Raw genomic sequence first — 111,284 nt, 5'->3', positions numbered from 1 at the left:
AATTGCCTTTTGTTGATAGTTGATCGTAAAATCCTAGGAAAGGGTCCGTCACTCCAGTATTTTCATGGTCAGTTTTAACAGTGATTGTTGTAGCTGTTATTTATTTAGCCAATTGAGTCTAGACCAGGGGTGGGCAAACTTTTTGGCTCGGGGCGCATTGACTTTTAAAATTTGACAGACAGGCTGGGTCAGCACAAGATTTTTGGGAATCGCCCCCTTCCCCCCATCTCCTCCTTCCCCTCCCCTTGGAGGCCCCTGAGTCAGGAGTTGCTACCGCCGGCGCGGCTCCGTGCGGCCAGTCCTGCGTTGCCTCGGGAAGGGAAAGGCAAAAAGGAAGAGCCGCGGCGGTGCTTTGCAACGGCAGCAGTGGCACCGGAGGCTCAGGCTCAGCGGCTCCTGGTTTTGCCTTTTCCTTCCCAAGGCAACGCGGGACTGGAGCGCGCGGAGCTGCGCCGGCGGTAGCAACTCCTGACAGCCCCAGCCGGACACCTGAGCGGAGCCCGGGCGGAACTGCCTGTTGCTGCTGCCGGAGCACTGCCGGGTCGCCTCCTCCAAGCAGCCCGCCCGCCCGCCAGGCTTCCCCTCCTCGCCGCGCGGCTCGGGGCCAGGCGCGAGCACCCACAAGTTAAAAGGAAGCCGAAAGTTGCTGGGAAGTTGCTCGTGTTTCTGGGGCTTCAGGCTTAAACTTTGCACAGGCAAAGTTTGCAGGCGGGAGCGGGAAGGGTTCCGCCCGGTGGGTGGGCGGGCTGCTTGGAGGAGGTGACCCGGCGGTGCCCGGGTTTCCCCTCCGCCCGCGCGGCTCGGGGCCAGGCGCGAGCGCCCGCGAGGAAAAAGGAAGCCGCAAGTTGCTGGGAAGTTGCTCGGGTGCTGGGAGCAGGCTTTTAAAGTGCCGCCGAGCAGGACCGCCGAGCCGGGAAACGGGCACCAAGGCAGGGCAAGGCTCCACCAGCAGCGGCCTAGCTTTAGGTGGCTCAAGCAGCCCGCTCCAAGCAGCCCGCCCGCCTGCTGGGCGGAACCCTTCCGCTCCTCGGCTGGAAGACGCTCCCGCCTGCAAACTTTGCCTTTGCAAAGTTTAAGCCTGGAAGCCCCGGAAAAAAAGGGGATCAGCAGGGACTCACCTTCGGAGAGGTCGCACTCGAAGGTGATTTCAAACTCCCAGCCGAGGCCTTTGCAAAGTTCTTCTTTTCTTTCCTACCCGAGAGCGCTCCGCACTGTTTTGCAGCTTTGGGGGCCACGCGCGCGCAGGGCAATACGCCACGCACAGCTATTTTTTTTCAGGGGCGGGCCAGATTGGACAGACCAACGGGCCGGATGTGGCCCGCGGGCCGTAGTTTGCCCACCCCTGGTCTAGACAGTCACGTATCAGAAATAGTATAGGTTCGCCTGCTTGAGCAGGGTGCTGGACTGGAAGGCCTCCAAGGTTCCTTCCAGCTCATTCATTCATTCTATTCAATATTGAATTTTAGACCTCTTTTTCACTGTGCTCCTTGATCTTCATTACTAAAGTTTATAGATCATTTGCATTTTGAAGAGTGTCTTCAGCACAGTGCTGATTACTGATGCTTCTTCCAGTTTTGAAATCACACCCATCACCTTCCAATCCAGCCTCCTTCAAAAATATATATTCGGTGTATAGGTTGAATAAATAGGGAAAGGATAAAAGACTATTTTATTCCTTTGCTGACCTGAGACTAGTTTGCCTTGCTATGTTCCATGTAATGGCTAATGCAGAGAATGATGGCGTGTTTTGGAATTCCCAGTTTGACATACGATCAACAGAATAGAAAATACTTACGTCATTAATGAATGCAAATGCACGCTTATGTTTCATCCTTTTTATCTTTCTGAACAAGTGGCCTGCACTTATACCAGGGTTCCCGTCTCTTGGGGGCCATTGAGTATATTTGACATTTTGAAAGCAGACCACGGTCTTCAAAGAAAATAGTACTGAAAATGTTACCTAGCCTAGTAATGTAATTTCTGCAAAATGCAGGTAGTCATTGATTTACGATAGTTCATTTAGTGACCGTTCAAAGTTACAACAGCACTGAAAAAAGTGACTTATGACCATTGTCCACATGTTGCAGCATCCCCATGAACCCATGATCAAAATTCAAATGCTTGGCAAGTGGCTCATATTTATGATGGTTGCAGTGTCCCGGGGTCATGGGATTACCTTTTGCAACCTGACCCGCAAAATCAATGGGGAATCCAGGTTCACTTAACAACTGTGTTACTAACCCAACAAATGCAATGATTCACTTAACAATTATGGCAAGAGAAGTTGTAAAATGGGGGAAACTCACTTAACAAATGTTTCACTTAGCAACATAAACTTTGGGCTCAATTGTGGTTGTAAGTTGAGGACATCTGCCATGAGGGATAGAGTTAATTACAAGATATCAATTTATCTGGAGGCAAATTAGTAAAGTTGTCCCCTGCCATCCTTGTTAAAACTTAGGGTTTTGTCCCCAAAGCAATTAACCCAAACTGCACGGTAACACAAGGCTGCGCCGCCCACATGGCCTGTGGGAATACAAGGCTCGCATCGCTTGCATTGCTAACAACACGAGGTAGTGAGGGGAGGGAGGAAAGGGCGGAGCAGGGGAATTTGCCCCACGTGCCTGGCCTGGCTATCGGGCTGCTTCTTTCCGCTTCTGCTTTTGGCTGCACGCAAGGAAAGCAGTAAAAGTCTTTCTTTCTCTCCCCCAAACTCCACCAGAAATGAGTCTTGGGACCCTGCGAGGCATCCTGCTCCAAGAGGCTGCACCGGCAAAACAAGTCTTACAAAGATTAATTTCTGGCAGAGTTTGGGGGAGAGAAAGAAAGACTTCTGCTGCTTCTGCTGCTTTCCTTGCATGAAGCCAAAAGTCTCTCTCTCTCTCCCTCCCCTGAGAACGGAGCTGGAGGCAGTATCCTGCGATCCCAAATAAAGAATGATCGATCAGTAGGAAAATGGAGTGGGGAATTTTCCTGCAGACTTTTTGGGATTTTCCCAGGGTCTCTGGTCTGCGGGATTTAAAGTTGAGGTTGGTGGTCCCTGAGGTCCAAAAGGTTGGCGACCCCTGTGCTAAGCCACATTTACAAATAAAGCATTGAATTTCAGCCAGCCTTCATTTTTATTTTCCAAGAATACTGATGCAGCCCATGTAGAGCATTATATCCGAGGGTAATAAGACAAAGGCTGCAGAGTTTTTTTCATTAAAAGAATAAATTGTCATTATTAGGGAAATAATTCTCAACCAAGAAGCGGCGCTCTTCCTTTGAAATGCATTGGTCTCAATCCTGACTGTTAACAAACGGCTTTCTTCCAGGTTTCAGCCTTCCTACTGAAGTTCTTGGCTTGAAATATACATTCTTGCATTTGAGCAACGAATGTGGGAATATACATATTTAAAGAATACATAAGGTCACCAATCTCAATGACTTTGGGCAATTAACAATAAAGAAAATATAAAATAGAGTATGGATGGGCCTTGATTTATAACAGTTAATTTAGTGACCATTCAAAGGCACAACAGCCTTGAAAAAAGTGACTTATGACCATTATTCGTACATATTGCAGCATCACCATGTCACTTGATCAAAATTTCAACGCATAGCAACAGTGGTACATGGTTGCATTGTCCTGGGGTCATTCGATCCCCTTTTGCAACCTGACAAGCAAAGTCATTGGGGAAGCCAGATTCATTTAATAACCATGTTATGAAGTTAAGAACTGCAGTGATTCACTTAACCACTGTGGCAAGAAAGGTCATAAAATGGGGCAGCATTCACTTACCAAATGTCTCGCTTAGTAATAAAGATGTTGGGGTCAATTGTAAGTTGAGGACTACCCGTACAAACTACACAACATAATTGAAGCTCCAAACGTTTTTCTATTATGAGATACCCAGACAACATTTTCTCATGAAGAAATGTACATTCTGGGATCAGCTACTATGCTGGCCCCAATGTCTAAGGAAAAGGCCTGATCCTTCAGTGTCCTATGGAAAGCTTGTAGGGTTGGGTGGGGTCATCTGAATATAGGGAAGGTAGTTTCAAAGAGCATGCACTGTACTAAAGAAAGCATAACCTCCTGGGTCCAACAAGATGGCATTCCAGGAACCTGGGAGCACGGTCGCTCTGCCAGATATGGTGGGATGAATGGAAACCATTGGAAACAAGTGGCTTCAACCCTGAATTATACTGAGCTTTATTAATGCACCTTGAATTGCACCTTGAATGTAACACTGCTTCTAAATTGTCTTCATGCGGAATAATACATTACAATAGTCCAAAAAGGTGAATGGTTAGGAGAAAAGCCTCCCAATCCAAAAATGGGCATAATTCATATACAAAATGGATTTGTTCAAAGGTTTTTCTGGCCATGGCTGCTACTGACTTCTCAAACAGGAACCCTGAGTCCAAAAGAACACACACACACCCCAACTTGTTCATTTTGTATGGGGCATTGCTACCCTATTTAGAGTCACTTCAGATCTGGGAGATCGTAGCCTTAGAATGTCTCAAAAGGAAAATAAGCAACTGCATATGTCACAACAAACTTTTCCCTCTCTACCTTTTTAGATGGGTCACGTGTGGACCTGGCTGGAATCCAAAGAAGAATACTTCACGGAGTCCGAGAAGAGCAGCTGCTGCAAATCCTTCTGTAGTTCTCCAGACTCTAGCTTAGACCTTGATCTAAAGGAACTGAGCAGCTGGAAGGAAACGGAAGATGATGCTCAGGAGAAGTTAGAAGAGAGTAGCAGCCAGGAAACAAGGAACCAGTTGGAAGCCGGTGACTCCACAGTGTGGGAATATGCTAATGAAGGAGAGCAAGATGAGAGTGGGAAATGCAAAGAGGATGCCCTCTTGAGGTTTCTGTCTGAGGTATAGCAGCTAGTAGGGAGGACTTCAAGTGGTGGGATATGATATTAGTTTTCTCTGGGGTCTGAGATTAAAGTTCTCAGTAAAATGGGTAGTCTGCCTACAGAAGCAAATTTCAATAAGGATAGAAAGTCAGGAACTAAGTGATAAACATGAGCAAAGGTTAATGTTTTTTACTATTTCAAAAATAAGGCCGAGTAATGGTGGCCTTAACTGCTTACAGGAGGCCTAATTCTGATGCTGTTGCCACCTTATATTCTTTTTCTCTATCAGGTTAGCAAAGTAACTTCCAATGGATCCCCAAGATACTTTTAACTGTCCCAAAATAAAATGGCTGAAATCTCTGAGATTTCTTTCCAGTCTTATGCAATCTGCTAATGACAATTAGCCTTTATTGGCACCTGGACACTAAATAATTTTCAGGAGACCTGAAAAGACTGCTTAAACTCTGAGAACATATGTTATTCTATTTTAGCCATCCTTGGCTTAATGCCCTTTGGGCAAGACTGGCCACAACTCTTAGGGCCTAGCCAACAGATTCCTGCTGTACAAATCCTGGAGGATTGGAGGTGAAAAACTGCCAAGCTAGGGATGTGGTTTCAGTGTCGCTGCAAAGCATGCTCATTAAGAAGAAAGAACATAATATCTGAAAGAAAAATAGCCTCAGGTGTGCTTTTCTGAGAGTGGTTTTAATTACAAGCCTCAGCTGCTAACTTCTTACCTTTTGTTCTAGGTAACATATTTAATGGAGCCAGTTCGTGTTAGCAACCCTTACTTGGCACAGGGTTCTGAGGTTTTCTCTGGTGCTGGGGAGCAGAACGGAAGGCTTGCCTTGGCTCACAAAGGTGCCACAAAAGGATCACTTGTAGCCAAAGAGGAAGAATCAGGGCAGGAAAGTCACTCAGAAATTTTTAAAAAGCAAGCTAAGGAGAGAAAGGGAAATTGGGCACTGCAGGTCTTGGAAGGGTTGCCGGCCATGAACCTGGAAGTGGAGGCCATGGAAGGACTTCCTGATTTATGTGAGGAGCCCGGATGCTCTAAGTTTCAGGATAACCAGTTTGATGAGGATTCAGGAAAGAAAGTCACGCACGACATGGACGTAGATGAGGCCTCAACTTTAGAGCTTATGAAGCAAACTCCTTGTGAATGGAAAATACGGAAGAAAGAGATGCGACCAACTAGAATGGTAAGCTATGGCTTGCTCAGAACACTGTTTTATAAGTAGATTACTTGGGTTGGATGATCAATGGAGAATCTTATCTTTTGCTTTTGTGGACTGCTAAATATCCAGCTCCAAAGCTGTCAATCAAAAGGCATTGCTTGGCTGCTCCATCTTGCCCTCCTTAAGCATGTTTTGCGGAGGGTGAAAAAGCTTCTGAATCCCTTGTAAGTAAGTTCCACGTTGTGGTGGCCCAAGTGGTCTGTCAGTGAAAATAGACTCCAGAGCTCCGTTTTTAGCTGGGAAGGCCTCCTGCAACCCTCTGCCAACAAAAATGGAGCCCGGGTGGGCTGCACACAGTCCTCCCAAGCTTCATTTTTGCTTGCAGAGGCACCGCAGGTTGATCCTTTGCTGTTTCCAGGGCAGCTGTGTGTGCCAGATCTAAGCACCCTGCGGACCAGATACGGCACGCAGGCCTTGAGTTTGACACCCCTGATTTAACATAATATAGGAGAATTATATTTTTTTTAAAAAAATCTTAACATAAAAAGCTCTAAAATGCAGGATAGTAATACCCATAATACATAAATGAATACAAATATCCTAAATATAAGGGACTCCAAAATCATAGATTTGGTACCTTCCAAAGGACCTCCTAAATATAACTTAGATTGGTCAAGCCATTTGGTTAAATGAGAGAGAGAGGGAAGGAGGGCGGGAGAGGGGGGGGCAGGAGAGAATGAATCCTTGGGAAACTTACAGCCAACTATGAGAGGCTGAGCTACTGTCATCCTATGCTTGCATCTGAATATGTCTCTATAAGTAGGAAATGAATGAATGAATGAATGAATTCTTTATTGGCCTAGTGTGTCTTGGTGCATATGCTCTCAGTGTACATAAAAAGAACAGATACATTGTCAAGAATCATAAGGTACAACACTTAATATAGTCATCGGGTACAAATAAGCAATCAAATCATACTAGGAAACAGTCAATATAAATTGTAAGGATACAAGCAACAAAGTTACAGTCATACAGTCACAAGTGGGAGGGGATGGATAAGTGATGAGAAAAGTAATAGTAATGCAGACTTTGTAAATAGTTGAACAGTGTTGAGGGAATTGTTTGTTTAGCAGAGTGATGGTGTTCAGGAAAAACCTGTTCGGGGAAAAACTGAAACATTACAATATGGTGCCCTGAACTCCTCAAATTGTCTTATAAGGCCGAACAAGGCTCATTCAACTCCATAAACTAAACTGAACCCGGAGTGGATGAAATAGAGGAATAATCCTTTTTTTTTCAAGCGTGCCTGCAATTGTATAGTCTTTACCCTTTCAAATAGCTTCCCTACAAAGCATATATTAGCTAAGAAATGGTAGTTCTTAAGATCTAAGGAATTCATAAAGTTTTTAATTTTTTTGAGGGGTGAGGTATTTGGTACTACTTCTCCCACAGAAGTGCATTTTCCATACTGGAACTTCATAGCTAAATTTCATGGGGTTTAGGATTCCTACTGTTATTTTGCCAAGAGGTTAATTCCTGCTATGTGATCATCAGGAGGTGGCCGTGGAAAACACTGAAGATCAAACTGAGGATTGGAAAGACAGTGATTTCCATTTGAGTTATAGCAATGACGACTCCAGTCCTTATGGAACACCCCTCATAAGCTCTCCTTCCACAAGTACAGCCTCCCTGCCTTTGTAAGTAATGATAAGTAATGGACTTGGAATGGATTTTTTTCCCTACTTTAAATGGCACAACGTTATACATATCTATTTAGAAAGATGTCCACTGAATTCAATAGGAAAATCCTCTTAGATAAGTAGATATTGCAGCCTAAAACTCTTGGGGGAGTTGGGCCATTTTATAAATGTTCTGACCAATAAAGGAGGGAGAAAAGAGTATCAAAACCTGAAGTAAAGAGTGCTATTAGAAAACGACTGTTTTTCTGGAGACTGTATAAGTGGCTTCCAACAGGGTACAGTATATGCAACTGTAGAAATAGCTTTGAATCAAAACAATTATGTGGGTTGGTTGAGTTGTACAACTCTTTTCAGTAAAGGAATAAACTATTATTAGGTTTGGTAGTTGATTTAACACGTATCAGATGAATTTTTAAAAAGTGCTGTTTGTTTATAATATTTCTATGCCACCTAACTCACGGATACATTTATTTATTAAATAAATTCATATAACTACCCAAATGTGAGTCTGGCAGCTAGGCAGGTAAATAACACATTAAATAATAGGAAAAAATCATATTAGCAAAGGATAAAACAGTCCACTCTGGCCAAATAAAATAATTGGCAAAGACTGACAATGACCATCTAGCCTTCCATCTCCCAAGCCCTGGAGCACATCCAGGTCTTCGATGTTTCATCAAAGGCCAGAAGGTAGGTTCCAATCTTATTTTGGGGGGGGTGGGGGCAGGGCAGGGGGTTATGGTGTTCCAGAGGGTAGGAACTACAACAGAAAAAGCATACTTCTGAGGTTCTTAAGATTGCATTTTTAACTGAAGGATTTGTCATCTGTTTTTCCTGGCCTCTTCAGTTTCCCATTCACAAATGCAAATGAATCTTTTTTTTCTTTTCTATCCAGGATGCACTTGAATCAAGATGACCCACTTCAACAGCATTTGCTCTTCAAGAAAACTCTATTATCTATCTGGAAGATGGTGGCTGGTCATAGGTAAACTACTGACCACTGAGGAGAAGATGACTAAAAAAATCAGCTAGAGTAGAGGTCAACAAGAAAGTATGTGTCATGCCCATAACTGGTGTGACCAGTTAGCTATTGAATAGTTTCTAAGTTTTTGCTTATTAGGTATAAGGCCCTATACAAGGTACCTGGTGAACCGTCTTCACCGTGCAGAGCTGATAACTTTTACTGTGAGAGGAAGTTCTACTGCATGCTCTAAGATTGGGTGAATCTTTTGAGATTGAGAGAATCTGTCTCCCTTGAACTCTAAGAGATCCAAACTTACAACTTTTAAGTGTTCGCTGAGCTCTTTTTTTTTTCATTTAGAGTTTTAGACTGTCTATGAATGTTTCAAGAACTGCTTTGAGGAGAATCTGCTTTTGTTTTGTGTGTTTTATATTCCATAAGCTACTTCCAGATGCTTTTGTATACGAACATCAACATTCAAAATATTACTTTAGTATTGTAATGATTTTGGGCTGATTGGAGGAGTTGACTTTCATCCTTCTGCCTTTTCACTATTAATCTGAACAGCACTATTAATCCGAAAGGAAAGGATGGGCTTTGTTTGCTAGCTCACTTTTTGGTCTTTCTCCCTAGATACAGCGGTCCCTTCCTGAAGCCAGTTTCAGAGAAACAGGCCCCTGGTTACAAAGATGTGGTCAAAAGGTCAGTGAGAGAAAAGGGAGTGCTAGTGAGAGATGTGTTTTTCAGTTGCTTTTCCTCCTCTGTCCCTGTCCGCTGCTTATGAGAAATTGGCAATTGGAAAATAGTTTTCTATCTGCAATATATTTTGTAGTCCTGATTTCTGTTTTGTCATGGCAAGGAATTGTTCTTCCTGTACTGCTTATGAGATGAGTGTTGAGAAATTCTGGAAGTTTGCCCCCCACCCCCACCCAATCCATTCCCTTTCCAAGTAATCCCCAATACAGTTTAAATTTAATCCACTTTTCCCCTGCTTTGGCCTCATCTGTAACTCCCAAATGCATTTTAGCATGGGAAATCACAGGGAGAACCTTCAGCCAATCATTGCTCAGTCTGAGTAAGCCAGTAGGTGAGTTCGGAAACCAATCAATGCCAACCACTGAGTTTTCTCCCCTACCCCTAATCCTTCTAGCCATGAAATGCTTTGAACTCCTCCTGTACTATTTAGGGAAACCTATGAAGTGTGTAATCCCACTAAATTCTCCTAGTGTTTTCTCCTGAACTATGCAACGGAAGTGGGAGCATGGCAAGTAGCCTGTCAAATGTAAAAGAAAAATGCCTGCAACATAGGGTTATTATCTCAATGAGACAAATGTTTTAGCTATAGCAGAAATGCAACAGGGAAAGAAATGCAACAGTAGGAGAAGAAAAATGGAATTATTGGGACGCAGGAGCACTTTACTACTAATTTGTAGTAATGTCATGTGATAAGTAAGGAGCCATCACCCTGGTTTGTATCACGTCCTTTTTACTTTCTTCTATCAGCTCTTTGAAAGGTAGGTTATGAATTTGATACTGCAAAGCTGGAGAGCTTTTTCTGGCTTGAAATGGCTTTCTGCAGTTAATCATTGACTGGTACTAATGTTATATCTCTTCCCCCTCTATGTACATACACATGTTGATAAATAGAAAGGGAAGGAACAGTGATTTTTTTAAATCCAGGAAATAGTGGAACATGGCTAAATCTATCTCCCTGAGAACAGAAGGTATGATTCAAAGTTCTGGAGATGGGAAGGAGAAAGTCACTTCAAAGAAAAGCAAAATACAGTGACAGGCCAAAGTCCAGTATAAGATGCCATCCATCTAGGTTTGTTAGGTTCTCAGAAAAAAAACAGTGGAACTTCTTCCCTTGAAAAAAATGGATATTTCAATCAGGAGAACTACACTGCTCAAGAAAATAAAGGGAACACAAAAATAAGACATCCTAGATCTGAATGAATGAAATATTCTTATTAAATACTTTGGTCATATCCTAGTTGAATGTGCTGACAATAAAATCACAGAAAAATTATCAATGGAAATCAAATTTAGCAACTCATGGAGGTCTGGATTTGGAGTTACACTCAAAATTAAAGTGGAAAAAAACACTACAGGCTGATCCAATTTTGATGTAATGTCCATAAAACAAGTCAAAATGAGGCTCAATAGTGTGTGTGGCCTCCACGTGCCTGTATGACCTCCCTACAACGCCTGGGCATGCTCCTGATGAGGTGATGGATGGTCTCCCGAGGGATCTCCTCCCACACCTGGAGTAAAGCATCTCCCAACTCCTAGACAGTCTGTGGTGCAATGTGGCGTTGGTGGATGGAGTGAGACATGATGTCCCAGATGTGCTCAATTGGATTCAGGTCTGGGGAACGGGCAGGCCAGTCCATAGCATCAATGCCTTCATCTTGCAGGAACTGCTGACGCACTCCAGCCACATGAGGTCTAGCATTGTCGTGCATTAGGAGGAACCCAGGGCCAACCACACCAGCATATGGTCTCACAAGGGGTCTGAGGATCTCATCTCGGTACCTAATAGCAGTCAGGCTACCTCTGGCGAGCACATGGAGAGCTGTGCGGCCCCCTAAAGAAATGCCACCCCACACCATTACTGACCCACTGCCAAACCGGTCATGCTGGAGGATGTTGCAGGCAGCAGAACATTCTCCACGGCATCTCCAGACCCTGTCACGTCTGTCACATGTGCTCAGTGTGAACCTGCTTTCATCTGTGAAGAGCACAGGGCACCAGTAGCGAATTTGCCAATCTTGGTGTTCTCTGGCAAATGCCAAACGTCCTGCACAGTGTTGGGCTGTAAGCACAACCCCCACCTGTGGACGTCAGGCCCTCATACCGCCCTCATGGAGTCTGTTTCTGACCGTTTGAGCAACCACATGCACATTTGTGGCCCGCTGGAGGTCATTTTGCAGGGCTCTGGCAGTGCTCCTCCTGTCCCTCGCACAAAGGCGGAGGTAGCGGTCCTGATGCTGGGTTGTTGCCCTCCTACGGCCTCCTCCACGTCTCCTGATGTACTGGCTTGTCTCCTGGTAGCGCCTCCATGCTCTGGACACTACGCTGACAGACACAGCAAACCTTCTTGCCACAGCTCGCACTGATGTGCCATCCTGGATGAGCTGCACTACCTGAGCCACTTGTGTGGGTTGTAGACTCCGTCTCATGCTACCACTAGAGTGAAAGCACCGCCAGCATTCAAAAGTGACCAAACCATCAGCCAGAAAGCATAGGAACTGAGAAGTGGTCTGTGGTCACCACCTGCAGAACCACTCCTTTATTGGGGATGTCTTGCTAACTGCCTATGCTTTCCACCTGTTGTCTATTCCATTTGCACAACAGCATGTGAAATTGTCTATCAGTGTTGCTACCTAAGTGGACAGTTTGATTTCACAGAAGTGTGATTGACTTGGAGTTACATTGTGTTGTTTAAGTGTTCCCTTTATTTTTTTGAGCAGTGTATTTGGGTCACAAACTTACGGTTCTCCCAGCTTCCATTCATGCACACGTGTTACTCAACTCAATACTGTAAGAGACTTCATAGCATATTGTTTCCTGAATTGCCCCTATTTGCAAGTACCTTGTTAGACATTAGATTTTCTTCTTACTGTCCCATCTCTCTTTTGCTTATATACCTCCACACACATTCCTCTCTCAAAATGACACTGCATGAAGCTGATGAAAGGAATGTAAGCCACAAAAACTTATGCTATATTTATTAGTCTTAAAATATTTATTATTTTTTCTTGTCAAGCTTTCAATTTCTTTGGCTTAGTATTTCCTTTTCTATACTTTGTTCAATATTGCTTACCCACAAAGTGTAATAGATGTAGCCTTGAAAGTTCTATAATACTTATTTTTGCTTCAGTATAATTATTTTCTCTGAGATACAGCATAATCATAAACTGATCCTATGCTACCTGATAGTGCATACGATAAATATCAGTATTAAATAACAATGTTAAGGGAATGCATTTAGAATTGCTATTACTTTATCAAAGGTTGAGTACTATTGAAAACCTAGTTTTCTGTTCTAAGTTTAAATATCTTGTAACACAAACGACAGCTTTGCATCTAATTGCTTTTATTAGTCCAATTTTAACTTGATTTCTCACTAGTTCTGGTGTATTGATAATGGAAAAGAATCTGAGAAGCATCCTTTTTATTTTGCAAACTCTGTAAATTATTACACAAAGCTTGAACTCTGTGCTTTTTTTTTGCCTTTCTTAAGACCAATGGATCTTTCCTCCATAAAGAGAAGCCTGTCCAAAGGCCAGATTCAGCACATGGTCCAGTTCCAACGTGATCTCATGCTGATGTTTCAGAATGCCATCATGTACAATAACTCCAGCCACCACATCCATCGCATTGCTGTGGAGATGCAGCAGGAAGTGCTGGAGCAACTCCAGATGTTGGGTGAGGCACTCCTGTGCTCAGACGAAATGCGAGGATTTGTGAGAAGGTAAGAAGTTCATCTCTGAACTGGAGAAATCACATTCCTTATTCCTCTACTAGGTTCTCATGCCTGGAAAGCAAAAGATGGTGCTATGTCAATCATCCGCCCCACAAGCAATAGTATCCCTGCTTACATCTCCCAAATATACAGATAGTTCTTTACTGATACCCATTTGTTTAGTGACCGTTTTGAAGGTACAATGGCACTGAAAAAAGTGATCTATGACTGCTTTCACAATTACAACTGTTGCAGCATTCCCGTGGTCAGGTGATCAAAATTCAGACACTTGGCAACTGTCATGTGTTTATGACGGTTCCATTGTCTTGTATTCATGTGATCTCTTTTGCGTCCTTCTGACAAGTAAAGTCAATGGGGAAGCCAGATTTACTTAACAATGGCGGAAACATTGAAAATTTTACTTTTTTCTCTGTTCTGCAGGTGCTGAAGAATTGAAAAGGGCAGTTGCATGTTCAGAAGTTAACAGTTCAACCCTGTTTCCTGAAGTCTTGTTTTAAGGAAAAAGTTTGTTTGTTTACTAATTTAGCATCACATGACACCTCACTTTCTTTTCTTAAGATTCTTCATGATAGAATGTGTGTCATATTTTGTTCATTGGAAGACTTGTTTAATATTTGGAAATTCATTGGTTTCTTAGACAATAATAAAAATACTATATTGTGTTTCTTTTACTGTTCGCTTTTAAATCATTATCTCTTGGCTCAGAATTCTTAAGTAAAATTTGGGAAATAAAAAATGAAGACAAGCAGTAGGCCATAGCCTAAATGAAACTTTGCTGTTGGAACATATCAAACTTTTTGAGAGTCTGTACTCGGAAGGAGCTACAAAAACATATTCCTATTCATTTATTAAATTTATCTGTCAGCTATTCACTCTGCAAAGTGACTCTGCACCTTATGACAATTATGTAACATTTATTTTTCCAAAACATATTTTAAAAGCATATTTTCAAGATGAATATTTTTATTGAATTGAAACTCTTTCAATTTAATGAAAATCTGCAGTATGAGTGATTTAGGAATGAGTTAGGAAGATTTGAAAAGTGTGAAACTATCCCTATCATACAAGGGGTTTGTGAACAGTTGGATTCTTCTCTGTGACATCCATGGTTATATGAATTAAGGAAAAGAACCCATGTTTCTGCAAACCTTTCTCAGAAAAAAAGTAAAGAAAGCTTTTCAAAAAAATGGGGAAAGGTGGATTATTCAAGTTTCCATTTTTTTCTCCTGCCATGAGCTCAGGAGTGGTGTTTCCAGATAAGATGTTTAATGTAATTGTTTGCTTTACATTGAATATGATGAAAGCTCCAGAGAATGTTGCCTTCCATTTACCAAGCTTTCTGCTTATTTTCACTGCACTTTCTAAGCTATTAAGGTGGCAAAGAACACCCAGTAGGCTTATGAGAGACTGTATGTCATGTCAGTTGTGAAGCACATGAACTTCATGAGCTCCATCCCGCTCTGGGTTCCCCAGGCCCACTGGCAGGACCAGGTCTTCAATGCTTTCCAGAAGAGAATCAGAGTGGGGGCCAGTCTAATCTCTGGTTATGTCTTTCCATTTTGTGCACAAAAAATTCTCACTGCAGGCAACATAGTAACAAAATTCCATTTGCCCCTCCCCTTCTCCAGTAGTCTAAAAGGAAAACCTCTGGTTTTATGTTCATTTTAAGAACCTTCTGTATTAAAATATAAACCTGACGCAAATATTTCTTTGCTGAGAGCAAGACCAGTACTGTGCTTCCAAATCTGATAGGTCCAGAAATGCAATTTCTGGAATGCAATTTCGGGAGCGTGAAGAGTTAAAGCCGTGGTGTGCAAACTTGGCAACTTTAAGATGCGTGGACTTCAATTCCTAGAATTCCCCAGCCAGCATTTGCAAGTTAAAAAGCCACAGGTCTTGCAGTGCCAAGTTTTGCAAAACCACTGGGGTAGATGGTGGACTGTAGAACACTGCTGTATGGGCGTGCGACAATCGCATCTGTTTTGATTGCGAAAACGTGACTCCTTTAAGTTTAACCCCCCGGTCGCGGTACCTATCCGAGGAAATAAAGCAATCTCCACCCCCACCCACAGTACAAAAAGAGCCTCACGTGAACCGGGAAAGCAACCTCTGACTCGATTGGCTCCTCGGTAGATGCGTCCCGGGCAGCGATTGGTTCCGGCGTATCCCGTTCTTTGATTGGCTGAGCGGATTTGGCCGCGAGGTTTGAAAAGAGGTCGCAAAAGAAAATCTAAGTGGCTTACCGAGCGGGCGGCCGCCGAGTGGGACACAGCAGGAAGGTGGAAGTAGTAGGTGAGACTCTCATTTGAACTACCTCTCCTCGCTTTATACTGGAGGTTGAGTCCCAGGGTTGGGTGTTCCGAGCGCCCGACTTACGAGGGACCACGCGGCCTCTTGATTTCAGTAACGGCCTCCAGGTGAGCTTCGCAGATTTTATTAAGCGCCTTCGGAATTAAAGGAGTGAGCGCGGCTGGCTAAATATTCCTACACCGATATAGACGCCTTAATAATAATAGTAATAATAATGATGATGATGATGATAAAAGGTTTCTCTTTCACATACTGCAGGCTAGGTAGTAAAATCCATAGGTTTGAGGCTACCTCTGATACTAGAGGGGCCTAGTCCTGGATGAAAATCTGTTGGTCTAGGAAAAAAATTGTGTGTGCACGTGTTTGGGATGTGCTTGTGTGCTCTAAATCATCTATATGCTGCAGTGAGGGAAAGAGGCAGCTGCTAATAGAGGTCAAACCCCCCCCCCCCCCCAATGTGAAGCTCTCTTGTGAGGCCTGCCTGGACCTGCTGCTGGTTGGTATGCAGAGCAGCCATTTTCTCCCAGTAGTTCTCTCCAAGCTGTATTTAGAAATAGTCAAGAGCCTGAAGATAAATGGGGAGGCCTGCAGGAGTGGCTATGCTTCCTTTTGCTGCTCTTGCAGGAAAAGCACTTGGCTGTCATGGCCCAGGGATTTGCCTCCCCGGTTGGACTGTTTTCTGATGAAGAAGCTACTGTCTCTCCTGTCCTGGAATCTACCGTGGCAGAATGTGGACTGCGGCGAGCTCTTTTGCCAGATTTCTCTGCCATCTCTGCATATCAAGAGCAGGTAACATTAAGGAGGACAGGAGATATGAAGAGGAGGTTAGGGGCTGGGCTGAGGGTCTCATCTCTACCAAAAGCTGGAACAACTTAATTTTTATTGTTAGTCCCCTGTGATATCAGGGCAAGAATTCCAAATTCAGCTCTGCTGGACTTCTGTAAGATTATCAGGGATTTAATATTGCTATAATAGATTCATAGACTTCCAATGCTATCTGTGTGCTTTCACAAAGCTTCAGGTGGTGGACCTGAATGGCATTGAGCCATTACTAAATCAGCCCAAGCTTTCCCATGTGGGAAGACCTTTTGTTTCTAGAATTTCTGATAATGTGAAAATAAAGGGGCCTAAGAGCCTAGCATCTTTTGTGCAATATGATTTTCAGTTCACTTTTTTGATAGTCTCTAATATTCCTATTAGACATGGTTTAAAGAATTAGTACTGGATCAATATGTGATGTTTGGTTTTGCCCATTTAACACCCAATGCTCGTTATTTCTTTGAACTAGCAACTTACTTTAGCTTTCTTCAGAGACTCAGCTCATACATGTAACATGGGAAGAAGAAATAAGGAAGTACCGTGTTTCTCATATAATAAGGCTGGGTCTTATTTTATTTTGAGCCCCGAAAAAATGGCTAGGCCATCTTTTCGGGGGTGACTTAATTCCCCTTGCATCTTCGGACGGGCGGTGACGGCTTGGATGTTGACCTCGGCGTTGGTGGGGCACTTCGTATCGGGGTCAACGCAGGCAGCACCATATCCGGGTGTGCAACAAAAGTACTTCCTAACGGCAAGCTCCCCACCATTCCCCCATTTCGCATGTTTTAATATAGGCCTTAATTTGGGGAGGGGCTTAATTTCATTTCATGCCTATAAAACATGCTGGGACTTCCTATTGGGGGAGGCCCTATTGTTGGAGAAACAGGGTACACCCTCCCCTTTCATCTGTCTTCTCACCAAACGTGATCTAAATAGAACTGATAATGTAACATGTTCCACACTATACAAACTGAGGGGTTTTTCCTTCAGCTTAGATTCAAAGTGGAAGAGAAGGCAATGGGGGTGGGTGGGATGTTTCTTATTCTAGAGCAGGGGTGTCAAACTCAATTTCATTGAGGGCCACATCAGGATTGGGTTTGACTTTGGAGGGCGGGGTGGGCAGGGCGTGGCCATGGTGGGCTTGACACAGGACCGCACCTCCACAGACATGGTTTTATAAACTTATAAAAATAGAGAGGTGTATATATCTCTGATTTTGTTTTTTCAATAATTATTTGATCTACTTGATCACCTTATGAGAGAGACCAGATCAAGAAACTGACTCCATAGGAAGACTAGAGCTATAAATTGTTGACATAGGCTATAGTAGCAGAATCCGGCAAGCCTGATAGGAAAAATATTTTATTTATCCTCCCTTTTATAACCTCCTGAGTCAAGGACGGACTTCTGGAGCACTCTGGTGGCCCCGTTTTGGGCCTGGAAGGCCTCTTGGAGGACTATGGAGACCAAAAACGGTGGGGGGGGGGCACCCTGCCTGTGCCCCATTCTTGCTAGCAGAGGCATCATGGACCAGTCCTTTGCTGTTTCCAGGGTGGGCCCATGGACCAGATCTAAGCACCCCGCAGGCCAGATTTGGCTTGCAGGCCTTGAGTTTGACACCCCTGTTTTAGAACCATACTCTATAAAGTAACCAGGGCAATGATGAGCATTATATTGCATTTGATTTACATGTATTTAAAATGAAACATGGTAAATATGGTTACATCCTCATGTAATTTTTGTAACAACTTGTGTCTTCAGTTATGTTAAGCATCAGTTTGGGAGCAAGTCTTGCAGTAAATTTGTGGCTATGCCCAAGGCTTTTTCAAACCCTGAGCAGCTGAATTTCTTTTGCAATGCATCCCTATTTTAAATCTAACAAACTTAATGCTCCCTAACTACTTCTTGCTTCTGAATTATTTCCTGTTAGTGCTGTGCAGCCTCTCCATGTTTATCGTGTTACAGTTTACAATACAGGACTATAGTGTCCTTGGGTTACTAGGGAGGGGAGGAAGGGCTAGAGTTGTTAGCTTCTATTTTTAATATGGTAGAATGTTAGTATGTGAATCAGATTGATACTAGTTCTGTTTTGCAAGACTGGTAAGGGAATAACAACATGTAAATTCTATAGACTGTTCCCAGTGGCAATGGAAAGGTGAAAGTGTATGCAAGAGTGCGGCCGCTGAAGCCCACAGAAATCGAGAAGCAGGAGGATCAGGTGAGTACCTGAAACAGTAGGAGAACTTTGATAGGCCAGTTTCTTTGCTTGGGTGTTGGGGGTCACTTGAAATTGGTTTGCAGAGTTTTATATGCAAAAGAGCATGGGGGTGGCAGAATGCAGGTAGTCCTCAACTTACAACTTAGTTCAAATAACAGCACTCAAAAAGTGACTAATAACAGTTTTTCCATGGTCACGTGATAAAAACTCAGATACTGGGCATATTTATGATGGTTGCAGTGTCCTGGAGTCATGTGATCATTTTCTGCAACCTTCTCACAAGAAGTCAATGGGGAAACCAGATTCATGTAACCATGTTATTAACTTAACAACTGCAGTGATTCATTTAACAATTGGCAAGAAAGGCAGTAAAATGGGGCAACATTCATTTAACAAATATCTCACTGGTAGCAACAAAGTTTGGGCTTAATTGTGGTCATAAGTCGAAGACTACCTGTATTGTATATAATATTCAAATAATATAATATTCACCTGTATTGTATATGATTCAAAAGAGAGAAATTTGTAATCTTTGGTAAAGTCTACATTCTTTACATACCAGGGATAGTTGCTAATATTTTCATTTTACCAAACGACAATACTTTCGACCTTCTGCTCCTGAATGCTTGCTTAGTCATGGGTGGAGATGAGATGGAAATTCTCAGATAAAGGAGAGAGGCATATTTCAAAAAATGGAAAAGCAATACACAATCTTTTGGTATCGACTCAATTTGGCCACTGCTATAATGAAGTCTCAAAGGCTGGATAGATAGATTTTAGTCTATTATTATTGTGCTATTAGACACTCAAGATACTTTGGTAGATTGGGTGGATATAAATATTTAAAATTAAGAATGCCTGTTGAAAAGTGGTTTGCTGCTGCGGCAGTTGATTTTAGATACTGAATGCTAACTATACTTCTTAGGGCTGTGTCTGCATAGAAAATGCCAATGCACTTCTTCTCAAAGCACCCAAAGATTCCTTTACAATGAGAAGCACTGAGCGAGGAATTGGCCAGGCAGTGCACAAATTCACCTTCACCCAGGTATGTTTTTGCATTTAATGTGGTGGTGCTCCTCTGATCTCTACTGAAACCAGTAGAGATAGTGGTGTTTCAAACACTTTTGGCAGGACTCCTGCAAGGAGATTAGAGAACTTGTGGAGAAGCGGGGATTAATTCCTGATAATTTGATGTAGTTAAGCATACATCTAGAGTAACCATACTCTGTATGATGACATTAACCCTTAGTATTTGATGTGCAGATCTTTGGACCAGAGGTAGGCCAGAAAGCATTCTTTGATGCAACAATGAAGGAAGTGGTAAAGGATGTCCTCAGTGGGAAGAACTGGCTTGTTTATACCTATGGAGTCACTAATTCAGGGAAGACTTATACAATCCAAGGTGAGCAGCGCTTGGGGTATAATGTTCCAAATAACCTCTGCTTAATAGGGGTCCCTTGTCTTGACTGTTTGCTTCTTTGTCCTTGGCTTGCAGGAGATGGTACTGACAGAGGGATCCTGCCCCGTTCCCTAGCCGTCATATTCAACAGTATTGGGACACAGTTGTACCAAGCCACAGACCTGAAACCTTTCCTATCTAACATAGTAAATTGGCTGGACAGCAAACAGAGTCATCAAGAGGAAACCAAGAAGCAGACTCTGATCTCCGGTGGAGTAAAGGAGGTAAGTGCCTCAAAACCCTTAAGGGCAAGGAAGAGGATGAGCTGTTCAAAATCCCTGCTGTAATTCTTCCTTTTGGATTGGCAGGAGCAACTCTTTACTTCTTTGCACAAAAGCCAGAGAACAGCATCTCAATCGCAAGCACCCACAAGTGGCAGTATTGACAGTGGCATTGGTGGACTCTCCTCTGTTTGCCAGTCAACAAACTGGAGCCAGCTCGAAGGTATGCATTGTCCTGAACCTTGGTTTTGGGGCAGTTTTATTTTCCGTAGAATTGAAAAGCTAAGCACCATAGCACCTCAAAACTATGAATTATAAAGCCTCCAGCAGTAAGAAATGTCGTAAAAAGCCATTCAGAAACAATGGAATACAAGAGAAGCATATGACTCATAAGAATATCCATAATCCTATTGTCAAACAGCCATAACCAAAGGTGGGGGAGGTCAGAATATGTTTCAATTACATTTCACAGAAAAGGACTGGGTGTATGGTTTTTCTGAAGTGCAACTTATAAACTGCCCCTTCAAATATCTTCTGGTTTAGCAATGACTGGACAAGGAATTGCTAAATTTGTTGCTGTGTAGGCTTTATAAAGTAGAAGGGTATAATGTATATTGAAGCTAAAACTTGCACGTGGCACTCAGAAATATATGAGAAATTTAGTCTGAAAAGAAAATATTGCTTCTGCTTTAACACTAAGGAAACAATGTATGGAAGCTGGGGTTATTAGGAACAATAACTATGTGCTTGGTTTTTATTTTCAGAAAGTCTGTTAATTGGGTCAACTATGAATTGTTACAATAACTGATGACCTTTTTGTTTTGTTTTCGCTTTCACTGATAGAGACAGAACCTCACAAGACAGACCGAGATTGTGTTTCATTTGTGACTCAAGAGGATATGCAATTTTCTATCTGGGTTTCCTTCTTTGAGATTTACAATGAGCTGATTTATGATTTGCTGGAGACCCCTGTATCTGACCCAAACCACAAGAGGCCCACACTGCGGCTCTGTGAGGATCATACTGGAAATACATATGTTAAAGGTATAGCCCAGCCTTCTCACCCACAATATAAATTGGCAGAATAATTAATCCAGCTGATCAGTCATCTAATATTTTGAGTGGCTTGAAGCAGTGATAGCAGACACAGTCCCTTTTACTGAGGTGTGATGTTTTCCCTGGTGATTCCTAGATAAATGCTGAGTCCAGTTCCTGCTATTTCGGTTCCCTGACTCATCTTTGTTTTTGTAGATCTGAACTGGGTCAATGTGCAAAATGCTGAAGAGGCCTGGAAACTTCTGAAAGTAGGCCGGAGAAATCAAAGTTTTGCCAGCACACACATGAATGAGAATTCTAGCCGCAGGTCTGTCATATTCCTCATGTTGATGACAGGGAGTGTTGGGATTCTGAATGATTAGTAAAGTGTGTCTCTGTACAAAAAAATTAATTTGCCCAGGATTGGGAAATATGAGAATAAATAAGCTTAATAAATTGAACCGGTTTATTTTCTAAAAACAGCTTTTCTCTTGCTCTCTGTAGTCACAGCATCTTCTCCATCCGAATTCTACACATTCAGGGAAGCAGCAGTAAAATGGTCCCAAAGATCAGCGAGTAAGCGGAAACGGAAGGCCTGAAGGGAATGCGAAAGACAGCTTTGTTTTGGCCATATGCACAGGGAAGCCAAGCCGCCTTGAGTAGTTTGACATGGGTTTGTCAGAATGACAACTTTGGGTTGGTGTAAAATATTCACTCTTACGTCTAACCTGACATGGAAAAGACTTTCCCCCCTGTGCCTGTACGGAACAAGGCAACCTAAATCCTAAAGTAGCAGAATTAAAGAGCAAAACTATGACTGGACCTTGTCATGGATTCTCATACTGATTGTCAGAATTTCTCACCTCAAGTTAGAACCCGGGGGGGAGGAGAGACGAAATTCCACCGAAAGAGGGGAGTGGTGGAGATGGGGAGGGGACCAGGCCTTGCATCAAACACTCTTCTTTCTCTTCACCAGGCTGTCACTGTGTGACCTCGCTGGCTCAGAACGCTGCAAAGAACAGAGAACCGGGGACCGTATGAAAGAAGCCAATAACATCAATACCTCCTTGCACACCCTCGGGCGATGTCTCACAATCTTGCGCCACAATCAGACCAAGTAAGTTAAAAGAATTTCTACTTCTAGTGTTCGCTGTCTGTCTGTAGCTTTGTCTGGCCCTTGTGGTTGAAGATACTGATGAAATAGGTTAAGATGAGGACAATGATGTGTGTGTGTGGGGGGGTAGGCATCACATTTTGTATTAGCATTTCCAGAGCACAAATCCTCTTCTCTCATTTCTTTAAGTAGGTCAAAGCAGAATGTGGTGCCCTTCCGGGATAGCAAACTAACCCGTGTATTCCAAGGCTTTTTCACGGGACGTGGGCAATCCTGTATGATTGTCAATATCAACCCATGTGCTTCATCATATGATGAGACCCTCCATGTGGCTAAGTTCTCTGCCATTGCCAGCCAGGTAAGAAAAGAAATATTGGAGTTAATTTTGGTAGTTATTGAGTTCTTTACTGGATAGAAAACAGATAGGTTAGAATGGGATAGTTCACTGCAGTATTATTGGTATTAAGGTTGACTGTGGCTACCTAGCCAATAACTAGGATGTCCTTCCTCCTATGCTGTCAACACAAAAGTTACGGAGCAAGATATATTTTTTTCCTGCAGTTATCTCCCTGGACTAGGACAAATTTAGATGTTGCTTGCTGTGGACCCTGCTTGCTCTGAGTCCCACTGGTTTCACCCATCACTCACGACAAGAACTTTGTCAAGCAAACAAATTACGTTTGAGCAATTTATGCTGAATTTTGGGAGGCCAGTAATAAATTCTTAACTACACCCTTATCAGTTGCAAAGGTACCTTCATTCTTTGCTTTCCAATCAGGAAACAGTGGCAACAAAAGTCTTCAATGTTGACTGGCTGAAAGTCCTACCTATATGCTTTCCCTCATGCCATTAACCCCCTAGTGTTCTATTAAACTGTGGACGTGATAGCGACAGGCCTAAATTGCCCGCTCCAGGGAGCACCAAAAGACATTCTACTACCTATACTACCACTTCTATAACTCAGTTCTGAGACCTGTAATTGCTGGACTTTTGTAAGGTTGCTACTTGGTTCTAGTCCATTTCCTGTGGTTTTGGGTAGCTTGTGATCTGGTGCTTCCTCTGAATGTACGATTTTCCCCTTTATTTATTTTTTACTGAGATAGGGTATCTGAAGAAATGAGGCTGCTAATTGTGTGTGAGAGACTATATAAAAGAGCGAACAGTTACTTATTTATAATTGGTTTTTCCAGTGGTTCTCTGGGCATTCCTACTGTCAAGCTTCTCTTGTATTATTATTGTTGCATGTAAGATTGGAGATCTAGGCTGCTTCAGTGCTCTCAAAAGACTGAGGGAACAGGAAGGAGCTGTCTTTCACATGCATGTTATGGTGGCAGCTCCCAACAAAAATCTGCTTTAGAAGATTTTCAGTGTGGGGGGGCTCACAATCTATGTGCATATAGAAGATAATCACCCAAAGAGCCACAGTTTCAAGTAACCTATTCTTTATGCAGATGCTTTAAGGCAGTGTTCCATATGGTGTGTTTTTCCCCCCCATAAGTTGCTTCCTCCTGAGGGTAAACATCAGGGCCACTTTGTCCTGGAAACCTTTTTCAAAAACATAATACCTTCTGCTCAGCGTAGCCCTGGCATAAGATGGAAGGAAATGAGTGCCATTGTTTGTTTGTTTTAAACTGTGTTAATAGGGTAACTTGGTCTCTTACAGCTTATCCAGGTTCCTACAAAGGTGGGGCTTTTGTCTATCCATTCACTCATCAAGGAACACAGCTTTCAAACTAGTAAGGCCTCTTTGTCCGTTTTGGATGAAGAAGCAGAATCTGATGAAGACAGCGAAGATGAAACGGATGTGACTGCATACGATAAGGAGGTAAGAGGTTGGTCCTTCCTTATTTGCTGAATGGAGAAGTTTTCAGAGCTGCTCAACTGGATATCTCGGGGGCTTTAAGATCCTTCAACTTTTGAGCATCTGATTTAATCATTGATCACTACTTTTAAATCGGGTGGTTGGGTGTGTGATGCCTTCTGATGTTGACTGCCCCATTGAACCTAAATCACCATGTTCTTTGTATTTTCCCCATCCCAAAATCCAGGATCTTGTGCATATAGTTGAAGCTGTGCAAGAGCTTCTGCTGAAGGAACGTCAGGAGAAGCTTCAGCTGGAGGTGCGTCTCCGTGATGAAATATGCAATGAGATGATGGCACACTTACAACAGAGAGAGCAATGGAGCAGGTACTGTTGCTGTGGGAGCCACCTGTACTTTCTAGGAAACCCCTGGGATTGATCTTTGGCTTTCTATCCACCCATTTTACAGTGTCCTCTTCCTTTTTCCTTCCATGTCTACTGTAGTGACCATATGGATTCTCAAAAGGATATGTTAGAGGAGCTTTATGAAGACAAACTGAATAATCTGAAGGTGTCACTGACAGACTACTATCTGGAGGAAATTGAGGTAGGAAAAAAAGGTAGACGATGTACTGGGGTTTTCTGGAGACAGGGACTCTATCATCTGCCACAAACAAAGAGGTGGCAGTTTAGAGAAGCAATGTCCTTTAAACTTCAGCATTTTTGTAATGTGGTGTGGAGAGACCTACCAAGATGCCTTCTAGATGCCCTCTAGTAATTGATGCATGCCTCTCTCCATTCCAGTCTGATTCCAAAGCTTCTTGTAGGCATTAAAATTGTCTACATTTTGGTGGGTTTGTGCCACAGGAAGCTTCTTAGAAAAAGGCTCTGCTGCAATTCTTAACTGCTTAGCTGACTCCAGATGAAACTTGGATGTCAAGGTTGGCCCAATCTCTTCTCCAAAACTGACGTTCTTTTAAGAGTTGGCAGCTATTTGGTTGTTTCCTGCTGGGTTAGGTTAGGAACCTGCTGGTAAGGCTTCCTTGAGCTGCTTGACAATTTGGCGGTCTTACAATCCCAGTCAATAAATAAAATGCTGGCTATTGCTAACAACAAAGAAAGCAGATACATGATTCTATAATGGAAATTCTTTGCTAGTGGAAGGTTTTTATATGTGTGATAATTTGCTTTAGACTTGGAGACCAATCAGCTGGCATCTGGGAGGGCTCAACTGGGAAATCGGTCTCAGTTAAATACAAGAGAGCAAGGTCTAATCACCTCATGCCTTTGAGTTTTATCTAGTCTATCCCAGCAAAAGCTACCAGAATAGGGAGATGCCCGCAGAATGCACATGGTACAGCTAACCTTTTTGAAGTCTACAACTGTGGGCCTGGTTGTTCGTGCCTAATACTTAAGAGTGACACATTTTTATAGGAACCTTGGGGGGATCCCTCCTTAGTTCCACAGCTTCTTTCCCTCCATTTACTAGTTCAAGCATCTTTTTTTTTCCCTTCAGGATCGGGACGACAAGATAAAAGAGCTGGAAGTTGCCTTGCAGGAGGCGAAACAAGAAAATTCCAAAGCAGACAAGAGACAAGATATGGAAGAACCTTTTCGTAGATCCAGACGAATCACATCTAAGCAGCAAGAATTGCAGGAGGTGAAAGATACACTAGAGAAGTGCCAGGCAGAGCTGAGTGCATCTACCAAAGGTGAGGCCCTCTTCTTATAATCTCGCATGGAGATCAGACCGTATATCTGGAGAAAGGTAGACTGCCTTATTTATTGGAGTGTTGTGAAAGTTGATGTACATCTGCCCAATGTTAAACTTTATCCCCTGTCCTGTGTTACTTAGTCCTCTTAACTGTGCTCTATGGCACTGGTGGCTTTCCCTTGAGTAACAAGCTGATCCCCGCATAGGTATACGATGGCTTTAAAAGCAGAAATAATGATTTTCATCATCACTTTAATCTCCTCCTTACATCTAATTTCAGTGAGTCTGCTCTATTTTGTGGGAAAGAAGCAAGAGAGATTTGGTATTTCTCAGGAAACATCTCTATCTTTTAGGGCTTGGGCCTGATTTGGAAGCCACCATGTACCTTAGCAATTCATTTGCTAGGCTTAATGTCTTCTGGCGCTTGGCCCTGTTTTCCTACAGAACTGCTTAAGTATCGAAAAATGCTGGAGCCTCCACCTTCGGCAAGGCCCATTGCTGCTGATTTAGACCGGAAACTAGAAGAAGGTCAAAAGGTAACTTTAACAGAGGGAGCAAGAGCTCGCTAAAGAAAATTAGATTTTCTTTTCTTTTGGATGTTGCTGGTCGAGGCAGTCCTTGAGTTACAACAGCACACGAGAGAGGGATTGCTGTCATTAAGTGACGCAGTAATAAAATGAAATGTCATGTGATATTAAGTGGGTAGAGGCAGGAGTCCTGGGCAAGGAATGGGAAGGAGTGTGTGGATGTGATTGGGAGGGCATTGTGGGAAGGCCAGTCAAGGCAGGCCCTGCAGGCAGGCATGGGTTCTCTGGGATCGCGTTCTCCGTAGTGGAACTCCCAGGGAGGAGAAAAAGCAGTGGGAGCAATTTACAAGAGCAACTTGTGACCTTCCCTTCTGGCTTCCCCATTGACTTTGTTTGTGGGAAGCCACAGGGAAGGTTGCAAATGACAATCACATGACTGTAGCTCACCGTGACACTGAAATTACAAAATGGATGCCTGAGTGGCTGTAAAGAGGTTGTGATGGCATCCATAATTTTGTGGACCAATTGCTCAGCACTACTGTAACTTTAAACAATCGCTGAATGAATGGTCCTAGCTCAAGGACTACCTGTATTCTTTCTAGCTCCTCTTCTCCACTGGTGAGCAGCTTGCCTTTTATAATCAAAAGCTTTCTTCTCCTCTTTCTCTACTTGATTATGTGACTCTTTGCTCTCTCAGAATATAAGGATGCTACGTTCAGAGCTGCTGAATCTTGGAGAGTTGTTCCAGTCAGCCGAGAGAGCATGTTGTCACAGCACGAGTGCTGGGAGACTCCGCGAAGCCCTCAATAAGTGTGACAATATCCTGATCAAACAGGTATGGAAAGGCCTGCTGAATGTAGCTACTTTGTAAGGCTCTTTTTTTCTATTACCCTTTTGAATATCTGTTCCTATAGGCTACTTTTATCCTTTGCTGAAAACCTTGTATTCTAAACAAATTGCAAAATTAATCCCTCAGCATAAAGAAAATGTAAAACAGTGAAGCAGAGGCAGTAGCCCAATAAATTATATTTTCGTTTAATTTGGGGCGGGAGGTGGGGGGGTTGTACCAAGTACAGTACTAAAAAATGAAAAGCTTGAGAAGACTGGACTGCCGCAAGCCCTTATTTATTTCGTACTCAGTGCGTTTTGTCATGAAAATGTCCTAGTACTCAGCCTTTGTTTAGTACTTGACATACTGCTATAAGAAGAGGGGGAATGGACAGGAAGTCAGCCATGCTGGGAAGGTTGCTGCCAAAGGTAAAGGGACAGACAGAAAATTCTTCCCGGCCAAAACAAACACTTACGTGGCAAGTCATATGGTTTGTTTGGGTCCTTTTTAGTACCTGTCGCATCTCCCAGAAACAATGAACATTGGGTTCCAACAGACATGATATTCTTCCGATTAAAATCGGAATTCCAATTTTTTTGGGAATCGCCCCCCCTTTCCCCCCTTCTTCTTCTCCTTCCCCTCCCCTCGGAGGCCCCGAGTCAGGAGTTGCTACCGCTGGCGCGGCTCTGCGTGGCTCCAGTCCCGCGTTGCCTCAGGAAGGGAAAGGCAAAAAGGAAGAGCCGCGGCAGCGCTTTGCAACGGCAGCAGCGGCTCCTGGTTTTGCCTTTCCCTTCCCGAGGCAACGCGGGACTGGAGCCGCGCCGGCGGTAGCAACTCCTGACAGCCCCAGCCGGATAGCTGAGCAGAGCCTGGGCGGTGCGAGCGGAGCCCGCTGAGCGGCAGGAAAAGGGAGCTGGGCAGTGATTTCTTGGCGCGCGGTGGGGGGGTCTCTTTTGGCCGGCCTCGATTTTTTTTCCAGAGGGGAATATCATGCCTGTTCCAAGGTATTGTAACAGTTTGCATTCCAAACCCAATCAACAGATCTTATGTAGACGAGGCTGTTGTTCATGCAGTTTGAGCAGGTTTCTGGCTGATCAAAATGGTGTTAGTTAGCCTGGAAGAGGCACAAATTAGTGTGTCCTTTCAGTTCATAGAGCTAGGAGGCAGCTCTCAGATTGGCAGGACCTCTGGTCTGGATAAATCACCACCATCATCATCTTTTGGCTGGATGTTCTTTCTAGGACCAGACCTTGGCTGAACTTCAGAATAACATGATACTGGTGAAGCTGGATATGCGGAAAAAAGCTGCCTGTATTGCAGACCAATATCAGACTATACAGAAGCTCCAGGCGGCAGCAAACACAGCGGCCGTGTCATCGCCATCAGCTTCCATGAAAAAGCGCTTCTGTGCAAATAATGAGAACTTGCAGCCCAAGAGTCAACCTCCCATCAAGAAGCCATTCTTACACAACTTCTTCCCTTGCCCAATGGCTCAGCCTGCAGTGACGGAGAGCCCTTATACGCGCATCTTGCGTGCCCGAGGAACTCCAGGAACAGTTAAACCGTTGCCCTTTGGCAAAAAATACTGAATGCTTTGAACCCAGGCCTTGTCAGGCAGAGCAGCCAATTAGTGCCTTTACCATCAGTGAGTTGGCTCCAGGTACAGAAAGGCTGTAGAACAGTTTAAAAGGATTGGGATTAAATGGCTTAAACAGGTCGGCCTCAAGTACCTTTGGATCCAATTAATGTACATAAGTTATTCTATATTTAGTGAGATAAGGCCTGAGGGTTTTTCTTTTGTGAACACCTTTGGCTTCCCAAAGTTGATTACTATGCATGTCTTTTCTTTCAGGCCAGCTGCTATTCCAGTGGTTATGTAACCTACATTTATATCTATTTTATTTTTATTAAAAAAAATGTTACACAGCATGCAGAACCACATATATTTTTATGTTAAACATATAATAAATGCATTGTTTTCAGTTCTGAAATGTTATAGAGTTGTGTAGACTGGATTCCATCCAATTGCGGCATTTAAAAATATTGGCCAGCCAAGAGTTCCTTCCAGAGCAGGGGTCGCCAACCTTTTGGACCTCAGGGACCACCAAACTCATAATTTTAAATCCCAGGGACCACTAACTGGTTCTGTGGGCATGGCCTAATTTGCGGGTGTGACTTGGTGGTCATGTGACTGGCTGGGCATGGCTTGTATGTAAATATTATAAATATTTATATAAATACTGAATTTTTTATAAAAAAAAGAGCAACTTTTACCCAAAAGCAGGCAGGCAGATTGAGTTGCTCACAGAATCACAGATTCATTCAGAGTTCTATCTATTTGCCATCAGCTCACTCAGTCTGTCACATAAAATTTGCTTGCTGTGAGTCTGCATTGAATAATAGAACCTTCAGTCCTAAGGGAGGTTCGGCTGTGCTTAAAAGCAGAGCCGAAGATCTAAAGACTAGCTAGAAAGCAAGAAATGCAACCATTTCCTGCTTTCTAGCTAATCTAAATCTCCCGGCACAGCAGAACAGCTGATGGTCGGAAAGAAAAAAAATATACCAATTTAGCAGGCAAGTTTGCCGGGTAAGGAGTGGGCGGGGAAGGTTCCCGCAGGCCATGTGGGCGGCGCAGCCTTGTGTTTCTGAGCAGCCTGGATTAATTGCTTTGGGGAGGGGGGTGCTCCGGGGTGACATTTCTCTGCATCTCAAGGCCCACCAGTGGCCCACTGGTTGGCGACCGCTGTTCTAGAGTAATATTTTCTGGGGGTGGGTGGGGAATCCAAAATATACTTACAATTTATACCTTCTCTTCATCTAAGGCATTCAAGGTGGTTAATGAGGCCATCCCCAGCTAAAACCCCAATTCAGATCTGATCAGAGGAACCACTTTTCTTTCAACTATTGAAAGGAAAACACTTTTGCTTCTTTTGTAAAAACTGGAGTGAGTGAGTCAAGCCTCAGCTTATCTCCCAAAGATTTATCTCAAAGATTTGTCTCCCTTAACTTGGGAGTAACCCAAGAGCCCTTTTCCCATGTACTTGACAAAAGGCCCTCGGAAAGTGAGGGCATTTTTAGGAAACCCTCTTCTGGGAGGACGATCTGGCTGTGACATGTCACCCCCATTGATTGCCAGGGTTGATTCGGCTGATCTGGCTGGCTAGGCGGGTGTCCCCTTCCTCACAGCTCCCTGTGCATCCCTCCCAAAGCTGTGCACTCGGTGGAAGAGGACGACCATCCCAGATAGTGTATTAATCTTCGGTCAAAGGTAAAACCTCTTCTATCAACATTGTCAGTATTAGGAAGTATTTTATGCTTCTATAGATTTATAGCAGACAGCTTTTATCCAGTTTTGGTAAAGGTTTCAGGCTTTAACAGCTAGCGTGACAATGTATTACAACTCACAAATTATGCCCACCATAAGTGCAAGTTATTCCATCCTGGGAAGTTTCTCAGGGGACTGTCCTAATGTCAGGTTTCCAAGTGATGAATTTCGGGCTTGACACCTACATTTGAAAGATCTTTTTCTTGTGGTAGCCATTGTCCTGCACCTATCAATGGGCTTCAGCTTTTACTAAAGCTATTTAGTTTGCTGAAAGTTCAGTAAACAAAATAACCATTTTTTAAAAGAATAAGATATATTTGGATGTTACTGCTGCCCAAATTTTCTAAAATTAGTGGGGGGGTGGGGGAGTGTCAAACTCAGCTTATCCAATAGGTATTTGACAAAAAAAATATCATAAAATGGTTATATGATCCTGGGACACAAGCGGACATAAGTGTGAACCAGTTGCTAAGTGCTTGAAATGCTATCACATGACCGGTCACAGGTGGTGCAGCAGGCATAATTCGGAGGAAGGATTGTAGCTTTTTCAGTTTGTTGTAACTTTGAACGGTCATTAAGCAGCAGGCTGTAAGGACAACCTGTAAAGGACATTTTTCAACTTGATCCTTCCTCATTAAATACTATGTAAATTGGAGCCATTGTTTTTAAAGTATACAATTGGAGGTTTCAGCCTTAAGGCCATGGATCTGTTTTTTAAAACACTTGGGCCTCTAATCAAGAGGCAAAGCTCTACCAATAGATGATTGGCAGGGTTCACGTGAATATTTTTCCCCATAGTCTCGTGGAACCCCATGAAGAGGTTTCTACAGAACAACAGCCCCTGACCTCTTGGGTACCAGGGACTGGTTCCATGGAGAAAGTTTTTTCCATGGACCAGAGAGGATGTGGTTTCGCATCCTACCTGCATCTTGTAGATGGAGCTTTGCTTGTTTGCACAGCCTGGTGCCAATCAAGGTTGGGAATCCCTGCTGTAGAACAGTCTGAAAATTCTACTAATGTATCTGCATAAGATAAAATATAATATCACACCCCTAACGTCACTCTTAATGTCACCTCTATATGTCCAACTATAGAGACATAGCTGACTAGATGCAAAGGACTATGTATATTCTTTTCTGCATTCCTGAGCAAGTAAACCATAACGTAATCAGAAGTTCATATAAACTTGCATCTCATTCAAAAGCAGAAAACAAACTGCCCTCCATTCTACTTTTTTTTTCCACTTCAACCAGCTGTCTTTCCACATGACAAAACTCTTGTTAAAGAGCATTATACAGCTCGGTTATTTCAAGAAACAGATCGTTGAGACCATTAACTGCATAAATGTGCTGTTTTTCAGAAAAATCCTGGGGCATGAAATTGGATTGGCTCCAACATTCAGTGCCTAAGTCATCACTACTGTATACTCAATATAAAGTACATGCAAAATTTTGAGTTAATGTAGCTGGGAGGCATATTCCTTGGCAAGGGCAGATATGGGGTATTTTTGTGTCTTAGAAAACCTGAGTAACTGGCATTTGTTATGATATACACTAACTTTGATAAATACCTCATTTTAATAGCAAAAGATTATAGTATTTAGATTTTGATAACCATGTGAGGCATTAGTTCATGGAATAATTTGCAGCAATCCAAGACTAAAGAGGGATACTTCTAGAACCACCACCAGCACAAACAATTCTGTTTATTTTGCAAGAACCTCCTTGTGCACAAATTTATTGATTCTAATCTGGAAAAAATAGATCTGCTATTCAAAGGGTGGTAGTCTTGCTTCAGTTTCCACTACTATAACAAGGCACCAAATGCAATGACTACCATACAGTGCAACAGTGGATTGGATTATTTTACAATTATAGAAGTATGGGATAGCTAGATTACTTCTACTTTATAAGAATTATTTTATCATTAGATGGTCCAAGCAATTGGCTGAACTGACTATACATCTTATCTGCTATAAATTTGGAAAGACTGTTTCCCACGCTGAGTATTCTTGAGGAGGAGGAGGAGGAGGAAGATTAAAGTTCTAAATATGAATACTGAAGTCTCAACATCTCTGAAACATGTCAGAAGCCATAAATCTGATTTTTTGAAAATATACTGATAAAATATACTGATAAAAACAGTAATGGTAAACATGATTCTTAATCACACAAATTTTTTTGTTATAATTCTTGAATTCTAACAGTCTTGACATTTAAAGACTGATCACAATCATTCAGCTATAATAACATAGTCATTGTTGAAACTGAGAATTTACAAGCTGCTAAACAAACAGGTTTGCTTTCAAGAAATTTCCTCTGGTTCTTGATCTACAAAAGTTTGATTAAAATAGCCTTTACAATTTCTAGAGCCTATGTGAGAAAGCAGCAACACTGCACCTGCTGGCATAAAATATACTCATCACTTTGTTGCCAGTTTCAACCTGGCATTGGATGAGATGTGACCTATTCGCTTTTCCATCCACGTTCTCTGCCTTGTTGCTATCTTTTAAGATAAGCGTTTATTAGTCACATAATTTAAAAAAACAAAAAAACAAAAGCCAGGTGCTCACAGACACTCTTTTTCAATTTCAAATAAATGTGATACGGTTTCAAAAATGATGCAAATTGGATAAAACGGATAACTTGCATCTTACTACAACATCCTCAGAAAGGAATGTGAAAGGGACAGAAAGCAACCTCACAGCCGGTGTAAAGAGAGCTTCTCTCTCTCACAGAGGTGCCAGGCTTGTGAGAAGACTGAGATGTACAGTGAATTCAGCTCACTGCGCTGTCTGAGCTATTACCATTTCATGGTTACAATACAACAGGCGGTCATCCTCAGCAACGTGATGTCAGCCATCCAAACTGAATACACAAGCCTTCCTGGAATGGCAGTATTCAAGAGAAGGACCCAGTTTACAACAGGATCATCCTCTCAACTGAGCCAGCACAGAAAGGTAGTTCAGTTCAAGGTGTAATATTAGACAAATTCAGTGGGGAGACTCGGCGGGTTGGAGTGTTGTTGGTAGAGAGTGAAGAAGGAAGTAGGAAAGGTGTGGCTGCTGTCTCCGTAGTTGATGTCTCCCCTTGATTTCGTAACTGTAAGATTTGTCGCAAAAGAGCCTTCCCTTCTTCTCTTGTCTAGAAAGAAAAGCCAGATGCATGAGGAAAGGAAAGAAAAGGGGAGGATGCTGATAGAAAACAGGTTATATGGATGTTCCTGAGCACAGGCACATCACGCTAAATTACAACTAAATCATATATTTAAAAAGTAATGTACACACACACAATAGGTGGAAAAGAGGATATACAGTAATGGTAAATCTCTTGTGCATTTGCAATATCACTCTCCCTAGTCCATTAAGCAGCTGAATGGCAGCTTAGCAGAGGTGAATTCTGCAACCTACTCAGACAGCTACAAAACTGCCTTTTATATTGATCATATGTGATGGAGGAGGCAGCTAAATGAATATTTCTTGTAATGGCCTACATGCTTTCTGGGATCTGTCAGTATTAATTTAAAGAACTTTCTCTGATAAGAAAAGTAGTAAGCTCAGTGTTATATTTGCCACAGCCAAAAGTTGTTTGCAAATTGTAAATACATGAATGTCTGAATAAACTAAAGAATTATCTGGAGGAACTACTTCAGACCGTGTAGAATACTTCTTTTTCAAGATCTCATTGGCTGCAGTTTTGTTATCTACCTGTTAGGTTGGAATGGAATTCCTACAAATAATAAGGGTCATCTCTACTAAATATTTATTCATTTCTTAAATTTATTTGCCACCCATCTCACAAGGCATTATTTTTTTACCATCCTAAGTTAAAACAGCAGCCCTTGCCAGATTACTTTCAGATGTGAATTATACCAAGCCTGGAGGACCCAGCTTCTGGCCTAGCCACAAATGAAAGGGGAGAAGGGACTCACGCATTAATGTTGTATACATACATATGGGGACAGATATGAAAGCCCCGGTGACAAACTGTCCACTTAAACTGGAGCTGTTACTCACATCGTTGAAGGCGCAGCATTTCTGAGCACAGACTGAGGCTTCATCCCAGAGCTTACACTTGAAGTAATACTGAGCCAAGTAGCGGAAGGCGGTGCTTACTTCCAAGTTCTCCCCTATTTCCTGGGATACAATACAGGTAGTTGTTGGGTTACATCCATTCGTTCACAGACATGATATTCTTCCGATTAAAATCGTAATTCCGATTTTTTTGGGAATCGCCGCGAGCGGAGCCCGGGCGGGCGGGCAGTGCGTGCGGAGGCCGCTGAGCGGCAGGAAAAGGGAGCTGGGCAGCAATTTCTTGGCGCGCGGTGGGGGGTCTCTTTTGGCCGGCCCCGATTTTTTTTTCAGAGGGGAATATCATGCCTGGTTCAGCAGCCATTCAAAGCCACAACTAAATGTTTCAGTTACAGTTGAAAAAAAAAAAAGACTTATCACGAGTCTTCAAAAGTTTTGGCCATTTCAGCACCCTCATGATTTATGTGATCAAAATCTGGGCCACCTGCATTTACAGCCATCCCCATTCCCACCTGTGACACCTTCCACACACCCATGGCACTCCCCTCCCTGCTCCCTAGCACCTGCCTGCAATACTGCCCAGCTTGCTTGCCTGGGACTCCCACCTCTTCCCACCTGACAACCTGCACAATCCTGGGGTTATGATAGCGACTGAGACTGGGACTGCTGCTTGCAAAGTGATGCAGTCATGTGACATAACAGTTTACGACAGAAAATCCAGTCTCAATTCCACCATAAGCCAAAGATTACCTGTAAGGACTTTGTGGATTTTTCTATATTTCCCTCTCGTGCTCTCCCAAACTTATTTAGAACTGACTTACCCCGCAAGAATAGATATCTTGGATGTATTTGATATAGCACTGGGCAGCTTGTTCCGATTCATTCAACTGCTCATGAAGCCTAAGAAAGGACACAAATGGTAAGAGGATGCTCTTGGCTGATGATAAAGATCAGGTGAGCAGGAGGTACCTAGTCAACATTATACTTTTCAGGACAAAGCTGTAAGATCCGATTCACCCTGCAAGGGGCTTTTAGGCAGAAGCCTAAAACGTTAATCACACATGAACTGCATTTCTAGGGAAAAATACCCATGTTACAATGAAGTAACACTTACATCTTCTGCCCACATGCCTTTACAAGCCCCACCTTCCCTTTCCTTTTAAAACAGAAATATTCCATATTTAAATTATTCCTGCCTTTATAGAGGAAGTTTAAAGCAAGAGAAGCGCCATACTCATGACTCACTTTGCTAGCTTCACCAGTGCCATTTTTTCCACATCCCCTACAGCATATGCTCTCCAGTAACACTGCCAAAGATAAAAGCAAAGATGAAGTAAAGGATAATAAGCTATTAAACTTGTATGCAACCCAACTCTCCACATCTTTGGGCTCCAGACTCAGGTGGCGAAAGGTACACTCACCCTGCCCCCCATGAGTAAGCTAGTTAAAACGTATCAGAGATGCCACATAGAATTATTTTATAATTAAATCCACTTCCTTTTGTTTGTGGCTCATGAATTGATTGCTGCACAGTTAAAAAATACTTTTGAGTTATTAGTCAGGAATTGGTGTGAAAGATTATGGGATTTTGCATTTACTGGGACATTAGTATCATCAATCAGACTAACAAACAGGGTTAATAAAAATGATTTTTTCATAATTACTATGCTTGTTATATTTGCCAACAAGTCCTTATTCTATATGGGCAAAAATATCCTAAACATCAGCACAAATTGAGCAATGCTACTATAATAGAAAGTCTTTTTGATACTACAAATACTAATTATGTTTTGGATTTTCACTGATTCTGTTGCAATTTATATTTATATTAAGTTATTCTGACTGAATTTTGTAACTTTATTATCAGGACTTGGGAATGAAAATTGCTTTATAACACTGAGTGATATTCTTTTTCTTCATCCCGGAATAGAATTAGGATATGAAGTAATAAGAAAGGACTGGTCCCTATTGAGCATGTGGAAGTGTGAAAATGAATGCACATCATAATCGAATTTTTCATTCCATTCTAAGAAGGACTTGATGCTTTTTGTCCCTTTCTTATCAGATAGCCTAGCCATATGACTTACATCTCACAAACCAAAAGGATGATGCACAGACTAGGGCAACATAATACATGCAATAATTCCCCTATCTGGTTCCCCGTGAAACCACAAATCCCCCCTTTTGTAAATGTGTTCTTTCTAGTACCTTTTTGGCTTCTACTAGCTGATTTAATTTTTCATAACATTCTCCAAGAGCAACAAGCATACGGGAATCATTGGGTCTGCGAAAAACACAAGATACCTAGCTGACAAAAAGACTAAAATCATTCAAAATTATCTATATCTTGCTGAGCAGTTGGTTTCACTACAAAGTTAAAAAATTAAAGACCTCTCAGATTTTGGTAATGGGATTTTTCAAATTCGGCTACTGGAAAAACTTACTAATATCAATTAATTTCATGGCTTTATTTATTACACTGGGAAAAAAAAACACCCCAACCCTGAAGATTAGCACCAAATAAGCACAGGACTTACTTTTTCCACAATAATTCATGAAATTTTTCTCTTTGTAATTCTTTGCAATTTATAATCCTTTGCCTTTCATAAAGCTTAGTAGGCACTAAAAACCAAAGTTGTATCAATTGCAGGGCATTATTCTTTAAAAATAGATACTTCCAAATAAAGAATTTAATTTTAATAATTTAACTTCCAAGGAAATACCAAGGAAAGTTGATTTTAAAAAATGTGGCAATAGGGATAACCACGATCACAGTTTTACCTGAGTTGATGGGCTCGTCGGTAATAATAAAGGCAGTAAAATGGCATCTTGAGAATCTCATATGTTTGCCCCAGTCCATACCATGCTCTGTAGTCTCTTTTATTCACCTCAATGGCATGTCTAAGAGAGGAGGGAATTTGGGGAGCAGGGGGGGAGGGGAATTAATATCGGTAAAATCATCATATACATATCTTTATTTATTCTGGAAGGAAAATAATTTTTGTGAGGGGAGGGAAAACAAGTGTTTTATTTATGAGAAGAAAATGTTCTTTTTAGAGGTAAGTGAGGTGTGATGGAGTGGCAAGCATTCTCTGCAGTAGCCTCCACATCATGGAACCCTCTCCTGCCAAAGGGACATGCAGCTGCTATCCTCCTTCGTTTACTTGTGAGAGAAAAAAATCCTATTTCCTGTCATTTTTCCCCCCTACGCAGCACGGGGGAACCATAATGATATCTTAGGCTTAAAGACATGTTAATATATTGCTTCTACTGGTAGTAAAATAATAATAATAATAATTCTATAAAAGAGTTGTACTGGTGCAGTGGTCAGAATGCAGTATTGCAGGCTACTTCCCAGTTCGGCAATTTGATTCTCACTGGCTCAAGGTTGACTCAACCTTCCATCCTTTTGAGGTTTGTAAAATGAAGACCCATATTGTTGGGGTCAACATGCTGACCCTTAACATTATATATGCACTGTGAAGCGGTATGTAAGTCTAAGTACTATTGCTATAAATCTTTTCCCATTTGATGCCCAGAGCATTTCGTTTGGGACAGGGTGTGTTTTTTTTGTAAAAAGTAACATCCAGTTAAAGCATTTCCAACTCGAGGCAGTAGAACTAACTCTTACACACATACCTATATGCTTGAATAGCTGCTGATGTATTTTTCATCTCCATGTATTCATGCCCCATCAGGGTCCATGCTCCAAGATACCGAGGATTCAGCTTCAGTGCTCGCTGGAAATAGAGGGCTGCTTTCTCATGCTGGGAACGCAAACTGTAATAGTTTCCTAAATTTAAAAAAAAAAATGAGGAAAAAGAAGATAATAATAGCTTCAGAGGCATTGTTTAAGAGAAAAAAAAATTCTTCAAAAAAAGAAAATGCAAAGCTTCTCACCAATTACACAGCAAGTTTCTACACGATACTTGTCAATCTCGCATAGGTTATGAGCCAAATAGCTCAATTCAGGCTTCATACCCTAGCAAGGGGAGGGGAAAGGAGGGGGGAGGGGAATAAAAATTTATTCTGCTGCAAAAAGAAATTAGGAAAAACAGTAGTTCACATCTCACAATCAGTCACTTGATTAACTACCTAGTTAACCTTAACAATTTGACTGCCACACTACAAGTGTAGAAATAAATCCATCAGTGATTTCTAATATTATATTACTGGTTTCTTTTTTCCAGATAACTAAGCAAACAAAGGTATAAAATCAAGCATATTACACCACAAGCCTATTTGATTATTTAGCAATACTGTAACCTAATTACGTAACGATCTAATTTTCAGTAAAGTCACAGCAGATGGCAGCATTAGGTAACACTGGCTGATTTTGGAAAGAGGTAAGCAAGATCAGACATTGTTAGTACTTGGAGGAGACGGAAAGGCAAACAAACATCCCAAAACAACCCAGGTTGCCAAGAAAACCTATATGGATGTATTCAGGTAAACATCAGCTTGATTTGAAAGGATCTTGATTTTCAGCAAAACTGGTGAGATGTTTTAGGGATTTAGAATGTTTGAAAACTATTTGTAGTAAAGTTATGTATAACAGTCTGCGTAGGTCTTCCCTTTCCTGTTTTTTTTTCCTTTTCTCCAGCACTTTGATGCATGAGCTGCATCTTTCCCTATCAAAATATTAAGTGTGTTAAGAAGAGATGCTGTGCTGGTGTGTGTGGAACAGGGAATAAGGACAGCATTGCACAGGAGAGTTACAAAACAGGTCCAATGAACAGAAGACATCTAAGCCAAAGCTGGCTGCTGACTATGTGGAAATTGGATTTAAATGCAGAGGGTGACTGAAAGCATTGTAAGAGGCGGAAGCTGCTTCATACAATGTTGACAATGTGAACACACTGTACGGCTGTGAATAATACAATGTTAATTGGGTGTATTTTGTTAAAATATGGCTGAGAAAAAAAGATACTTACTCTGACATAAAGCAAGTTGGAGAAGGTATCCATATTTTCTATTCTGAAAGGGTCTTGTTTTCTTAATTCATTAAAAATGGATAACGCTTTGTCAATATCTGAAGAAAAAGTAACATGACATGGTCATAAAATGATTTAGATGAGGAAATAGAAGTAGCACAAATTTGCAGACAACACCATGCTGGCAAGAACACCAACACCCCAGAAGATTGGCCCAAGATCCAGATGGATCTCGGCACACCCGAACACTGGGCCCTATCTAACAAAATGAAAATCAATGGTAAGGCTTTATACACTTAGGCAAGAAAAACCAAATGCATGTGTTTCTCAGTAGCAGCAACTGCGAGGGGGATCTAGAAGTCTTAATAGACAATCACTTAAATATGAACTAACAGCGTGCTGCAGCCTCCAAAAAACCCAATGCAATCCTAAAATGCATTAACAGAAAGATAAGAATCAGATCACAAGAAGTGTTAGTACTGCTTTACAATGCTTTGGTAACACCACACTTAGAATACTGCCTCCAGTTTTGATTGCCACAATATTAAAAAAAGATGTTGAGACTCTGGAAAGAGTTCAGAGAAGAGCAACAAAGATGACTAAGGGGCTGGAGGCTAAAATATAAGAATGGTTGCAGGAATTCAGTATGTGTAGTCCAGTGAAAAGAAGGACTAGGGGTGACATGATAAGAGAGTTCCAATATTTGAGGGGCAGCCACAAAGAAGAGGGAGTCAAGCTATTTTTCCAAAGTACCAGAAGGCAGGACAAAAAACAATGGATGGAAACTAATCAAGGTGAGAACCAAGCTAGAACGGAGAAATTTCCTGACAGTGAGAACAATTAACTAGTGGAATGGCTTGTCTTCAGAAATTGTGAGTATTCGATCACTGGAGGTTTTTAAGAAGCGATTGGATAGCCATTTGTCCAGAATGGTATAGGGCCTCCTGCTGGAGCAGGGGATTGACTAGAAGACCTCCAAAGTCCCTTCCAATGGTTATTCTGATCAGCGCATAATGGAACTAAAAAGGAGACCCTCCCACACCAAGCTTAAAAAGATTCACTGACCTCGAATGTTATGATAGGCCACTGCAATCTGGGAGATTATGTAGGTGCTCTTGGAAAACCCAACATCTATGAGACTCTGGTATTTCTGCAAGGCCTCCTCTATCAGTTGCAGTTCTGTGTATATGTGTGCCAGGAAGAACTCCTTCATCCAGGTATCTGGCAAGGACAGGAACTTCAGCTGGCAGCAAGCACCAAATAGAAGAGGGACACACTTAGAGAAGGAGTCTATTGTATTCTCCCTGAATTGTAGGAATCTCTATGCCTGCTCATTTGAATAGATCTTCAGAAAGGATTACAGTAAAAACTTCCAAGGCTATTTATTTATTTAATGAAGATGTTAGCTAGATTTATTTTTTTCTTCATCAGAAAAACACCATGAACAATATAAAATCTAGATTGGTCAATGCTTAATGATCAAGCAATGGGAGAAAACAAGGATTGGCATGAAGCTATCCCACAATTTACCGTCTCTTTGTCTGTGATCAAGTTACAAAGCTCAAGCCAGGCTCCCCAATGCAATGGCAGGATATGGGTTGCTTCAACAAACACATCAATAGCCTCTTTCACTAGATCCAGTTTTCGCAATACAACTCCATACCTAATGGCACACAAAGGCAAAGACTGTAAGAGCAAAACCCCGTAATCACGTTGCCCCAATTTATGATGCTATACAATGAATAGCAGACAAGTAAATGGAAAAATAGCCTTGCTATTTTCACAATTTCTGCTTCACATATGAATGCAAATGCTTCTGTATGGCTTACATTACTAGTTATCTCATACAAACTTACAGATAAAGTCCAAATCCATCCAATTCTCGGGCTTTATGCTTCTTGCTAAGTTCAACTCTTAATTCTCTCAGAACTTCATTCTTCACCTGTCCCTTCTCTAAGGGACCTGTAGAGAAAGAAAACTGCCTTTTACAATAATTGTCATCTTTTCTGCACTATCATATAATCATATATTGCATGCTAACAATGGATGTGTAATTTACAACTTCACATCCTTCCAGTTGGTAGCTAGATCAGAAGTGTTTTATATTTTAGATGATAAAATAATCTTTCTCAGGCTTTCAAAATCTCTTACACATCAATCGAGGATAAAACACACATACTGTATTTGCACCGTTGCATTTAGATCTATCTGGTCTGGAATTTATTAAGATAACTCTGAGCTACATTGTTTTCAGTGTTATATTGGGTTAGGCTGTTGTGTTTTCCATAATAGTATCATACTGAAATTTGATTTTTCTGCCTAGCTATGCTAAAAATTGCACCCTTCTTCTCAAGAACAATATGCCTAAGAAACTGCACATCAACAATCAAACTAAGTCAAGTGAAAGATTTACCTTGGGTTCCTTACCTAGACTATCCACTGTCTCATCATCTTTCTTTTTCTCACCAGACTGAAAACAAATAACAATTAATTTAAGATTAAGCAAGTGTATATTGTACTATATTCTCATATTTATCACATTGGTTGGCCATTAGATAGAGAAAGGAAGTCGTTTTAGCTCACCAGGTATCTGGAGTACATATACAAAAAATAGGCTTTTGGGCTCTTGCAGTTTCTTAGAAAGTAGGCCGCTCTGTCGTATTCTTTTAGATCAAAGTAAGATTTGGCAAGAGTGTAAGCATCCAAATCACAAGCATCTTCCTGTGGGGAAAAAAAAGAAAGAAAGAAAGCAACGTTAAACCACTCCATAACAAATGATACATTGCTGGCATGGAAAGCTTGTGGGAAAGAACATATTTTTCTTGAACAACAGGCTTTCAATTCTCTAATTTCCTTAAAAGTGGGAAAACCTATTCCCTTCTAACAGTGTTGAATTATAACTCACAGCAATTCCAGTCTACACAGCCTGGACATACTGAGGCTTGCTAGGAGTTGTAGTTCAGTAACATTTTGAAGGCCACCTGTTCCCAATTCCTATTATAAACAGCAACATTAAATTGTGAATTTTCAAACTGTGTTGGCTACAACAAAGTAAGATTTGTGCTTTTCTGTGAATGATTATTATAGATTTAATAATAAATGACCCCTGATGGCGCAGTGGTTAGAATGCAGTATTGCAGACTAACTCTTAGCCAGAAGTTTGATCTTGACCGGCTCAAGATTGACCTTCCTTTCATCCTGAGGACCCAGATTGTTGGGGCAATATGTTGACTCTGTAAAACTGTTTAGAGAGTGCTATGGAGCAGTATATACGTTTAAATACTCTTAAATAATGTGCGAAACCTAGCATATCAGGCCTACAATTCAAAACAATTCTAGAATAGCTGGAGTATGAGAGAAAAATGAAACATTCAGTGGAATATGAGGACATCTTAAACTTCGCCCTCTGGCTTTTTCAGAAAAAGAATTATATCTTCTTTTGAGAAGATTTAATGAGGATTTACCACTCTCAATACAATCCAAAATCCATTCCACCAGACTGTAGAGAGGAAGGCTAAGATCTTACATCATTAAACTCCTGAGTAGTTTTGTTTTCACAATTCATCAGGTTTCTTTTTCGTATCTTTTTAAAAATTGTAATCCTAATGCCAAGAATGATATTTTTAAACTGATCAATAAGTAGTACTGGGAGCCTTTCAGGCTAAAGATTGTCAAACAATCTAATCTAAAACAATCTAATACAGAGATATTCAGTACAATCATAAATAAAAATTGTTCAATAAATCTTATTCTCAAGTAAATTTGGGGCTGCTGCCTTAGCAACTAACTTGCATATATCACCAACTATTAATATACAATATCCCTGGACATTTTTAGTTTAGTATTACATAGACAATACAATTATCCTTACCTCTGTAAGTTCGGGAACAGGCGGTAGTTCATTCAAGGGTAGAGGGTCCAAGGCAAAGGCCAGTTCTGAGGCCCTGCAACAATAACACTGTGTTAGAGCAAATGCTGCTTATAAACTGCCTGGTTAATCATTTATTTATTTATTAGATTTGCATTGCTGCCTATTTGCCATGGTGACTCAAGGTGGCTTATAATGTATAAAACCACTATTTAAAACAATAAAACTCATAAAATCAAATTTAGTAAAATCACCCCCCCACCTCCCATGACAGCAAATTACACAAGCCATTTAATGGGCTCCATCCCACTCTGAGTTCCCCAGGCCCACTGGCAGAACCAGGTCTTCCAACACCTTCCGGAAGAGAATCAGAATGGGGGCCATTCTAATCTCTGGGGGAATGATGTTCCAGAGGGAGGGAGCCACCATGGAGAAGGCCTTTCTTCTGGGTCCCACCAGGTATATCTCCCTCAAGGATGGGACCCACAACATTCCCTGCCTCCCTGTTCTGATGGGTTGGGTAGATGTGACCTGCAAGAGATGGTCCCTCAGACAGCCTGGTCCCAAGCCATGAAGGGCTTTAACAGTGACAACCAGCACCTTGAATTGCACCTGGAAGCAAATTGGCAGTCAATGCAGCTCCCGCAGGAGAGGTGATACATGTGCACACCGGAGTCTGCCCAAAACCGTATCATAATCATAACACGTTGTCTAAGTTTACACAATACCATTTACTCAGTTCTGGCTAGGCATATTCTGTGAAACAGTCTTTGGTTTGCAACTCACAGTTTACATCTTAGCATGTTTTCCAAAGTCAATCAATTATAGATCATTCAATCAATCCCAATTAAAGAAACCACGTCTCATCATGTATGAACCCAGCAGTCATGGACTCACTCATCCTAAGATTCCCTATGCTGTATAACTTCACACTAGGGGAAGCCATCCCAGCTGCAGCTGCTACCTTAAAGTTGCACATCTAGGCCTTTTGCTAAAATGCTGTGATCAGCAGGACCCAGATTGTTGGGGGGCAATTAGGCAGACTCTGTAAACCGCTTAGAGAGGGCTGTAAAGCACTGTGAAGCGGTATATCAGTCTAAGCGCTATTGCTTTAGTTATAAACTAATAGAATTTGTTTCCTGAAAGAACTCCAATCGGGCCGTCCCGTTATTTCTGAGACGTAACCAACTGCCCGCGTTGATTTGGATCGCCTAAGTGTCATAAAGTTGTTTGCAACCGCACAGACCGACGTTCTCCAAGCAAGCGCCCGCAAGAGATAAAAAGCGCTCCAAGCGTCCTCGCCTCTCTTCTCGCCCACTCAAACCCTCCCGCCTCGCCGCCACCATCATCACCTCGGAAGAGCAGCCTATAAAAAGGGGTCCTTCCCCCTCGGCGTCCCCATACCATTTCCCGCTATGCTGAAGGCCGCGTTCCCGGCTCCGTTCCGCCACATCCAGCAGCTGCTTCTTGATCTGCCGCAAGTCGGAGAAATCCGCACAAGCGAAGTCGGCCCCTGCCGCCGCCGGCGTCCCCGAAACCGACGCTCCAGCCGCCATCTTCCCAGCGTCCCCAGCTCGGGCCCGCAACTCAGGTCCTCGGAGCGCGCGCGCCACGCCGAACTCGGGAGGCTATTGGAGGGTTCATTTCCCCTCCTTCTTGCGCTCGGTGACGAATGGCGATGGAGGATACCGAAATTCGCAGCATTCATTGGCTGAGAGATGACAGGGGCGAGGAAGGGAGGTGGCTAACAAGGGACGAAGACCCGCTCTCGCCTTCCGCCTTTTTCACGTGTGAAGGGCTGCGAGAACTGGCACCCTTTCTGGGTTGTGGTTGTTGGTTGTTGTTGGGTTTTTTTTTCCGGGGGGGAATGCGCGCATGTGCTTCCTGTAAACCAGGGCTATTCTGGGAGTTGAAGTCCATAAGTCTTAAAGTTGCCAAGTTTGGAGACTTGCTGTAAACGCTAGTCGGATACCAGGGTTATTGGTTGGTTTTTTTCCGCGTCTGGTTGAAAGGTGCGTGGCGACGTTACTGCTGTATCTGTAAAGTCATCATTCCCATCTTTCTGAGCCCCAGTAAGCCCCCGTCACTCCACTTCCGTAGTCACAGAAAATTCTTATGCATAAGTAACTAAAAATGTAAAATAGAATCCAAAATGTCGAAGGACTAGATCAAGACATGGGAGAATTAAAAGGAAAGATATCCTTGAGTTGACTTAATTTAATCTTATGCCATCTTAATTCAATTTAACCACTTTCCACTGATTTATTTACCATTTCATCTCTTCCCAGAGCCAGGCTTTTGATCTCTGCCTAAATTATATTTTCCAAGCATTCAATTAAATAATTGAATTGATAAATTGAATAAATACAGCTAATATTATGTCTTCCAATAATTTCAGACGTTCTCCCTTTCCACAGACTCTTACAATTCAGCAGCAACTTATGGATGATCTCTCTACTTGCCATAGATAGACACCTCCTTTCTGCCTGGCCATTAGACACTGGAGGAGAATCTTTTTGTACCATTATCTACCTCCTCATTTAATGCCAGCCCCAACTTCCTGCTCATATTTATGTTTGCCACTGCTGGGATGCCTCTGCTTCATTGCCATTAGTCTCAGTTTTCTTTTTCTTTTCAATGAGTGCGGTTAATGTAATTTTTATTGGTGGTATTGTCTACATTTCATTTACCACTGGTTTGTTTATCATCCCATCCTTTCCCAGGGTTGAGCTTTTGGTCTCTGCCTGAACCCAGTGGGAATTCCTTTTCCAAGCACACATTTCTCTCTCAAAGTGTATTGAGAGGAAAGAGGGGCAGGGTAACAAGAATGCCAGCAACTGAACTAATTGCCAGTATCAACATACCTCAGGGCAAGACCTTCCTCCTTTTCTTTTTTTACTGCTTTTCTATGAACTATCAAACTTGTGGACATTAGGAGCTTGGCGAAGGCCATCTCCTGAACTGATACCAATCTGAGAATTGAGCCATGTCCATTGGTACTTGCGATTCTGTGTACTTAATGATATGATCTGCAACCTATAAAAACATAACTAGAGGTTCCCCCGCCGCTGCCCCTGTCTCTTGCAACCTCAGAGTAATCCTACATCAAATACCTGGAGATAAAGCAGCAAACATTTCTGATTTTCAGCATCATGAGGTTGCTTTTTTTGGATGTAAAACAAAGAGGCAAAATAAATATATTAGGTCTTATGACTCTTAGGACAATTGTTTTGCTCCCTTTATCTCTCCCACTCACGAGCAAAAAAAAAAGAGTCCCCAAATTTCTGGCCTACCCAATTCAGTAGGTTTCTGGATTTGTTCAAAGTCCAGGCAGCATCTTGTAAAGTCCTAAATGGTTTGGTTCCCCTGGGCTTACAAACTTGTTTTCACATACTATATAATCCAGGAGTCTTCAAACTTGACAGCTTTAAGACTTGTGGACTTCAACTCCCAGAATTCCTCCTCCAGTCGTATTAGCTCAGAAATTCTGGGAGTTGAAGTCCACAAGTCTTAAACTTGCCAAGTTTGAAGACCCTTGCTATAATCTGTTTTCTATGCAGTCCCCAAAGCGGGACACTTAAGTGTTCACAGTTCACAAAAAGGTAAAGGAATGGGGGCCTCAGAGGAAGATTTATTCAAGGATGGCACTTACATTGTGAAACAGCTTTTCCCTGAGATACGTTTGTCCATCATCCTATTGGCATGATGATCAAGACTTGTTCCACAAATGAAGGCAAATATACGTGTCCCACGATAATGTTGCAGGATCCAATCTGGGTTGGTCACCAGGACCAACAGTTTTGTCTTCTGGGCTTTTGGACACATACTGAAGCCCATCTTCAGAAAACTTCTCTCGAGCAGAGTGTGCACACAAAACTGCTTGTCCTCATGACCAACCCAGATTGGATCCTGCATCAAGACTTGTTCTCCATTATCCCAGAGTGCAAGGCATGAATAATTATCCCACACAATAGCAATAGCACTTGGACTTATATACTGCTTTACAGTGCTTTACAGCTCTCTTCAAGTGGCAGAGTCAGCATAATGTCCCCAACAATCTGGGTCCTCATTTTACCCACCTTGGAAGGATGGAAGGCTGAGTCAACCTGGAGCCTGGTGAGTTTCCAACTGCCAAATTGCAGTCTTCAGTCAGCAGAACAATAGAAATGTTAATTCTGAATATTAGGAAAATGGAAATGATTGCTTAAGGAATTTACGTATTCTCCTTTGCTTGTTCAAGCAGAGACTGGACAAATGCCTTGGTTGAATTTTTGTAAATGGCTTTTCCAAAGCTGGCTTCTGACTGAAACATGAAGAAATCCTGAAGAAAGATTATCTATTTTTCACAGTTATGTATTTTGATACTTATTTTTTAATTCAATTAGAAAACTTCTATAGCAGGAAGTAGTTTGTTTAGTACGTTTATCCCTACAATATTGTGTTATTTTCTCAAAGACAGCAAGTACCAACTGTAGAAAGAGATCTTGGCTGATGTCAGCCCATCAGAGATGATATTAGATTCCTCTTCTCAGGAATACACACATTGCACACAGTTAATACTTCAGTTTCCAATTCCCACTCTCCTTGCTATATTCATCTGCAGGGGAAATAAAACAGAAGACTTTTCTGTTGCTTAGTCTCTTCCTGTCTATTACAAAGTAACGTCAGTAGTCATATTTGTACAGGATTTATTTTTCCTTCAAGAACTTCAAGTGATACATCGTTATACATAATTTTGTAGTTAAATAGAAGATCTTAAGCAAATGAATACAATGAAAAGATTACATATATATTCGTTTGATATCTGTGGAGGAAAGCTAGGACACAAATGGAACAAATACTTCATGGATTATCCCATTTTAATTTCATAACACCCTTGTGTGGGGTAGCTTTGGTTAAGATTTCCCAGAATTATCCATCCAAACCTATTTTTCTAATAATTATTATCATCTCTATATTTGAAAAAAAACTTATTTTTTGAGAATCAGAATGCCTATATGTTAATACACACAGAGAGAGAGAGAGAGAGAGAGCATGGCCCATGTTCCAGGTTCATCAAGATGAGTGTGAAAATATATATATTCATTTGTGTCAGCGAGCCTCTATAAGGGTACAAAGGATGTCTGACAGTGCCCTCCCCTGTACTCAATTTTAAGTTTGCAATATGCAATATGCAAGTTTCCCTAGTTCTGTTGGATGCTTTATCCTTTGAGAATACAGAAGTATATTCATATGAAGGCCTGTTTCAGTTTCGTGTCCCTCTTCAGGTTTTCTAACTCCTGGTGCATCTTGTGTTTCCCAAAGTCAGTCTGCTGGTTTTATCAATCACTTCTGATTGTCCAATTCGACAGCTGTTAGGAAGTTTCAGCGTTTCTGTTTGGCACCTGGCATGCCCACAGAAGCAGAATAGGTAAGTGATTTAACTGAGGAACAGAAGGCTAGTTCTAAATGCCAAAGATCTCCCTCTTAGCAAATCCCTTTGGATGGAGCTGAGTGCTCACATTATTTTTGGTTCCAGTTAGCGAGCAGAAGATGGCGCTTTGGGCTTTTCCTTGAAAGCCGGAGAGAGGAAAAAAAGGGTGAAAGGGTATTTGATCACTAAGAGTTCAGTAATCCAATTTCTCCAGACTGGCTTCATAATGAGAGCTCGTAATTCATTCTGTCACTCCAGTATGTAATAAATGCATCTTTTAAGTGACACCCAGGGCTGGCTTTTAAAGCAAGAGGCTAATTAAATACGCTGCACATGAAGCTGATAGCATCGGAAAGAGCTGCAGATTAACTTAGCTGACATTAAGTGAGGAGACATTGGAAGAGCAGAAGTTAGTTCATCACATCACTGCACCACAGCCCAATTTTAGACTAATAATCTCTACTTTCCCCTGGAACAATCTACTAGCAAGAGAATGACTGAGAATCAATAAAAAGGATGAAGGCTAATGTGCCCATTACATGAATAAATTGCTAAGATGCAACAATTACTGGGTTGTAGAGGTTTATTTGTAAGGTTAGAGACCTCAAGCCCACAGTTTATAGTAAAAGTGATTCAGCCAGAATAATTTTCGATCCTGGCAAAGAGCATTTTGCAGAAGTAGACCGCCCTATGTACTAAATAAATTTGAAACACCGAAAGGAGTGGAAAGGCCCTTTTCGAGTTTGTAATGAATATATATATCTGTGTTTTGCAGTGCATCTTGATGGGTTTCCATTATACATCTCTCATGTTTCCAAATTCCTCTTCATCTAAGTATGACTAGATTATATTTAATTTTAGATTATTACTTTGCTTGATTCATCAGCATGATTCCAGTACTGGCTTTCATAGCATGTTGGAATTTCTGCAAGCAGTTCTCTCCCCTCTCCATTAATGTGGTTTCCCAGTAAGCAAAGCCGAGAGATTGTGAGGAAAGCATCAGGGGTGGGATTCAAATGTTTTAACAACCGGTTCTGTGGGCGTGGATTAGGTGGTGGGCGTGGCTTGGTGGACATGTGACTGGGTAGACATGGCTTGGTGGTCATGTTATTGGCTGGGTGTGGTCAACTCAATATCACTCACATTGAGGCACGCATCTCCTCGCCTGGCCTCTCATGACTGTCGGGATGCTGCAACAGTCGTAAGTGTGAAAAATGGTCATAAGTCACTTTTTTTCAATGCCATTGTAACTTTGAATGGTCACTCCACACCAGCAAAGGAGGGGAAAAAAACTCCAGGGAAGTTCCTGAGACAGGAAGTCTAGTCCTGCCAAGAATGTAATAAGGTTAACGGAGAGGCAGTTTCTGTAAGCAACACCAGAATGTTTCCTTCCTGCCTTCCTTACAGGATTAGGCCAATAATTTCTTCTAGCAACCGGTTCTCCGAACTGCTTAGAATGTTAACAGCCGGTTCTAGCGAATAGGTGCGAACTGGTAGAATCCCACCCCTGGAAAGAATGTCAATTACATGGTGCCAGGTAGCCTTTTGGAAGGCTTTGCAAGTCTGTTTTGTTTCCTTGATGGGCGGGGACATGATTATATTTCCTTTTAAGTCTTTTTATTCTTTGGCTTCTTCCTTAATTCTCTTGCTGTATAGTTTATTTTACTTGGTATCTGTGTCTTGGCACCTTGCCTTTATTCTTTTCTGTTCTCTTGCCACTGTCTGTGTATTTAAACAGCATCTGAAAAATTAAGTTTTAACCAAGAACCTTGTCCAAGCTCTGTCAGCCATCTTTTACTTTCTTTTCTTAGAGGTTTTGTTGATTTTTAAATGAAAACTAACAGACAGGTTTGTTATTTTTATTTAAGACAGTCTTCAGCTCCTAGTGCAGAGGTGGTATTCAGCAGGTTCTGATCAGTTCTGGAGAACTGGTAGCGGAAATTTTGAGTAGTTCTGAGAGTCAGCAAAAACCACCTCTGACTGGAGATTTTACAGTATCCTTCCCCTGCCACGCCCATGAAGCCACGCCCACAGAACCGGTAGTAAAAAAAATTGAATCCCACCACTGTCCTAGTGATTGTGAAAGTGGGATGTTGCAAGACATTCTCCCACTGTTGTGAATGAATCCAGATCTATTGTTAGGATCTAAGTAATTTCAAGGTAGAATGTGCATTAGATCCCTAACGATACACTGCAATTAGCAAATGAACTAATAAAACTCCCAAATAGTCAAAACTCTTGCAAAGAGTAGAGCTTATACTTCCAGTAGCATGTTAAATTTACAATATGATATGGGAGAATTAACTCTGAAACAAATTTGCAAGTTTGAAATGTCATTCCTGCCATGCTCAGCAATGAGTGCCATACAGGTGCACAATCTCATCTTTTCCCAACACGGGAAGACAAAGACAAGCACAAGCATGTGTAGCATGACGTTGGCGGCACAGTTGATACAGTTAATTACCTTTATTGTCAAGAGTACAACATGTGTACAATGAGATTGGCTGAGCCTCCCTTCGTGCACCCCACCCAACACAACTCACAGTGAGGATAGAAGTCCCTAACCCAGATCTAGGTGACTTTGTTGCACAACGTGCTGGCCCCACAAGTCTGTCATACTATGTTGACATGAAGTTATTTTCCGTTCAGAAGTCTGACAGCCCATGGATACAGGTGTACTTTCAGTCTCACATGAGCCCTTATGTTATCATACATTAACGCAACTAAAGCTAGCACATTTGATCAGGAAAATATTGAATGACCACAGTCTACAATGTCCCATCAGTGATAGTAAGAGTGCAATCCCAGGTTACAGGCAGACTAGACTGTGCACTGTTTTTATGAAATGTTCAGCAAAGAGAGAAAGCTACTATGGGCTATACTCTTAACTTTTCATAAGTAAAAACCTCTAGCCTCCTTATAGGGAAGTGTGAACGATCAAACATTATAGTTTTTGGTTCCGAAATGAAGTTTTATAGCCAAACCAAAAAAAAGAAAAAAGAACAGGACAGGGAAGATAAGTAGATTAGATTTTGCTCCCCAAACCTTATTTCTCACATTCCCACTTAGAATTGGCATGACATGTATCTAATCATTTCCGAAAGTTAAAATTACTTTCTCTGTTCACATGTAAAGGCACACCAGATTTGGCCCCAGCAACAAATGTACTAAGACAAGAAAAGTGGGAAAAAGAAAAAAAAGATTAAAAAGGCAGAACATTTATTTATTTATTTTATTTTATTTATTTATTTGATTTGCCAATTGTTTACAAGATAATAAGTATAAGTGTATACATAGTTATGAATACATGAAATGGGTACATATAAGAAAAATAAAAGAATAAGAGAAACAATAGGACAGGGACGGTAGGCACGTTGGTGCGCTTATGCACGCCCCTACAGACCTCTTAGGAAAGGGGTGAGGTCAATAGTAGACAGTCTAAGGTTAAAGTTTTTGGGGTTTGGGGAAGAAACTACAGAGTCGGGTAGAGTATTCCAGACATTGACCACTCTATTGCTGAAGTCGTATTTCCTGCAATCAAGTTTGGTGTGGTTTACTTTGAGTTTGTATCTATTGTGTGCTCTTGTGTTGTTATGGTTGAAGCTGAAGTATTCACTGACAGGTAGGACATTGCAATGTATGATTTTATATACCATGCTTAAGTCAGACCGAAGACGGCGTAATTCAAGGTTTTCTAGTTCTAGAATTACTAACTTTAACATTACTAACTTTAAATCTGTTATAATATAATAAGAATTGTTAAGAGGTACATGTATTCAGAATTGTATTTTTTTAAGAAGGTTTATAACACAGTTGTGAAGTTTGGACTGCTGTTTACTTTCCCTATTATAAAACAAGATATATTTTTATGAGATGCAGTGTGGTGGACACAGGTGTAAAATGTAAAACAGGAATATTCTTTAGTACTGCTAAAGAATAGGATATATAGTAGTTATCTTAAAAGAGCCCCAGAACTAATTGTAAATAATACACGTCATCAAACTCCAAACATTCCCCATGGGCAAATTCAATTTAATTAGCACAGAGTAATAATGCAGAGTAATATTTTAGTCCTGGCCATGGAGCAGATAATTAACCCTCCACCCAACCTAATCGTCTTTACGAAAGACATCTCAGGTGCCAAGATAAGGAGACGGGTAAAAAGTGACCTCACGCTGCTTTGCAGAGAAGCAGGCGTGACTGTGCTTTCCGCTATCTTGCATTGAGCCATGCTTGTATATTTTGTTTTCATTTCATCTCCTTTCACATAATGTGCTTAGTGAAGCAAGATGGAAATTTTTCTTTCTAAATAGATGTAAATATATTATACTTCTCCTTACAGAAATTTGAAGTTGCTAACAAAATGTCCATCAGCATGAAAGCAAAGGTGAAAATGAGGTTTTGTTTTAGGTTTCAAACCTAACACTTCTATTGTTTACAATAACTGTTATATAAGCCACTGAGAAATATGTTGCTTTTCTGAAGAAAAGTCGTATTTAATCAATTGACTATGTGTTGGAGCAACTGTGATTCATTTTATTTGTTATTGTACTCTTATTTTAATGTATCTTCTGTATTTTTATTTATTTTTCTCTCTTTCTGATGCACACAAAAATACATACAATACAATGTATTAGAAATTATCTACATGTTGTGCCATCAACTACACTTCATTAATTAAAAAGCTAACTTGTATACATGATCAAATATGCATATTTCAATTTCCAATATATATATATTCCTTGATGTAAACTGAATTTATTCTCTGAAAAAGTTTACATTTGGATTAACTAATCTTAATACATATGCAAACACCTTCTTTTCGTTGTACAAATTTCATGTAACTTTATATCATTTAGGAAATCATTAAAATCTGATTGTTCTCCCAGGCTTTGAGAACAAGGTGATTATATTTTGTCATGGTGGATATTTTATTCCTCCAGTCGGTTGTGTTCTTTATTTGTTTTTGTTTTTTAATTGGAAGCTACCCAAAGTTGTCTAAGAGTTGGACAGCCTCAAAATCTGTCAAATAAATAAGTAAAAGGATAGCCTGTAATGGGTTTCCAGATTATAGTGAGCAGTTTTGTTTAAATTTCTGATTTAAATTTGGATTTCTGATCTGACCTTCGGTACAAGTTGACAAAAGATTAGAGAAGAATGTGTTGGTTCATATGGCCATCTGTCTTTTGCTATAGAAGACATTGTTCCACATCAATGCTGACTGCCAGACCAGTTGTCTTTTACTGGTAGTCAGCAATGGTGGTATTCCTTTTAGAATACAAAATGTCTTAAGTTAGCCCTAATGTTATTATATAATATCCCAAAACAAGGTATCAGTTATTTTAATATTATTTTAAATAATGATATCTTGTTTACTGGCAGAAATGAACAATTTTTGATATGAGTTGTGCAAACACATCAAAGGGACACTTTGCAATTATTTTTTAGTATAAGTAAAGGACCCTTTCTTGGGTCCTTTACTCATACTAAAGCAGTCATATCTTTTTGGAAGTCTTGGGACAGTGATTTCAGAGGTGGTCCTAAAGATGTCTATAAATGCACAGGCAATGCCTCCGACAGTGAAATGCCTGTAATAGCATATTTTAATTTTATTTTTTTATTTATTTGATTTGCCAATTGTTTACAAGATAATAAGTATAAGTGTATACATAGTTGTGAATACATGAAATGGGTACATATAAGAAAAATAAAAGAATAAGAGAAACAATAGGACAGGGACGGTAGGCACGTTGGTGCGCTTATGCACGCCCCTACAGACCTCTTAGGAAAGGGGTGAGGTCAATAGTAGACAGTCTAAGGTTAAAGTTTTTGGGGTTTGAGGAAGAAACTACAGAGTCGGGTAGAGTATTCCAGACAAATAAGCAGCCTTGAAGTAGCCATGTTGAACCTTCCAAAGGACTTGGCTGCTTTAAGAGTTTGAGGCAGGATGCCTTGTTTTTTAAAGCACCCTTTTCCTCTGCTTTCTCCAACCCTAATTTTTGGTTCTTCTGTGCTCTACTCAAGTGTGTAGTGCAAAACATACTACTGCATTATTTTAAGAAATAATGACATGCCCAAAGCTAGACTATGACACTGTGTCCTAAATCCATCCTTCCAACTTGATTATAAGTGCATTAGAGTTTTAGTACTCTGTTACAAGATCATTGTCTTCATTTGCAAAAGGATGCAAATAGTTTTTTTAAACATCCATTCTGTGTTCATTATTATTTGTGTCTAAAGAAAGTAGAAAAGGCAAGAGGAGAAAACCTTTGCTGTTTCCGTGAAAACATTTTCCTTTCCTTTAGCCAGTTGTTCTTGAAGGAGGGAAATTTATCAAAGCCTGAAAAATGGCCTATTTAGTGTGATGAAAAATATAGGTACTTATCCACTTAAAAGCAAATAGGAATGAGTATCTTGAACTAAAGGTTATTTTTTAAAAAATATTGTTTAATGATTACACCACCCATCTCCTCCTGGCTTAGGTGGACAGGACTTTTCTAAAACCTACATCAAACTGCATCACATCTCACAATTCTATAAAACTTTGACAGGCATTTTTTTTTTTAGAAATTATTGAACATGAACTGTTAGATCTCTTAAAAGCTCCGACACTGATATTCAAGCAGTTCAAGGCTGGAGGAGACCAGGATAGCCCCTGTACAGTGAATAAGTCTTCTTTACACTCCCAGCTAGAGAAACTGTTGCCTCCCAGTCAGTTTCCTGGTATTCTTCTCCTCTACCATTGGAAGTTTGCCCAGTGCAAGCAATTATTTTATTTTGGCAACAACTTAACACTGTCAAATCTAATTCTTTTTTTATGCATATTTGAATTTCAGTTTGTTTATTAATATCTTAAATTGCATTTTAGTTTATTTATTAGAGTTGGTTTTAAATTTTAATTATGGCTGTTTTTGAAACATTTGATATTACTACTACTTAAAACTACTTGAAACCTATCTGATAGTTTAAAAAAAAAGGGCTGGGTTGGAGAAACACCTGCTCTGTGAGTTACCCACTCTTCCATTATAGTTTATATACCACATGCCAACAGCCATTCTGGCTGAGAGTTCTGGGATTTGTTGTCCATCTGGAAAGCAATTAGGATAAAGTCAACTATGTCATTTGTTGGGGGAATTCCTTGGGCTTCCTCTTGCTGGATTTAGTGAATCCTATGTTGATGCTTCTGCTCTTATTAAAATACAGAATACCATTACTGTATTACAGTGACAATTTCAAGATAACAGCCATGTGGATTGACGGCAGCCATGCCATGGTATTCTATGCATCTGATGAAGTAAGCTGCTGCTCACAAAAGCTCATGCTTTTAATAAAACGTGCTACTCACAAAAGTTGCTATCTGGTTCCTTCTATTTATTATGCCATTAATAGGAAAAGAATGCAAGTGACACTGAGTATTTAGAGTATTTTAAACTCTCAGATTTTTTGAATAGTTTTGAATAGTTGTTATTTGGTTTTTCTCTAAAGGGTTCACTCCCAGTTACCGTATACAAACAAACATTCAGCCCATGCTCATAGCAATTTATCCTATCCTATGTTTCAGCTCAAGTGGAGGGATATGGAGGATTTCTTTGCAATGAACCACATAGCAGGAATAAATGTGGGTGCCAATTTATATTTCCACAAACAACCAAAACCCCAAAAAGCAGCAATTTATTGTGGAAGGAGGTTCATTTGTGGCTGGCACCACAATTAAACAGTCCCTGTTTTTAAAATATGCTGATTACTGTGACATACATACATAAATGATTTTGTTCCTAAAGTCTGTAAGAAATTGTATCATTGCCTCATGAACAGATTAGCTGCCTTGATTCTTGGGGGAAACAGAAAAGTGGAACAGATGAATAATAACACAAACTTGCTGGCTAAGTAAAATTGTACTTATTTAGCTTTTAATAAATTACTCATTAAAAGAATCCCTGAAAAGATACATAAAGATAGTTGATGCTGTATTCCTGGACTAAAAGTGTGACTCATTGGGATTAAATTCATATTTGAGAAAGAAGGTATAATCATCTATTCATTAGGCAAGGCACTAAATCAAAACATGGATTTGAATGAACTCAAACTCAAGGGGACCAGTCTTGTCATAGGTTCTTCAGTTTCTATGAGGGAAGTGGAGCTCCTCAGGGAAAGTTAAAGCCACAGAAACTAGAAGTCCTGCATGGGCAACCTATTGCCAAAGGGGACAATTAGGTATCACTGTTCAGGTTCTTACTGTCTTCCACACCTTCCTGCTGCTTCTGTTTCTCATTTTTGCATTGCAAAATGGAACGGACCATATCATTGGCAGTTGCCAGAATGGCGTCTTGTGTGATTGAAGAATGTGCAGCAGGGCATATGCACTGGAACACACAGACCTTGGTGACGGTGATGATTAGCTCTCAATCTGAAACATCTACTATCTAGAGAGCCTGTTAACATGAGTAATAGAGCACAGAGTTTGACTTTCCAATTATTTGATGCACTGCTATCTAGCCAGCAGCCCTTAGGGGACAATCAATGATAGAATACACTTAAGGGAAAGCAAGGAGCAACACTGATTGAAAACAGACCTTCCCTCATTACAGAAATGGCCAGAGCAGACCTTTCATTGCAAGAGTTGTATTCTTGTCATCTGCTGGTGAAGGTGCAAGGCTGTTAGTCCTGGACTCAATTCTTCTTCTAAGCCAACCCTGTAACTTATGCAGCAGAAGCCGTATCTCATGGCTCTTTCAAAAAGAGGTTACTACTTCTGTAACTGTTCCTGAACTTGGTCTCCATGTTTTATGCTGTGACGTCTCTGTCAGGCCCTAGAGAGGGAAGCTAATTTGTATAATTAACTAGGAAAACAAAACAAACGAGAAGGAAATGAAACTATTATCATTTGTAGTAATGATAGCATGGAAATCAGTAGATGTACATAAAATAAGAATAGATTACACCATCTTAGCATTGTCAAATATAAGTTTATTTATTTATTTGTCAAAAGCTTACAATACAACAGAAACAAGAATAAACATAAATTTAAATACAAGAAATAGGGACTAAGGAGGACTTCCGGTTTGGGCTTCTTTGGCGACAGACCAAAATCGCAATTGTCCGTGGTTTTGATCTGTGCTCGCCGCTGGAGTGCCCCAAGCCGCCCAGATTCGGGGCTGAAGCCACCCCGTAGAGGTGGGGAAGAAAGGGGAGCCATCAGCAGGGTTGAAGAGAGCTGCATCTCTCCTCCTTGGCTGGCCATTACTCCCTTTCCCAAAGGCGGTTGCAGCGGTGGTCAGAAATGGCCACCTCAAAGAAGAACCCAACCGGACAAGATTGTGCAGGAGGAAATTTAAAGGAGAAAGTTTGACTGACCGGGTTGAATGGAGAACATCTATTTAAGGTACCTGGAACCTGAATTTTAAAGACTAATACTATTCCTAAAAAAGATTTTAAGCTGTGAAAGAGAAAGGGAAAGGAAACGGAATTGGTTTTTTTCCTCTAACACTGACAGTTTTAACTGACTTGGAACATTAAGAAGAAGAGATTCGAATAAGAAATTGATACTAATCCACTTTGACATTAATAGGCTATTCTAGCTGAAAATAAAGTGTCAAAGGAATAAAGATTCTTGGATAATTTAAAAACTTTCTTTAAAAAAAAGAAAGAAAGCAGCGGAGGGAAAAAGGAAACAAGAGGGTGAAATCTGGAAAATGGAGGAGACCACCTGGAACTTTAAAAAAAATTGATAGTGGAATTTTAACAACACTTGCAAAAGATACATTGTAGCTGAAACTTTGTTACAAGAGAACAAAGCCCCTGGAAAGAGAAAGTGAGAAAAGAAGCAAGAAACAGTTTTGGATTATTGGATGATTCCTGGAACTTTGGATGGAGGATCCTAATGAAACAAAATAAAATCAATTGGGGGTTGTTTAAAAAAATTTAAAATGGCATCACTCCTTGAAGAGTTCAAAATGAGACTTAAAGAACAAAAAGAAGAAGCAGAAGATGGAAGAGGATCTTTTGGCTTTGTATTTTAATTTTTAGAAATGGAGATCTTGAACTATGAAAAACAAGAAACGCTGGCAGAACAAGAAGGGTGGGACAACGAATAAGCCATCTTTAATGACCAAGCAATTTTAAGCAGGGTAAAAAAGGAAAGGGGGAAAGGGAGTTTAAAACTTAAGCACTGAAGCAACAACCAAAAAAAGAGTAATTTGAAAAGTAATCATAGTATCAGGAAGAAGCAGAAGGGAGGATCACAGAAGGGAGAATCAGATAGAAAAGGGAATAAAAAGGGGAGGAAGAAGAAGAGAGGGAAGAGGGGAAACGAAAAGAAGCTACAAAAACAGAAACAAGATACAGAGGTACAGGAAAAACGTACAAAAATTAAAAATTAAAAAAATTTGGTTATTTATTGAAAGACAGTAATAAGTAAAATATGAAATATAGATGATTAAAGTGAAAGACAACTGATATTACTAGGTAATGTTTGTTAAAAGAAATAGAAATGTAAAAGATTGTTATTAATGGCAGAGCTGTACTTGAATAGAATAATTATTCCATTTACTATTGTTATACATATATACACAGATATATATACATATATACTTTTTTCTTTTAAGAATTTAGTGTGTATTTTAAGGGAATGTACCAAGCAGAATTCAATTGAAAATAGGTATGTGTTATAAAATAGAGGTTAGAAAATGAATGTTATAATTATAAAGATGTAACTTAAATGTTTAAAAAAGATTTGAAAAAAGATACAAAGGTGTTACACTCCAGTCTAGTAATTACAGGGGAAAATTTGTTTTATGAGAAAAGATAATATGAAATTGTAAACAGGACAGACGAAAGTATAAAAACATTGATTAGAAAGATTTTAAAAATTAGAAAAAGATATGTAATTGAATTAAGAAAGGAATGAGATAATTTAAAATAAGGCTATAGGAAGTAAAGAAAGGGAAAAGCTATTGAAAAAATTGTGAAAATAGTTATAAGCTATGGATTAGAATGTATAAAATAAATATGTATTGAGTTTATGTCTGTATGGAGAAGTGATAACCTGGGGCCACACTGTTCTCAAAAAAAGATATTTTATTTGTATTTGTATTTTTTGTGAAAACTTAAATAAAACTTTTATTAAGAAATAGGGACTAATAATTGGGGACAATAGGACAGGGATAGTAGGCAAGATTGCATGCTTATGCAAGCTCCTCACAGACCTCTTAGGAATGGGGTGAGGCCAATAGAGGTTAGTTTGAGGATAAAGGGATTTGAGCAGGTGACAACAGAATCAGGTAGTGAGTTCTAGACGTTGACCACTCTGTTGCTGAAATCGTACTTCCTGCAATCGAGTTTGGAGTGGTTTACATTTAGTTTATATCAGTTGTGTGCCCTTGTGCTGTTGTGGTCCATAAATTTGGGGTCCATAAATGGACATTGTGGCACCTCTTAATCATCTTCCAAACATGCTTTTTCAAGAAGCAACTGGACTTCCTTGTTTTTCCTTGAAGACATTTTGCTTCTCATCCAAGAAGTTTCTTCAGCTCTTCAACTCTGCGAACATTTTCAAAGAAAAACAAGAAAGTTCAGCTGCCTCTTAAAAAGCCCCTTTGGAACAACCATGACTTGGATGACTAAGAATTTCCATAGTTATCTTGATCAACTCCTTTTCCCTTTTTCCTGCTAATATGATAAAATATGTCAAACAACTTTCCTTCATGTTGGGAAACCGCCAAACTAAATATATCTGAAATAACCAAGTCAGAATTGACAACTGGAATGATATGTCCCTGTTGAAGCCCATATATTAGCAGAGCCCTTGGGGCTAAATGCAATATAGTGAAATGTATGTTAGTATGTCTTAGGTAACTATCTTCCTGAGCTGGAGCTCAAAAATATTATCAGTTATCCCTGAATAAAGATTGCACATCTTGTATAGATAATATAAGATTGCACATCTTGTGATTCTTACAGTGCTTTGGAGGTAACTCCCCACTTTCTTCAAAATGCTTTTTTTATATTTGTTAACATGAAGAAAGGGGAAACATGGCAATGTATTTAATTAATTTGTAATTAAATCTCACTCTTATTAAATTAATGTCCTGGCCCAATCATTTTTATAGTGTGTTCTTGAACAAGCTACTCCAAAGCTAAACATGGCCCTTCATTCACTACACCCCATCTCCTATTGCAAGGGTCCCCAAACCCTGGTCCATGGCCTATTAGGAACCAGGCTGCACAGCTGGAGGTGAGCAGCATGCAAGCAAGTGAAACTGACACCATCCCCTCCTCTCGTCCATGGAAAAAATTGTCTTCCATGAAACTGGTCCCTGGTGCCAAAACGGTTTGGGACCACTGCCATGTTGCATGCCCCAACTTAAAAAAAAAATTAAGCCAGCCTTAAGGCATTAATTTGTAGCTAATAGCCATCTTAAGGATGGTTTTTTTTTTCAGGCAATCAGGAAAAAGAAAAGAAGTGGAAGGGAAAATGGAATACATGCTAAATTTCAGTTTGAGAAGCAGACAACACAGACTCATCCCCAACAGCCTGTGCCTGTCTTCAACAGTGAAAGGACCCTAGGCAGAAAATATCCAGCAGCCAAGAAGGCTCCACACCCATTTGCACTACTCAGGTGACCCTGAGGACACAGATAAACCTCCCAATGGCCTCAACGACCCTCTAAAAGGATCCAAATGACCAGCTGTCTGCAAGGAGTATAAATCCTTCCATTCTCCACTATCCAGTCAGAGCTGAAGAAGCTTCTTGGATGAGAAGCGAAACGTCTTCAAAGAAAAAACCAGAAAGTCCAGTTGCCTCCTGAAAAAGCACTTTTGGAGTACATGCTGGTGTTTTTCTCTGCCCCCTGAACTCCCAAAGTTAACAGAGGAAGTCTGAAGGGCCCTTCAATCCAACGGCAAACATGCATATCTGAGGCATATATGACTGCACAATGGTCAATCTTTAAATTCTGCAGAAAATCTTGGTGAACAGATGTTTGTTGTTGGTAAGCAGCAGGTATGTCAAGATCAGCATTGGATTCAGCTTGATTGGTCAACAGGCAAATTCCGTATAAATTTGGGGGGTTGATTCATTAAGACTATTAGGATCTATGCAGATATGGGCATCTCTGCATCTGTTCTGAGACGCTGCCTGAGCGTGCTGCCCTAACTGGCAAATGTGGCACTCATTACAGGGAATGTGTGTTCTCAATTTTGCTGTCATGTTTCAGCAGGGGAGGACCTGACTTCAGGACTCTGTGTGGCTTCTGAGGCTGGGTTGTCTGTCTCACCTTTCATATCCCATTTGGGGCATCTCCTAAATCTGTAACAGGGAGAAAAGTATCAAATAACCTGACAATCAGAGCAACTCGGCAGTGGAACCAATTTCACAGATGGATTGAATTCCCCTTACTGGATGCATTCAAGCAGGCTAAACAAGCATCTGTCTGGAATGCTTTAACCTGGATTCCAGCACAGAGCAGGGAATTGGACTTTGTGAATAGCCTCTTCCAGCTCTTATGACTGTCATGTGAAATGAAGAAACATAGGAAGATACCACAGTGCAAATAGCTCTGGACCGCATTGTGCAGTGCAGAATAAGCACTAATATACCTCCTTCCTCAGATTAAACAATGGAGTTTGCTATTCCCATTTTCACCTCGTTCAAAGCCTAAAGAGAAGATGGTGTCAAAAAACTTAGAAAAAGAGGATGGGTTTGGCTATGGAGAGAACTCAGGACACAAAGAGCTAATAGAGAGAATTAACTGATATATTGTATTAATTAACTTGTATTTATTATTTGATTAACTAACTAAACATCCTTACACTCTCAAACCCACCTCTGATCATACCTGATACACAACAGATCAGTTGGCCTCAGCATCCAGGTAACAGGTGGCCTATTTTACCCATTTGAAGCTGTCCTTAGGGAGTAGCAGAATAACAAGGAGAATGCTGCTTTTGTAGCGTTGCAGCCAATGACAAACTTATTTCACTCATGGATCGGGAGGAAATGGAGTTATAGGGCCAAAGAGGGAAATTCATTGTGTCATATTGAATGCAAGTGAAGACAGGACTAATGCTTTATGTGTGATTTAATTGTGGATGTCCGTGAAATATAATGTTAAAATTAATAACTAGTTCCCAGTACTGTATCTTATTTGCCCAAGACATTAGAAGAAACAATTAGTAGACAAAATGGGCTTAAAATGTATATGACATTGCATCTGAAATCCGGCATAAATTATATACTGTAATCAGAATGCTCTGCCTCTCAAGACATAATTCTGCTAGCTAATAAAAATATTAGTTTTACATAACTGAATTCATCAGAGTGTGCTTAAAATGAGACTGGATTTCATATCCCCTGGTTCTATGGGTAATCATTTGTTTGCCTAGCACTTATTTGTTTTCGTAACAGACTTGATAACAGGAAAGTAAAACACATCCAACAAAAAAGTAACAGCAAATGAAGAAATCAGGGTCCTGAATATCTCTTCTAGAAATATTTATTTATATCCTGACTTTTGCTCTTAGGGGTGAAGGCTATGAAGGCTTGTATTTGATACTGATATGATTCCGACTATTTCACATCTGCAAGGTTGTTATATAGTATGTCTGCTATACATCCTACATACCTCTGTGAAAAAGAATATTAGGTACATCAAAACTGATATGACCCAGCCCTGCACAAATCAAATAAACTCTGGGCATCCACCATCCCAGTGAAGTTCTCAGCACACTTCTAGAGGCACATCATTGAAAGATAGTTTGTGTTGATAGAAAATCTCCTTTTTGTAGTGCACCTATTAAGAGTGCACCAATGCTCTTTAAGGCTGCAGCTTGGAATCTATAGCTTCCTCTATTCAGTACTTTGCATAATATTTGTGGCTAGTTCCATTCACAATGCAAAGGCTATGAATGAGATGTTACATGACATGAGCATAAGTTTGATGACAGGCCCTGTTTATTTATTGGGATTTCTGAGCTGCTCCTGCTAAACAGCATGCAGTTATCAGAATCTTTAAAACAGTAGGTGTGTCAACCATAGAGCCTCAGAAACAGTACCATTGCCATTTACTGGGACCAGACTAAATCTGGATCTCCTCCTCCAAATATTTTCTCAAATAGCTAGAGGATTTTTATAGTCTTGTGAGACCATAACAAGGAAGGATGGTAGATGTAAGAGCAAGCTGATCTCATTGACAAGGCTCAATTGTAAGCTTTTTGTCGATGAAATTCCCTGATGAGTGCTGTCACTTCAGAAAAGGTGGTCATGAAACCCCAGGCTGGACTTTCAAGGGAGGAGCCAGCACGTTCAATCAGGGCTATCAAACTCACAGCCCATGGGCCAGATGCATCACCTATGCCCAGCCATTCCTATGCCCAGTTTAGCGAAGGAGGGAAAGTTGTGATACATCATGAGACAACGCTGTGATGACATGAGTTTGACACCCCTGCCTTAAATCATAAGATTACTGGCAATCAGGGCAACTCCTAAAAAAGAGATGTTATATGGGCAAGTTGTACCAGTTTAACGTCTGAGTAATCTTCAATCACAGTCTCATGTAGCAGGCAACAGGTCAGCTGTGAGGTGATAAGATGCACAGCTTATCACATCCAGGAAAGGAAACAATTACCATACCAGATGTAATTTTGCACATTTTTCTTGGCTATAGCCTTCGCCTGCCATTCAAGTAGAAGCTATGAGTTCAGGGGGACACTGAAAGTCAGTATTTTTTTTAAAAAATGTTATCCATAATTACAGCTTCTAATAGATGCCTTTTTTCATACAAACAGGAGGTTCTATATCAAATGAGAGTCAAATTACATGTAGAACTAAATGCATCTTTGTGGTCATAATGTGCAAAAATGCAAAATGCGTCAGCTATGGGCTGATTAATGGAATTGGAGTGGGCATGGCAATGGAGACTAATTCCATATTAGTCTTTTCTTCCTGGGCTGTGGTCCAGAAGGTTTTAGAAAAAGAGCTGGTGCTTACTGTGAATTCTTCCCCTTAGTCTTCAAAACAACTACTAATTTCAAAGAGAGATTTTGTTCAGGAGTCCACCAAGGGAAGAGGAGATTCAGTTCCTCCACACACCTCTGTTTTATTCCCATGAAATGAGCAATGCTCCTCCACCCCAACTGCTACCATTTGCCTTTATAAATCAACACTCAGCTTAAATGTATCTTATTTAACCCGAGCGTAGTTTTACCTGGATGCCACATCACCAAGGAGCTTTTGATTACCTGGCAAAGGTACATCATTCTGGGCAACCTGAGGGTTGCTGTATTGTATAAGTGCCATTGAGCAACAACGAAAGGAATGAGCAGAAAAGTAAACAGATGCAATAACAATGAAGACTGTAAACATTGGCACAAAATATGCCTCTCCTTTCTCAGTTTCTGCTTGAATTATTTTGAACGCTGTTGCATTTTCAGTGCAACGACAGAAAAAGGGCTGCTATGATTCTGTAGCCTGTGCTGCTTTTATGTACGGCAAGCTGAAATTCAGTTCTTGGGTCTCTTTGCTATTTTATCAGTAGAAAGTTTGATTATTTACATATAATAGTCCTTCCTTGTAATAGTGGCAACTGGTTTCTGGCCTCCACTTTAATTTAGTGCACAAATTGTATGTATGTATGTATGTATGTATGTATGTATGTATGTACGTACGTACGTACATACGTATGTATGTATGTATGTATGTATGTATGTTTATATGGTCACCCATTCCTCTAATGACTCTTTTAAAGCTGTGGTGGCACAGTGGTTAAAATGCAGTATTACAGGCTAACTCTGCCCACTTCCAGGAGTTCGATCCTGACTGACTCAAGGTTGAGTCAGCCTTCCATCATTCTGGGGTCAGTAAAAAGAAGACCTAGATTGTTGGGGGCAATAGGCTGACTCTGTAAACCACTTAGAAAGGACTGTAGAGCACTGTGAAGTGGTATGTAAGGGCTATTGCTATTGTTATTACCCCCTTCACAAGTTCTCTGTCTCATCAGAAATTGCCAATGGAAACCAGGCATAATTTGGACATACATCCAGGGTGACTGAGAGCAGCCAAACAACCAGCTCAGGCCTTCCAAGTTAATTTGACTTCAAAACTTGCAACTACCATGTGCAAAATCATTCAGGTAAGGGAGCTTTAAGCATACTTAATAGGTGATAAGATAGAAATTAATAGAATTTACTACTGAGTAAATGGAATAGTTGGGTATAGTACAGTATAGTATAGTATTTAAGGCATTAGGCTAGAAACTGGGAGGGTGAGTTCTAGTTGTGTCTTAGGCACAAAGCCAGTTGGAAAATCTTGGTTAAGTCATTCCCTATCAGCCCTTGGAAGGAGGCAAGGGCAAGTCACTTCCAAAATCTTGCCAAGAAAACTGCAGGGAGTCCAGGGAGTGATTTGAAGGCACACACACACATCCCCCCCAAAAAAGGAGGGGGAGCAAGGATGGTAATCTAACATTCAGATTTACTTAATGTAGAATACTATAATTGAAATTGTAAGTAGCATTCCTTAAAAAAAGAGAGAGAAGGTGATAAGGGAGCTACTCCTAAATCCCCCCATTGAAGGAAAATCTGCCTGCTCTAGAGTAAACCAGAATGGTTCTGCATCTTGTCAGTTGTTTGGCCACAGTCTCCATTTTGTGCACGCTTCAAAGATACTAGCTCTCTTGGCAGAGCTTTATTTATGTTTCCAAAATAGGATAAGAGCTTGGGAATGAATAGATTTCTTTGTTAACAGTCTACAAGAACCCAAAAAATCACAGTAGAATCTGTAAAGCAATAACAATAGCTCTTAATAAAATAATAAGGCATGGGAATGCTGACAATAAATCAATGGAACCAAGGTAAAACAATAATTGTTTTATAATAGGGACTACAAGGTCATAAAAAGGGAGAGTTTTTTATACACAATAATATAGGATTTTGCAACATTTAAAGATATTATATTTTTCTTCTTGGACAGTTAAGTACTGTAGTGAAAATTGAATGTGAGTAGCCCTTGACTAAATAGTTATAAAATCAGCATAAACATCCTTATAAAAAGCACTATTTATTGATAGATCATGTTGATGCACTTGGCAAACCCTAACTTGTCATTTGCCTATTGTGAATTTTGCTGGAGCCAATATAATGTAGTAGCTGACGCAACCAATCTTCTAAAGATTTGCAGATTGCAGGTCCTTCATAGAAGACTAGGCTTTTGTCATGAATTAGAACTAGTGGTATATAAAGCTAGAATTATATACCTTTCTCTATGAATTGTTTTTTTTTTTAAAGGTACTACTTCTAGAGGTCTTAACCCAGAGAAACACCAGAGGGACAGCGAAGCTATCAAAGAACTGTAATTGATCTCAGGGATATTTGGGAATTGCTGATGATGAAATTTTTAACAAATCTCAGTTTATCCCCAATAAGTGTAAGTTCGCAAATATAAGCCACATTGCCAGGCAGTCAGTAACGTGAGAAGGTTAAATGAAAGGAGAAAGCTCAAATTCTTCTCTAGCCTGATTCAGCCAATATTTATTTAATTATTTGTTTGTTTGGTTGTCAAATTTAGATACCGCCATCTCATTCACTACTGCCCAGGGAAGCAGAGAAACAAATCAAGAATGAGAATATTTTTAATATATAGACTTCTGGGGCACTTGATATAGAAGTAAATGCTAGATGCCTCAATGCAGCCAAATCTAACTTTTTCAAAAGATAATTAGGCTTTACCACCAGGATATTTCAAATGTTTCTAAAAAGTAGTGACACAACTGTTCATATTTACATTTGTGTTGTAAGCAACGAGGCGGTTCTGCATTGAAAGGATTAGCCAGTTACATCACTGTTGCCTGGGAGGCAGCTGGTTGGGAGCTCCTTTCAAGGCCCACCAAAGTATTCTCTCTCTCTCTCTCTATCTATCTATCTATCTATCTATCTATCTATCTATCTATCTATCTATCTATCTATCATCTATCATCTATCATCTCTCTCTCTCTCTCTCTCTCTCTCTATCTATCTATCTATCATCTCTCTCTCTATCTATCTCTCTCTCTATCTATCTATCTATCTATCTATCTATCTATCATCTCTCTCTCTCTCTCTCTCTCTCTCTCTATCTATCTATCATCTATCATCTCTCTCTCTCTCTCTCTCTTCTATCTATCTATCTATCTATCTATCTATCTCTCTCTCTCTCTCTCTCTCTCTCTATCTATCTATCTATCTATCTATCTATCTATCATCTATCATCTATCTATCTATCATCTCTCTCTCTCTCTCTCTCTCTCTCTCTCTCTCTCTCTCTCTCTCTCTCTCTTCTTCTATCATCTATCTATCTATCTATCTATCTATCTATCTATCTATCTATCTATCTATCTATCTATCTACTTGCAAATGCATGCTTTCAAACTGATAGATCAGCAGAAGCTGGAGTGAATGATGGGAACTCACCCCATCACGCAGCAGTACTCGGGTCTCGAACATGGTTGATTGTCAACCCAGCATCTTAACCACAGGAGCTAACACACACGCAACTTTTAAAAAAACTAGTGGTAAAATGTGATTTTGAAAAAGAGCTTTAAAATAGGAGTAAGAACTCACCTCACAAAGCCTTTAAAGGTTTTTCTTTAGAGTTTATGATAATCCTAAACAAGGCAAGGAAGGGGAGTATTTAAATAAACCTAATAAAGTCTCAGTAAGGTTCATGATATAATTTTCAAAAAATTATTGAAAACCACATTTCAAATAGAATGGGATGGGATGGGATAATAGGAAGTGTGCAAATGGTACCCTAGCATATATTATGTCTGCCCCCAATTCTGCTGTGACCATACTATAAAACTTTCTCAGAAAACTGAATCATGATAATTCTAATAATGAATCAAAATGGTTTTGAGCTAAACTAATCAGTCATAGTGTAATTTCTATTTTTATGGACCACATTGACTCAAAGAAAAGATAAGATGATATGATGTACATTCCCTTCACAAAGCAATAAATCAGCCAATAATTTATATGCTGTCAGTACATTTGCTACAAATGCAAAACTTATTTCCTGGATATTGCTATGTAAGATGTTCTATTAGGCAATTTGAAGAAAATTAAGTTGTATCACAGGCTGCAACATCATCTTATACTTTTACAGCAATCAGCAGCTACCGGTATAGTCTTTTTAAGAGTCGGAGGACTCTGTCATGTGCTCTAAAAGGAAAGGGAACTTTTATGGCTAGAAAATCTACTAGCGTTAAATTAAAAACAAGTCGCCTTCTGATTAATTCTTGCCTTGGTCGAAAATGTCAAATGTATTCCCCACCCATTCCCAGCTAATAAAATAAATTTCAGCCACTGAGTATATCTTCTGACCATGTTTATTCAGAAGCTTTCTATACTCTGAGTTCATTACCCGAAGGCAGAAATAAACCCTATTTGCTATATCCCCACTTGCCTCTAACCAGACTGCAAATAAGTTCTGGCGTTTTTTTCCTGCGATGTCTGCAGGATACTTGCCTTCCTCTTGTTCCCACATCAAGACTGAGACGGGCTTAAATCATCCTTTGCTGATCCCCTGCAACCTGCCACCCCGTGAATGATGCTGTGGGGAGCTTTACCACAGGCCGCTGACTGCAGACTCATTTGCCTCCTTCAGGAAGGGAAGTGAACCTTCAGCCACCACGCCGTGGGAAGAAGGGGGCTGTTTGGGTCCAGAAGGTCTGCTTTTCCTCCCTTTAGTGAGGACAGGACGACTTCTTGTTGCCAGTGCCCTGATCACTCTCTCTAGTATTAGGATTGGAGATCTGGCAGCAGAGGTGCCAAAGAAACCCTCCTTTGCTTTATTGTTGACTCAAAAGAGATTTAGGGAGGGTGGGGCATAAATCCTGATAGGCAGGAGAGTGACTACAGGGGATAATACTTTGGGGCCAGATGTGGTATTCAACAGGTTCTGACCAGTTCTGGAGAACCGGTAGCGGAAATTTTGAGTAGTTTGGAGAACCAGCAAATACCACCTCTGACTGTCCCTGTCCCCATCTATTCTCTGCCTCTCGAGTCTCAGCTGATCGACTGCTTGTCCTGCACAGGAGAATGGAGCTGGAAAGCAGGTTATTGGAGTGGGGAGGGAATGAGATTTTGCAGTTACCTTCCCCCCAGGAGTGGGGTAGGAATGGAGATTTTACAGTATCCTTCCCCTGCCACGCCTACCAAGCCATGCCGCCACATGCCCACCAAACCACGCCCACAGAACCGGTAGTAAAATTTGTTGAATCCCATCACTGCTTGGGGCACCTTTGGACAATGTTGAAACAGGGGCGAAAACTCTAACTTGACAAACCAAGGACATCAAGCTTGTCTCCCTCATGGGCTGAGGATAAAATGGTGATGATATTCCCAGGAGCTTAGCATGTTTTGATGCCATGGTGAGATCCAAACAGGGAAAGGCCCTTGGTATGCAAGCCAAAGGTTAAAGCAGCCTCTGACATGCATCCAACCTCCCTCTCCCTCTCTGCCTTTCCCTTCCCTTCTAAAGGAAACGGGAGAATCCTAGGTATCCATCCCCAACCTCCCAAGAGGTACATTTGCAAAGAGATGGCTCTGTAGTTCTCGTAATCTCTGATGAATAGTATTTTTTTACGCAGAGAGAATTCAACTTCAAATGACAGGGAGTTAGGTAATATATAGCGCTTAAAGAAGAAGAAAGAAAGAGAGACAGAAACACAGGTATTCCTCGACTTACGGCCACAATTGAGCCCAAAGTTTCTGTTGTTAAGTGAGACATTTGTTAAGAGAGATTTGCCCCGTTTTACGACCTTTCTTGTCCCAGTTGTTAAGTAAAATGACTGCAGTTGTTCAATTAGTGACATGGTTGTTAAGTGAACCCCGCTTCCTCATTGACTTTGCTTGTTGGAAGGTTGCAAAAGGGGAATCACATGATCTTGAGACACAGCAATGGTCATAAGTGTGAACCAGTTGCCCAGCATCTGAAGTTTGATCCCGTGACCGTGGGGATGTTCCAACAGTCGTTAAGTGTGAAAAAAGGTCATAAGTCACATTTTTCAGTGCCCTCGTCACTTTGAACGGTCACTCAATGAACTGTTGTAAGTCGAGGACTACCTGTATTTCTTTTTTTTTTTCCTCCTGGTCTTGTATGTGGACACTTCTGCACGGGTAACCTCTGCTTTAAGGAGGTTGGCAAAATTTCAAACAGCTCTGTATATGGTACCCATTTTCTGTTTATATGACAGAAAATGCCATAACGGCTTAGGTAGATCTCCAGGTATATAATGCCAATGAAAAATAGCAACCTGGCTATTTCGGAAATGTTATATACAGATGATGCATCATCAGGGTTGCCATCTGGCCATTTTTCCGGCCAAATTCGAGAAATCTGGCTGTATTTCTATCTGCTTGGCCGTGAAAAAAATGATGTCTCCGGCCAAATTTATTTGGCCGGAAATTTGGCCGTACGAAAGTTGCTTGGCCGTGAAATCGGCCAGATGGCAACCCAGCCGCTCTCCTTCCCTCGCGCATGCGCGTCACCATGAGCAAAAGGAGGACAAGTGCGTCCTCTCAGTTCTCCAACACGCCCGCTTCCTCTCAACTCCCGTCACACACCCCTTCGGGACCTTGGCGCCCGGCCACGCCCCCTTCCCGCCTGTGACCCGAGCAGGGGCGGCTCCTCCTCCATCAACACCACACCCATTCCTATTACGGCTCGTTCCAACGCCACGCCCCTCGGCTGCCCCACCCATCCCGAGCTCTCCTTCCCTCGCGCATGCGCGTCACCATGAGCAAAAAATAATTTGGCCGAATTTGGCCGTATTTTGACTTGAGTTTGGCCGCAGAGCCAAACTGCGATCTGGCAACCCTGTGCATCATCTCTGTAGCAGAGAATTAACCCAGCAAGAGAAAAACAAACATTTGCTCTCATTACTCTGAAATGATTACAGATTATAAGTGTGCTGAGCAGCTGTTCTTTACTCACTAGGAGGAATATCCATATATTCTTCAGGTCCTTAAAGGACTCCGTCTAGTCTAGTGCAGGGCTCTCCAACCTTGGCAACTTTAAGCTTGGCGGACTTCAACGCCCAGAATTCCCCAGCCAGCTTTGCGGACTTCAACTCCCAGAATTCTGGGAATTGAAGCCCGCCAGGCTTAAAGTTGCCAAGGTTGGAGACTCCTGGTCTACTGGGCTTGCCTTAGGAAGTAGTGGATCCCAGGACACGGCAACCATCATAAATACACGTCAGTTGCCAAGCATCCAAATTTTGATCACGTTGACCACAGGGATCCTGCAGCGGTCGTGGATGTGAAAAACAATCATAAGTCACCTTTTTTTCGGTGCCATTGTAACTTCAAATGGTCACTAATCAAACTGTTGGAAGTTGAAGATTTTCTGTATTACACAACTTTCTTTACTTCTTTGGGACTCCTGGGGCCTCGGAGTCTTTCTCTTCACTTCCCGTAGCTTAGTCTTAAGACTTCCAGGCAGCTGCTAGTTGGAGAACAGACCGTGGTTATTTCACCGTGCAAAATATTTTGCAGTACCACTCACATTTCTGGGCTGAAAGTCCAAGCATAGTCATGTATTAATATGTATCTACAGCCATCACTGCACTTAAGTGAAGTGAAGGGAATAGATAATCATTTTTAGATAGAATAATTCAGAATTAGATTCCCCTTTGCATTTAGATAAAATCCCAAGAGCGCTGGATGTGCTGTTAGCTTTCATTAAAATCACTGTAAGAATGGCTTTATTTTCAACTCTGCTTTTAGCATTTTAGAAGATAAAGGATAGAAAGGCATCATGGTAGTTCAAACTGCAAAAAAATTTTTAAGGAACATAAAGTACTTTGTCTAATGACTGTAAGTAAAATTAATTAAGTAAAAACATTTTGCCTTGTTCCTCATCTTAAAAGTGAATTAAAAATATAAAACGCTAGCACCTGTTTTTGAGCTTACATTCAGAAAGGAACAAGAAAAGAGAATGGGGAAGAGGAGGGGAAGGGAAGGCCCCCCAGCACAAGGCTGGTAAGTTTTTGCTGACCAAACGATTGGTAAAATACCTATTATTAGGCAGATTGTATTCAGGTTTGCCTTTTTCCCCCCTGCCTCTTTCTTTTCTTTCTTTCCTTGAGTTGTTTTTCTTTTTCTTTTCTGTGCCTGGCACCAAGGTTATTTTAGGGCAGGGGCTGGCAACCTTAAACACTCAAAGAGCCACAAAGGTCCTAACTGGAAGTCCCACCATTCAAATCTGGAGCCAATCAGAAGTTTGGTTCTCCTACCATAGAGTCTCCTCCTAGCGCGGCTTCCTTTTTCCTCTACCTGTCCTAACCAAAAGCCCTATCAATTCTGGAGTTGACCAATGGTGGGATTCAAATTTTTTTACTACTGGTTCTGTGAGCGTGGCTTAGTTTGGTGGGTGTGGCTTGGTGGGCATGGCAGGGGAAGGATACTGTAAAATCTCCATTCCCACCCCATTCCTGGGGGAATGTTACTGCAAAGTCCCCATTCCCTCCCTCCCCACTAACCTGCTTTCCAGCTCCATTCTCCTGTGCAGGACAACAAAAGGGAGGCAGAGAATAGATGGGGGTGAGGGTAGTCAGAGGTGGTATTTGCCAGTTCTCCAAACTACCAAAATTTCCACTACCGGTTCTCCAGAACTGGTCCGAACCTGCTGAATACAACCTCTGGAGCTGACCAGCGACAGGGATGAACAGGGATGACAGGGCAGCAGAGGGATGAAAGAGCCACATGCAGCTCCAGAGCCACAGGTTGCTGACCCTTGCTTTAGGGAGTATTTTCACTCCTCCCCCAACCTCAGAAACTTGTTTGCACCAGCCCACAAATGTCCTCATTTGTCTAGCTGTCCTACCAGCCCTCAATCCCTCTGAGCCTATCAGCAATTCTTCCAACTGACTAACAGACATGTGAAAAAGTTTGTCTCCAATATGCCCCCTTCCCTTCCTTGTAGTTGCTCCATTGTACCAGTTTTCAAAGCAAGGGGAACAACTGAAGCTAATTACTCAGTTTGAACAACATGGTCAAATGATGACAAAGCACTGTGATTTCAACAGGAAGGGAGCAGAACCAAGGAGTTCTTTATTATCCTGTGCCAAGCACAGTTTTGATAAGTTGATAAATCAAGGTTATGTTCACTAAAGAAAGGCTGGGTATACCTGATGAGTCCAAAAACAAGGACTAAACTGGTCACATGATGCCTCCTAGTAGTCAGTAGCAAATGAAGAGTGAGTAGGGCAGAGGTGGTATTCAGCAGGTTCTGATCAGTTCTGGAGAGGAAATTTTGAGTAGTTTGGAGAACCGGTAGTAACCTTCCCCCAGGAGTGGGGTGAGAATGGAGATTTTGCAGTATCCTTCCCCTGCCACGCCCATCAAGCCACGCCCATAGAACTGGTAGTAAACATTTTTGAATCCCACCACTGGAGTAGGATTTTCCCCCACTTGCACTTAGCCATTGAACAAACATGTCCTGCCAACATCATTTTTCTGCTGTGTTTTCATGATATGCCTTCACCTCAGGCCTAGCTTATGTCTGAGAGAGGTACATGAGCATGAGTCCCAAATTATATTGCTATCAAATAGCATTTTTCTATGTATTGTCTATGGAGATTCTCAGTCATCCAGGTCATGGTTCTCCCAAAGGTGTTTTTTCAAGAGGCAACTGGACTTTTTGGTTTTTCTTTGAAGACCTTTTGCTTCTCATCCAAGAATCTTCATCGGCTCTTTCCCATGTATTCCAAAAGAGTCTGTGGGCATCTTTATTGTCTAAAATCCCTTAGGTTGTCGGTGATTATTTTGGAAGTAAGTCAGATGACTGGCAACAGAGGCAGGATAGGACAGGCAGTGGCAGCCTCCAAGTTTCTGATCATCTAGTTTTCTGACTACTCAGGTTGCTCTCTTGATTGGAGAGCACTTCAGCTCAGCAGCAGGGAAAGGCCCTGGAGAGGTATGACTTGTTATCTATGCATAACAAGTCAGCAACATTCTTAGATAGTTGCTAAGACTTCAGAGTCCCAATAACACCAGCCAACACATTCCATCACATTGAAGAGGAACAGCAAGAGCATACATGTTCATCGCATTCCACAAAGACTTGAGGTGCTAAGAGGATCTGATATGGAACTCACTCGCAATGTGGCATATTTCCCGTCCCCCAAAATTAGCTCTATTATCGCCTTCTCATCTCTTTCAAACTAAAGCATGATGAATAGAAAGACAACTTTAAAACTAAATATACATCATCCTGGGCAAGAATAGGGGGTGTTCTTGGACTGGAGGACATATTTAGCATTTTGAGTTGCATGTGGTTCTTTCACAAAACAACTGTAACAACTAGGTGGCCAGTTTGCAAAATGGTTATTGCAATGTGGACACCCAGTCACTTCAACCATTTATCAATAGACAAACTAAAAAAAATGCCGCCCCTGCTATTCCATTTATCCCTCCCTGGTCCTTCTTAACCCTTACAATTGGCCAGTGAGCATATATGCAAAAAAAAAAAAAAAAAGGACTGAGTTGCATCCAACTACTATTTTTAACCTTTGAAGCATTCTTGTAAATAAAAAGCAATGCTAGAGAAAGATGTAATGCATATCCATTTCATATTTTAAAATAATTAATATTTTTAATTAAACCAGGTTAGAAAATCAAAGAGATTGCTCAATGCTAAGAATGCTGCAATGCCTACCCTTGGCCCAGGCAATAAGAACTCAGGTATTGGAGAGAAATAAATTATACAATGGGAACCTGTAACAAAATCCTCCAATTGATTTCCCTTATCCAGAGTTCTAGCGATATGAGTATAGTAATATAAAATTAAAGTAGAGGTAAGGTTTCCCCTGTCCAGTCATGTCTGACTCTAGGGGGCGGTGCTCATTAGCCAAGGGAGTCAGCGTTGGCCGAAAACATTTCCATGGACATGTGGCCAGTATGACTATATGCTGAAGGGCATGGAATGCTATTAATTTCCAGTGAAGTGGTACCCATTTATCTACTTCCATTTATCTGCTTTTGAACTGCTGGTTGGCAGGAGCTGGGGCAGGAATCTCCATGCCAATCTTCTGGTTGACAAGTCCAGCATCTTAACTGCTAGGCCGTTTCTTAAGGAGCTGCGGTAGTGCAGTGGTTAGAGTGCAGTACTGCAGGCTACTTCTGCTGACTGCCAGCTGCCTGCAATTTGGCAGTTCATATCTCACCAAGTTCAAGGTTGACTCAGCCTTCCATCATTCTGAGGTTGGTAAAATGAGGACCCAGATTGTTTGGTGGCAATAGGCTAATTCTGTAAACTGCTTCAAGAGGGCTGTAAAGCATTGTGAAGTGATATATAAGTCTAAGTGCAATTGCTATTGCTATTAATATAGAAATGCAGATGACTTTATGCAAACAAAATGAAAAGGGTTTGTTTGTTTGTTTCTGGCTTTTTCCAGGAAGAAGCAGGTACCACCCATCACACTTCCACCCCACTTTTCAAAAACCAGAACTTTTTTCTGTATTTTCCAAAGAAGATATATGTAAAGTTGGTTTCCTGTCTTTATCCAATCTAATAAAAAATAATGACTCAAAAGTTGTATATAGATATTTAATAAATATAAATAATTCATTCTCAGAGCCATAAGAGATAATGACTAGCAAACAAAAGGACTTGTCTAGCAAACCTCCAAGGAGTCCTAGCTTCAAATGAGCAGCAGGTATATTAAGCTGAAATGAATCAACTTTGTTGAGTCAGCTCGTAAGTATAGCAGTCAGTTCTAGAAACACATTGCAACCAATTTAAACATAAGATGATCCTAGCAACATTCAATTAAGTTGGAATACATCAGCTAGCAATGCCAATTTAGAGAGTGTAGCATTGATTTGGATGAGTTAACTGTATCAGAAAAATATTCTCAGTCTCACTATCAGCACATACCGTATACATAAAAGATTTTAAAATAGCAGGCTGAATTTCTCTGCTTCCCTGTGCTTCATACTTGGGGTAAGTTGATTGGTTTAATGAGATGTATACCACAGCAATATGATAGATTATTTTTCTTAATCTTTATTACAGTATAGTAGTAACTATCTGTAGGAATGTACTGTACAATTTTCTAAAATCAAAGGATGTCGAAGTTAAAATGCCTTTTTCTACTTTGAAATGGTTATTTCACACGTGCAAACTTACAGCATTCCGATAATACTCAATGTTATTTATTATATTCATAGCACACCTTTTGTAAAAATAGCTTAAGGTAAAATCCATTGTACTCTCCTATTTTTATCCACTGTGACAATTCTGTGGTTAGTTTGAGAGAGGATGACTGCTGTAGAATGATCCCCTAGGATCAGGGAATTAAACACCTAAAGCAACATCTTATCAATGGCTTTCTTATTTGGAAGACAGAAGACTTCAAAGTAAAACATTTCCAGTTCAAAACAATTCAGTTCAATTCAAGTGTAGCTCATAATAGAGGTTTTCAATCAGCAACTATATTTAAATGATTAAGCCCAAAGCCTTACTGAAAAGTCCAGAGAGGGCCAGGCTACAAAAGCATTGTTTTAAGTTAGCTTACATGAACAAATAGACAAAGATTTATTTGATTTAGATAGGGAGAAAAAGTTTTCCCCTAAGCCCAAATCTATAAATATTGAGTCTTTAGGGAGGTTCTTCCGTAAGAAAAAGTCATAATCAAAATGCTTGACCATGCTTTGGCATGTTTGTTAATAAATAAAGTAACAGACAACAGAGTGTTTGATGGCACTCTGTGGTACTCTATTTTTTGTATTTCACATTTTTTTTACTACTGTTATCCACCATGAGACCATCAGAATTGGTCCAGGATATAATTACGCTTAATGACTGTTCAAAGTTATCACGGATCTACTGGGAGCTATTCATGACCCATATTCAAAGTTCTGATGGTCGCCTCCTCCTTGGCAACTGGGCTGCATTTATGGCTATTTGCAATGTATTGTCGTCACTTGATCGCATTTTACAATGGTTTTGCAGACAATTGGTATTTATTTCCAGTTTTTTTGGCAAAACTATTTCCATAACGAACCATTGGTTCACTTAATGACTGTGGCATTCACTTAAGAACTGCAGGAGTTGTTAAGTGCTTGACTTACGATTGTGATGGGTAGGCTCCATTATGGTTGTAAGTCTGGACTACCTGTATTGGGAGGGGCTGTAGAAATCAGAATGGTTCTCGTTGAGGTAATTCCCTGTTAGGAGACGTATTGAAAGAAGTGTTGAATAATACACACGCAGCACACAGATACACTGTACAGTAAATGTTGGTTTTTACTTCAAATAAAGGTTTTAAGCAAAGTTCAAACACAGTCCAAAATCATGCACAGGTAAGATCAGTCAGTTTTCAGTCCAGGGATAATCCAATAACAGAGTCCAGTATCAAAAACAGTTCAGTATCAGACTTACATCAAATCCATGAAAAGCAGTCAATTAGGAAGAACGGCAAAACTCTCCAACAGAAGGAAGCAGAGAGACTCACTGTGACTTCTTCTGAGACTAAGACTAAGACAACCCAGGTTTCTGGCTCCATCTTATGGCCGTTTGAGAAACCACACCCAATTACACTTTTATGATTCTCTTAAAGAGACAGTATTAAAATGTCTATCCTGGTTTATATATTGTCCAACCCAAATAGCTGTTAGGTGACTTATATTCCTAACAATTCTTCTCTTCTAGCCATTCCCCTCACATCACTTGGTGGGGACACCATAGCAGCCAACTAAGACCTTAAGATTTGGGCAGGAACATACCAGGGAAATATGGTTAGGAAAAGGTAATCTCAAAGTGAACTATTCTAGGCTTTAAAGATGAATGTCGGTTCTTTAAATTCCTACTAGAAACTGGGAGTCTCTGCAGCTAATGTTCTAGTAGTTAAATGACAGCCAGTTCTAGTTAATCATATGAACTTGTGTCCATAGAGAGTGGCCACAAAAAGCAATTATAATAAAGCATGAGTGATTATAACCAAACCGTCTCTATCCATGGTATATCAGGCAAAGCTGATAAAAGGACACAATATTCACACAGATCATGGATTCCAAAACAATAAGACTCTTCTATCTGCAAACTTGAATGTCTTTAGAGCATGCAGAAACAACCCATAGTTTGCATGTTCCAAAACTTCCCCTTTTTGTGCCTGTCCCCCACTTTCAAATCATTATTGTTCATACAAATAAGAACACCTCTTTTTCTCTGGAGAGATCAATATGGAAGAATTCAATATTCATTTTGTAATGCAGAAATTCTGTACTAAGTTCACTGATCCACACTCTTTCAGATTTTCATGCAAATAAAGAACTGAGAATTAGCTACTAAACTCTTCATCCTTGCTTTATTATCTATGTGTCAATAGAAACAGAATCAACAATAGCATAAATCTGGCAATATCAGGCATGGATAAACCTATGAAACAAACAGTACAACAAGGGAAAAGATAGAACAAGAATTGCTGTTAATATTCCCTTTTCTATCCAATTTTTCAAGGTATGGTAACATTCACTTTTTCATGTAAAAATTGAAAGGTAAGTATTTGCAGATGAATGCATTTACTTATTCAAGCACAGACTGTAGCTAGTTTTTAGGGCCCTTCAGAAGTATTCTTTAAAACAAGTTAGTTTTCCTTGCAATTTTCGAGAAGTAGCAAAAGCACCCAGGGGTTAATTGAGCAATATCTTCTAGAGTACTCTCTAATAATTTACCTCTTTGTGCTTAGTAAATGAGAGCTTTTTTCTGGAATATGCTGTAATGCATTAGCTAAGCAGTGTAATGTCTTTTGTAGCACTTGCCTTTGGTGTCAGTTACTATTTTAGACCCTACCCATGTAAAAGGTGTGAAAAAGCCTATCTTCCTGTTTTCAAATTGGATTCATTTTAAATCTGAATAGGGAATTTCCCAGATATTGTAAAACACAACATTATTTTATTGTGACATTGCCAGCTTTGTAAGTTGACTCATAGCTGTACTTTTAACAATAGCCTTGTATTCAGAAAAGTAGCCTCTTCCAACATGGATGGAAAGTGTCAGGGAAAATTCAGCTGTTTTATTACCTATGTCAAATACATACAGGGCAATGGCAAAAAAGATAAGGGGTATCTATTACAATTTTATCCTAATTAAGTCCCGTTGACACTCTAGAAAAAGTACAGAGAAGAGCAACCAGGATGATTAGGGGACTGGAGGCTAAAACATACAACGAACGGTTGCAGGAACTGGGCTTGGCTACTCTAGTAAAGAGAAGGACCAGGGGAGACATGATAGCGGTCTTCCAATATTTGAGGGGCTGCCACAGGGAGGAAGGGGTCAAGCTATTTTCTAAAGCTCCTGTAGGCCAGACAAGGAATAATGGATGGAAACTGATCAAGGAGAGATTTAACCTGGAAACAAGGAGAAACTTTCTGACAGTGAGAACAATCAACCAATGGAACAGCTTGCCCTCGGAAGCTGTGGGAGCGCCATCACTTGAGACTTTCAAGAAGAGATTGGACTGCCATCTGTCAGTAATGGTGTAGGGTCTCCCGCTTGGGCGGGGGGTTGGACTAGATGACCTACAGATGATTATCTGTATCTGTATCTGTATCAGGTTTCAAATCATTCAAAGTTAATTTGGTCAAGTGTAGACCAACTATATGTTTTTCAGAACATGATGCCTCATTGGTGAGGAAATATATTGAAGATTATCTGTCTATGCACATCTTAAAAATATAGCAGCTCTTTAAGGCTTCAGACAGGATTTTACATTTTGAACTTTTCAATCTCGACCCATTTTTACCCCTCCAAAGTATTTTATTGATTATATATCGTTATTTTATTTCTATTATATTTTGCTATCAATCCAGAAATATTAAGTTCTTTGTTATGTTTGGCATGCATAATACTGAATCCTCCCTTCCCCCATGTTTAAAGGAAAAAAACTTTTATGAAGAATTTTGCAAACTAATTACTGGACTGGTACTATAGAGTTTTCCTAGTATGTTCTGGTGGTAGGATGTTACGGTTCACCAAAATGAGGAGCAGGCTATAACTTAGGGAAATAGCATGGTAGTTTGGGAAGTATGGTAAAATGATAAAACCTTTTGGTGACAAAAGAAAACCTTCTGGAGAAAGAATGAAAGCATTCAAGTGGTAACATGATCACTTGAAAATCTAGTGTGGATTGACATAGAGCTATCATTTCTGTATTGCAAAAACTGAAATAGACAGGAGATGGCAGCAAAGTAACAGATACCTGTAGCTTTTTGCTGCCATCTCCTGGTCATTTGACTTTTGAAGCCTCAGTGGATATGATTTTATTCTTCAGTCGCTGTGTCTGACTCTTTGCCTCTCTTTGGACCACAGTATGCCAGCTGCCCTATATCCTCCACTGCCTCCCAGAGTTTGCCTAACCCCATGTTCACTGCCTCAATGACACTGTCTACATTTAGATAAGAAGGAGCATAGTGATCAAACTAATGTTGGCTATTTGCTTTTATTATGAATTGCTTATGCTACTAGATATTTGTTACTGATTAAACCAGTGTTTGCTTTTTGCTTCTGATACGATATACTGCTAGAAACCATTTGTTACGAATTGAGCTTTGTTATTGGCTCCTGCTTATATTATTACATACTGTCAGAAATTAGTTGTTAGGAATTAATTGTAGCTCTAGTAAATTGTAGCCTTGATACTGGTTGGCATTAGTGCAAAGCTTGTTGTCTCGCTTCTGTGTCTCGCTTCTTTTCTTTGCTAGGCACGTCCATGAAAATATAAAAGAAATTGTTACCCAGGAATATCAGGCCCCATAAGGGAACCAGAGTAGGGAGTTTTCCTGCCTCATAGGTAGAGAGTAGAGAGTCACCTGAAAGCATTCTGCTGAATAAACAACTTGGCCAGGGAGGGAAATCGCCCTGATACAAGGCTATAGGGATGCCCCATAAATAAAGTAGACAGAGACAGGGGCCTGAACAAAGAAATCTTTGAAGATAAATGAACCTTTGTCTCTGATTGGATAAACTTCGTCTCTAACTGGGTAAAATGTATATAATACTCTGGGCCACTCTTGCAGAGGTGTGGCTGTTCCTTACATGCTTTTGTCTATGTTTTGGAAATAGTTTGTTACCCAGCTCTTTTATCTTTGGCCAAAAATAAAAAGCTGTGGTTTTTTGTCTGGAATCTCACTCTCTTTGGCATCTCAGGGGCTTGGGAACCTTACAGATAGATTTGTTCAGAAACAATTTATTTAGCAAAAGCATGCAAAAGCAGTTGCACAGGTTAAAAACCGTGGAGTTTTTACCTTGATAATATATTAATTCATTCAAGAAAATTATTGTCCATCTGGAATATGAAGTTCGGTGACCTTCTCCTTGTCAGTGCAGATGTGTCTTTCTTGTTCCCACTATTGTTTTCTGCAATGCTATGACAATGGCCTTTCTGGAATGTCCGGCCTTAGCCTTACAGACTCAGAAAGCAAAGGCTGAATTTGGAATGCAGTCACTCAGAAAATCACTCAGCCCTTCTCGGACACATTTCCCCTACCATTGTCCTCAGGGATAGGCCCCAACTTCCAACAACCAGAAATGGTTCCAACTTAGAAACAGTGCAGAAAAGAGCAACAAAAGTGATTAGGGGACTGGAGGCTAAAACATATAAAGAACAGTTGCTGAATTGGGTATGTCTAGTAGTTTAATGAAAAGAAGGACTAGGGGTGACATGATAGCAGTGTTCCAACATCTTTGGGGTTGCCACAAAGAAGAGGGAATCAAGCTATTCTCCAAAGCACCTGAGGGCAGGACAAGAAGCAATGGGTGGAAACTAATCAAGGAGAGAAGCAAGTTAAAACTAAGGAGAAATTTCCTGACAGTTAGAACAATTAATCAGTGGAACAACTTGCTTCCAGAAGTTGTAAATGCTCCAACACTGGAAGTTTTTAAGAAGAGATTGGAAAACCATTTGTCTGAAATGATATAGGGTTTCCTGCATGACCAAGGGGTTGGACTAGAAGACCTTCAAGGTCCCTACAACTCTGTTATTCTGTACTATTCTGTTCAACAAATGTTTGGCTGCCTGTTGCTTTGGCCCCATCACGGAGCAAGCATGCAATCTTTGTCTTCTTTTCTGGCATTTTCTTCTAAGCTATTCTCTTTGAGCAAAGCCATGTCTTCCAGTGCAACTCCGCATGCAACTGCCGCCTTCTTCAAAATTGTTCCTAAAATGCATTTTTATCACAAGGCCTACTGGAAACTGCCAAGTGATAATGGCCAGGAAGAGGGCTGGTGTAGTCTGTCAAAAAAGCTCATTTACTTAAGTGTTTAGACAATGCTAAAATGTCTCAAAACCACAAAGTTTTGCCCTTTGCAAGCCGATATAATGTTGTGCTCTCACAACAATAAAATAAAGTGATTTGATCACTTTTGTTTTCATGCTTTCATTCTTTTTGGTTCTTTTTTTTTTTTGTAAATTTTATTTGAGTTTTCACAAAGAGAAAAAAAAATACAAATAAAACATCTTTTTTGAAAGTAGCGTAATCCCGGGTTACATTTCTTCGTACAGACACAAATTCAGGTTCATGCTCATTTTTATATTCTATTCCATATCTTATTACTATTTTACATTTTCTGCATAGCTTCTCCCCTCTTTTAATTTTCTCAATTTTATTTTAATTATCTCATCTCAATTCAAATCATTGTATTTATATTTTTGTCTGTCCTGTTTCAATTATCTATTATCTTTTCTCATTAAACAAAATTTCTCCTGTAGTTACTGATTGGAGTATGACGCCTTTATATCTTTTCCCTAAAGTTATAACATTCAATATAATACATAACTTCCATTTGGATTCTGCTTGGTACATTCTTAAAATACACACTGTATTCTTAAAAAAAGAAAAAATTATAAATGTATATAATTAAAACAACATTCCATTCCAATTCAATTCTATCATTAATATTAATATTCATTAAAGTCTTAACATCTTTAACATTACTTTTCAATTAAATATCATACTTCTATGGGAACAATTATAAGCTTTCCATAGTTAATTCCCCCCCCCCCTCTTCACTTATATTTTATAAAACATTAACTAATTAAAATGTTCCCGTTCCTTCCTAGTTCAATTTTCTCGTTTATTTTATTTCACTTATTTTATTCACAAACATTTCACTAAATTACACTAACCATTTTATCCCTCATTTTAATCATACGTTGTTTCCAATTTTCTAAAGTTATTTCTATTACTAATATAACAATACAATCTTATGTACCTTTACAGAATCCCTTTTTCAGTTAGATTTTCACCCATTATCTCTAAATAGGTCCTGTTTCTCTATATCTTACTCCAGTCCTTTGTAACTTCTTTTCCTTTCCTTCTTCCCTCTCTTCTTCTCTCTCCCCTTTTTATCCCCTTGTCTCTCTCTACCTCTATTTCTCTCTTCTGTATTCCCCTTTTCTGTTGCTTTCCAGTATTATACTTATTTTTTGAATTATTTTTCTTTTCTTTGGTTGTTTTTTTAAGTCTTAAATTCTCCATTCTCTTTCCCCCCTTTCCTTTTTCTTCCCCACATAAAATTGTTTGTTCATTAAAGATGGCTTCTTCTTTGTCCCAGTCTTCTTGTTTTGCAGTCTTTTCTTGTTGTTTCTCATAGTTCCAAATCTCCATTTCTAAGAATTGAAAAACGAAGCCAAAAGAACCCTTCCCTTCTTGTGCATCTTCTTTGTACTTTTTAAGTTCCATTTTCAATTCACCCAGAAGTGGTGCCATTGTATAAATTTTTAAACAACCACCCGATTGATTTTAGTCATTCAAATATAACCAAGAATCCAAAGATCACCAAATAATCCAAATACACGCAAACTGTTTCTTTTTTGCTCTTTTTTTTTCACTTTCTCTTCCTGGGGTTATTATTTAATTGCAAAGTTTCAGTTAAAATGTATCTTTTAGAAGTCTTGTTGAAGTTTTACTGTAGATTCTTTTTAATTCCAGGCAGTCTCCTCCCTCTTCCAGATCCTGCCCTTATTCTTTTTCTCTCCCTTCCTGCTTATGAAAAAGAAAAATTTTAATGTCCAGAAATCTTTATTATCCCTTTGGCATTTTGTTTTATTTTCAGCTTAATTGCTTATTGATGTCAAAGCGGATTTTTCCGATTTCTTATTTAAGTCTCTTAGTTGTCAGTATAGGGAAGGAGAGAGAAGAAGAAAAAAGCCAAACCTTTCCCTTTTCACTTTCCTTCGCTGCTTCCGACTCTTCTTTGGGAGCGATGTTATTTTTTTGTAAGTTTAAATTCCAGGGTACCTTAGTTGTTGCTTTCACAATTTAACCCGGTCAGCCAAAACTTTCACTTCTTATCTTCCTCCTGCACATTCTTTTCCGGTCGAGTTCTTCTTTGTGGTGGCCATTTCTGACCACCGCTGCAACCGCCTTCGGGAAAGGGAGTAATGGCCAGCTGAGGAGGAGAGATGCGGCTCTCCTCGACCCTGCTGGCAGTCTCCCCCCTCTTCACCACCTCTACAGGGTGGCTTAGCCCCGAAACCAGCTGGCTCGGGGCTCTCCAGCGGCGAGCCCAGACAGAAACCGCACACGATCGTGGATTTCTGTCTGTTGCCGAAGCCCTTCAAACCGGAAGTGCATTCTTTTTGGTTCTTGTATCTCATATTTAAACCGGCAAACCAGTGAGGCAATTCCTATGCAGAAAAGCATGCTTTATTGCAGCAATAAATTACTTCTACTAGGCTTGTTCTTCACTTTATTTATTTATTCATTCATTTATTTATTAAATTTATTGGCCACCCATCTTGCCACAGGATAATTCTGGGTGGCTTACAATATGAGAAAGATAACACTATATAAATAACACAGTACAAAAATATAAATATACAAAATAAAAGAGCTAAAAAATGGGGACGGAAGGATGAGCAGGGGGTAGTCGAGATCTGATATTAATATATCAACCATCCTCCAACCTGAAGTCTCTCCTTTGGAGCTCCAAAGCTCCAATGCTCACTCCAGAGGAGCAAGATGTTCCAAAGGGCAAAGAAGGCTCCCCTGTATCCTGCCAGCCACAATACCTGGCCGATGGAGCCTGCAGCATGCCTCCTCTACTGGCATGGTGGGGTAAGTCAACCCCAGTGGGATGAGATGGTCCCTCAAGTAGCCTGAACCCATGTCCTGAAGCCGGAGCTCCAAAGGAAGGAACCCGAAACAATTTCCCAAAGAAAATATTAAATTAAAAAAAATATTACAATAAAAGTAGACAACATGTGACCCCTTGGGTCCTCATTTAGAGATATTTCCTTACCGGATTCCTTGATGCCTTCAACAATGCGGAGCTTCTAATGTACTTAAAAAGCCCTTAAACTTCAGGGAGATATGCAGAGATCTATTTGCCCTAAAAATAACCTACGTTGAACTGTATAGCACGGGTGCTGACCACAGGAAATGTTCTATTACATTTTGTATTATGTCACAAAACGCTTTATGACAATTTTATGTCATAAAATGTTTTTGAAAAAAATTGCCAACTTTCAGTCCTAAGGGAATCCTGTTTTTGGATATTTTAGCCCAGTTGAGGTAACTTGGTCGAAAAAGTTTTGCACCATTTTACCCAGTTAAAAGTTACAGAAACTGGAGTTTGAGTAGTATATAGATAAAATGTATCTCCACTTTTAATTGCAAATATAGCCAGGAAAACTTTACCTGTTGCATTTCTCTATGTCGAGTTACTATTAAAGCAGCTTCCAGGGGCTCCCAAGGGAAGTCAGCCCATTTTCACGTCTGATTTTTCTTTGGCCAGATTCTCTTTCAATTCCACTCTGTTTTCAGCAATCCTGTTGATGGATAGACTGTAGAGCTTCTTTATCATTGTCTTCCTACATTCTTTTGAGCTGGAAAGTATGAAAAACTACAGTTTGATGAGAGCTTTAGAGTTTCATAAGCAAATAAATAACAACACACATCACAGCAATTTAGAGGAGAACAGTAGGCGTACCTGGAAAGTTGCCCCCTCCTTTCCCATCATCTGACAGGAATATTCAACAAGGGAGCTTCGCTTAATCCAGGCAGCTCATGCAGGCAGCCATTACCTTAGCTTTCTGTTACTTTAAGCTTTCTTTATAACTCTCTACTGCATAAAAATGATGTGTGAAATATTTTTATTATGAACACTTTCCTGCTGTCTCTCAGTTCAGAGAGAAGGCTCTAGCACAGGGGTGTCAAAGTCGACTTCATTGAGGGCCTCTGCCAGCAAAAATGGAGGGCCTCTGCCACCTTGGAGGGCCTCTGCCAGCAAAAATGGAGCTCAGGAGAGGGCTCAGTTTTCACTGGGAGTGGCAACGTGGGCCAGTCCTTCTCTGTTTCCAGAGTGGCCCCACAGGCCAGATCTAAGCACCCCGTGGGCTGGATTCGGCCAGCGGGCTTTGAGTTTGACACCCCTGTGCTCTAGCACATACAGTACTAATATACTACTAGTTCTTTCTAGGTGAGTGCAGAAGGGCCAATTTAGAGAAGTCTTTGTGATGCACTTCAACATCCAATAAGTAGGATGGAAACTTTTTAAAAGTGTGGTTGTTATTAGGGCCATTTGTGCAGCCTCACATAATATTGCCGTGTCAGATATCAGCCCGTCATAGATGTTATTGATTTGGCATTTTTCTGCTTATTGACCTGATGATTTCAAGCAAGTTCTATACTTTGATTTGTGTTCTTTTTAGAATATAAATTCAAGGTAAATGGTTGGCTGTCGACCCTTATTACTTGTATTCAGGAAAAAAATATATTAAAAAAACCTCTCATCTAGGCCTGGGAAAGGAGGGTATTCATGATGGCAGAAAGAGAGGGGGGCACAACTGGCATCATAAATAGTCTGAAGGCCTCCCCCCGCTTCTTTTTTTATTTTATTTGCAAACATGCTTGTTAAATCATTCAAGGCCCGGCAGTTTTGGAGGGAAAATCATTATTAATAGGCATCTAAAAGGAAGAAAAGTTACAAGGAGCAGATTTCTGCTTTCCAGGCTCTGGGTGTATGAGAGCAATCCTGCTTAAAGCTGACGTCTTGGTGGGCAGCATTGATAATTCTAGAAAGAGTCCAATTAAGTATTTCAAGAAGACATCCCTGTGCAACACTACATTGATTGCCTTGCTAATGTATATTGAGTTTTAACTAAATACAGCCCCGGGTGCTGTACGGAAAGCACAGGGGCTTGCTGTCTAAAGCTCTTAATCTTTTTTGCATCGATTTGCCCACAAATGATATAACCTTCTCCTCTAATTAACTGACATCTGCAGGAGGCAGAACAAGAGCTCCCCTCCACTGGGGTCCCCACTTGTTTTTCATCTCAAGTTTTGGAGCTGAGAAACGTTCGTTTCTTTTTCAGGGTAATTTGCCCAACAATAGTCAGGGTGAGGAACCTAGAGCCCTCCAGAATCAGATGTCACTCTATTATAACTCCCATCATCTACTGCCCCTGCCACCTAGTATTGCCAGAAGTTGTAGTTCACAACACCCAGAAAGTCACAGATGCCCTAACCCTCTGGGCAGGTTTACTCCTATTTCCACCTCGCACTTCTCTCCTTACTTGTTTCTGCTCTTTCCTTTTGCAGACTAAGTATAAGAAATGTTTTCACAGCTGTCATAAGCTTATTCACATGCAACAATGTTTTTCTGGGAAAGAAATATTGAAGGCACACTGAGGTATTTCATAGTGGCTGAATTCACATGTTTATTTGCCTTTGACACAGAGTGTTGATAAACCCATCCATTATTCATAATTTAGGGTATAACATAAATCTAGCTATTGTCTTCCAATGCAATAAACCACAATTAATACAAGCCATGATTTAGTATAGTAGAAAACCCAGAGCTTAACTAACAGGAGACAAAACAATTTTAGTTTATTTTCAGTGCCTTGATAGTTGATGAATTTTCTGTATTTTATATCTATCATCTATCTATCTATCTATCTATCTATCTATCTATCTATCTATCTATCTCTATCTATCTATCTATCTATCTATCTATCTATCTATCTATCCATATATATATATATATATATATATATATATATATATATATATATATATATATATATATATATATATAGATAGATAGATAGAGAGATAGATAGATAGAAAGAGAGAGAGAGAGAGAGAGAGAGAGAGAGTTTTTATTAATGTATAATATAACACAAAGAGAATACAAAAGTAAATATTAGAGAAATTAGGGAAGGAAAAAGGGAAGTGGATAGGTGGGGGAAAGCAAGGGAAAAAGAAAAAAAGGCATTGACTTCTGACTCCATTCGTGCAGTAAAATAAGGCATTAACATCTGCCTTCAACTTTTTACTTTTTCATAATAATAGAAAGTAGCCATTTCTATAACAATCAGTAAAAATCTGATTGTTGATCTGTCTAATCAATAAAACCCAAAATCAGTTTCATTTTTTCCACCTCAAGCACAAAGTCCAGAAGTGGTTTCCAAGTTGAAATAAAGGTATTTGTGTGTGTGTTTTTTTTCCTTTAATCAAAGCAGTCAATTTAGTCATCTCTGCTAACTCCATCAGTTTTTCCAGCCATTCGTCCATTGTGGGGATCGAGGTGACCTTCCATTTCTGTCCGTAGAGTAGCTGCTGTCAACATATAACATCAGAGTTCTGTATTTCCCCCCCACAAGTCTTGTTCCATTAAACCCAAAAGAAATGTCTCTGGTTTTCTTTCTATATTCACTTTAAGAATTTTCTGTATTAAGATATGAATCCTACTCCAAATTTCTTTGCTTTATCACACATCCACCATAGATGATAAAAAACAATCCCTTCTTTACATTTACATTTCCAACATTCATTTGAAGTACCTCTATACATTCTGGACAATTTATCTGGAGTTAAATACTAATGATACATCATCTTATAGAAATTTTCTTTTAAATTATAGTTTAATGTAAATTAAACCTTTATTCCAGATATTCTCCCACTGTTCAAGTATTACATTATATCCGAATTTCCTTGCCCACCAAATCATACAATGCTTGTTCATTTTCCAGACGTAAATTCAGTATACTTTATACTTTATTTTGTGTATTCTTTAAAAGTTTAAAAACTTTTTTATTCAGAGAGGAAGAATTTATAAGCGTTTGCTTATTTGCAGCAAGTAGAGGGTAGGTTGAGGTTCCTGGGTGAAGGGAAGCAGTTGGGTCTGTGCTAAAGTCATGTTCTTTTAAAAAAAGGGAAGGTAGATGACTCAGCACAAGTCCAAGAACATGTGGGCAGATAGGGGGAAATGCTAGAAAGCACCTGTACCATGGGGCATTCTATGTCCTGGTTATAGAAAATAAAAAGAGTTGGGGAGGTATTTTTGTATTGCAGATGCTGCAGGACATGATGCAGCTGGAGAGAATGTGAAGCAGGGCCTGTCCAGTTCAGGGATTCTGGTCCTGAGAGGAGGAGGAATATCAGGGAGGAAACCCTGGAGAGGCTTATGAATATGTGGGAAGACCATGGAGTGAAGGAGGGAGAAAAGAAGCTGAAATAAAACACAAACAGAAAGTGAGGAAAAGAGTTGAGAGGGAAAAAATTAAGCAGGACAGTTCCTATTGTATAGCCTATGATATCATGTTACACTATATTACTATATTTCTGTACATACTAGGTTCTGTAACTATATTGTCACTTCTATAGCACCTGAGCTATGGACAGGGCAAGAAGTAATGGATGAAAAGTTATCAAGGAGAGAACCAACCTAGAACTAAGGATAAATTTACTGACAGTGACAACAATTAATCAGTGGAATGACTGACCTGCTTCCAGAAAGTGTGGATACTGCAACAGTGGAGGCTTTTAAGAACGGATTGGACAACCATTTGTCTGAAGTGGTGTAAGGATTTCCTGCTTGAGCAGAAGAGTGGTTTTTTTTAGAAGACCTCCAAGTTCCTTTCCAACTCTGTTATACTATCACTATTATTATTGTTGTTGTTGTTGTTGTACACAAAAATGACAGTATACACAGCAGACGAGATAACCATGCTGGGTTTCGTATCACAAATCACTAGTCAAACACTTCCCAAGTGTTTAGGACTATTGGCGGATTATGCGAGCAGATCCCAGTAAGATGGCCTTCTGCAGCTGACCAATGGTGATCTTATCAGCGCCAATTCTTTTTAAGTGCTTGCCTAGGTCTTTAGGCACAGCACCCAGTGTGCCAAGTACCACTGGAACCACCTGCACTGGTTTATGCCAGAGTCTCTGCAGTTCTATTCTCAAGTCCTGATATCTGGTGACTTTTTCAAGTGGTTTCTTGTCGATTCTGCTATCACCAGGTATGGCAAAGGTATGACACTTTTTTCTTCTCCACAATCGTGATATCTGGAGTATTGTGTTCCAAAAATTTGTCAGTCTATATTCAGAAGTCTCACAGTAGTTTTGCATGCTCTTATTATTATTATCTCTTATTATTATTATCTAATATCTAATATCCAATATCTAATATCCAATATCTAATATCTAATATTATTATTGTTGTTGTTGTTGTTGTTGTTCTTGTCAGTTTATTTTATTTGTTAAACACTTCTATCTGGTGCCAAAGATTTAGACTACATCTATAGTTTGCTTGCCAGGAAAGATTTTCTCTGGAAAGAGTTTGTATCAGACTGACATGAGAATCTGAGAATGAATATGAAGAAATAAATCCTTTTTGCAAGTGGTGCTATAAGAAGTAACATAAAGTAAACCCAACAACAGATTGCAGTTGCAGTCTGGAATGTTTCTAGTGTATTTATCCCTGCCCAAAAATAACCTGCCATGTATTTGCAGCAAATGCAAAATGTGTGGCATTCCTTGAATAGTCAGTTAAGGATTGGAGCAGCAAATGGCTACAGAGTCCATGGGAGTTGGGTGGACAAAACATTTAAATAAATCAATTTTCATCAGGAAAAAGGGTTTAAAAATATTTCAAGAAAGGAGGCTCAACCACTGAGGTTGACAGGAAAAGAAAACAAACAGAGGAATAAGCCCAATGGGTGAGGGAAACAGATAGGATGTTCTGTTGAAGCCCTCAAAAAAGCTGAAGAATCCAGAGTAAGAGAAGGAGACATAGCAGGACAGGAGTATCTGTGATGGGTTCTTTAAGGCAGAGAAAATGAATCTGTGCCAATAAGAACAGCCATAAGAGTTGGTGGCTTGTTGTGAGGAATTGAAACAAAAATATAAATTGTACTGAAAAAAGTCCCAATTATAGCAGTATCACCCAAACATTTGAAAATTTCAGGATGTAGATTAAAACTCAAAGTATTGGTATTAGTCTTGTTTTAACTTTCCAGTCCATGGAAGAGGACCAAAAAGAGGAAGAAGAAGATTTCAAGTCAGTGACTGGCTAGGATGGAAAAGATTTGGTTGTGTGGAACCATGGTATGAATTATTCATTTATTATATTCCTATGCCCTCTCCCCATCTCACTGATACTCTGGCCCCACTCTCTGAATTAAATGGTGGATGTCTGGCACATGGTGGGTTGCATTTAACAAGGGCTGAAATCAGTAAAAGAACTGCACATTTCGTTAGGAGGATTTTAGGCTGAATTCTATGGAAAGGAAATAAACTCATCAATTCAGATAAAGACTTATGTATTGTAGAAAGTGGTGCTGTTTAAATTGTCTTCCTAAAACACTCAGTAAAGCCAGAAAGAAAAAAAGCACAAAATGATTTTCATTTGCTTGACACTTAAGCACAGAGTATGCGAAATAAACAAGATGAGGTTGAGCTCTAGAACAGAAAGGCAAATATTATTTAATTGGTATAATGGAGATATGATAGAATGACTGCAACGACTAGAATTCAAAAATTAAGAGATGCCATTTGTTCAAAAGAAACAAAAGCAGTAGAAAAGTTGCATTGTGTATTAAAAATGTCTTACTCCTGCTCAGAAATATAGATGAATGAACATGGCAAAACTGTCAGGAGCCTCTGTGTTAAATAGGTGGAAGAGATATAAGAGCTGTGCTACTGTTGGTATCTACTGTTCCCTGTCTTATCCAGCATATGACGTGAATGATGACTTCCAAACACAAACTTTCCAGAGGCATGAGGTTATAGTGATGGGTGATCTCAATTAACTGCAGAGGACAAATACTGCTGATATTGGAGAAGTCCAGGGCAATGAGAAAACAATGGAAAGAAACTCCAAGTGGCTCTGCATTAATTGTCTGGAACAGAAGAGAGAGAACAATGCTGCTAAGTTTTCAGGATTCTGTATTACAATCTATACAGTATAGTAAAATGGAGTTCCAGTATTACTCATGGACTCAAGTTTCCTGACCTGGCCTTTCTTAAAGGACTGAACATTACCTTAGGGTGTGTGTTTTTTTTTTAAAATAAACCCTCACAGGCATGATCATTCCATGAAACCTCTGGTTTCCCTTGCTGACAAAGGCACAAGAGAATCAGGAAATCTGGACTGGTCATTAATTAATAAGGACCACTTTGTTGAAGAAAGGGAAATAGAGTGATTCAGTTTGGGCTAGCAGTGTAGGTGCTATGTTGGAGACAGTGAGACCATAAGTTCTAGTCTTCCTTCAGGCAGGGAAACCGGCAAGGTGCCTTTGGTCCATCTACCTCACAAGATGCCAGTCTTTCAAAGTCAAGGAACAAAAGAACACCACAAGACCTACTGGTTATGCTGTGTGCATAATAAAAAAAATCTTGAAAACCTGCAGAATTTTGTTTCGTTTCCTCTTACATCAAATAGAATAAAGGCAGGGTTATTTCAAGCCTCTTTCTCACACTTCTTCCTTTTTCTATCTGTGAACCATTTTGGCATACTTTTGCCAACTTTATTTCTGCTAACACGAGTGTTATTCTGAGGAAACTATGAGAAAGAAACATTATGTGCAAGCTAAATGTGTATATAAACTAAAGGTGGGATATAAATCAAAATATATAAATATATAAATAAATAGCAGAAATAGCATTGGCAGAAGTTGAACGTCTAATGCTGAGTTTTATTTTAAAGGAGAGTATTTATTTATATACCGTGTTTCTCATATAATAAGGCCGGGTCTTATTTTTTTTTGAGCCCTGAAAAAATGGCTAGGCCGTCTTTTCGGGGTGACTTAATTCCCCCCTTGCATCTTTGGGCGGGCGGCGGCAACAGCTTGGATGTTGACCTCGGCGTTGGTGAGGCACTTAGTATCGGGGTCAACGCAGGCAGCACCATATCTGGGTATGCAACAAAAGTACTTCCTAACAGCAAGCCCCCACCATTCCCCCCATTTCGCATGTTTTAATATAGGCCTTAATTTGGGGAGGGGCTTAATTTAATTTCATGCCTATAAAACATGCTGGGACTTCCTATTGGGGGAGGCCGTATTGTTGGAGAAACAGGGTATTTAACTTTTTTCCTGATCTAACAATTATGGACTAAAGCTGAGTGTTGTCAAGCACATATTTGTGGCTTAAAAAAACCTGATGATAATGAATTGGGAAAATAATAATTAGGAAACTAATGGGAAAAGAGCTGTGAAAAGCATTAGAAAGTACTGAAACTGCAAAAAAAAATTAAATGACAGAAACAATATATAATAGAAATCAGGAAGTTTACACAAAATGCTTATTAAAGTGCCAAATGATTGGAAGAGAACAAATATGGTTCCTAACCAGGGGTGGGATTCAAATTTTTTAACAACCAGTTCTGTGGATGTGGCTTAGTTGGTGGGCGTGGCTTGGTGGTCATGTGACCGGATGGACGTGGCTTGGTGGCCAACTCAATATCACTCACATTGAGGCATGCCTCTCATGACTGTGGGAATGCTGCAACAGTCGTAAGTGTGAAAAATGGTCATAAGTCACTTTTCTCAGTGCCATTGTAACTTTGAATGGTCACTCCACACAAGCAAAGTACCAGCAAAGGAAGGGAAAAAAAACTCCAGAGAAGTTCTTGAGACAGGAAGTCTAGTCCTGCCAAGAATGTAATAAGGGTTAACAGAGAGGCAGTTTCTGTAAGCAACACCAGAATGTTTCCTTCCTGCCTTCCTTACAGGATTAGGCCAGTAATTTCTTCTAACAACCGGTTCTCCGAACTGCTTAGAATGTTAACAACTGGTTCTAGTGAATAGGTGAGAACTGGTAGAATCCCACCCCTGTTCCTAACTTAGGAGAAGATAGTTGCTTATATACAGGAAGATTATAAACCAGATCATAAGCACGTTCATCTGCTCATTTTGAAAATAATCTGGTAATTACCAAAAGTCAGTATGGATTTTTTAAAAAATAAATCTTTGCCAAGCTAATCTTACTTTAAAAAAAAAATCAAGTTCCTTAATAGATTGTAAGAATGATGTAGACATAATATATCTTTTCAACAAAACACTTGACAAAACATCCACACACAACATACTGATTAGCAAGCTAGTAAAGAATGTATTAAATGGTACAACAATTAAGTGGATTCATAATTGCTCATAAATCACTCATCAGAATTGAAAAGAGGTATCAAATAGAATGCTGTAAGAATCAATCCTCTTCACTCTTCAATATTTTTATTAATTATTTGGATAAAGTGGTGGAGACAGGTATCTACAGGAGGTCAAGGGGTCAAATTATTAAAAGGGAATGATAATGCAACTTAGGTATTGCATCAATTGTTGCAACATAACATGCATGTCATTTTTTATATTATTGCAGTTTACTACAAATGTGGCTATGTGGAGGGAATGTTTATCCCATTAGCAGATGTCACAGAATTGTGTGGGATAGTTAGTACTCTACAGTTCAAAGAACAATAAGGATAATCAGAGATTAGAAATCAAGTTCTCTGTAGAAATATTGAAGGAAATCTTTGTTTAGTCTTGAGTACAGATAGCTGAGAGGGAATATGATAACATTCTTCAAGTTCCTGAAAGAATGCCACACTCCAGGAGGCCACGACCTCTGGCATTCCAGGCTGTAGAACATGGAACAATAGATTAAAATTACAGAAAGTCAGATTCATCTGGATGACAGAAAGAAACTTCCTAACAATAAAAAAAAGTTCAGTGTAGAACCAGATAACCAGACAAAGAGTAGGCTGACCCTTCATTGTGTTATAAGAACTAAAACGTTGGGAGCAGAATCAAGAAAATGTCCTTGAGAAAAATACATCAAGGAACAAGCAAGATGAAGAGTCATAAGAAAGTTAACTGCCATGCCGGAAGTCACATTTGACCCAAGAACCTAATAGATCAATCACTGGACAGTTGAGGTGACACATGATAGAATACTGATGGAATGTGGTTGAAAAGGGAATAAAAGAAAGGGCTACACAGATTCCCACTCTGACATAAAACTGTTATCCACAAAGTGCTCCTTTCTTCCTAAATCTCTATCCATCAGCCAGCCAGGGTATAGCACAGTATACATGCGTACAAGTGTGCGCATGCATGTGTACACTCTTGTAACACTTAAGCAATTGTGATTAATAAAGCCTTTGTAGGGTAACAAAAATCCTCTGTTTTGTGTCCCCTGGAGCATTTTGTTACTCCATAAGATCCCAATACTCAACTCTGCAACAACTGAATGTGTACAAATAGAGGCGAGATAATACAGTATTTGTATGGATATTTTAATCTGGGTTTCTGCACTCAGCAGAGCAGAGCAGAATAATAGAATTGGAAGGGACTTTGGAGGTCTTATAGTCCAACCCCTTGCTCAAGCAGGAGACCCTATGCCATTTCGGACAAATGATTGGAGAAACTCAGATTCAAATCCACCCTTAATCATAGCTGTCTACTGGATGAAGAGGTCCTTCTCCTCTCTCAGTTCAACCTACTTCACAATGGTATTGTAAGAAAGAGACTGAAGGAGTGGGTGTAGTGTACATTATCTTAATTCTTAGAGGAAAGGCAGGTAATTCCAGATGTGGTATCTTACATTCTTTGGCATCTATGTGGCCCAGAGTAATCAAAGCAGAAATTATTACCACATCTTACTTCAGATTTGAACAAGGAAGAAATAGAACCATCATTCAATCGTTATAGAACTAGCAAATAGAACCATCACTCCCAAAACCTTGCCATAAATCAGGAGGCATCCAGGATTAGCACAATAGGAAGAAGCATTCATTCACTCCAGCTGTTGGATTGACAGGGCGCTCCATTTACTTCCTGAATAAATTTGATGCCAGGCCCATCATAGATACAAGGAAGTGGTTTTGCAGAGAAACAATACAGGTGTGTTGTATGCCATAAATAACTATTGGATTTGAAGCAAGCTGGTCTGTTAGGGTTGGGAGTTACCTATTAGGGATTTTCTTTAAAGGGATGACTATTTTCACCTATGTTTTTAATGATTCTATTGTAACCCCTCACAATTGTCATCAGTTGATTCAGTGCCTGAATAGTATATTTCTTTTCCTTGTATAGATTTATGTAACCCGAAGAAAGAACCCCAAAATTAACAAAAACTATTCCAGAACATAGTACAGAATAGAGGCCAGCCATAATCCCCTTCTTGATGACTTATTTCTTCTAGTTCTTATGTTAGAAGCATAATTGTTTGCCCATATACTCCCTCTGATATATTCATTATTCTTTTTCGTGTTTGTACAACTTTTCATTTTGCATTGTAATGCCTTCTGCAATTTCTTGAACAACAAATATTTATTTGTGCACATTGATGTTCCTGGAGTTACTATATAAAAACCCCTGCAAATATAAAGATGAAGGCATGAAGGTCATGGCTATCCTGTAAAGTCCAAACAGCTAGAGATTGTGAAGAGCAAAAACTCTGCCGGCACTTCGCCCAGGTGCTTGTCGTAAAAGTACAGTACGTGCAGTGAATAAAGAAAACAATTCCTGAACAGACGTATATGCTTTCATTGGGACTAACAGTTGCAAAAAGAAGAAATTGTGCCAATTAATAAAAACTGACAAGTATGCTGTTATATGTACTCTTGCTTAGAGAAAATAGATTCAGCAGTCCTTTCCTCTCTCTACTTTTCTTTTTCCTGTTAAAAGTTGTAGAGGAAATACACCGATTTTCATCAAAAGCTGCATGGGAGGAACGTGCCAGGTTTTAATACCACAGCTGTAATAGATAAAGATGAACTTCAGCCATTTGACCTGTAGATCATCTGAATACTGACTAGAGTGCCTTGTCCCTGCACTATAGCTAATTGAGCTTTGAAAGTTTTTTTTTTTAATTCATTCTCTATCTCCCTTTGCTTAATGTCATCTGATTATGTCCTTATTACCCGCCTTGGAATGCACCAACTAGCAGCACTTGAAAAAGAGGGACTGGGGCTGATTTGATTTTGATCCTCTCTCCTTTCTTTCTGAAGAAATGCATCTGCATAATGAGCCCTTTCACTCTGAGTTAATCGTGTGACCCTGAGTTGAGCAGCATGAATGCCTTGATGGCCATAATGACACACTCCATTATGCTATGGCCCAGTACTTGCAGAAGCCACTTTCTTTCCAAATGTCAGGATTAACAGGCACAGAGGGGGCAGGGTGGGGGGAGTTGCACAAATCAGAAATAATATTAGTGAGTTTAAAGGATTAGGAAAAGGTTAAAATAATCTTCATGGTTGGGGGCCTTTTTTCTAAAGGTGGCATCAGTAACAATCCAACAAAGTGGTCCTGGAATTTATAGAAATTATTGGGTTATTGAGTACAGTATACGGAAATTAAATAGATCTAAGGGTTAGGGCATCAGGCAAAAAAAAACAGGGGTCTGTGAATTGAAGCCAGACATGCTCTTTCAATCCACAACATCAAGCTCGGACAACCAGCCTATACATCAATGCCTGTCACAAACAATGGATCAACACTCAGTTGATTTAAAAACAACTTGATCTTGAACTTGTGATAAAATGCTAGGAAGAAAAAATATGGAAATTAAAGAATTTCAGAACAACCTAATTATCGGAGATCGATGGATCGATTATACACCATCAAAGTAATATCTTAGTGATTACTGTATACCGAGCAGGCCTTCTCCAAGGTTATTTGTCCCTAGGATAATTTGGCTTTTTAAGTCTTCCAGTGGTGCAGTCACTGACTCTGTAAATAAGTCCATTCACCTTGTTCCCAGTTATCCTCTTTCCATCCACCTTTCTCACCATTATGGTTTTTTTTTTTAAGGTAGTTGTGTTTTCAAATAAAGTATCCAACATACGGCTATTTGTTCATTTGTGCCTCAAGTATAAAATCCGGATTGATTTGTTCTATATTGTTTTCTTGGCTATCCCTGGCATTCTCCTGCACTAAAAATTTACAATTTCACTATGCTTTCTAATCTTGCTTTTTCAGAGTCAAACTTTTGCTTCCCTAGAGTCTTACAGGAAAATCATTATCTACACAATTTGTTGTAGGTATTGATATAATCATGGTGTCTGAACATCTTTTCCAAGGTCTTCATTTTTATCCTGTCATAGGTGCTAATCTATGGCATGTTTCTTGAAATTATCAGTGAGAGAAAACCAAAAAAGTAAGAAGAATGAAACTATTGCAAAGGGAAAGATTTATCATACACTTTTACTACTGTACCTAATTGTGGGCAGGGAAAAACTTTAGACAAGAGGGGAAATGTATGTTTGTATGAGGCTTCATAAAGAAGAAGAGAGAAACCAAAGTCAAAAGAAATAGTTATTCACATTAGATCTATTTGCGGGATGCATACTTAGGCACCACAGAAAATTATAAACCAGGAAAGAATTAATCAAAAATGAATTTCTTCCGATTCTGAATAGTTTCTAATCTGCCCCATTAAATGATTGATGGTAATGAGAGTAAAGGCAGTAATTTTTCAGACACTTTTAATGGTTTATGAAATGTCAAAATGATGAGCTGATGTCCAGGAAGACCTCTAGATTTCAAACCAAGCTTGAAGAGGAAGAAGAGAACGAAGAAGAGGAAGCAGGGGAAGCAGAAGCAGAAGAGAAGCTTTACACTGTTTCTTTCATGAGTTGATGGAGACAGTATCATGGAACCCCAGTGTACGATTTATGCTTTTAAGGCATTACTAGGTCACAGTAAGCTGTAACTGGAGCTAGAAAAGCACTTGAGTAATGAATGAAAAGAGACTATAGGCTTTCCTCCCTTACTCCTATGGCACAAGCAAGCCTTAGCAAGCTGTTTTTTTAAAAATGTTGATGTTGTTTTGAAGATCTTGCCTTCATCAGGATGTTGCTTTTATTATACCCTCCAAGTTAACCACATCACAAGCAGCCATTCATCATCTTTAGCTGTTGTAGTTTTAATGCAATGTTTTTGCTCTTATCTTTGTTTGTTGTGGATATAAGCTGGCATGACTCATTGACCATCCTGTTTCCAACATGGCCAGGACATTCCCAGGGACTGTGTTTGGCTCAGCTTCTATTGGCACTTCAGGCTGGGGGAAATCAACTCTCCCCTCTGTTTCCGGGCAGGAACGTTCTGGTTTGCACAGCAGGATAATTAGTTTTTCAAACAGACTTTTCTTCTTCTGTGTTGTCCTGGTCTCCAAATCAATCCTCTGTTGAGATCTAGAACAGCCTGAAAAACAGCTGAACAGCAGTGGCAGCATCTCCTACTGCTTCATGCTGCCAACATTCACTCTCTTATTAGCTGTTATTTGGGCTGGTTTTGAACATGGCCTTTACTGCTGTTCTAGGATAACACAAAGCCTATAATCAAAAGGGGCTCAACTATTAGCTAAAATCATCTGATGATTGGGGCCCCTTTGAATGTCACCAGGTGAAACACTTGCATAAAATAGTATGTCCTTCCTGGTCTGTGTTAAGGAGGCTTATAAAATGGATGTTTTACTACTGTTTGATACATTTGGTGGGATGGAAGGAAAACAAAGCCAGGGAAATCTATGAATGCCAGATCATAATTTGTCATGTACCCTGAAATAAGGGCAGCACCACCTGATAGTATCATGCCTATGGGTAAAATAGTGATTGCTGTTGGGGAAAGCAATTTTTATGTTGGTAGAGTGATGTCCTGCTGAAAGATTGGTGAATAGCACTACATGTTGTGGAAAGGTGTCAAAATGCCTTTCTTCCGAGGATTCGATTTTCCCGCTGGGAGAGCTCTGATGCAAGGATACGGACAACTACTTGAAAGCTGGATCTTTTTATTTTTCAGGAAGGCGGAGAACAGTGAGAAGTCTGCGTTCCTGGGCTAGCTGGCTTCTTATGGTAAGTCCCTGGTTTTTATACCCTTTTCTCCCTTTGTGAGTTGATTTCATGTGAATGTTTGTATTTGTGCTTAATGTTTCAAATCCTGTTTGAGTTTGTCTTTATTCCCGCCGGAGGGCAAACTCCGCGGGGTGCGGAAGGCAAACTTCGCAGGGTGGTTAGAATGTATTATCGATTTTTCCTAATCTCTTTTAGCTTTATAATGGTTTTTTTCATATTTGTTTTGTGGCAATCTCCTGTCTGTCTCTTTTGTAATTTATATTTTTTGTGTCCTTTGTCTGTTTGTTTTGCTTATTTGGTATGTCCTGTGTTTGTAAGGGTTTCCTTTTCTTATTTGTCTAGTTTTCTTAATTACTTAGGCTTTTGTCTATCAGGATCCTTTAATACCTTTTATTTGATTCCTTTTCCTATGTAAGTTTGTTTTATGGCTGGCCTGATGTTCCCCTTGGGCTTTTCCTGTTTGAGTGACACTCTTGTCTTCCTGAAGTTCCCTTTCCACAATGTCATGCCAAAAAGCCCTACGTTAGAAAGAAACAAAAATAGGTGAAGAAGGAAAGCTCAGATAAGCAATACTGAAAGTACTAGCTTTTGGTTATGAAAAGTTGAGTTTCAATAGGGTAAGATGTACAGAGAAAGTTATTATGGAGGCATAAGAGGCTAGGAAGGTCAAAAAAATGAAATTTCATATTTGCTTGAAATAGCCAAACAACTCTTTAATAACTGTTCTTTTATATTAGCTAAAGAATTAGCTAAAGGGTTTTGCAATATGTCCAGTAAATCTTGTTCATTCTATGGCAAGGAGAATCTGTTTTAGTTACTGGGTAGTGTACAGAGAGAGGCTTCTGACTTCTCAAAGCTATGCTTCAAGAGCTATGCATCAAGCTAAAGCAAGTAGACAAGGTTAGTGGAATGAAATATGAAGCTTATTTGGAAATGTTGCTTCAAATAAAGAGAAAGTGAAAAGGCAAATTATGAGGGAGAAAAAAAATAAAATAAAGATGCAAACACTTCCCCCTTTCCCCTATCTCTTGTTGCCCCCCCCCTTACAGACTCTTTCCCCCATTTCCCTCTGCCATCCCTCCTCCCTCCCGCTTGCATCCATAAACTGGACCAACCCCAGAGCACTGTATAACCCAAACATGAATCTGTTTCCACTTCCGAGATAGCCTTTTGATGCGATTACCGATTACCGGTATAAGGGAAACAATGAAAAAGTCCTCACCTAGGAAGCAGAAGGTGGGAAACCGCACAGATGTGCCATTTCTAATCCGGTGCTTGATTATCTCAGCATCCCATCCTGTTAGCAATGAAATCCTTACCTGGGCTGTCTTGTTACAAAAATGCAGCTTTGGTTTACAGCCATATTTTTATATATGTGTACATGTATTTCTTTTTCTTGAGTACTTAACTCGCTTACTCAAAACGTGATCACGAATCTGCTCTTTCAGCTTTCCCACCTTTGAACTCCGAAGTGTATTAAAAAAAACACCTCTGTTTTTCTATTCTTCGGCATCCTTCTTGGGAAAATCAGGCACCCAATGATCCTTGAATAAAGCTTGGGCTTTCTCCTAGATGTTGTGCTCCCTTCTTCAGCAAAAATTCCAAGACAAAATCATTCAGAGACAACATTGGAATAGCTGGAGATGATGATCAGTGGCATAGTGGAATAGACTTAGCAGGAACGTCAAACAAAGTTTAGTAGTAGAATCCATAGAGCAAAAGGAACTCCAGCTTGAAAAGAGTTGTGAAGATGGTGGCATTATAATACCCGGACATAAATAGTCTGAGATAATCACATACAATATTAGAAGTAAGATGTAAAGCTTTGAGGTACTGCCTGCATTTCCATCTTGTAAGCTCTCTCCTAGGAGAAGAAAGCTATTGCTCTCTCTTGGAACAAAATATTTTTTGCTGTGGCCACTTCCCCCAGGTGACTTATAACATCAGTCAGCCATCATTAAAGGGATATGAAACCTGTCCTTGCAACTTATAGATATATAGATCCAGTTATTTTAAGTCAGTAAGTCATTGCTGAGGAAATGCACACAGATACAAAGAGCTATAGTTTGGGGGAAATAGCTTTGATGATTCTCCCTTTCTGAAAAGGAGGAGAGAAAGACAATCACAATTGTTTCTATATCATTTTGAATGGATAATGTTTCCTTGGGGATCTCTGACACAACCAGCTTCTGAGAACTATCGTAGTAGTACTTAGCAAAGCTGACTTCAGTTACTTAAAATATGTTTTCAAAATTCTTTGTTCTTAGTTTTTTTTTCCTTTGGCACTAGTCTGGCAAACAACAAAATAAATTTACCTCAGACTTTTATAATTAGGGGAACATCAATATTTTAGTTGATATCAGTTTAGGCAAATGAAGAGACATAGTATCTACAATTCTCTCAGGAAGTCTGTAATGCAGGGGAAAAGGAAAACAGAGCAACCAGCAGCAAGATGGCCAGCCTTGATTACAGCAGCAATGGACGCACAATGGGAAGACCTGAAGGGCAGGCTGGGGGCAAATCATCCTGGAAAAAACCTACCTTTGTGGTCATCAAGACTTGATCGCACATAAACTTCAATTACTTCAAAGCCACATTGCAAAAAAATATTTGTATTATTTCATAATTAGACATCGCCTGCCCCATAAGAATGTTGAATGGGGGAAGCATGTATAAGTAACCACAGGCAGCATCCTGAAAAATAATTCTGTTTATTAGTTCATTATCTGACAACACTCTACCATGTGCATGTATTTCAGATGATGTAAGAATGCTTTTATTCTATAATTACCTAGCCTCGTTCATAGAATGTTATGAAGATTCAAAACCAGAGGTGGGTATTCAGCAGGTTCTGACCAGTTCTGGAGAACCAGTAGTGGAAATTTTAAGTAGTTCAGAGAACTGGCAAATACCACCTCTGACTGGCCCCACCCCCATCTATTCTCTGCCTCCTGAATCCCAGCTGATCGTCTGGGTCTTCTTTTGTTGCCCTGCACAGGAGAAAGGAGCTGGAGATCAGGTTAGTGGTGTGGGGAGGGTATGGGGATTTTTCAGTATCCTTCCCCTGCCACGCCCACCAAGCCACGCCCACAGAACCAGTAGGAAAAATTTTTGAATCCCATCACTGGTTCTAACATTTGGTTAGTAGCTAAGATTAATGAATGTTTGAGTTCTGCAATGTGTGGAGAGCCACATGTTGCCCATTCTTGAAGTATCATTTAACAAATGAAAAGCAGAGCAAGTGAGCCTATGGGGACAGAAAAGATAAGACCCATGGCAAGAAAACTGATTTCTAAATCTCGCATAACTCATCCTGGGCAGCGGCGGTGCATGAGGGGGGAGGGCAGCAAGTGGAGAATAGGAAGCATTTGAAAGAAAAAAGACATACATACCATATTGAGGCTTTTGTGCTGTGAGTTGTGAATCCACAACATCCTATGACTCCCTAAGATACCTTCTGGTGAACAAGAGGATCGCTCCCTAACAATGTGAAACTTGATCAGAATCTTAAATGTTTTCTAAATAAGATGCTTGTAAAACACTGCATGTGTTTTACTAATATTTTAATAGCATTAATAAGCCAGTTATTATAACATGCAATTGTTCTTTAAAATGTTATATAATGATTTCATTGTATGTGCTTTGATCTATATTTTTAAAAGCCTTAAAAGCTTTTGTAGTCAAAAGGTGAGACATCAGTCATAAATAAATAAATATTTTGGTGACTGAGGCTTTGGCCAATTAATGCTAAAAGCTAGATTTTCCTCAGTTGAAAAACTACAACTTCAATTTCTTCTGGGCTCATTCCAGTAGAGAAAGAGGGTACTTTTAACATGAACATAGCAAGAACAACTCATAAAGAAGTTAGCCTTCTTTTATGGCTCAGTGGGAGCCAACTATCACTTCATATTGAAGGATATAAATAGTGTAACACAATTATCAATGAAAAAAGCACTAGGGTTTTACAGATATAACATATATTTTGAGAACAACTGAGCAGCTGTAAACCAGGTGGCAGCTAGTTAAAGCTCACCTACAAAGATTTAACCCAAGAGAACACTCTGGGCATTGGAAGATTGCAAGTGAGAAATCTAGCAGAAAGCTATGTGAGAGAATCATTGTGAACTATAAGTTTGGATTTTGATCAGTGTTGGAGTTATCAACCATTTGAAATAGATTTCAGCAATGTATGGTTGCTTTGGTATATTGCAGGCTGAACAAACATTTGGTAGCCTGGAATGGGATTAACATAATTTAAAGAGCTGAGCCTTGTCAGACAAGGATGGACAGAAGCAGGCTTGCTTGGATTTTTTTTTTCCGGGCTTGGGGGGAAAAGTTTGGGAAAAGATTGTTTTTTCAAAATAATACTAAGTCATTTTTGCAATTGTGATAAGAGGAAGCCTTAGAGACAGATTATCTATATCCTAGAAAGACATTTTAGGGGGGAAAAAATGAATTTGAGATTGCATATAACCCAAAATACGCTGTTAGCCTCCCTGACAGAATGGTAGAAGAACTGGAACTAGTAATTTCATCCAAAATATAGATTGGATATAGTTTAGATTAGAATATACAGTAGTTATGCACAGTTATGTATGCATGATTTTGTTGCTGGTTATGTGTTGGAAGAAATATCCATCTGGTTCAGTTCCAAGCTGGAGGAAAGAAGCTGGAAACAACATGGAGGCTGATTGGGAAGATGGTTTACTGATGAAGCAGAACTGCATATTTGTGGTTCTGGGCAGCTGACAAAAAGGAGTTGTGAGTGGGTGGTTTTTATATCTTCTTTGGGCTTTCTATTTGAGCTTCCTATTTCTATGCAAGAACATGTCCTCTAATATTCTATTGGCTGTTGTCAGATTCCTATAGGGTCATGTAGGGGTCATACCTGGCTCTATAGGCAAAAGAGGAAATGCAAATCCTAGGTGCTTGTCTGAGCTAATTTGGTTGAAGTTTGGACTGCTCTGTGGGTGATGCAATGAAGGGGCTTTGGACTGTTCTGAGCTGCTTCTAATCCTATCATTCTGCCTTTGTTTCAAAATATCCTGTCTTGAATGGATTACTAAATCTGCATTTCTAAAAAGTGGCCTCCTTGGTTTCTGCTTGGGGGCAGGGAGACTGGGCTGGTTTCTGAATAGGCTGGTCCAATCTTTCTTAATGGGCACAAAATATCTGCTGGGGGCTATTAAGAAAGACTGAGCCTGCTTCCTGCTTTTAAAAAAAAGACGTTTCTCCATTTCTCATTTAGGGATATATAATATTCTTCCTTTTAAAAATTCCTCAGAATATTTCATTCTTCTAGGAGGAGGGTGGCTCCCCAGAACAGGTAAAGCATTGTCCAAGATGGTATACTCACCATTCTGTGACCAGCTGCATCCATCCCTGCTTTCAATGGGAAACAAAAGAAGGAACTGCAAGCTTAGATAGAAATCTACAAGACCTTCATCCCTGGGAATGCTTAGGGGCCATCAACTAAATATTAGCTGTTGGGAAAGTATGGGAGAGGCCAACTCCAAAAATGTCTATGAATATGATAAAGGGTTAGACATAGACATAGATTAAAGAGCGTAGGAAATTTGGTTCCTTTTTCACTGAACACATGAGTATAGCCTACAGTTTTTTTTGGCCTATGCTTTTCTTGATGAGATAAAGTTGGTGCACAAGTTTACCAATTAATTTAATTTAGTCATGTAGTCAGATGCTCCTTGGCTCATCAGTGTGTGTGTACGCCTTCAGTGAGAGTCACCAGGTAGTAGATGTTCTTTACGTTTGGCATTGTTTTTTTTCTACAGCTGCTTTTTTTTAGCCTCTGATACATCCTTTGAAGTAGAGAACCTATTTGCTAAGCTATACATTCTTGCCAACAGCTACTTTTAAATTTAGATCTATATTTGGCTTTACTATGGCACCATTATAGCAGTATGCTTTCAAAGGCCAACTGGAAGAAAGCTCAAGCCAGGAACTATCCTCCATGAACTTGATGGCTTCTTCTGGTGCCAATTTTCCTGACCACAGGTAAAGGTCTAGTTATCTTTATCAGGTGTGCTGTTTTAGGAAAGTTGTTTAAAAGTAGAACTGATCTCCCCTCCTACTTTAAGTAGACAATAACCGATTGGCTCCAAGTGAGCCTTCATCTTCTAATTATTTAGTATACAATTTAATGTCATTAACCATCTTTGAGTGGATGGAATTGCTCTAAAAGCCTTCACTCCAGAGTTCTAATATTAGGTTTTTGGCAACCATCCCTGTGTATGAAAAGAAGCCAGTTTGTTTACCAGGAATATAGACTCATGTTACAGAGCAAATGAGCGGGCAGCTATTAGTCTGATTCAAGCACTTAACAATTACTGATCATCTCGTCTTTGGATAATGGAAGTGATCAGCTGCAAGTGTAAAGGGCACGGGTTTGTTTGCTTGTGGCATTGTGCAAAAAGCTCAGCCTAAAGCAACCTCTCTTGGCCTGAAACTTTGCAAAAATGAAAGAAACGTCTCCTTTAGAGACCATACCGCTCTGCCTTTTAGGTTAGCAAACATCCAACCAGGACATGTAGAGGTTCTTGCTGATGTTTATAACGAGGCTCTTTCACTGGAGAGAACTACAATTGGCAATGGCAATAATCATACGTTCCAATGTTTGGTATCTTTCTGGACTAACTCAGGGAGGTTGGGAGTAGGAGGTCCAGTATTGTAGAGATGGTTTTAGTCAATGTTGGGGCAAGTGGTCTTGTCTTTGACCTCTACCCTCTTTCTGCTGAACTACTGGGTCAGGTCATCATTTTTTATTGGTTCCATCATCAGTGTGCTGATTATCCTCAACTGTGTTTTTCTGCAGATCAAGTGATGCTGTTGAGGTTCTTCCTCAGTGTCTGGCGTTTTTGGAGGTCTGGATAAACCCAAGAAAAACACTCTATTGCTTAAATAAATCTGCTGCATCTCCAACCAGCCTATTTGCTAGGCAATTGTTATATTGCAACATTCATAGGAAAAGTAACTCTTAAAAGTGTCAGAGACTATGGTAATCACTGATAGTTGAAGCAGTGGTCCTCCTTTCTGATGTAACCACTGAATTGCTTGGATTAGCCTGCAGAAAAATAAAATGCTCTATCTGAGGCAGACAGGAGCACTCAAGGTGACATGTGTACTTTGGAAATGGGGGAGAAATGGATGCCCTGAGGTTGTTTGAAGGTGAAAAAGAAATTGATGGAACATGTTGCAAGCTGAGTCTGGCAATAGGGAAATCGAGCAGTGTGGAAAAGGCCTAATTCATGGATTGCCTCATAATAAACATGGATTGAATAAGAATGCAAGTGAAATATGGGGGCATATACCTACTACTAGTGAAGCAGGACCAAAAAGACATATAAAATAATAGCACTGTTAATCAAATCATCACCCTATATAGGTCATGTCATAACCAGAAGAAGGTCAGAGTGCTTTTGCCTTTGCTTGCTCAGATATTAGGAAATCTATAACTTTAGGGAAGTAACAACTTAGCTGTCACTATAAACAAGGGTGGGCATGGAAAGTATCTGATGGTGTAAGATAACAGAGTACGCAAAATATGCTTATCATATCCTCTTTCTAGTTCCTTCTTGGAAAAAGTTGTTTTTCAAGTTTTCTGTATTATCTTGTAAGCACAGTATCTGTATTTGGTAAATATGTCAAAGATGAATGCCCAGACTTCGGCTGAAGTCACAAGAGGTATAAAGGAACTGCCCTAAATGAGAGACGGGAGTTCAGAATTTGTCATGCTAATGCTCTGAACGCTTTGCGCAAATAAACCTGCATTCTTCCATCTTTCGTGGTCTCGTGTCCTGTTTTGGAAAACACGATTTGCTGCTACACTAGAAAATCTACATTTTGGGGAAATGTTATAATGATTATTATAACCTTTGGTGCAGAATCCACCTGTGAAACATGCTTGGAAAATGAAAATGTGAATGGAGAACTTATGTTGGGCTGGCAACTGTCTGTGGGTAGTCTGCTTTAGACTCAGAAAAAAAGCAGTAACTGGGAATTAATCTGTGAATCCAATAGCTGGTTTACTTTCCGATAAAACTCATGTAAGAGTCTATCTTCAATGATTGAGAAGTCCCATGCGCTCCATAATAGAATTACTGAATCAGCAGGTTACTCTGTAATTGTTTATGGATCAACAATTCACCTATATGAGCTCAAAGTACTATCCCCAATAATTATCAATAAGGAATACTTTTAAAGGAGCTTTTAAAAACAAAGCAATTATGACATAGTACTGTATGCTTGTTTAAAGCTTCCGGAAAAGATCTGGAGACAGTAATCATTAGCAAAGCAGATGACAAACTTGTCTTTAGTAATTGACCTATATGAATATAAAGTTGGACCTTTAAACTTTATTTCAAATATTTCCATGCATTGGTGGCTATTTTGCACATCATATGTCAGAAATGAGCATTTCATGAACAACTCCAAATACAGCAGCCTAGAATATAGTCAGAGTTGACTTGTTCGTAAGTGTTCTCGTGATCATAATGTAGATTTTTGCAAAAAACAACAACAACCAAAACCCTTTTGTCATACCATCACTTTGCATCAAAGTTGATTCAACTATGCATTAATGCATATATATTCAATCTTTTAGGGTAAAAACCTTCTTAAAGCAATGTGTAGCAAATAAAGAATTAAATAATGTATTTGTTAGCTGTTCCAGATGAGCCAGGCCAGAAGACAGACTCCATAAATACTACCGGAACTTTAATTTATTGCTGCGGGGTTTGACAAACTTCTTTCCCCCCCTTTTTATGCCAATGACAAGATGGGACAATCTTGAGTTCCTTTCTCACTCTTCCCTTCCAGGGCTAATCTGGTATTTATGCAATAGCCTTATTTATAGCCATTTTCTATAATATTACATCACAACAGCTATTTGGGAGTATTTTAGAAATAGAAAGTGTTTGCTTTTAAAATGTACACTTCAAAAGCAATGCATCACTTGTGTCCAGCTTCATATGGAGGATAGCTTTTTAGAAGCCAAACAACTTTGATTCATTGGTTCATTACTAATGTTCAGCTAGTGAACACCATCATGATTTCTGAACATATTATAGGCTTTCATGGTGCTCAAGCTGCTCTCTAGGAAAGCTAAAATTAGTTCCCTGAAACAGGACCAGAAATACCATGTTGTTGATATAAACTGGATAGGTAACACCCACGACATGTGACACATTTGATAATAATACCTGAAATGTGAATGCAACCAGATATTCACTTCTGTGGCCATTTTGCTAAAACAATGGCTTTTAGCAATTGAAACATAACCAAAGTAATGTTTCCTAAAGGAACCTTGACTCTTCTTTGGAAGGACAGATACTGAAGCTGAAGCTCAAATACCACTTAAGGAGAAGAGACCCTTGGAAAAGAGACCCTGATGGTGGGAAAGATTGAAGGCAAAAGGAGAAGGGATGGCAGAGGATGAGATGCTCACATAGTGTCATCGACACAATGAATTTGGGCAAACTCCAGGAGACAGAGGAGGATGGGGAAGGTGGGGGATGGCATGCTATGGTCCATGGGGATGTGAAGCATCAGAAGCACACAACTTAACAACTGAACAACAATAAAAGTTATAATATCATAGTTCCATTAGCTTTTGAATGTCTAAAGTAAGAATTGAGAGGTTAAGGAAACACCAAGTGCAGTAAATTGTTTATCCTCTCTTCAAAAGAAGGCTTTGCCTTGTAGTTCACTAGTTTATCTGCTTTGCAAAGTGTCCTAGGATTAAGATGTACGTGTATCGATGAGGCAGGGTTGAGAAGACAAGTTTAACCGCCTTCCTTTTATTTTATTTATATTATGACTTTCCCCTAGGAAATCAGCAGCCTTCATTATGTTCCCTCCTCCAAATGCTCTCCTATGAAGTAAGTTGGGCTGAGATAGAGCAATTGTCCAGAGTCAGCTGTGGCTTCTACCAGTGGTGGGCTGCTGGATGGTCGGTGAGGTTTGGACAAACCCCTAGCTGTCATCTCTAGTTGGGCCTGCTCACCTGCCCTTGTGCTATGCTTTCCCTAAATAACTAACTTTTCCCCCGCCCACCGGAGCTTAGCTGTCTGTTTGAAGCTGCGTTTCAGCCCCAAAGCGGTGCATGCTGACGACCAGCGAACTCTTGTCAACGAAAGTGCAGCCCACCTCTGGCTTCTACCATTCTGAGCAAGCTTGGATCTGTATTTCTTTAGCTTTTACCCACCAGTTTAACCAGCAAAAAAAAAAACCTGGCAAAAACCTTTCTACAACATATCACAATGATCACCGTTACTAAAATATGTTTAAAATGCACCTGGCAGATGACTGTTTGATTAAACAGGCTTTGTACTTCATTCAAAATTAAGGC

The 111,284-nt window shown here is 40.1% G+C and overlaps 3 protein-coding genes and 1 long non-coding RNA gene across 6 annotated transcripts; 3 read left to right on the top strand and 1 right to left on the bottom strand.

Annotated features, from left to right (window-relative positions):
* Positions 1-4,569: 4,569 nt before the first annotated feature.
* Positions 4,570-13,731, top strand: LOC113415795 (bromodomain-containing protein 8-like). 2 transcript variants are annotated; one of them, XM_087955047.1, is made up of 7 exons: positions 4,570-4,872; positions 5,603-6,055; positions 7,586-7,728; positions 8,627-8,716; positions 9,326-9,394; positions 12,939-13,169; positions 13,602-13,731. In XM_087955047.1, the coding sequence occupies exons 1-7, from the start codon at positions 4,570-4,572 to the stop codon at positions 13,606-13,608; spliced, it is 1,296 nt and encodes a 431-aa protein (XP_087811173.1). In that variant the 3' UTR covers positions 13,609-13,731. The 2 variants fall into 2 exon arrangements, with proteins under 2 accessions (XP_087811173.1, XP_026529143.2); XM_026673358.2 differs by lacking the exon at positions 13,602-13,731 and having other exon boundaries at positions 12,939-13,173.
* Positions 13,732-15,369: 1,638 nt separating this feature from the next.
* KIF20A (kinesin family member 20A) lies at positions 15,370-29,224 on the top strand. 2 transcript variants are annotated; one of them, XM_087955040.1, is made up of 19 exons: positions 15,370-15,473; positions 16,116-16,280; positions 18,442-18,528; positions 19,454-19,573; positions 19,792-19,930; positions 20,024-20,211; positions 20,296-20,431; positions 21,052-21,252; positions 21,460-21,571; positions 21,748-21,819; positions 22,220-22,360; positions 22,547-22,715; positions 24,021-24,182; positions 24,406-24,545; positions 24,663-24,765; positions 25,675-25,870; positions 26,317-26,408; positions 27,097-27,234; positions 28,470-29,224. In XM_087955040.1, exons 2-19 carry the CDS (start codon positions 16,134-16,136, stop codon positions 28,815-28,817), a joined length of 2,691 nt encoding a protein of 896 aa, XP_087811166.1. In that variant the 5' UTR covers positions 15,370-15,473; positions 16,116-16,133; the 3' UTR covers positions 28,818-29,224. The 2 variants fall into 2 exon arrangements, with proteins under 2 accessions (XP_087811166.1, XP_087811167.1); XM_087955041.1 differs by having other exon boundaries at positions 15,379-15,469.
* A 3,831-nt stretch (positions 29,225-33,055) lies between these two features.
* Positions 33,056-44,993, bottom strand: CDC23 (cell division cycle 23). The gene is made up of 16 exons (XM_026673357.2): positions 44,790-44,993; positions 43,389-43,461; positions 42,101-42,238; positions 41,945-41,987; positions 41,374-41,479; positions 41,048-41,180; positions 40,583-40,760; positions 39,518-39,615; positions 38,484-38,565; positions 38,223-38,376; positions 37,365-37,484; positions 36,792-36,867; positions 35,829-35,890; positions 35,405-35,483; positions 34,569-34,688; positions 33,056-33,696 (listed from the first exon to the last, which is right to left on the bottom strand). The coding sequence occupies exons 1-16, from the start codon at positions 44,939-44,941 to the stop codon at positions 33,523-33,525; spliced, it is 1,788 nt and encodes a 595-aa protein (XP_026529142.1). The 5' UTR covers positions 44,942-44,993; the 3' UTR covers positions 33,056-33,522.
* Positions 44,994-45,153: 160 nt separating this feature from the next.
* On the top strand, positions 45,154-63,239 carry LOC148132067 (uncharacterized). Its single transcript, XR_015747561.1, has 3 exons — positions 45,154-45,397; positions 47,393-47,501; positions 61,237-63,239. It is a non-coding gene; the product is annotated as an uncharacterized LOC148132067 (long non-coding RNA).
* Positions 63,240-111,284: the final 48,045 nt, after the last annotated feature.

Source organism: Notechis scutatus, chromosome 2 (genome assembly GCF_049901735.1).
Source record: "Notechis scutatus isolate UNSWTSFEM ecotype Mainland chromosome 2, rNotScu1.2, whole genome shotgun sequence".
Classification (NCBI taxonomy): domain Eukaryota; kingdom Metazoa; phylum Chordata; class Lepidosauria; order Squamata; family Elapidae; genus Notechis; species Notechis scutatus.
The sequence above is the reverse complement of the archived record's forward strand: the minus strand, read 5'-3'. Positions and strand labels throughout refer to the sequence as shown.

Coding starts and splice junctions, on each gene's coding strand:
- LOC113415795 (XM_087955047.1), top strand. CDS start 4,570: ATGGGTCACGTGTGGACCTGGCTGGAATCCAAAGAAGAATACTTCACG. Junction 8,717..9,325: donor AAGATGGTGGCTGGTCATAG/GTAAACTACTGA, acceptor CTTTCTCCCTAG/ATACAGCGGTCCCTTCCTGA. Junction 9,395..12,938: donor TACAAAGATGTGGTCAAAAG/GTCAGTGAGAGA, acceptor GCCTTTCTTAAG/ACCAATGGATCTTTCCTCCA.
- CDC23 (XM_026673357.2), bottom strand. CDS start 44,941: ATGGCGGCTGGAGCGTCGGTTTCGGGGACGCCGGCGGCGGCAGGGGCC. Junction 41,181..41,373: donor GATGGATTTGGACTTTATCT/GTAAGTTTGTAT, acceptor GTGTGCCATTAG/GTATGGAGTTGTATTGCGAA. Junction 40,761..41,047: donor TGATCACAGACAAAGAGACG/GTAAATTGTGGG, acceptor GCTTGCTGCCAG/CTGAAGTTCCTGTCCTTGCC.
- KIF20A (XM_087955040.1), top strand. CDS start 16,134: ATGGCCCAGGGATTTGCCTCCCCGGTTGGACTGTTTTCTGATGAAGAA. Junction 19,574..19,791: donor ACAAATTCACCTTCACCCAG/GTATGTTTTTGC, acceptor TTTGATGTGCAG/ATCTTTGGACCAGAGGTAGG. Junction 22,361..22,546: donor TTGCGCCACAATCAGACCAA/GTAAGTTAAAAG, acceptor CATTTCTTTAAG/TAGGTCAAAGCAGAATGTGG.